The sequence below is a fragment of the Rosa chinensis genome, chromosome 7, assembly GCF_002994745.2.
Source record: "Rosa chinensis cultivar Old Blush chromosome 7, RchiOBHm-V2, whole genome shotgun sequence".
NCBI lineage: Eukaryota > Viridiplantae > Streptophyta > Magnoliopsida > Rosales > Rosaceae > Rosa > Rosa chinensis.
The window spans coordinates 21,371,459-21,502,743 of NC_037094.1; the positions used below are offsets into that span (position 1 = coordinate 21,371,459).

The 131,285-nt window shown below is 38.0% G+C and overlaps 10 protein-coding genes and 4 long non-coding RNA genes across 23 annotated transcripts; 8 read left to right on the forward strand and 6 right to left on the reverse strand.

Moving 5' to 3' along the window:
- Positions 1-74: 74 nt before the first annotated feature.
- On the forward strand, positions 75-1,782 carry LOC112180212. The gene is made up of 3 exons (XR_002928153.2): positions 75-310; positions 1,089-1,183; positions 1,296-1,782. It is a non-coding gene; the product is annotated as an uncharacterized LOC112180212 (long non-coding RNA).
- Positions 1,783-2,793: 1,011 nt separating this feature from the next.
- LOC112177256 (DNA mismatch repair protein MSH4) lies at positions 2,794-12,260 on the forward strand. 6 transcript variants are annotated; one of them, XM_040510054.1, is made up of 24 exons: positions 2,794-2,934; positions 3,870-4,073; positions 4,173-4,208; positions 4,305-4,417; positions 4,676-4,730; positions 5,004-5,050; positions 5,271-5,378; positions 5,523-5,598; positions 6,191-6,263; positions 6,363-6,508; positions 6,588-6,673; positions 7,441-7,580; positions 7,704-7,870; positions 7,952-8,002; positions 8,627-8,690; positions 9,520-9,663; positions 9,751-9,818; positions 9,963-10,021; positions 10,151-10,307; positions 10,399-10,451; positions 10,526-10,624; positions 11,061-11,175; positions 11,258-11,380; positions 11,788-12,260. In XM_040510054.1, the coding sequence occupies exons 1-24, from the start codon at positions 2,869-2,871 to the stop codon at positions 11,950-11,952; spliced, it is 2,415 nt and encodes an 804-aa protein (XP_040365988.1). In that variant the 5' UTR covers positions 2,794-2,868; the 3' UTR covers positions 11,953-12,260. The 6 variants fall into 6 exon arrangements, with proteins under 6 accessions (XP_040365988.1, XP_024171318.1, XP_040365989.1 ...); XM_024315550.2 differs by having other exon boundaries at positions 7,704-7,843; XM_040510055.1 differs by having other exon boundaries at positions 4,685-4,730.
- Positions 12,261-12,716: 456 nt separating this feature from the next.
- Positions 12,717-14,663, reverse strand: LOC112177257 (60S ribosomal protein L15-1). Its single transcript, XM_024315553.2, has 4 exons — positions 14,506-14,663; positions 14,105-14,271; positions 13,242-13,439; positions 12,717-13,130 (listed from the first exon to the last, which is right to left on the reverse strand). The coding sequence occupies exons 1-4, from the start codon at positions 14,507-14,509 to the stop codon at positions 12,885-12,887; spliced, it is 615 nt and encodes a 204-aa protein (XP_024171321.1). The 5' UTR covers positions 14,510-14,663; the 3' UTR covers positions 12,717-12,884.
- Positions 14,664-28,768: 14,105 nt separating this feature from the next.
- On the forward strand, positions 28,769-31,928 carry LOC112177583 (3-isopropylmalate dehydratase small subunit 1-like). The gene is made up of 2 exons (XM_040511364.1): positions 28,769-28,906; positions 31,017-31,928. Exons 1-2 carry the CDS (start codon positions 28,769-28,771, stop codon positions 31,749-31,751), a joined length of 873 nt encoding a protein of 290 aa, XP_040367298.1. The 3' UTR covers positions 31,752-31,928.
- A 19,419-nt stretch (positions 31,929-51,347) lies between these two features.
- Positions 51,348-53,436, reverse strand: LOC112179738. 2 transcript variants are annotated; one of them, XR_002927877.2, is made up of 2 exons: positions 52,924-53,436; positions 51,348-51,695 (listed from the first exon to the last, which is right to left on the reverse strand). It is a non-coding gene; the product is annotated as an uncharacterized LOC112179738 (long non-coding RNA). The 2 variants fall into 2 exon arrangements; XR_005802859.1 differs by having other exon boundaries at positions 52,988-53,435.
- A 1,082-nt stretch (positions 53,437-54,518) lies between these two features.
- Positions 54,519-61,344, reverse strand: LOC112179162 (E3 ubiquitin ligase PARAQUAT TOLERANCE 3). Of its 2 annotated transcripts, none has more exons than XM_024317499.2 (15): positions 60,418-61,344; positions 59,787-59,883; positions 59,468-59,543; positions 59,220-59,383; positions 59,046-59,122; positions 58,865-58,924; positions 58,610-58,766; positions 58,356-58,504; positions 57,985-58,149; positions 57,594-57,893; positions 57,405-57,446; positions 57,038-57,290; positions 56,530-56,667; positions 56,366-56,441; positions 54,519-55,540 (listed from the first exon to the last, which is right to left on the reverse strand). In XM_024317499.2, exons 1-15 carry the CDS (start codon positions 60,581-60,583, stop codon positions 54,794-54,796), a joined length of 2,667 nt encoding a protein of 888 aa, XP_024173267.1. In that variant the 5' UTR covers positions 60,584-61,344; the 3' UTR covers positions 54,519-54,793. The 2 variants fall into 2 exon arrangements, with proteins under 2 accessions (XP_024173267.1, XP_024173266.1); XM_024317498.2 differs by having other exon boundaries at positions 58,865-58,933.
- Positions 61,345-61,917: 573 nt separating this feature from the next.
- LOC112177584 (cyclin-dependent kinase F-3) lies at positions 61,918-62,892 on the forward strand. Its single transcript, XM_024315868.1, has one exon. It carries the CDS (start codon positions 61,918-61,920, stop codon positions 62,890-62,892), a length of 975 nt encoding a protein of 324 aa, XP_024171636.1.
- Positions 62,893-63,222: 330 nt separating this feature from the next.
- Positions 63,223-68,721, reverse strand: LOC112179163. Its single transcript, XM_024317500.2, has 10 exons — positions 68,441-68,721; positions 65,971-66,030; positions 65,815-65,854; positions 65,480-65,658; positions 65,321-65,359; positions 65,069-65,155; positions 64,831-64,891; positions 64,117-64,241; positions 63,667-63,758; positions 63,223-63,546 (listed from the first exon to the last, which is right to left on the reverse strand). The coding sequence occupies exons 1-10, from the start codon at positions 68,486-68,488 to the stop codon at positions 63,432-63,434; spliced, it is 846 nt and encodes a 281-aa protein (XP_024173268.1). The 5' UTR covers positions 68,489-68,721; the 3' UTR covers positions 63,223-63,431.
- Positions 68,722-72,636: 3,915 nt separating this feature from the next.
- Positions 72,637-90,115, forward strand: LOC112178657. The gene is made up of 4 exons (XR_005803299.1): positions 72,637-73,051; positions 73,123-73,173; positions 74,025-74,091; positions 89,846-90,115. It is a non-coding gene; the product is annotated as an uncharacterized LOC112178657 (long non-coding RNA).
- LOC112178656 lies at positions 82,482-88,267 on the reverse strand. The gene is made up of 11 exons (XM_024316826.2): positions 88,028-88,267; positions 87,740-87,927; positions 85,270-85,329; positions 85,114-85,153; positions 84,779-84,957; positions 84,621-84,659; positions 84,377-84,451; positions 84,139-84,199; positions 83,325-83,449; positions 82,926-83,017; positions 82,482-82,805 (listed from the first exon to the last, which is right to left on the reverse strand). The coding sequence occupies exons 2-11, from the start codon at positions 87,785-87,787 to the stop codon at positions 82,691-82,693; spliced, it is 834 nt and encodes a 277-aa protein (XP_024172594.1). The 5' UTR covers positions 87,788-87,927; positions 88,028-88,267; the 3' UTR covers positions 82,482-82,690.
- A 2,712-nt stretch (positions 90,116-92,827) lies between the features above and the next one.
- Positions 92,828-97,468, forward strand: LOC112180927. 2 transcript variants are annotated; one of them, XR_002928562.2, is made up of 6 exons: positions 92,828-93,340; positions 93,454-93,532; positions 94,134-94,313; positions 94,392-94,438; positions 95,083-95,174; positions 97,093-97,468. It is a non-coding gene; the product is annotated as an uncharacterized LOC112180927 (long non-coding RNA). The 2 variants fall into 2 exon arrangements; XR_002928561.2 differs by having other exon boundaries at positions 92,830-93,532.
- Positions 97,469-104,859: 7,391 nt separating this feature from the next.
- On the forward strand, positions 104,860-105,945 carry LOC112177585. Its single transcript, XM_024315869.1, has one exon. The coding sequence runs from the start codon at positions 104,860-104,862 to the stop codon at positions 105,943-105,945; it is 1,086 nt and encodes a 361-aa protein (XP_024171637.1).
- A 3,551-nt stretch (positions 105,946-109,496) lies between these two features.
- Positions 109,497-114,580, forward strand: LOC112176846 (probable glycosyltransferase At5g03795). Of its 2 annotated transcripts, none has more exons than XM_040511725.1 (6): positions 109,497-109,698; positions 110,421-111,120; positions 111,207-111,337; positions 112,090-112,438; positions 112,791-113,000; positions 113,155-113,285. In XM_040511725.1, the coding sequence occupies exons 2-6, from the start codon at positions 110,656-110,658 to the stop codon at positions 113,158-113,160; spliced, it is 1,161 nt and encodes a 386-aa protein (XP_040367659.1). In that variant the 5' UTR covers positions 109,497-109,698; positions 110,421-110,655; the 3' UTR covers positions 113,161-113,285. The 2 variants fall into 2 exon arrangements, 1 of the variants encoding a protein (XP_040367659.1); XR_005803690.1 differs by adding an exon at positions 114,164-114,580 and having other exon boundaries at positions 109,499-109,698; positions 112,791-113,741.
- A 1,617-nt stretch (positions 114,581-116,197) lies between these two features.
- LOC112175858 (transcription factor WER) lies at positions 116,198-119,156 on the reverse strand. The gene is made up of 4 exons (XM_024313608.2): positions 118,878-119,156; positions 118,625-118,754; positions 118,145-118,517; positions 116,198-116,534 (listed from the first exon to the last, which is right to left on the reverse strand). Exons 1-4 carry the CDS (start codon positions 119,011-119,013, stop codon positions 116,487-116,489), a joined length of 687 nt encoding a protein of 228 aa, XP_024169376.1. The 5' UTR covers positions 119,014-119,156; the 3' UTR covers positions 116,198-116,486.
- Positions 119,157-131,285: the final 12,129 nt, after the last annotated feature.

Genomic DNA, 131,285 nt, shown 5'->3' on the forward strand with positions numbered 1-131,285 from the left:
GCACATGATGAGGCTTTAAACGCTGTGCCGGCAATGGGGTGGTGAGTTTGCTGTTTCATATTTATACTGTAGGTGCTAGTTAAGGCCCATGATCAGTAATATTTTATGGTTTATATTATAGGAAGCTGATTTCTCTTTGGTGAACTATAGGAAGCTGATTTCAGTTCTCATTTTTACCATATTTCATTTTTGTTTTTATTTTTTATTTTTCTTTTTTAAGTTGTTGGATTTGAGAATCACCAAGCGAGCAACTAAGCGATTATCTAATTCTCCAAAGAAGAATCTAAAGAGAGTTGCAGACGTTGAACAGGTATACACGCAATCTATCATAGTGATTGAAATACTTTCTTTGCGATTTGTTTGACACATGATTAGAATAAAGGTTGTGTCTTGATTTGCTAAATTTTTATGTTTTTGACGGCCTATCAAATGGTTTTTATTTTTAAATCTCAATACTGATGAGATTGCGTAGGTGATAACTCTTTCTATGATGCTGCTTGATCTAGGGATGTGATATTATTTGCAATTTCACTCATTCTTAATACAATTGACATTTCATTTCAAAAAGAGATGCTCTATCCAAAGATTTTTAATTTTAATTTTAATTTTTTATGTATGTCTTAAGGCATCTCCAACACATTAGCTATTTCAACAAAAAGTTAAAAATTTGGCTAATTTGAGATAGTTTAGCACTCTAGCCGAATAGTTATATGAAATTCAAATTTGACTTTTGCTAAAATCTCTGGCTAAATTTAGCTAGGGAGGAGAGAGAAAATAACAAAAAGCTAAACACTCCACGTTCAATATTTTTTAGTTTAGCTAACACTGCTGGAGTAAAAGCTAGAAATTTACTAACTAAATTTAACTTTTAGATGATTTAGCTAAAAAATAGTAAAGTAATTTGAAAAATACAAAACGGATTGGTTCCATACAGTGTAATATCTCAAAAACTGTATGTTTTGGTTTCAGTAATAATTGACAAAATAAAAAATCGATGGTACACAACTAAAACGACCATAAATCAATCCTTGATAACTTGAAACCAGTACAGCAGTACTAACATGAAATTGTTATTTGACGTGTTAAAGCCACAAGCAGCTAAGCTGCAGCGTATTTCAGAAACAGACCACCCCACCAAATCGACGGAGAGCGTTCAAGGAGACTGAGGAGGCTTCCAAGGAAGGTATGCATAATGCAATCCCAAAGTAACTCCTAGATTTTGGCTATTTGTAATGGATTATTGGATTATATATGTGTGCGTTGTCATTAATTAACCAGTATTGGATGATTTGCAGCTGAGTCTGTTGCACTTATGGCAGAGACAGATGAGCAGAGTGCAATCGATACCGCTCAGCAGCTGCAAAAAAATGGAAGTAGGATCCGCAACGATGGAGATGTCGACCATCCTATATATTCTGAATTGCCGGAAATTACTGCTCTGCCCAGCTGGAAGAAATAGATTGCTGATGCATGGGAGAAGAGTTTAAGAAAATAAAAACGTCTTTCGTTATGTGCAACTTATGTTGTTCTGTTTCTTAACAATGTCTTAATAAGGATCGGCAGGAGCCTGATCCCAAAGGTGTTTTTGCTTCCTTGTTAATTGGTTTATGCTTTTAGTTTGAATTTCAGCAAGATAATCTTCTTCCCTCCTTTGAGTTGTACTAGTGCAAAGCCGCGTGATGCTGCGGGTTGCTTTGCTTCCTGAATTTAATACATAATAAATTACATATTGGATATGCAATATAACAGAAGCTCTTATTATTTTATAGATTGCTGAATTTCCATATTTCAAAAACGAAAATTCTAAGTACAGGTTAGTATTCTAACCAGACTTGTGCATTTACATTATTCAAAATGAATATTCTAACCAAAGTAAGTTGTTGTTTATATACAGATTACAAACCTGGTTAGTTCTAACAAAAAATCCTACTTTTTTCAATTTGTACCAACTATTTTACATTAGTTCTTCTCATCTCCTATTAGTTGGTTCGTCTGCTAATACTTCTTCATCTCATTTGTTCTTTGATGCAAAGAGCTGTCACTAGAATGTGTAAAACATAAGTGAGGAGTGTTGGATAGTAACAAATAGGCTAAATACAATATGATAAGAAAAGAAAAGAAAAAATGCATAAAGCTGTAGGTGTAATATGGTCTGTAAGCTGCTAATTTGTTTCTACTAAATGGCTTTACAGTTTGTCAACATATTGTACAATTGAGAAAACTGCATTCTGATTGCTTATAAAGAAAGCAAACAAACTGGACCAAAGAAGTGTTGGATATCATGTGAGATATCGGCCCACTAATCTCTCAACTACACTGATTCAAGTCATTCAACTACAATCGAATAAAGATGATCGAACACAGATGCACAGAATAAAGAGGCAAGAGGGAAAGTTGAGAGAACGGCTAAACGTTGCAGCCTTGTTCTATTCCTCAATTTCAGATCTCTACAATCTCTTCTTGTGGTGGCTTAAGGATGTTATCCGATGCAACACCCTGAATGCAATCTCAGCCATACATGTGACATTTGATCAGACTATACACATGTTTCATCCCTAATGCTCAAACGCCACATTCGATCTATCTTTGCCAATCACACCAGCACAACTATTTCGAGCTACAATTTCGTCAAAAAATCACATAATACAAAAAAAAAAAAAAAAAAAAAAAAGGAAAAGGAAATGTAGACACAATTTTTTTTATTTTTTTTCTATTTTTGAAAGGCTTTGTTTCTTTGGGCCTCGGTTTCTGCCTTTCTAGGCCCGGGCTCAGTCGCATATAAATAGTAACAGCTCACTGCACTGAACCTGGCGCGTAATACAAAACTGGTTGAAGCAGAGCGACAGGGAGAGAGTGTGTTGGTAGCAAATGGAAGACGACGGAGGAGAGAGATCGAGCTTCGTCATCGGTCTCATCGAGAACAGAGCCAAGGAGGTACGCACACTCTTCCATCTCTCACATTTTCCACCTCCGAATTTCCTCAATCTTTTCCTTTCCCCCCAAAAAATACAGAAATGAAAGAAAATGGAAAAGAAATCAGACTTCCTGAGCTTAATTACCTCACAACTTATATTCACTTTGTTAATCCGGAGATTCAAACTAGAAAACGCTGGATTTCGAGCTCGGTAGAAGCAATTGCATTGCTGGAGTTGTGTATGCTTTGTGTTGATCAGGCTTCTGGTTTTCGTAGTTTTGGTTTTCAATTTCGTACAATTTCTAGGGTTAGGTTGAGGTTGAACTCTTTGATTTTCAATCACTGTTTGTATTTGAGCTGAAATTGTACTGGTACTTCTTTTTTTGCTCTCTCTATTTGTGGATGAAACTTGTACGCCGTAGTGGTGGTAAATGTTAAGCTACTAAAAGAATGTTTTCGCAGTCTCGAAATAAGCTTTTGATTGTTGATTAAAAATTTGGTGTAGATGTGATATACGTTAATTAAGCGAGAGGATGTTCTGTTAAATTGATTAATCAAGTGTAGCGAAGACTTACGTTTGTGCTGATTGGTATAACGAACTAGTGAGGCTTGATTTACTGGCCAAATCAAGCTCTTGTCAGGCAAATTCGAATAGCAGAACCGATTCGGATATACTTTTTCAATAGAAAGGAAAAAAATTCTGTTTCTAAATGCAGGAACTTCTATCACATGCATCTCCCTGTGGTTAAATACATAGTTCTCATTTATAAATGGTAGCAATTCAACAAAATTTCTTTAGTTATATTTTCTAAATGGCTTGTTCTGTATGTTTGTGAACTGTGACTACTGAGAGTTGGAAATCATCTTTTACTTTGATTTATGTTGACATCTTAGTAAGGAATTTTCTAGGACCAAATAATTTGGAATACCTAACTGATGCCTTACATCCTGACAGGTTGGAGTGGCAGCATTTGATTTAAGGTCGGCTTCTCTACATCTATCTCAATATATTGAGACTAGTAGTTCATATCAGAATACAAAAACTTTGCTGCAATTCTACGATCCTATGGTGATTATTGTTTCCCCCAACAAACTGGCACCTGATGGGATGGTTGGAGTTTCAGAATTGGCAGATAGATTTTATGCCACAGTCAAGAAGGTCACGTTCCTTGTTTGTGGATGTACCTAAGCTACCAGATTTCTATGATGTTTGGTCTCACTTGTTCTATCAACTGAATCCTTGTGCTGGTGTCTGCAGGTTGTAATGGCTCGTGGTTGCTTTGATGACACTACGGTAAATGTTGGATATTGCCAGTTATCTAGTGTTTGCATCACAATGGGCACCAACTCTTGAACCTCATAGCTTAGGATGTCATTCTTGGTTTTCCAGGGTGCTGTGTTGATTAAAAATCTAGCAGCCAAGGAACCTTCAGCACTAGGATTGGATACTTATTACAAGCAGTACTATCTCTGCTTGGCCGCTGCAGCAGCTACAATTAAGTGGTACTTTCAGAACTGAGCTTTCTAACATTATGATGTAGGACGTTCACCATACTTGGAAATTGGGTTTTAAGAGTTTTCTTTAGGAAATAATTCAAAGAACATGACATGACTTAATACTGTCTTTGATGTTGTTTGGTCTTATTTTAGGTCTATCGAGTAAGATCACTTTTCATTCTTATATTGAATTTCTTATGAAACTTTTACTGTTATAGCATCTGTTGTCCTTGCCTTTTTCTTATGGTAATGATGCAGAGGTAGGATGTGCAGGATAGAAGCAGAGAAAGGGGTCATTGTTACAAACCACTCATTGTCGGTATGAGTTTAATGATGCATGTTTCTTCACAAAATTCAACATGATTGTGGAAAAAAGTAGGCAGTTGTATATTACTAATATCGTGTCACTTAAACAAAGATATAAGTCAGCTGCCTCTAGGCAGAATGGCAGATACAGAGAACAACAATATTATTTTTCTTTTGGCCTTTCTATTGCAGCTAAGTACTATCAGTCTGTGTCTACAATTGAACCCTGCTTTTGTCTTTCTGAGGAATTGAACATTTGCTTCAATATTCATTCCTCCCTTGCCAGGTCACTTTTAATGGATCATTTGCCCATTTGAATATCGATGCTACTAGGTACTTTTGCTTTCCTTTGAATTTATTTAGCAATGAGATCCCTTCATGGATCAAATACATGATTTTTTAGTAATGGTTTTATATGCTTGTTTAAGTACTTATGCATGCATACACATTAAGACAAGTCTAAAACATGTTGAGTTACATCTATAATGGCTTAGATTCATTTTTATTTTTAAACTATGTGGTAATAACCTTTACGGTTGAAATTTTATGGCAGTGTTCAAAATTTGGAAATCATTGACCCGCTTCATTCTACACTGTGGGGTCCAAGCAATAAGAAGAGAAGTTTGTTGCATATGCTGAAGACGACAAAAACTATAGGAGGGTATGTGTGGTAAATTCATCTTATCAATTATCAAGTTTATCATATATTATATTTTTATAGTTTTGACAGTCTCCAAATTTTCCACTGAACTTTTATATGTACTTGGTCCATAGATATCTAATATGCAGCAATTTATGACTTCAGGTCTAGGCTTCTTCGTGCCAATCTATTGCAGCCTTTAAAAGATATTGAGACTATAAATGCTCGTCTAGATTGCCTGGTTAGTTTTGAATTATTATTCTCAAATATCTCTTTTAGAGCTATGTAGAATTGTATTAAATACTTTTGCGCTTGTGAAATTTTGTTTCTTCCATTAATCCTTGAACCAATTTTTTCAATTATTTAAACTTTTAAAGACGAAAGTTTATGCTGTGGGCTAATTTTGTTATTGTTTAAAACATTGAACAAGGCATTCCTAATAATAGCATCATAATCCTGTTCATACATAAGACTTTGGTCTGTAAGTTTCGATGTCTGTAACAATTTGAATCTGTAAGACTTTATTTGAATGTAGTTTAGAGGTCTGGCTTAACAGCACCACATCTACTTTAAAGGATATTGCTGGATGTTTGTAATGTTGGGTTGTCATTTTTTCTTGGTCATAGGGTTGTCATAGTCCATGAGTGGATTCTTTTAGCATCATTACAAATGTCAAAATAAAAATTGCAATGATATTTGATGAATGGCACTTTGGGAACTGATGTGTATACTTTGGGACTTACAAGGCCGTGAATATTGAAGTTCCAGAACATGATACTGCATTTTGCAGCTATATCGCCTTTTATCCTCAGACCCCTTTTATTTTACAATAGGATGAGCTAATGAGCAACGAACAGCTATTCTTTGGACTCTCTCAGGTTCTGCGCAAATTCCCAAAAGAGAGTGGTAAGAGCGAAGAATAAGTCAAAACAAAATTGAATCTTATTGGACTTAACTCATCTATTTATGACATAAACATCAACCTTGTTTATGCTTTTCGTGCAGATAGAGTACTTTGTCACTTCTGCTTCAAGCCAAAGAAAATTACAAATAAAGTTATGGGTGTTGATAATGCTAGAAAAAGCCAGCTGTTGGTATCAAGCATTATTCTCCTCAAAACTGCTCTAGACGCTTTGCCTTTACTCTCAAGGGTAAATTTATTTTCCTTGTATTCAGTTAAGGTACTGTGCTACATCTTCCAAAGTATAATTTTTTTTGTTGAATTCTCAGGCTCTCAAAGATGCAAAAAGTTCTCTTCTTGCTAATGTTTACAAGTCTGTATGTGAAAATGAGAAATATGCTGCTATTAGGAAAAGGTTTGTTCCCAATTGGTAGTGCTGGTTGTTTCTATCCACATCCCTAACTAATTTGTAGTTTGCAATGGAATCTGGGTTTGTTTAGTTTTCTTATCCTAAGTGTTGTTAACTTTTTTCTTTTTGGCTAATTAATTGTTGAATTATCTGACCACAAAATGTTCAGGCATAACCTCAGAGCAACAAACCTAGCAGTCTGCCCTTAACACCCTTTTTAACAATACAGAAGTACAACTGATCTGCCCCTATTAAAAAAAAAAAAATCCGTTATGCCACTAATAAAGATATTGCCTCCTTTCTCCAATATTTTTTCTTTTAAGCTTTTCCTCTTGTATATGAATTATGAAGCATATTTTACTGGAATGTCTTTTCAGGCAGCCATATAGTCATTCAGTGTATAACTGATCCAGATAGCGGAGCTTAATTTCTGGTTGACTACTTGATTTGGAACTTATTCTTAATCACTTAAAATTTTAAGGAGAATGCAATCAACCTGAAGTGGTAGGATTTAAATTACCTGATGAAATTGATCCAAAACTCCAAAAGTCTATGAGGAGTAAAGTAGTTATCTTATTTAGGTTGAAGTACATATGATGTTAAAGCAATTGTTATTGTTTGTCATTTTAGTTTCAGTATCATCATATCACAAATTTTCATGTTCTTAGTTTCTTACTGGCTGTGTTGAATATCACATACATTATTTGTCAAAATAGTTTTTAATGAACTATGATGATAGTGCTGATTCATACGGGAAGCTGTATTTGCTTCAGGATTGGAGAGGTGATTGATGAAGATGTGCTTCATGCAAGGGTACCTTTTGTAGCCCGCACCCAGCAGTGTTTTGCTGTAAAGGCCGGAATTGATGGACTTTTGGATATTGCACGGAGATCATTTTGTGATACTAGTGAAGGTTTGTCTCCACTGCATAGTTAGTTTAATATGATGGTGTTTTTCCATTTTGTAATGTTCTGTTTGCCGTCTGTTCTCATATATTTGAGATAAAGTAATAAGCTTCTCAATGTCAAATTGACAGCTATACATAATCTTGCTAACAAGTACCGCGAAGATTTCAAGTTCCCCAATTTGAAACTCACATTTAACAATAGGCAAGGTTTTTACTTCAGCATTCCACATAAGAGCATTGAGGGGAAGCTTCCTAGCCAGTTCATTCCGGTAGAGGATCAACTTGCTCTAGAAGTAGTAAACATCTTACAACCAAAAAGAGAAAAAGCAGTAACATCTCTTTTCAGTTAATCTGATTTTATTATGATTTTTATGTAGGTGTTGAAACACGGGAACAATATACATTGCTCAACTTTGGAGCTTGCTTCTGTGAGTACTCTGACCTCCAATTTTGTAATTTGTACCAGTTAACTAGTGTAATGATTGTTCTATCATTAAACAAGTTCATCATCTTTTAGTATAAATGTCTAATTTCAAGGTTCTATTTGCCTGCCTTTATTGTCTTTAGACTGAAGGAATGGCATGATCTCAACTACAGTGAGTGAATTTATGATTGTTTCCATATCAATTTTAGAACAGGGTGAACATGGTCATACATTTGATCGAGTTTGTAAGAACTTCAACTGTGAAGTAAACTGACTTACCATCATAAACCTTGGACTAGAGTTGGGTGAAGCAGTTTCATGGAGATTATCCTCAGATACAACCATTCCTTTTAGGAGGTGTAACTTCAGGGGATACATCTCTTGAAAGTACACAGCTACCCAAGAGGGATGATCCGTAATATCATAGGAGACTAACTCAAACAACAATCTTAGATATAGGTTCCCTCTTTAAGAAGGATGTTATTGGTGCTTATAATTGTTACTGTGCATTATAATTTGCAAAGTATGTGTCTATGTTATTGTCAAAGTATCAATAGCTTTTCATATCATTATAATGATATTGTGTTGAATTTTACATTTATCTTGCTCCATTTCATTAAATTTGCAGCTAAACGTTAGAAATAAGTCTGCAGCTGCAGAATGCTTCCTACGGACTGAAGTTTGCCTGGAAGGTTTTGCTAACTTTATGATAAGCATTTTACATTTTCTGTAGATAAGCTTGTAATGTTTACTTTTCCTTACATCTGAATTGAGCATTTGGCTGACTCTGTGGTGATTAGGTGCTTAAATCTTAACCTTAATGAGCATGTTTTATATATCAAGAAACTGCAATATTAGTGTTTTTGAGTGTGCTAATGATTTGGTAGAATGACATATTGGTAGTTCAGTTATCACAGTTTATTGGCCAACCATCTTCCTTGTCAGGTATAAGTTTTTTTATCTGTGAATATGGTTGATTAGATCTCACTATCTCAGTAGTTAAGTGACCATCTTTTATGATGGTCTTCCAACCATGAGTACCAATTTTGCTGATAATATTTATACCTTGTAGTTGGATGTCAGGAAAAAAAAATCCATTGCATGTTTTATATTGGATTGTACCATGAAAGAGTACATCAATGTTAACTAATTCATGAAACCACGAGTAACTTGACATATGGAAGGTTCTTCTTAGGATGGTTCTTCTTATGCTGCTTTTTGTTGTGCTTTGACATATGGAAGGTTCTTCTTAGGATGGTCGCAGTTGTAAAAAATCATTATTTCTTTATTTCTTTACCACTGTTATGGATGGATGACAATATATTTAGACCAGCTTAGTGCTGTTGGCACTCATTTTAAAAGTTATGTTGATCATGCTGAACTTTTTTATCTTATTTCTCCATTGGCTTTAATCCCTTCTATAAGCTTGAGTATGTGATCATGTTCCTTTTGCCTGTTATGTTTCAACAGTTGCAGTTCTGATGTAAACATAGATAACTGATGTTGATATATTATATGCAGAATTAGTAGACGCCATACGAGAGGATGTTTCTGCACTCACATTACTTGCAGAGGCCTTGTGCCTTCTAGATATGATTGTTAACTCATTTGCACATACCATTTCCAATAAGCCTGCTGATCATTATACTAGACCAGAATTTACAGGTCAGTTCATCTCTGTTCAGGTATTTGTTCTCATGACTCAGGATGTTCAATAAAGTAAAATGCTTGATTTCTGTCATATACTTATAGATGATGGCCCAATGGCAATTGAAGCTGGAAGACACCCTATCCTTGAGAGCATACACAATGATTTTGTTGTACGTAATGATTTATTTTCTAGAATGCTGCTTATACAAGATTATATCATTAGGTCACATGTGTGAACCGTTGTTGTACTCTGTCCTCATGAAGCTGAAACTTACAGATCATTAGAGCTAATATGTTTCCCTTTTTCCTTTCAGCCCAACAACATCTTTTTATCGGAGGCATCAAACATGGTGCTGATTGTGGGCCCAAACATGTAAGAAATGCTCTGTTCAAAATGGATCCTAATACATGCAAATGTTGTTTTTTTATGCATTGTGGGTTTCCTTGATATCCAGTCAAGGTAATCATTTTTCCTAGTTTAACTATTGACTGTTTCTGTCAGGAGTGGAAAGAGCACTTATCTTCAGCAAGTATGTCTTATAGTTATTCTTGCTCAGATCGGTTGTTATGTTCCTGCTCGCTTCTCAACTTTGAGGGTTGTTGATCGGATATTTACAAGGATGGGTACAGTGGACAATCTTGAATCCAACTCTAGTACGGTAAATTTTCTAAATTCAATGTCAGAAATATCGAGCTCTGATACAATATACAGCTTATTGCTATTTGATATGAATTTATCATCTGAAACAGTTCATGACAGAAATGAAAGAAACAGCTTTCATCATGCAAAATGTTTCCCTAAGGTAGTACACAAAATTTGTTTAACCTTTCAAATATAGAGATATATCCAGTAATATTTGGTTTACATTGGACACAGGAGTCTGGTCGTCATGGATGAACTTGGGAGGGCTACATCTTCCTCTGATGGATTTGCAATTGCATGGAGCTGCTGCGAACATTTGTTATCACTGAAAGCGTAACCTCTTTGCCGATTTTTCATTTATCAAGATTCCAGTAGGCTTCCTGAGAGTAGCTTCTTTAAGTTTTGAAAACTTGAGATGTGATTTTTAACAATTGGTTCATTTATACATACGGTTTTCATTGTCTGAAACATCCAAATCTATTGTCTTCAAACATGCTATATATATACGAACAATATTTGAATATTCTTAATTTTTTTTTTTCCTTGTAAAGACTGTATAGAAGTTAGATGCATTATTTAGTTCTATCTAGTTATGAGTCTTAGGAACTTATGTTGAAGGTTATGTGTTGATCCTGCTGTTACTGCTTATCAATTGTGATTGCTTAGTTTACATTTCCCATGCTGCTTTCATGTGAAATATGTGGTACAAATCCGAATGGCCAAATTTTATATACAGAAGCTAACTTACCGTCTTACAAATCTTCCTCAGGTATACTATATTTGCTACTCATATGGAGAACCTCTCTGAATTAGTAACTGTCTATCCAAATGTGAAAATACTTCACTTCAATGTTGACATTAAAAATAACCGTCTAGATTTCAAGGTATAATTTCTGAGATTTGTTTCAAAGATTCTTTCACTCTAATCTTGGTTTTATGCAACAGAAATCTTGTGTACTTGTGTAGTTTCAACTCAAGGAAGGACCAAGACATGTTCCACATTATGGGCTTCTATTAGCAGAAGTGGCAGGATTACCAAGCTCGGTGACTGAGACAGCCAGAAACATCACATCCAGGATCACAGAAAAGGTGAGTTCTTCCGAGTCACCAAGCATTTTAAGTTTCTAGTATTTACTGGATACATCTCTCCCTGAATACATAGCCTTCTGTTTATATTGATAACTTTATTGACAGCAACAGGCATAATGATAGGCCCACACCTATGAGACGTTGATTAGAGTTTTGAACCTTACCCTCCAATTTGCAACTCAGAGTATGAATCAAGATATGATAGACGATTTCAAGAACACTGCTACCCCATGTCAAAACACGGAAATTGATTAATCTCATTAAAATCCATTTTCATTTAATTACACTTTTGGCTTTCATTTATCACTGATTCCAAATTAACTTAAAGAGATACTGATATCCTGTATGCAATGAGAGTCCCTTCCTGATGAACCGTCAAATTGACAATTTACAAATTCAATCTTTAGGAAGTGAAGAGGATGGAAGTAAACTGCCTGCGATATCATCCAATCCAGATGGCTTACCATGTTGCTCAGCGTCTCATATGTTTGAAATATTCCAGCCAGGATGAGGATTCAATCAGAGAAGCACTGCATAACCTGAAAGAGAGCTACATTCATGGCAGGCTGTGACAAATGTGCCTTGCAAATCAATATATGCCCTTGGTAAATAAAATACAGAACTGCTAGGCTGACGAACCCAGAGAGCCTTGAGGTAATAACCTGGTAGATTTTCAATTCAGGCACTTTTCTTGTGTGCTTGATATGTATAAACAGAAAACTAGAATGTCATTGTGATATATGTTCATGAGTGTAGTTGTAGGCAGAAAGATGTGCCAGGAAATAGCAAAGGTAACAAATGTCATGAATCTGGTGGCCTTAGCATGCACTTCCTTATTTCATTGTTACCTTTGAATCTCAATCAGATACAACATTGCGAGTTTTAGGTGCATCAGCTTGTTTCGATTGAACAATTAACGGACGCTGATCTCGCTAACATTGGCAATTGATGTCATAAAAAAAAACATTGGCAATTGATACCATCACTACGCCATTCAGTATATTTGTAACTGGTTGTCATGTTCTCATCAGGATCAGAGGACACTTCTCATCAAACCGCTAGAATCTGCTGTTTGTTTCCTTGAGAATTAAAGTGAATCCAATACCAATTTTTAAAGTCCAGAATTTCAAGAATTTACATGCTTCTAATGACTAACTACAGTTCATTATCCAAATCTATTTCTATGAAGTTATGGAATTCTGACCAAGTAATCCAGTATAAGATGCTTGAATGTTTTTAGTTGATATCCGTTATTATATTAACCTCCAAACACTATACTCGGGGTTTTGAAAACCCTGTATTATGTACACTTCTATTCTACCAAAGCAATAACCACTCGAAGAAAATCCAACAGATGATAGTAAATCCTTAAAATGGAACACGATCCAGGTGATTCGCATACATAATTAAAGTTTCGAACTGCAAAATCCCAACTCATAACAAAATATTGTCTTGCTCAAAATACCAATAAAATAAACCAAGACCTAAGATAGAAGGACCAAAATCAACGGTAGCGACGAAGGGAGAGGGTGTTGTTTCTCTTCCAGGTTGCCCTGCGAGAAGGACGATTCTTGTGGTAATTGTGGCCCTTTCCACGCAGTCCCCTGTATTTCTTCCCAGCAGATGTGAGACCACGAAGCTCTCTGTGCTTGTGAACAGGATTGACGATCCAGTTGATTCTTGGGTCTTTCTTGATGACTGTGTGAGCAACATCAACGAGAATAACCTCAAAGTACTTGTAGGTAGAATCCTGCATCCAGGTTGGTACAATTGTAAGCAGCATTATATGAAAAAACATCAACACCACCTCAACCAAAAATACAAAAATAAAAAACAGAATAGATTTGGTTCTGCAACAAACCTCATTGATCCAGTAGGAATTGAGAACCCTAAGGCCACCCAACTTACGCCCAGCACGCTCCTCAGCAACAGACCTCTTGCTGCGTTGGAACTTTAGTTGAGTAACTCCCTGGTTGGTGGGCTTACCATACACAATACCCTTGGCAACTGGCCTCTTGCGACCACCACGCCTCACACGGACACGGTAGATAACATATCCCTAGAACAAAGTTTTACAAGAACAGTCAAGCAGATGACCATCAACTAGATGCATATCAAATTGACCAAGTAAGAAAGGAACAACAGAAACAGGAAAAACATAACAAGATCACAGGTAAAAGCAGAAATATAAGACTGTATCGGATCGGGACAGAGGCGAGAACCAGGGAAAGGAAACCCGCTTGGTACATGATCGACTGCTTGGTTTAGTGTAGCTGGTCTCAGTAAGCATTCAATCACTGAACACAAGCACCCTTGACAGGATGCTTAATCTTCAGAATGCTGCTTAACCAGCATATGCACTGGATAACAGAAACAATGCAGGCCTACCAAATCAACTGTATCAGACTGGGACAGAGGCAAGAACTAGATACAGTACTCGCTCGGTAAGATGATCAACAGTTAGCTTTACCCTAAACCCTCATGCATCAGAATGCCGCTTTCCCAACACATGCACTACTAAATAATAACAAAAGGCCACCACACTTTCGACAATGAGAATCAATGAAAGCGCATGTTCATCTAGACCGATATCAACCACATCATGTTCGAGATATGCAAACAGACAAATCAATTCACAGTATTTATCTCTACTTCACAACTCGAATAACATGATTTGAGCAAAACAATTGTGTACAGGATTATAAAAAAGAAATCGTTGTAAACCTGCTTGGCCTTGTAGCCGAGACGGCGAGCCTTGTCAGGGCGGGTGGGCCTTGTGACTCGTACAATCGAAGGATGCTGACGGTAGTCCCAGCAGCGAACCCTCTGGACGAACCCCATCACATCAGATTGCTTCTTCCGCCATAGCTCCGACACATACTTGTAAGCTCCTAAAAAAAAGCAAACAAATTTCACGAGTTATAACAGATTATAAGCAGAATAGCCATTGAGCATGCCGGTAGGTCCAAACCCAATGATTTAGAAGGTTTTGATTCGAAGGAAAACACAGTGAAGAAGAAATCAAATGCATTCAAACAAAAAAAAAGATTTCGCAGAAAGCAATGAAATTGTGAGATTGGAGAACAGAATCTAAGGGGAGAGAAGCGGGAGGGAGAGAGAGGTACCCATGGTTGCAGAAATGAGGTGCGGCGCACAAGCTACAGCAGCGGGGCTGAGGTTTTCGACTAACACTTAGGGTTTGTGAAGAAACTCCAGTTTTATAAGGTGAGAATTCACTCTGGGCCGTCTGTTTTTCTTAGAAACCCTAGTCCTAATCTGACGCTACACGTGTCTTCTTGGGTCAGTGAGGCTTTAGAGTTTTAGGTGTTCTTTTTATTTTTGGGCCAGTGAGGTTTTCCATTTATTCTTTTTTGTGGTGAAAGAAATTCCTTTTTGATACAATTTTTTTTTTTGGGAGATAGACGGTGGGACTATCTTCAAGTCGATACAAATTTTATTTGTCTTTTTAATAAAGGGCTAATGCGGTTGCTCTTTAGCCCATACAAATTTTACATGAATTTTTTTTTTTTTTTCCAAATGACTAGTGCGGCTCCTCTCAAATCTTAATTAATGAAACTGCTGAATACAAGATGAGACATTGAGCTTAAACCACTAATTATAATAAGCATCTAAAGAACATCCTGAAATGATTTCAGCACTCTCTACCAAATAACTACATTCAACTAAGCATTAATTAACAAAGAGTGATCTACTGGCTACTCTTTTTGCTTTGACATAGCGGTAATATAAAGAAAGTTAACTCAATTACAGCAAAGCATAATTATCAAAAGCACAGTTTCCCAACTATGCTGCCATCGAGGAATAAATCGAACTACACTTAGTTTCACTTTACCACTAAGAGGTAGCAACAATTTGACGAAGTAAGAAACTCGTCGCCTTTTTAGAGCAGACAAGACACTTTGAATGCACATAGAGGCAAAAAACCCAATTAGCCCTACAACAGATGTAGGGACTTATTACTCACAAAAAGCATAACAAACTAACCAACATGCAACCAGCCAAGCCCAGCCCAATTTTACCATATCTCCTGCCTCGGGTCGCCACCACCTGCAAATGCCACCACATGTACCGGAGCCCCACCTGCATCGGATCTTCACAGCTTGCCTCATATTATCCCCAATTGCATCGAACCTCCACTTGCATACGGTTAACACTACTAGCACTCCTCCAACCCAATTGTAGCAAGGCCAAGCTTTACCGACCACTTTATTCAAACTGGATGCTGGAACTATACCATCAGCACCAATCCAAAATAGAGTAACCGACGCAGACCATCCCCGTCCAACACTAGTTTCGAATGACCACCATAAATTTTTCCTCCCCAAACCACTGACACCAACGAGGTTCACTAACACCCATCCGACCCTTGACTTCAACCTGTAAAAATTGAGCCACAATAGACCAACGACACTGATCTCACCTACCACCTAACACTGATCCCATGGATCAAGAGCAAAACCACTCTGATCAAGGGAGTCACTCTCACCTTGCAATAGAGCTCATCCAACAACAGCGTCCATGGACGCACCGTCGGACGAAGGCTACCCTTTCTTCAAAAACCCTAGCTCAATTTTACATGGACTTGAATTTTAGTATAATTATTATTATTATTATTTCAGAAAATTACCTGCTGAGATAGAGCTAATTCATATTTCGTTGATCGCATCTAAAATCTGCCATATGTCCGGTAAACATTTGAGAAAGACATCTCTGGTTTTGTAATGGAACTAAAAGACTTTCCCTTCCATTGATTCAATAGACAACAAAGACTCCCTTTTATAACTAGAAATTAGTAGGGGGGCTCGGTCCATCAAGTTGTATTTTTCACTGGAAACATAAGAGGTGGTAGCTTGGTTGATCGTATATGCCACACATGAAAGTATTGAGGATTATAGAAGACTAAATGATAAAACTAATGGCCGAATCGAAGTATGTTTTGGTATGGACAAAATTTTGAAAGCTCTTTTATGCGCCGGCAGTCTAAGTGACCTAACACCTGTTAGGTGATCTCAGCCCTTGATAAATGTAGTCAAAGATTTTTTGTAATAACCAAAAGGTGCAGTTGATGTTATCCAGTCGTCCATTCCTGTTGATGAAAGTGCACATCGGTGCTCTGAATCACTTCTCAGTTAGATTATTTCACTCAATAGCATTTTTTAGAAATGAACGTATTAATTTTGTAAAAATAGTGAGTGATTCTCTCATATCATAGCCGGACAATCTTTTCTTGGGGACTTAATCTGAAAAGCCTCTGCCCAAAAGCTCCTTATTTTAAAAACCCAAAAACTACTCCATATTAATCCATCAATCTTATAGACATGTTATTCCATACTAATCCATCAAGCACCTCATAAACATACTACTTCATCGATCATTAAACAATCTAAATATGAGACATACTAATCCATTTATTAATATATCAGGCACTAAACAATTTGAATCTAAGACATACTAATCTGTCAAGCACTTAAAGAAATAAGTAATATAAGAAATCTAAAATATGTATATCTATAGATACAGTGATACACACAGTGTGATGGTGTGATATGGGCCTTCAATATTGGCACTATTTAATTTAGTCCGTCCATTTTTGTATCTATAAAAGCATGAGGGGAGATAAGGCTACCAGAAACAACATGAAGATTGATAACTGCCTCCCCATTTGTCTTGAAACGGGATCTGAATGAAACTTTCCGTCGAGCCTCTCCCCTCACTGTTAGACTCGTAGCGTTGGTTGATTTGAAAATTACCGACTTCTCTCAACCCTAGTTATGTTAATAGAAAATTGATGATGGGGGATCGGGGCTTGAAAGTTCCTGCCAATTTTCAACATATATACTATTTCACTGGCTCCGGTAGAAAATAACTTGTAGCCAAAGTATGAAACTTAGTCTAATCATAGATCCTTATATGCTGGTATAATTTCTTTTAATTTAAAAAGGGTTTTGGAGAATTGATGTCTTTGGATTAAATTCTTTAATCCACCCTAAATTTGGATTATTTCTTTTGTTAATCTGGGTTGGTGTTCCATCTACTTTAATTTCCTCTAATAGCTCAATTTATAATTAAGCTAGGCTTATACTATATCAGCTCTTATATATTTTTTTTTCTTCAATATGACCATGAAGTACATGAAATTCATCATTTTTACCCAATATAAGGACTCTCACCATCATTACAAATATGTGAACAGTGAGTAGCTTTTCAATATACATTGCATGCTTTCGAGATATGTCATGCCAACATTGTGAAAGTACTGAGACTCATTTTGTTTGGGAGTTTTTATTCATACCTCTATAATTGATATTTGGACCTCTTTACTTAATAAATCTTCAACTTACTTTTACAAATATTCAATATGCTATTTACATCTCCATGACTTTCCTACAATGCACATCCTCCAATAAAATAAATAAAAGCCTTTTTGTTCTTTTTTGAAGGAGGTTAGCCTCGAATTCCATGGCCTTCAGAGGTCATCTTAACAAATCCACTTCGGCAGGGTGCTGATGATCATGAACTAGAGGAAATAATTGGTTCAGTAGTGAAGAGGGAGAAAGCTTCGCATGCTGAAATATTAAAAATTGCAAACTGCAAAGACACCAAGTAGGCCCATGATACATATTGGTGGCTAATGTGCAGCTTCTGCAAAACCAGAATTTATTATAAACACTATAAATCTACTCCCCACCATTGAATCAAATTCTAACAAATAGCAGGTATACCAAGTGGATTGATCGGAACTTATCAAAATTGGTGTGAGGTCATGTCTACTTTCCCAAGAACCTATGACTTCATCCACTTTGATTCAATTTTCACTCTATAAGGACAGATGCGAAATGGAAGACATTCTTTGAGTTTTGGAAATGAATAGGATTTTAAGGCCACAAGGCAGTATAATTTTCAGGGATGATGTGGATATGGTTGTGAAGGCCAAGGCGCTCCTATATGCAATACAATATGATGCCAGAATTGTAGACCATGAAGAGGGTCCTCATCAAATATAGATAAAAGATATTGTTGGCGGCTAAGTAGTACTAGACAACACCATTACCAAACTAAAAAGGAGGAGAAAGAAATAAAGAATCATAGGGCTTTTCTTCTTCCTTACTTTGATTGTTACATTTTTCTGTTCATAATTTGTCTATCAAGTAAATCTTTTCCGGCACCCATTTCTATGGTGCGGTAAATATTTGGGAGTTGGGATCAAAATCTGCATACCAATGAAAAGTAAAGGTTTTCGACATTTTTTTTTCCCTCTTTTGTGTCTTTATTGGTAATTTGACATGAGTTGACAAAGTCAACTATAACTTGGAAAAAGAGAGAGGTCCAAGTGCCAATCATAGAGGTATGAATAGAAGCTCTCTTTTGTTCGTTTATTCTTCTTTTCCAGTTTCTATATAATAGATTTAATCTTATGTGTGATCCAAAAGCAGGATGTGGAGTGGGCGTTCAAGCATTAGGGTAAAAGAAACTTTCAACCATCTCAAAATAATAATAATAATAATAATAATAATAATAATAACAATGGTAAATAACGATTAAACGATAATAGTATAATACAGTCATTTCTTATTTAATATTCTCAATGAAGCAAGCTAATTTAGAGCTTGTTTTATTGATTTGAAAGAGCCTCCTAAAATGTTACTGAAATCTTAAATAAACATAAATTGAAGACCATTAATCATAACAAAGGCGTCTACAAAAAAAAAAAAAAACTAACTCTCTCTCTCTCTCTCTCGGAGTTCCAAGCCGCCTTTGAACCCTAGCCGGCTTCCAAGCGTTGCTTATCCGGGGTAGTTGGCATCTTTGCCTTTGTTGCTGCAGAACAGGGATGTTTTTCTAGGGATTCACTTGTAGCCTTTGGGGTTTAGTTGATTTGAAGTTTGATGGCAGCGGCGCTGGATTCAGGTTCGTTGTTGTGTTGAGGTATGGAGATCAATGGTGGTGTTGCAGCGACGGCGGCGGCAATTCAATGGATGTCCAGGCAATGGTATTGTGGCTTGTTATGCTGGGGATCCGTATCATTTGGTTCGGGTCTTCTTCTGCACAAGTTCGCTAATGATGTTCCTCGATCCGGTGCCGGCATCGAGGGGTGCTGCTGTCGGTGGATTTGCACAATGTGGCATACGCTTGGTTCTAGGCTGGAAGTTGTTGGGCTTGGGCGAGCAAACTCTGGGCCCTTGTGTTGTGGCCTCTATTTAGTTTTAGGGCTAAATACTGTTTAGTACCTTGTGGTATGAGACCAACATCGATTCAGTCCCTTGATTTTCAATTTCATCAAAAACACCCCCACAATATCATCTTCTCGTCCAATAGGTCCCTCCATTGGGATTCCGTCAATTTCAGACGTTAAGCTACTGACATAAATAAACTCCATACTTTGAGGTTGGGGAGACTCATACCCACCCCAACACATATGCAAATGAAAGCCCCAACCACCAGACCACTTACATGGTATCGATACATTGCAGACATAAATAACATATTGTTGTAAATATTATTATTTATATGGCTGTCCACGTAAATACTCATTAGTTATGTACTTTGATGCAAACCCTACCTCTATATAAAAGAGGCTAATGAGACTGAATGAGAACACTTCTACTTCCTCCCAACTATTCTCTCTCCATCTTCTCTCTACTTTATAACACGTTATCAGCACGTTTGCTCTATTTTTTTAGACTCCATGATGATCTTAGAGTTTTTGGTGCAAGTTTGTTGCTTTTGACCTTAACTTTGATCTATGAGTTTAATTTGTCTTTCGATTTGACTATTTGATATGCACACTTCTATGATATTTCCATTCACTGTGCAATCTGCTTCTCTTGTTAGCTATATATATATTACTGGGTTCGTTAATTTAATTAAGTAGAGATGTCTATGCCAACTAGTAAATTGATTATGCTTTTGATTTTCATTATATGTACATGTTGTATATCAGTGAGTTTTTTTAATCAGCACGTTTGAAAAGAATGATCAAAGTAAGGTACTTTTTCACATACAATTGCAAGCTATGCATCTGTAATTGGACGGGCTTCTGTTCTTATTCGTAATATATACTTGTTTATTGTCTCTCATATATAATCACTAGCGAATCAATATATTTGCTGTTCCTTATATCTTATAATGGCATATGTAGTCTGATGATCATATGTCTATCATGATAATATCTACTCTGTTTATGATGGGTGCATGGAATTCTCTACGCCATAGTATATTAACGATATGGTCTTACCATGGTTATCTCCTTTGTTTATACCTACAAGCTATTCTGCATATTCGAGACCTTCAGTGATATTTACCGGTGAGCAATTTCAACTACCAGTAAATAAGGTATATATGTTTTAAATTGAGTCTTTCAATTTGATTCTTCTTCTTTTTATCTATTAGATAAACTGGTATAGCAAACTCACTTTTACATATATGGTTGTCAGTATTATAATCTCATAGGCTATACGGAATTTCAATAATCCAGTTACGCAATCATATACATATACATATATACGGTGCATATTTTAGTTTTTCAATTGAAAGAATTTCAGGTATATATTTATTTGTTTTGGCCATTTGATTCACCTTCTTTCATTCAATTTGGAAAATTGATATGGTGGTGAACTATCTATTTTTGTAATCGAAATAGATCGAGGCCTGAAGTCGCTTGATCCGATTACAGAGGGCTTGAAGTTCCTCAAGATTTGCATAATGATAAAATTGCAACATGAAAATTTCTCAAAGCTTAACGAGGGCCAGAAGTTCCTCAGAATTATCCAATGATTAAAATCGCATGTTGCTTGATCCCTGATCATATGGGGACCTGAAGTTCCTCTAGGGTCATGAAATGTAAATTGGAAAATGGTGACATGAAGCTCTTCAGAGTTTATACAATTACGAGGGCCAGAAGATCCTCAGAGCTATACAGTTGAATATATAAACTCATCTTCACCCCCAAATTATAAGAGGACCTGAAGTTCCTCTAATTTTTTTTTTTTTTTTTTTTTTGCGATAAAGGGGTTCAAACCACCTCCAGAAGCTGTAGTTCGAGGATGGACACCAAGTCAATGCTAGAAGCCTCTTGACTATACATTTTTTTATATAAAGAGAATTTGTCCAGAAGACAATATTACGTTCTTGTGCAATTTGAAGAGAGATAGAAAATTATCATGAACCAGACAAGAAGTTCTGTGTATTCTCTTCATTAATGGAACCAGAAGTTTCGAGTAAATTTTCATATGTCGATTGATACATTCTTCTTTATGCTTGCTTAAAGCATTCCACCTTAGAACCTGAAGTTCTAATTGTGCAGACTCAGATCGTAAGTTTTCGAGTATATGGACAATTTATCAAAGAGCTTTAACCTCAAACCTGAAGTTTTGAGGGAATTATTTTGACACCAATTTATAAGTAAGCTTATATTCAACTATTGGTTATTTAGTTAACTAACGAGTACAACGAGTATATCCTTTGAATTCAGGTATGTCATTTTTTTTTATTAATATCTTTTTTTTCTTTCCTCAATCATAAGTTTTGAGAAAGTGATCCACTAAACCAATTTCGTGATTGTGAGTTTTGTAATTAAAAGAGATCGGAACCTGCAGTTCCTTGATCCTTAATTACATGAGGACCTGAAGTTCCTCAATTATCATACTCACTAGATGACCATCTAAAATATCTCATTTATAAGTTATGGTCATGATTGATGCTACTACAAGATGGTCACATGTAAATACCATATTTTAGAACATGCAGTTCTAATTAGTAAAACTCGAACCAGAAGTTACGAGTAAAAATATAATGGAAACTTAATGTTTCCCAATTATATGAGGGCTTGAAGTCCCTCCTCTTTATGACTACACAAATATATACGTGACAGTGAACTTGAGGTTCTCCACGTAATAAAGTTACTCTTTTATTATGGATTGTAGTCTTTAACTCAAAATTTTCGAGTATATCATTTTGGCCAGTAGTTCAAAATGAAGTTGGTCCATTCCAATTATCAGTATTTCACAATTAATGTTTACTGAAGCTAAGGTAACAACCATATCAAGAGTTGTAGATCTTGATCTATGGCTCCAAATGAGCTACTATCATGTTACCGAATTTGAAATATTGTTGCATTATTTGCTATTATATGGTTGGAGAAGACTTTATGCCGTCGGATATATACTGTATCGAATTTTCTGCAGTAAATTAAGGCATATGATGTCATGAACCTGAAGTTCCTTGAACCAAATACACTATTTTGGCATGACCGGTTACTTCATCTTTTGTCTACCATGTTGCATGGAATCACTTGCAAGTTTGATGATTGCTAATCTTACTCACAAGCAAATTGTTTATTTACATATTTGCGAGTTGTCACTTTAATGAGACAATCCTCCTGCAATGAGGGGGAGAAATATTGTTCCTGAAGAACGATATGAATTGGTGTGAGATATTTATCCACCGTCTCATTTTGACTTTGAGAAATATCAAAACTAGTGAATTGATAAAAGAAAGTGACAAAATTATATGCTAAATGCAAAGGCAACTGCTTGGGTTAAAGTCCTTGAGACCAACCATATTAATACAAACAATGTAGACTCCGTTTGATTTGTAGGATGCAAATATATCCAATTGACATGGTTCTCCTGAAGAGAATGTCATTAAACAATATCACAGCTCCTAATATGGCTACACATACAGAGGGTGTAAGTACGCCATTCGGAAATGATGTCGTAGTGATACAATGATAAATCAATATGGTTGATGCTAATGGACAAAACATTTTTGACCTAAAACTTGGTTTGGGTTCGCCACCAGCTAATGAACACCTTCACTCCAAAGAAAGTGATAGATTTTTGAATGCATCTTTTGAGCATGGTTATAATAAGACAGTCTTCCCGCCGTTAGGGGGAGGAAAGACTACTGTCATTTGAATAACGGCGTCAATTTGTGTGGATTGTATCCACCAGGTCTAAAGTTTTAAATTCCCAAAACAGGGAAGATTATACAAGCCCTATAATGCTCTATATGAGATTATAAGTAAAAAGATCCACATTCGCTACATAATTCATCTATGAGAGATGATTGTCCTAGAAGCGACAATGTATGCCCCAGAAGTGGCATGGGTACCCAATATCAATAAGCTTATTATAGCTAATGCATGCATATAAGAATGTGTGGGATCTATGATTGTTGATCATCGATGATAATTTACATTTGGTAGCTACCAAAAATCTTTAAGGGCTGTATGGACGCTATACCACGTTTCACCATAAATGTCGACAAAGTATATTATTGGCCAAATTGGAAAGAGGCAATTCCAATGAAATTCAATATTTGAAACGTGATGAAATACTTGGACCTCTAACCCTACAAGTTACAAAAGGGTATTTATCAAAAGTGAAGATAAATCACTATGACACAATGTCTATTTATAGAGACATGAGATTATGAATATCTTCCCTTATATGAATGACAATTTTCTATAAGTACAGTGTTACATATAGTTGTTATATTGACGAGAGATTTATGGCACTTTGTCATCGTATATTGTGAAGACACATTGCTAACAGCAAAATCTCAAAAGCAAAGTGTCATAATAAGTGTATTTCTTATCAAATCCTCAAGGGATTCAAATACATGAATGATTCAAATGCAAGTCCATGAAAGGTTGAAAGAGCCTGAAGCTCACTCATGGAATCAAAGAGTCTAAAGCTAGCTCATATGTACTCATTTCGTTCTAGTCAACGAGATCTAAATTGCCTTAATGAGTACTATGACGAGACTACTATCAAATTCGAATTATGATTATAATGTTGCAACATATTCTAACTTTCGCAAAGTTATGAATTATTTAGAGCTCTTGAAGAGCTTATATGAGACATATCAATACACAAAGATATTGATGTGTATGGCTAGGCATGCCATAATGATTTTCAATGTTTTAAGCTATACAAAGTTAAATGTGTCAATTTCTTTATATTGTTTAGCTATTACTCAGTGAATGAATTTGAGCGTATGAGATTGTTTCTAACCTTATTATCTGAGGTAAGACTTATTGAAAATCGTCTAGCTTTGTTGGTATTGCTTAAACTTTGCAGGTATGAAAATTTGTGATGAGCCCCTATATGCAAAGCACACATGGTCTCACTTCAGTGATAGACACATCAAACCACTATACATGGTACATGTAGCTTATCGCATACATAATTAAGGCTTGCAACAATCAAGGGAAGATTCTCATCAGGGGGAGCATCCAGAAGCATGCTACCTAGGACATATGCGCGTTGTGCTCTTTTTGTCCTTCGACCAGGGTTATTTTTGTCCCACTGGGTTTTTGTTACCTGGCAAGGTTTTTAACGAGGCAACAATAAGCGCGTCCAATATCATCATTCATTAGTGGACATCCAAGGGGGAGTGTTGTAAATATTATTATTTATATGGCTGTCCACGTAAATACTCATTAGTTATGTACTTTGATGCAAACCCTACCTCTATATAAAAGAGGCTAATGAGACTGAATGAGAACACTTCTACTTCCTCCCAACTATTCTCTCTCCATCTTCTCTCTACTTTATAACACATATATCTGTATAATAGTTTTTTAAAAACACTATGTCATCATCCTTCTGGTGTTTTGCAATCTCTGGCTCGTGTTTGCAAGTTTTGGGAATCAATCTTGGGTTTTCCTCATAAAGGCATGAAGACAACCTCTGCCTCTTGCGTGTCACTCTGTGAAACCCCATAAGGTCCACTCTCCTAGTCCTTGAATTGTTCAAACTCAATATAGCCCCCATAAATAGCTTCCTCTAACTATCCTCTTTAATCACAGTTGTACCCTCATATCAACAAACAGACTGAGAACACAAGGAAGGCAATAAGAAATTGAGTATCAGATTTCAGACATTAGTTACCAGACACCAAATCGACCACAAAAACCAGAATGCCTCCATAAAATTCAACAACTTGACGAAACCCAACCACACATAACATTCACAACTATGGTGGGTACCCAAATGCATAAATCAGACAATAACAATTCATAACCTATCATCAGATATAAACTAAAATAGGGTTATCCAAAAACAGGAAAAAAAAAAAAAAAAGGTTATGAACTTAAGTAGCTAACAATCATAGAGATTTAAATGAAATGAACCTAGAGCTTCCACAACCAAATAGAACAAACCCAATTCCTCTACACACCTAAATTGACAACAAATTTGATTGTCTCCTATGCCACCAAACAGAAATTAGTCCTTAAAAAACAGTAAATTTCTTAGATCACTTTTCGGCAAATCGTCCTCAATTTTTGTCTCCTTTCAGTAGTCGTCACTTTAATTTCAAGATTTTTGGTTTTTTTTTGTTTTTTTTGTTTTTTTGGTGTCATTGCGTGCGCTATTATACAGACAGACACACACACACATATATTATTTTTGTTTGTAATTTATCAATACCATGCAAGTGGTCTGGTGGTTTGCATATGTGTTGTGGTGGGTTCGAGTCTCCCCAACCTCAAAGTCTGAGGTTTATTTTGGTTTTTTCCATATTTGGTTGGCCAGGGTCATTTTGGAAATTTGACTTCCATGTGGGCCCCATTTTTGCTGAGTTGGAATGCCACATCAGGAACTTAACGTCTGAAATTGACGGAATCCCGACGGAGGGACCTATTGGACGAGAAGATGATATTGTGGGGGTGTTTTTTATGAAATTGAAAGTCGAGGGACTGAATGTATGTTGGTCCCATACCACAAGGTACTAAACAGAATTTAGCCCTTAGTTTTATTTTATCTTTTTCTAATAATTCCCTATTTTTTTAGGGACGTATGCTTGTTAGTTCCTAATGAGCGCTAATGCGTATAATACCACCATGGTACCCTCACAACCTCTTATCTGTCTACTCAATGGCAATGGAGGGGTATTTAATGGTCATTTTGGCTTAACTAATGACAATCATTGATGGATTGATTCAAAAACAAAGCTCAAAACCCATAAATGGTGACATCATCACCTATTAATCACTTAATCATGAATTACAAAATCTACTACATCAGTACATGAGGCTTTGCTTATTTGCTCCTAAACAACTGGGAGAACCAGATATTGATAATTGCTGTTGTTATTTCAACTGTCTTTCAGAACTTGCTATTATTTTCTTTAAACAAAAACGATGCAAATTAACATAACATGGACAATGAATTACCTCTTCGACCTGACAATTTGTCATGTATGTTAGTATGTTACTACGTGTACTTATCTCCAAATTAGCGTGTTGCCTAGCTTGTTAACATCATCACTTGTGGAGATTCAAATTTCACACTTAAATTTGGGTTAGAATCGGCTAAAATAGTGATTTGAGCCTATTATTTAAATAATGTACAAAAAAATTACGTATTTAGTGTTGTAGTGGTGTTATTTAATTATTTTGGACTCTTGCCCATGATAACCAAGATCAAGCGAGCGAGATCAAGCAGTAGCAGTGGTATTTGCCTACTGGCTATTTCTTCCTCGATCTTTAAGCAATAGCAAAACTGGACAAGTGTCTGACGCGATTTTTCTATCTTTGAATATAAAAGAGTTTGAATTGAATTAAAGAAAACAATTAATATCAGGCATGCTCACTTAAGGGACAATGAGGGACAAATGCATCTCAACCACATATTTTAAATTAGAAATATGAAACTATAACAATTTAAAACTGTGCATTTGTTTCCAACCGTCACTTGTCCCTCACAATTCCTTAAAAACTATCACTCAGATGAGCATACCTTTAATTAATATTTAGTTATTCATGTCTGAAGGTTACAATTGCAAATGTGTTATTGACACATAACAACAAGTCAACAACATAACAACTTCAGTTTGTCCTTATGAGCATGATTTAAAACTTGGTGGATGTAATAGCAAGATGATCATTTATCAAAGACTTTTTTACAGTTTGCCATTATTATCATTTTTTTTAAAATTGGACCACTACGGCTACCCTCAAGTCTTGATCGTTAATGAATCCGCATAATACTTTTTTTTTTAGGGGGGGGGGGGGGGGGAGAGTGCATAGCTTGCTACTCCATTCACTTTACAATTGTAGCGACACACTAGAAAGATATTGCACATCGGAGCCATAATTTTCTAATATTATCAGCTTTCCCACAATATTGACATCAGAAAAATAATCAAGTAGCACTTAGTTCATCCTGCTACTGAGAGGTTGCGACCATTTGACGAAATAAGAAACTCACTGCCTAACCAGAGCAGACAAGGCACACAAGGTGCACAGTCCGAGACAAAGCCCACGTTGCCTTACCACCATACTATAAGAATTTATTGCCTGTATAAAGCCACATCTAACTAAAAAAAAAACCAACATAAATAAAAAACAATAAAATTAAAATCAGCCCAATCTGAGCCGAACGTCTTAATTCAGGTCCACAGTCTAACCAAAAGAGTAGAGAGGGAGAAGCCCACCGACCCAACCTATATCGCCACCGTCGCCACCTTAAACCACAAGTCCACAACCATTGTTCGACATCCGTCTCCAGCGCCCCACCACGGCCATGTCTCACCTAACCAAATATGGAGCGTCCCACTCCCACCAGAGCCACGGACAAGGCGAAAATCAGAATAGCCATAGCCACTGCGTCCCCAACCATAGACCATAGCGAATCGGAACTTCGATCTTCCTCCACTGCATCCCACTCCTACCTAGGGCTGGGCTCGGGTCGGTTCGGGCCCGAAAATCAGTGAGACCGAGACCGAACCGGAAACTGTCAGTTCGGGCCGGTTCGGGCTTTTTGTAAACTGAAAACCGACAGAAACCGAACCCATTCCGGCCGGTTCGGTTTTCGGGCTTTTTCGGGCCCAAAATGCCAGTTCTGCCTGTTTTGCCAGTTTTGGTACCTGGAAGACTGGAAAGCATATCAAATTATAATGCTGTGAAATAAACTCATTAACATAACTGTAATCAATTTGCAATAATCAAGTTTACAGTTTACAAACAAACTCAAGAGTCCAGAATACAAAACGTGGACTGAAGTTGCCGCTTGGACTAGGCATGTACACGATCTTGAGCTACAAAAACGACACAAATCTCCCACCGTGAATTTGCGGGAGAATCTGACCGCTCCTCTGGCAAGCGCTTCCAGAGAAGCACCTCCCTGCAATCGTTTCAAGTTCACAAGCACAAAAGCAAATTTGAACACTAAATATTCAAAAACACAAACGCAAATTGCATCCAAATGATAACCAACTCAATCGGAAAATTGCAGAAGATGAATACCTCGATGGCGTTCTTGAGGAGGAGGTCGTCTTCCGGGCTCCACGGCGGCGCCGAAGCCGTCGCTGCCATGCGGATCTGGCGTCTCCGATAAGATAATGTCTGAAATTACAGCGATGAGGGAAATGGTGTACCTGGGTAAAGTTGAGAGCTTGAAGCTGGGAAACCGGTCTCGGGGCTCGCCGCTGCCTCACCGTCCCGGAGAATCCAACTCCACCACCTTCAAGCTCCGACGTAGAGCCCCGTCTTCTCCAGTGCACGGATCGTGTTTTGTTTCGATTTAATCAGAAATTGAAGGGTGAGGGAGGAGAGACTGAGAGAGTGAAAGGGAGATTTCAGATTTCAGTGAAGGCCTATCGGATCTGGGTTTATCAATTTCTGAAATTTGGGGCTTAGACTGAGAGAGGGAGGCTGAGGTCGACAAGCAAACAGATGGTATCAAACAATTTAGGGTTTTTTTTTTTAATATTTAATTTATTATTATAACACCCAATCATGGACTGACATGTGGCAACTGCTACAGTTCGGGTCGGTTTGGGCTTTCGGGCCCTGAAAATATGAAACCCGAGACCGAACCGATTACATGAATTCGGGTCGGGCTTTAGACCGAACCGAAAATTTCAATTCTAAAACCGAACCGAATCGGGCTTTTTTCCTCTGTTCGGGTCGGTTCCTCAGTCTTTCGGGTCCGGACGCCCACCCCTACTCCTACCAAGCCATCAATCCAGACCTTCACCTTGTCCCCAGGCCCAGACCAGATCAAATTGACAAACCGATCCAAACGATCACCACGCCCCCCAATCTCACAACCGCAGTGGTGACAAAGTAACAACTATCTAATCGGGATACCACCAGTTGCCACTGCAACCCTCAAACCCATGCTTAGAACCCTGGACTTCTAATTGACGTTTTTTGTGAAATCTGCTTACAGTACGTGCTGGCTTGAGACATATCCCCTTCCCACCTCTAAATGGTAATTCATTTGGCATCTTCGGGTTCCTCCAAAAGATCAAGATTTTTTTTGCTTGTTTTCTCAATGTAAAATTTTTACCGATGAGCAAAGAAAAAGAAGAAATTTAACTAATGATTATTCATGCCCTTTTTGCATCGATCCTCTGGAGTCTTCACTTCACACCCTCTACAGTTGCCCTTAAGCAACGTTGACATAGAGCAGCATTCCCTCCCCTCCATTGCTCGCCATTCTTTTTCTTTCAACTTTGAGGATTCGTTATTTACAAATATGAGTTTGAAACCTGAATTCCAACTCTAATCAGTGGAAGGGCATATTTACTAATGCTTGTTGCATGTCTAAATGGAGATGTTTTGATGCTCAATTCAAAACTCCTTTCAATACAAAAAAAAAATTTGAAGATTAGTTTTCGTGCCAATTAGTAGACATCCACGAGATCAAGTTGTTATGGCATGGCCTCCCCCTTGTGTTAGAGTCGCCAAAATTAATGTTGATGGTTTTAGACTTTTAGATTAGCTTCTTTTGGTGGAATTGAAGTTGGGGGATTACTCCAAAATAGTCGTGGCATGGGGATTGGAAATTAGGTTTCTCTAGGGCTAGGTACATGATAAATTTGGCAATGGAGCCATGGGCATTGTATTTTGGTTTAAGATCTCCGGTTTTAATTTTAATTGATTCATTGTGGAATCTAATTCTTCTCTTATGACGAATTTGATGAAAATGCAGTGAGATGAGACTCATCCTCCCCACAGCTTACTATTGATTTACAAGACAACTTAAAATTTAAATGAAACATACCTGCACGAAATGTAACATGGATGTTGATGCATATATTTTCTGTTAATCACTGAGTCAGTAGTGTCTAAAACTTACACTAGACATGAACTATTTCCATCATCGTCGAAATACGAAATTGTCAGCTCTAAACCTGTTATACCTTTCAATTCCACTGCTGAGTGGAAGCTAAAGAAGAATTTGATCATAGAAGACATTAAGGCTCTTATGTTCACCATGGACTCCTAACCATCCTAAAAGTATAACTATATAGCTCATTACCATGGACTTCCTAATCCTAAAAGTTTAACTCATTGTATTGCTAAGTTCGCTCTCAATGAGCACCTGTATTGAATTTGTGTCAAAATGGATAAACAATGGTTATGATTTTCAATCGAAAAAAAAAAAAAAAAAAATCACATTGGTCTGTCGTTTAGATAGCGTACGACTTGTCAACTTACAAATCCAACCTAACCACTTCCGTCCAAACGACAAGTATTTTACAGAAGCTCACCCAGCGAGTGAGTACCCCTCACTCCACTTCCTCCAGCCGCCTCCATTTCCTTATTCTCAAAATTCCCGATGGCCGCCACCTCCCTCTCCATCTCCCCAAACCCTAGCTTCACCACTACCTCCTCTCACAAACCCTCTCCCTCTCTCTCAACCCCAACCCACCTCAAATTCCCAACCAGCACCTCCTCTCCCATCCCCGCCAAATCCCTATCCACCCTTCACCTCTCCCAAACCCCACCCCACGCGCCACCTTCTCCACACGCGCCTCCGCCGCAGCCTCCACCACTCCCTCTACCACCTTCCACGGCCTCTGCTACGTCGTCGGCGACAACATCGACACCGACCAGATCATCCCCGCCGAGTACCTCACCCTCGTCCCCTCCAACCCCTCCGAGTACGAGAAGCTCGGCTCCTACGCCCTCTGCGGCCTCCCGGCGTCCTACTCCACGCGATTCGTCGACCCCAACGAGACCAAGTCCAAGTACTCCATCGTCATCGGCGGCGCCAACTTCGGCTGCGGCTCGTCCCGCGAGCACGCGCCGGTGGCTCTCGGCGCGGCCGGAGTCGCGGCGGTGGTGGCGGAGTCGTACGCGCGCATCTTTTTCAGGAACTCGGTGGCCACCGGCGAGGTGTACCCGCTGGAATCGGAGACGAGGATTTGCGAGGAGTGCAGGACCGGTGATGTGGTGAGCATTGAGCTGAGCGAGAGCCGTCTGATCAATCACACGACTGGGAAAGAGTATGTGTTGAAGCCGATTGGGGATGCCGGTCCGGTTATCAGTGCTGGTGGCATATTTGCTTATGCTAGAGAGGCTGGGATGATCCCAACTTTGTCTGGTTAGATTTTTTAACAATTTCGGTTAAGTTATGATTCTCCTCTGAATATTGATAGAATGCAATTCTCTTTGTGTTTAGGCTGCTTTTGCTTGCTCTATCACGTTTATCGTTTGTATCCTGGTGACTGTTGTATTATGCTATTTAACAAATAAAAGGCAAATAGTTTTTGCAAGTTCTTTTGATCTGTTTCTTGCAAACCTTGCTATCATGGTTGAAATGGTATTAGTTTCGGCTTGCGAGGTTTAAAGTTTTAGTGTTTGAACTCGTTATGGGATTGGAAATGGATGGTGAGAAATGAGAAGATCACCCCTGACAATGTCTGCAAAAAGTTTATTTAGAGAGGACAAAACATTAAAGGAAAGCATTAGTTATGGAAGCTGAAAGCTGTCCCTAGATTGTAGTTCTAGAAGTTTTGATGTTCATGGTTGTTGAAAGGCAGACTTGGACGGAATGGTCCTATAGTTGGATATAGATAGATGATAACAATGCCAATGCTCTTAGAAGTATCACTAGTGTGCCTTACTGCTATTGTCTTGTTGAAACTGTTATTCACTACTGGCTTATCAGATGCATTTTGGCATTGCATAGATAAAATATATTACCTCCCTTCTTAGCAAGTATTCCCAAGTCTATCCTTCAAACTTCAACTCTATAGTAGTGTTGTGTCTAGCTAGAGATATGATGTGAAAAGAAAGTGAAGGCAAATGGGTTGAATAGGTTAACCCTTGAAAGAGAAATTGCGATTGACTATTAGCTGATCATCTTAATTGACTGTTATGGAACTTTGAACCTGTTTTCATTTATGACTGTATTTTGCTCGTTGCATCAAAGTAAATGATGTAGTTTATGGCATCACATTAGCCAGCGGTCAATTTGAGGTTCACTACTTTAATTTGGAGTCTGTCGCTGACTATCTAACATACAATATAACTGACTCAGTGACTATATCCAACACCCAGTTGATATGCAATGTCTTCTCTCCTTTTTCTTATCTAATTAAGCTGAGGGCTCAGACTTCTCTTCTGCACATTGTATTTGCCAAGGAGTATATCATGTTATCATGGTAGCTGGATAAAAGTCTTTGGTTTGGCAATCGTGGGTTTCGTTACTTTTCTTCAACTCCATCCTCCCAGAAGATTATAATTCACCAGCTTAACTCCCAAAAGACGAATATTGTGGTGTTCTAACAGCGACAGGTGCATAATCTGATAAATAGTTGAAGCCGGCGGAACTATCTTCACATCCTCCTCTTGTATATAAATAATCCATGACTCTACTTCACAAACTAATCCCTTGAAAGATACAAGAAACTTAATTAGTAGTGGTACAAGTGTCGAGACTGTAAATCAAATGTTGGTGTGGGGGTGATATTAGTTTCTACAGTTAGCATTTTTCTTTTTGTTCTGTTTTCTTTTTCTTTTTTCTGAGGGTATCATTGAAATTTTGGGTGACAAAGTTTACATGGAGAGTGAACTCAGCATATAGTAGGGTGGCAATAGCCACACTCTTTTTTTAATTCCATAAATTGGAACAACGGAACTAACAAACGGATCAAGTACCATGCACAATCTTTGCTTGTGCAGAGCAGAGAGGGCGGATGTTACCCAAAGAACTTTTAATTAAACAAGGAAGTTGCAGAAAAGCTTGACGTACAAGAAATCTCGTTATCTTCCAACAACACCTTTCACATTGCAGATTTAAGTTGCTCTACTTAGGGTTGGATCCAGGATGTCAAGTTTGGGTTAGAATAATAAGCTAATTTTTTTTTCTTGCTAAAAGCACATTAATTTAAAATGATTGAGGTTATTTTTAATAGCTATGTGATACACATTTTATCAACTAACATTAATTTTTTTGTGTTTTTTTTTTTTTTTTTTTAGGGGAATAGATTATATTCCAGTAATCGAAAGATTATAATGACCGTACAAGGTCAATCTAGGGGATCCGAAAATCACCCATTACATTCACTGCTCTAGGCCTCACCATTTGGCCCTTCGGCCCTAAACCTACCCTAAGCCCGCCCGGCCCGTAGGGCCAAAGCCCGACCCGGCCCTTGCATTAGGGCGGGCCGGCCCTTTAAAATAGGGTAGGGTATGGGTTGTGCAATTGAAGCCCGGCCCGATTGAGCCCGTAAGGGCCAAGCCCGGCCCGGCCCTACCCTAAAATTTATATTTTATTTAAATTTATTTTCTATATTACATATTTACATAAAAAGAAATAAGAAATATGTTATTTTAGAGAATGGGTATTAGATTGAACCCAATTAATTTATGAGGCCTGTTTTGCCTAGACTGAACCCAAAGCCCAAAGTGTTGTCAACTAGGTCATTGACTAGAGTCACTCGACCTAAAGACCCTAAACACTTCCAATTCGCATCAACCACCCTATACTGACATATCTTATCGACTCATCCATTTGAGAGAGAGAGAGAGAAGCAGTCTGATCCGCGTCGCCGACTCCTAGACCCCGTCGCTGCCCTTCACCGATCTGGCAATCCATCCTCCTTCTCCAATCTGTAAAGCCCTCCTCCTCCGCCTGCAGTCCAGTCCGTCGCAGACCCCGAGACCCATCTTCCTTCCTTGACCTCCTTTGCCGATCCCGAGACCCATCCTCCTTCTCCGATCCGTAAACCCCTCCTCCTCCGCCTGCAGTTCAACCCGCCGCAGACCTCGACCCATCCTCCGCCTGCAGTTCAACCCTTCGCTGCCCGTCGCAGACCTCGAGATCCATCCTCCTCCGCCTTGCAGTCCAACCAGTAGCAGCCCTCCGCTGACTCCGAGGCCTGGCACCGCCCTCTGCTGATCCTGAGACCCAGTCGTCGCCCTTCCCCGACGCCTTTACCAATATAAAACGCAAGCATTCGACTATTTGAGAATAAAGATTGAAGCTTTTGCTTCTGGATAGCATGATGATGGAGATTGCAGAATAAAGACTGAAGCTTTCGAGTTTCACAACTGTGGGTAGTGAAATAACCCGATTGTTTGTCTAGGTACGCCAATTAGCTACTCAATTTAACATTTCCTTTGGTTTTGCAGAGAATTTTTCTAGTTACGGTTCAAATTTGATGACCTACTTGTTGGTGTTTTCTGATTTTCTGTTTGGGTTGAGAGATAGAGAGAGGGAAGAAGACTCCCACTTGTTGGTGTATTGTTTTGAACTGCACATTACGGTTCTTATAACTAAGTATTGTTTTGAACGAGTCAATCCCAAATATGTGCATAAGTAATCTGCTATTGTTGGTTTATAGATGGTTTAATGTATTGTATTTTAACATATTTTTGTTTTGTGTTTTAACAGATTCATGGGAAGAGAGGATTATTGGATCTTGACTACGGAAGTCTTCAAGAATGACACCTTTCCTACTATTTTTTTTCTTGAACTGATGTAGGCTACATCATTTAGTAACTTTAGTTTATGTAAATATTGTAATTGATGATATGGAGATTTCAGAATTCAGACTATAAGTCTATGATATTGAAGACATTCAGTGATTTCAGTTATTCAAATTAAGAGGTTAGATCTTTGAGAGTTTGAGTTAAAAAGTGTTAAACTGTTAAACAGAGAAAGGCCCGGCCCGGCCCTTTCAACCCTTGTGAAATGGGCCTTAAGGGCGGGTAAGGGTTTACATATTGAAGCCCTGGCCCGGCCCTAAGTTTTGTTGACTTGGTCAAAGTCCGCCCCGGCCCGACCCTAAGCCCTAAAATTTAGGGTAGGGCTGGCCCAAGCCCGGCCCATGATGACCCCTACACTGCTCAAGTAGTGCACTGACTGCACATATAAAATGACTACTAGCCTTGAGTCCCTAGACTACTACATCGTAATCAAAGGGAAGCAACAAAATTCAACTAATAAACCAATATATCCGCCTAAAACTTTTTTGGTGTACATCAATACTGGCCATTGGATTGAACACACTGTTAGCACAAAAATATCACGACATAAACAAGGCCAAAGCCCAATACAACCTCCAAAAATGAGGACCTTTATTGACTAAACAAATTAAACTAAATAACACAAACTATAAATAAATGAATTTTGAGAAATGGAGGTCATTTACTATACTCAATCCTATCATGAAAAAGAATTGATAAAACTAGAAATACTTTTATGTATAATTAGTAAAAAAGAGAAGAAAATGAGAATTAGTTAAAGAAGAAAGAAATAAAAGGAAAAGAAGAAAGAATTGAAGAAGAAAGAAAAAAAAAACTGACTCCATTGGGATCAAACCAACGACCTAATCTGTGGACAAGTAATGCTTTAATCAACTAGTCTATAGAGTATAGATTACTTATGTAAGCATAAAACATTTCATGGTATATAGCTGTTATAGAAAAGTGACTAATTTTAGTTTACCCCCTTGAGGTTTGGGTCGAACATCATGTTAGTCCCTGTGATTTCAATTTAATTAATAATACCCTTAAACTTTCTAATTTCATCAGCCGTGTCTAATTTTACTTGCTCCATCCAAATTGAACGTTAACTCCGACTATAGAGACCACTTTAAGGGCTAAAATAGTTATTTCCTATTTCGGCCAACCAATTCTCTATTTTGATATTGAACCCTCTGTTACTAAAAAAAAAAAAAAAATCTTCTTTGTGTTCAAGTAAATCCAGAATATGTGTCTGGCCCAAACTCTAGGTTACTTGCTCTAGTTGTAATAGGGTTTATGTTAGAGATATTAGTAGATATTCAATCATTGTACGATTATGTTTCCATGTACAACTTTATCTCTATGCTTGTAATCCTCTATATAAAGAGGCCCCTATTATTAATGAAAGCACGACTCAATTTTCTTGCAATTTCAGTTTTCCTTAAACACGTTATCAGCACGAAGCTCTAACCCTGAAACCCTAATTTCGTAGCCCTCAAATCCGAGCAACCATCGCCGCACACCTTGAAGCCCCCAATCCCAGGAGCCCATAACCGGCAGCGGAGTCACCATAACCGGTGGGAAAAGTACAAAACCACCCCTCCCAGAAGAGAAAACTGATTCCTACCTGGTTCGCTACCTTCATACCTCCTACTACAGTCAAATTTGATCACCATTAGTGCCCTGACTCTCGGATCCAGGAACTGGAATCATATCTCCCAGAACCGGCTATAAAGTTACCGGATCGGGGCAGCAGCTCTGCCAGCGAAAGAAAGAAAGAAAAAAAACCAGTAGAAGGAAAGAAAAAAAAAAAGAGAAGGAAGGAGGCAGCCCACGAAGAAGCGGCCCACATCTTCAGTCAAAGAAGCCCATGTGCTGACAGAAGAAAAGAAAGAAAGGCATGCGGCCCACGTGCCAGTAGAAGAAGAAGAAGAAAAAGAAAAGAAAAGAGAGGAAGCGGGCACAGAAGAAGAAAAGAAAGAGAAGAAAAAGAAAAAAGTCAAAGAAAAAAAGGTAATTTTTGATTAAATGTTTCTGCTTTCCGTACTTTCAAATTCTTTTTTTTTTTTTTTTTTCGGGGACTTGCAACCTCCCTTCCTCTATCCCTCTTTCTTCTTCATAAGGGGACCAAAAGCCGAACTATGGGGGTTCGTGCTCACTCCAAGCTTGGAGCTTGTAGAGTCCTCCAAACTTAGAGTTTGTTGAGAAGTTATGATCGACCACAAACACATCATTGTTAGGGATGACAAAAATCCCCAGCGGGGCGAAGCTCCATTAGATACCCGCTCCTAATGGGGGGAGAATTCGGAGACAAATGGGGAATGGAGATGGGGATCCCCAATCCCTGCTATCTAAGATTGGGGATGGGGCGGGGATGGTATTGTGATCCCCATCTCCAAACCCGCCCTAATAATATATACATATATTTAACTTATATATTTTTTAATTTATTTTTTATAATATAAATCATAAAAATATACATTTACTACTTTACTTTAATGGTGTTTTGACTTTGCACTCACTAAATTATGATTTATGAATTTAATCATGTTTTAAATTTATTTGTTGTAGATTTTGATATTTAAAAAGGCAATATGAGAAAAAAATTGTTTAATTTATTAAATTCTTATTGGGGATTTGGGGCTGATTTGGAGGCTTAGTCCCCAGTGGGGATGGGGACGGGGAATCCCCAATATATTTTTATTGAGGATGGAGGTAGAGAATGACCCCGGGGATGGGGATGGTATTGTGATCCCTATCCCCAACTCGCCCCATTGCCATCATTAATCATTGTTTCGATATAATCCAATACCTCTTGGAATAAAATTTTTTGGAAGAGACTACGCTCAGAAATTTTATTGCTTTCATGGTAGCCTTTTTCGCTCTGAAACTAACTCTTTTTCTTGTTCTCTTTCAGATGAGTAACCTAAACAAACTGGACTTCGTCAATTAGGAAACACTGGCTCTGAATATCACAAGTGGGTTTGTGATGTCCGCCAGCATCTCAAGGCCGATGGAATCCTGGATACAATTCTCGGGCCAGCCAGGACGTGCTAACTGTTGAGCAAGCTCAAGCTTTGGATGCAAATAGAGCAACCTTGGATTCTCGAGCCCAGCTAGGACGTGCTAACTGTTGAGCAAGTTCAAGCTTTGGAAGCAAATAGAGTAGTCTTGGAGGCAAATAAGGAGAAAGCCATCATTCTAATGACTCGTCATATGGATGATTCGCTCCAGTACGAGTATATAAATGAAGAAAACCCCCAAAGGCTGTGGGTCTTACTCAAAGAAAGATTTGGCAACGTTTGAGACTCCCTGCTTCCTGATCTAAAAGTGAGATGGCACAGCCTCCGCTTCTGTGATTTCAAGTCAGTTCTTGTCTACAACTCGGAAGCACTTCACATTAAATCCTTAATGAAATTCTGTGGAAAAGATATCACAGATACGATGTTGATTGAGAAGACTCTTTCTACCTTCCCCGTTTCTGCTTTGATGGTTGCTAAGAACTATCGAATCAATTTTATTGCAGGACTGATCACAAGGTTTCATGAGCTCATTGGAGCTATGAATGTCGCTGAAAAGCATGACAACATCTTTGTGAAGAACTATAATTCGAGACCCGTGGGAACAGAGCATATTCCAGGGTCCAATTATAGTCTCACCCCTAAGGGAGGGCGCCAAGAGCGAAACTCTAAATTTATGGACAATTTTGGACATTTTGGTTCATATTCTCGCTCTAATGAGGAAGGTAACCGTCAAAACAGGCGGACACAGAACCGAAGAGGTCAATGTGGAGAGAGAGAGAGAGAGAGGCAATGCCTCTGGCCATGTTGGTGGCACCACCAACATTAAGAGTCATCCAAATGACGCTTTTAAAGCGCCTTAATCAATGGAGTCTGAGCACAGAGATGTATGTTCCTGATATAGAGTATCCGGTCATTGGCCTGGGCACACATTTGTAGAGCTCATGAAGATATTGTCACCGCCTACAAAACATATTGTGAAGCAAGAGAAGCTCACTATGTGGAACAAGAAGATCAAGAAGGTGATCTAGAATGAAGGATTGAAGACTTCAGATCTGGCTGAGATCAATAAATCACCAATTCTGTTTAAGTTTTTATTTTTTCAAGAGATGTAATAGGCAATTGCCATTTACTTTGTAGTAAATGTCATTGGTTTGGTTTTTCTTCACATAGGCTCATCCAAAATGAGTGTGATGTCTAGGAAGGTTTTGAGATAAGTGGTACTTAAGCGAGTTTTGCTCCACCGACATCTCTCTACTCACCTGGTCATATTTATTTTGGAGTTAACGAAAGAAGTTACACGACTACCATTGGTTTGCATTAGCTAGTACTTGGATTAGATTCTATTAATGGTTAAGAAACAATGATGTACTCCGTTGGCTTATGAATAAAATTTCGAGTTCTTATGACTCCATTTTGATTTTGAGCATAGTACTTTGTGACTACGATGGCTGGGCTATCAGAATTAGTTCAAGGATATGGAATGACCCAAATTCCACTTGCCCAATGGCACCTTCATTACCGTCACATAAACTCTCTCGCTCCTAGGGAGAATCGAACCCTATTGAGCTATTCGAGCCAACGGATTCCATGCGAAAACGTATGTAGAGAACAAAAATGACTTTGCAATACCTCTAATGATTACGAATAAATGCGCATCTTAGAGAAGTTTATGTGTCTCTCTGGTGGATTCTGTGTCACTATTCGAGCATTAAATCCAATAAAGTCATGAGATAAGATCTCTTAGATTTAGACACATATTGGCTTTGTCACGACAGGATAGATCATCCTGGTCATGATATGATGATCCGTTTACTAAAGAATTCACATGGACATCCATTCTTTTGAGCGAAACGAAGCAAGAATCAAAAGTTGATTCTTGGACTAAGTGTGACTGCCGCCGCCACTGCCTCTCGCATCGCCGCCATCCACCGCAGGCCTAGGGCCGTCGTAGTCCCTTCTAATGATGCCATGGTTGGCGTCTCCCATGGCCATGATGGCATGGATGGTGTCCATCATGGTGATGGTGCCTTAGGTGATGCTACAATCACCAACTTCACTTCAAATAGCGTTTCAGACACTCATGACTCAACCAAAATCCTCATTGGTTGCTTCTAAAGCCTCTCGCTCGTTTTACAAAGCCCTTTTCTTTAGGGATATTAGGATTGAGACCGTCCTATGCAAAGGATATGAAAATATTCATTCTGTTCTTACATAGAATCCATGGGGATCCTGTGGACTGATTCAACCAACTTGCGGACGTTTAAATATTTCATGGTGTTGGTTGACACGCAAACACGCTAGTCACGTGGCGTGCTGTTGTCCACCTATAAATGCTGCTTATACTACACTCCTAGCACATATCATATGACAATAGCCTCACTTCCCGGATCATATTCAATCAATTGGACTTGACAATGCTAGAGAGTTTATATCAAAAATTTTCGATGGTTATTGCAATGGGACTGATGTTAGACATTATATTCTCATGTACACACCCAAATGGTCTCGCGGAACCGACTACGATGGTAGTCCGGACATTGGTAATGCCCACCAATCTCCTTATATCCTCTTGGGGTGATGCAATATTGCATGCAGGTATGTCGTTCGTCTACGACCCACTGCCACTCAAACAATCTCTACATTACAGCTAGTGACTGGGTACAAGTATCTCGTACTTATGCATATTTGATTGTGCCATTTATGTACCAATTGCGCCGCCATAACACACTATGATGGGTCCTTACAGACGAATGGGCAACTAAATTGGATTTGAGACTCCAACAAATCGTTAGCTACTTAATGCCTTTGCAAGGCGATCTCCTTACCCCTAGATTTGTGGATTGTCACTTTGATGAGACAGTCTTCTAGTCATTAAGGGGAGATAAGAACACGGATGATGTTCAACATGAACGACAAGAATTGTCGTGATCTGTCCCCACTATGTCTCATCTCGATCCCCACTAAAGTGACGAGATCACACATATCTGCTGCAAACATGTCTGCAAGGATAGATGTCCATATGAGAGGACGTAGCTCCACCCTACATGGAGGTAGGCATGGCACCAACGCCATAGAGAGTGGCACTCAGGCATTACAGGCCATAGCTCCAGCTAGGTTGCGTGGGAGGCCCGTGGGTTCGAAGTATACTTTGGCACAACCCAATCCTTAGATCATCAACACTCAAAATCGGTCTCATAAGAATCTTCTGGATTATGGTTATAGTTGGGGGACGCCTCAACGTCAGAACCTATTCATGAGAATATAGAGCTCTATAAAAATTACACTAGTGTACATGAGACGTGGGTTAGAAACTTCATCATAATTGATGATGTAGTCGCGCATTTCGTTGCGCATGAGTTTGTTGAGTCCGATGATTTCAAACCACGCTCCGTTGATGAATGAATGTCAACGTGGAGAAATTCGGCCTTTCGGCCTAAATAGAAAGATGCGATATAGGTTAAGTTGGATTATCTAACGAAAATGAAGGTTTTTAGAGCCTGAGATGCCAACACCTCCTAATATAAAACTTGTTGACTAATGGGTCTTCGTTAGAAAGCGTGATAAGAAAAAGATCTGGTAATCTGGCCTTATGGCGCAAGGCTTCTCACAAAACGCCCTAGAATTGACTACGATGAGACATATTCTCTCGTAATGGATGTCATTGCATTCCACTACCTTGTTAGTTTGGTAGTTTCTGAATAACTAAACATGAGGCTTACGAATGTTGTCACTACGTATCTTTATGGGGATCTAGATATGGAATATATATGAAGGTTCATAGTGAACTTCCTTGACCCAAGTCAAGTGGCTCTGGACCACGGAACACCTTTGCAATGAAGTTGAAAAGCTCACTAAAGTGACTACTTGATTAGGAAGGGATAAGTAAATGCCCGCGTGTTTCCATAATAAGTTTCAGATTCTATCGCGGTTCATGTTGGACATGATCTTCATTGGAAGCCCTTAAAGAGTTAAGGGAAACCGCTGAACACTTGAAATCCGAGTTTGAGATGAAGGATCTTGGGAGAACACGATTATGTCTCGGTTTGGAACTTGAGGATCGTGTGGATAGATGCTTAGGCATTTTGACAAGGTCAACCCTTCGAGCACCCCATGATCGTCTGTAGTCTTAATCTTGAAAAGGATCCTCTTCGTCCGAAGGATGATGACGAAGCTGTGCTAGAGGCAAAAGTGTCTTACTTAAGTACAATAGGCGCATTATTATACTTAGCTCAATACACAAGACCAGACATCTCATTTGCAGTGAACTTGTTAGCTAGGTATAGCTCTGCGCCAACACGACGTCATTGGATTGGTGTAAAAGATATCTTTCGATACCTAAGTGGTATAATTGATATGTGTTTGTTCTATCCCTACAGAGAGACGATGGATTCGGACCCATCATATGTCAAGAACGCCACCAACAGTGGTCTGCGTTCCCTTTCCCCATCCTAAAATGACATTAGTGTCGCTTTTGACCACTCGACCATTCTCCCCTTCCCGGGTCGAGGCCCCCCCTCAATGGGTTCTAAGAAGGCCCTGAATCAATCAAAATATTGATTGACAAGATCCGTTTCGGAAACGTAGAATGTCAGAGAAATTCAAATTAAAAGGTTTTTGCTGATGCTTGGTACCTCTCTGACCCACACAAAGGTCATTCCCAAAACTGGTTATGTGTTCACCATAGGTAAGACCGTGATATCTTGGAGGTCTACAGAACAGACCATAGTCGCTATATCTTTGAACCATGCAGAGATTATTGCTCTTCACGAAGTGGTTAGTGAATGTATATGGATTAGATCCATAATTACGCATATTCAAACAATTGTGTTTGAAGTCTACCACAGATGAGCCTACGAGCATTTAGGATAACGCTGCTTGTTTTGAACAAATGAAGCAAGACTACATAAAAACGACAACACCAAGCATAATCAGCAACAACAGACTTTCCTCAAGATCAAAGTGAACTAGGTTCGATATGAGGACAGTGTGACAGACTTGCTCACTAAGTTATTGCCTAAATTCCACTTTCAAGAAACATGTTGGTAGTATCGTTTGCAGAAGTTATCCGAACTCCCATGATCGTAGTCATCAGGGAGATGTCTACATATTGATCTCGAAACGTGAAGGGTGTGTTATGGTATTTTCCCCCTTCGACCGAAGTTATTTTTGTCACACTAGATTTTTGTTATTCGGCAAGGTTTTTAATGAGACAACGAGAGAAGCACCATGTTTGGGCGACATAAGGGGAAGTGTTCAAGTAAATCCATAACATGTGTCTGGCCCAAACTCTATGTTACTTGCTCTAGTTGTAATAGGGTTTATGTTAGAGATATTCTTGGAGATATTCGTAGATATCCAATTATTGTATATTATGTTTCCATGTACAACTTTATCTCTATACTTGTAATCTTCTATATAGAGAGACCCCTATTATCAATGAAAGCACGACTCAATTCTCTCTCAATTTCAGTTTTCCTTAAACACTTTGAATAAATTCTAGCTCCAAATTCTTAATTCTCCATCTCAAAATTTGCACTCCACCTTCTGAATTCCGATTTCCTAATCCGTTTATTCTGAGCTACCCATTTCTCTTTTACATTTTATATTGTTGGGAAAACACTTCTCTCAGTTCCTCACAAAAAAAAAACCAACCAAAGCTTCAAACTTTTCCTCATTTCATCTTTGTTTTCAGATTCTGTTGAATACCTAATTCGTTTTCATCAAGATCGTGTACTTCTAGGCTTTCCGGTGTTGGTTGTGTGACTAAAGTGAAATTTGATATTGGTTATGTAAAAATTGGGACTTTTGATGAACAGAGTGGTGAAACTGATCTGGGATTTGATCCAGTGGGTATGGAGAATGGTGGAGAAGCTCTAGATGATGATGGGTCTGGATAGTTCAAAGTGAAAAAGGTCTCTGCCTTTTTTGGTTTTGTTTCATTTTCTTCCATTTGTAAAGTAACATAAAGTATTTCTGGCACGTTTACTTACTTGGAATGGAAAATAATCATAAATCGGAGACAAGTGGAATGGGAGAAGAAATGAATCGGTATTGATTTCAGAGGAATGATTCCTAATCCCATCTCCCCCCTTCGTAATCGAATTCCTGAGTATTCAGGAATCGATTCCTGATAAATAGGTGGGACCTACACCAATTCCGATTCCTTCATGTGTTAGTAAACACAGGAATTCTTTTACCTGGAATTATGCCGATTCCTTTATGTGTTAGTAAACACAGGGGTGTTTTTACTCCGTAATCATTCCATTACATTCCATTCCATTCCAAGTAAGTAAACGTGCCCTTCATTCCACGCAATCGCAATCAGAGGCTTCAATTACAATACAACATCAAAAATCTCTATGAAAACGTATCTTGAATCTTCAAATGGGTTTTCTGAATAATATAAATTGAACTTGGACTTGATTATTCACTCCCGGCCTCCCCTGATTGAGGTTGTGATCGATTTGGGGAGGCCTTCGATTGCGAGGTTTTTGGATGATGGGTTCATGCCTCTAAAAACCATCCCTTCATCTTTAATCTGCATCAAGAACCTATCTATGACCTTACTCTAAAAAGGATTTAGCAGTAGCTTTGAGAGAGTAGCAAAACCTTCCCATTTTTGCGGGTTTAACTAGCTTATGCGTTTTCCTCAAGCTGATCCTCGACAACACTAGCATGATGATAATCTCGATCGGGGTCGGAGTCAAGTTGGTCGGAGTAAGGGGGGGGGGGGGGGTGGGTCGGAGATTGACATGATTGTTGGGGAGAGGAGGATCAGGGGAAGAAGAACATATGGTTTTTTTGTCGTGGTTTTTTTTTTGGCTTGAAATTACCATTTTAGCCCTCTGAAGTGGGCTCCACCGTTAGATTTAATGTTCAATTTGGACGGAGCGAATGAAATTGAACACGACAGATGAAATTAAAAAATTTAAGGGTGTTACTGATTAAATTGAAACCACAGGTAAATTGAAATTATTCCTTAGATAAATTTGTGTTGGGTTGCAGCATAGGTAGCCTTGTACATGGATCCACTTAGGGGTCATCATTTGGCCCTTCGACCCTAAACCCGTGGGCCGAAGCCCTACCTGGCCCGACCCTTTCTCAAATAGGGTTAGGGTATGGGCCATGCAAATGAAGCCCGGCCCGTTTGAGTCTGTTAGGGCCAAGCCCGACCCGACCCTTTAAGCCCGCCCAATTAAGCCCTAATAATTTCCTATATTCCTTTTTTTTTTAAATATGTTTTTTTTTTCCTATAACTTCTTTGTAAATGATGTCCTAAGCTTTATTTTCTTTAATTTTTGTTTCCATTGTTAATTAACAATTAATTTTGGGAGATTTAGACACATAGTTAATTGAATATAACCACCTAAACTAATATTTATAAGGACTAAATACTGTTTAGTTCTTGAGCTTTTAAAAAACACTTTAGTCCCTGGCCTTTTAATTTCACACGTTTAGTTCTTGTACTTCAAAATTTCGGACCAATAGGTCATTTCTGTTACTCTCCGTCCAAAACCACCGTTAAGTAGAGACGTGACAATTTTTTAACACTAAAATGTCTATTATACCCTCATTTTTATTTTTTTTATAATTTTTTTTTTCCATTTTATTTCTTCTTCTTCTTCCTTCTTCCAGCTCCACGAAATCCCCGCCGTCAAGTTCTGCAACTTCAAACTCAATCTGGCATCTCCTCCCCAATCTACATCTACTTCCGCTCATCGTCTCCTCATTCATGAGCAGAGTCGTCTCTACTCTCAATCAAAAATTCCAATTGATACAAGGCAAATAACAGTTCAAGACCCATTCATGTATCCCAAAAAACCATAGTGGACTCTCTGAAATTGACATAGAAACCTAACACATTCTAAAATCTCGACCTAAGCCATCATCAAAACTTCAAATTAAATTTCCAAAATCAACGAACAAAAACTCCAGAATTGATCAAATAACCTAACTTCTAACCAAGATCAAAGCTTCACCATTCAAATCGAACACACATGCAAATCAGACTCACTTGAGTGCTCCTCTTCCAGAACAAAGCCGCCTCCTTGGGCCTTAGGATCGATCATGGCCTTGGGGTTGGGCTCGGAATGGCCTTGAGGAAGAAGAAGAGAACCCTTTGAAGCTGACCCAGTGCCTCATCGATGGCGGATCTAGCTGCAGCATTTCTGGCCGAATTCGAGTCATGGGAAACTCTGGCTTCGGGATTCAAGCTTCGGGAGCAGGAAGGGAGGGATAATCTGATTATGATAATCAAAAATCAAAGCATAGCCCATCTCCTCATCCTCATCGCCTGCCACTTGGGCTCCTCATGTCTTCTCCCCGCCGTCGTCAATCTGAGCATTTTCATGTTGTTGGACAAAGCCCAGAAATTTCTGACTCACCCTCCTCACTGCCGCCTCCAAATCCATGCCCCAATCCCCAACGCCATCACCAACGCCACTGCTCCATCGCCCAAAACCCAGCTCCCCAAAAACAAAATCAAATCATGTCCCTCGATCGCTGCAATTGTCACCGACCCACCCTCCATGCCTTCACCACAATTCTCTATCATCAAAGCCATGAGAACTGAGAGAGAGAGAGAGAGAGAGAGAGAGAGAGAGAGAGAGATCTGAGGAAGGAAGAGAAATAGAGACGAGGGATTTAAGAAGAGTGAGGAAGTGAGGGCATGACATTGAAGAGTTGCAGACGAAGAAGGAGAGGTGGAAGAAGAAGAATAGATAAACAGAAAAAAGGAAAAATAAATAAATAAATAAATAAAAACAAAAAAGGAACTGAGGGCATAATAGACATTTTGGTGTCAAAAAATTGCCACGTTAGCTACTTAACTGTGGTTTTGGACAGAGAGTAACGGAAAGGACCTATTGGTCCGAAATTTTGAAGTACAAGGACTAAACGTGTGAAATTAGAAGGTCAGGGATTGAAGCGTTTTTTGGTCAAAAGCTCAAGGACTAAATAGTATTTAGTCATATTTATAATGTTACAAGTTAATTTCAATATATATGTATGTGTGTGTGTGTGTGTGTATTAAATATGATCAACAAAAATAATGAGTCTTGTATTACCTATATAATTATTGAGCCACATTTTAAGATAAAAAAAAAAAAAGTATTTCTTTTTGTTAAATAAAATAAGGCCATTTTTGGCCCATTTTGGCCCTATTCAGAGGGCCTGCCCGACCTTGCCCTTTCAACCTTAGCGGCTCGGGCGGATAAGGGTTAGCATATTTAAGCCCCCGGCTCTACCCTACCCGGCCTTAAATTTTGTTGACTTTGGCCCGGCCCGGCCCTAAGCCCTAAAATTTGGGGTAGGGCCGGCCCTAACCCGGCCTATGATGACCCCTAGATCCACTGTTGAATCTACCATCTATAATGAGTGTTAACATCCAAAAGAGCTGAATATTTGCATAAATCTTTGCAGAAACATACAATTAATAAAGAGCGCCCGTGCGAAAAATGGTGGATAGTCATTTCACATGTGATCGGTATTGTCTAATTACAGACAAAAAAAAAAAAAAAAAAAGACGTGTTAGCAATTGCTAAGATGTGCTTGAGTGTGGAATGTTATCTAAAACGTGGAAATTACCTAGGGAGAGTGGAAAACTTTTTGTCTTAGCTTTTAAATTTTAATTTCATTATTTACCTTCTTACCCCTTAAATATAATATAACTAATCTAAAATTAGTATATGATGTAAGAATTTATATGTCTTGGCACGTCCAATATTGATAATAATAATAAATAAATTACAAGTCTTGCAACCTTTTTTTGAGAAAATTATTAACTCATTCCATTGATCAGCGAAATTACACATGATAACCTATCCCTGTGGGACTGTCAAAAGAGTCACTACCTAAGTAATTCAATATTTTTAAAAATCATGACGCAGAGCCAAAACTGCCCTAAAGCACCCATGAGAATCAAAGGGGCACAGATGCTGTGGACATTCTTGGCGACATATTCTTGGAGAGATGCAATGAACTCTTTCCCCAGAGGAAAGAGAGTCTTTACAACATAAAAATAGTAAAAGATAAATAAAATCCAAGCCCAAAGAAATAGGCCCAGACCCAAACACAAAACCCTAGCAGATAGAGGCCTAATATAATTGATGAGGCCACCCAACCACTTGGGCACCCCATCCAACAGCCGCCAACCACTAGTCCACCTCCCTTCAACGACGTCGGCCAAGAAGATTAGACCCTACTGCCCGCCACATCCTTTGCCGCACCAAGCCACAGCCAATCCCAGTCCAAGAACACCAAAGTGTCCCTTTAGCAAGAGGTCATCGTCACCACAACCCCAAGCCAGGTTGGTGTTGCAATTCGCGGCCGCCATCAACAAAAGTTGAGATCCCACCCCAGGCCACCGCCCGGAACTCCAGTCCGCAACCTGTCCACCAGTGGCCACCAGATCGTTTAGCTTAGTCAGCACCAAGCAACGAGACCCCGGAACCATCACCGATCCAGGTTGCCCAGGAACACATCCCAGTGTCGCTGCCTCGCGCGACCCAGGAGCACCATCGTTGCTGCCAAGGCACCCGACCCCGAACCAAAGAACAAAAAATAAAATTTTGAGACGCCGACTGTTGAAACGAAAAAAATCCACATACCCAATTATAACGAGGCCTGTCCACCGCAGGAAAATGTGAGTGCTTTATTTAAAATTAAAAGCCTCTAATTTAAAATAAAGCAAGAAAAAAAAAGAAGAAAAGAAAGAATGGATGAGATTCATAGCTATTGGATCTCTAAGCAAAAGAAAAGGCTTAAGAGTCGTCAAGCTGGACTATATTGGGTTAAAAAAAAAAAAAAAAACGTGTTCAGACTCCTAGCTTTGTCAAGAGTCTAGATAACAATTCAATTGTAAAGGCAAGAGCTGCAGTCTTCACAGGTTTTTGGGATACAAGTTCTCAAACAATTTCAATTGGAGTGGAACTCCAAAACCCTCCGGGTTGATTGCAAGACAAACTCATCTATAGTGCAGTATATAAGCACCACATGAAGAGCAAAAAGGGGAGATCAATGTGAAGAGGTAGCAGCACAGAGAAGCACAGACGGAAAAAAAGCAGGAGCCATAGGAGAAGAAGTTTCATTCAATCCAAGGTTCAAATCCGTCTCTCATCGTCCTCCATCATTTTTTGCTCGCAGGTGTTAAAGGCCCCATGCTCAACAAACATGCCGGAGCGGCGTCTCCATAAGCCACGTCGAAGACCATGATGACAATGCCGGGCAGCGTCCCTATGACAATCCCGCAGCAGCGTCTCCGATGGCTTTTCATAGCAGTGTCTTCGAAGCATATGCGCTCTGAAGGCCATGATGGAGTGGTGGTTCCAAAGATAAAGCCCACATTCCATCATGACTTCTCAGCCTTCAAAAATCACCAACAAAGAAGATTCAAATCCAGTAAATAAAACTCCAGGATTCTTCAAGTTAGAGACCAAGGCAACGCAAGAAAGCCTGAAGCCTGAAGCAAAGCCTCTGCTCAAAACCATGAAGCATTGTATGTGGTTTGACTATGATCCTCGAAGCTAAGCTGCTAACACGTCAAACTAGACATGCATGAGGGCACCCTTTAGAGAGCCACGTTATTGCATGATCTCCCAATTATGCAAGAGAATGAGTAAATACAAAAAATACAGAAGAAAGATAACAATTAAAAGAGTTATTTTTGTTCATAGTCTTGTCACTTTGTATGAAGGGAGATAGATACATGTTGCACTACACACAAAAAATATACAAATTGTAAAGTGGAAGCACAGCATGGGAATTGAGACCAGGTCATGGAGTATGCTAAATACTCTTACGCAGAAGACTTTGGAACAAGCATATATAGAAAGCCTCCAAGTTTTTTTTTCGAGTAAGAGAGCAACCTTTTAAAATAAAATAAAAAGGATTGCATGAGACGCAGTAGATGGAATCTTCCAGTCAATTAAGAACATGGAGATAAACTAATTTCCCATGTCTTTAATTAAGAAGGTGACAATTGACTCCAAACATAATGGAGAACTTTCTCAATATTTGTGTGGTTCATGTGGAACTCATGCAACGGGTTTGCAAATATCAAACCAAGTTATCATGATGGATTGGCCTTCTTCCCAATATTTGAAAGCCTCCCATTGCAACTCGGAAAATTCTAATTTCAAGACTTGTCTCGTGGCTGCCTAAATCGAGAATGCCCGAAAGAAAAAGCTCGATGGATGCCTCTGGGTTCCAGACACATGATTCTGAGTATACTTAGCTTCGCGGGTGTCCAAAGTAAATACCCGAGCATTGGTTTCGTGAAAAAATGCTTCGAAACCCAAAATGAAAATCCTTTTGGTACAAAACCAAGAAAGCTCAAAGCCACAAAATTAGAACTACAATGGTTTGATCCCTTTACAGGGTATGTAGGCAATCTAGCGACCCACTAGATGCAACCACAAATTCAAATCGAATCCCTGACTCCACCAGTCAAATTCAGCCAATCCGAATCCCTGACTCCAGCAGTCAAATTCACCCAAACACCAGAAAAATCAAATCATTCCCAAATTACCCAAAAACAAATGCAAGGGCTCTAAACCCTCACAAATATCTCAAACACAAATCCAAAAGTAAATGGGTAGATTACCCATTTAAATCCCAAATGCTGGAACTACATGTGGTTTGATCCTGCAAGGGTATGTAGACAATCTGGAATCAAATGATCTAGATGCAACCGCATCCCAAACACTATTCATATTCTAAAAATCCAAGCCTTCCAATGGGTCATTCACTCATTGGAACTCTTGAACTACGAGTGGCTTGATCCCTTCCCGGGTACGTAGGCAACTCATTCCAAAATTCGAGTGCAGCCGCAAAAACAAACAACCACACACTGGTTTCTTTATAAATGGAATCAAAGGGTGTTTCTCTTGTAACAGGGGATTGTAATTAAGAGACACATTCTGTCTTGAATGGGTCGAACCCGAAATAATTAAAACTCTGTTCTGTTAATGAATACGAGTGAAATTACGTTGGGTGACATTTTACACTCTGTGCAATTTTGAACCCAACACCGACAACGATAAACCTCATCGCCTTCAATCTCCTGATGACCAGATGAGAGGGAAAACCCATCTCCTCCGGCCCAATTTGCAGAATCTCCGCCAGGCACCTACCTCTCAGAGAGAGTAACCTAAGCATTTTTCGTAAAGCCTTTGTATTGACTCTACAAGTCTTGCAACCTCCTTGTGAGTTTTTCAAACCAGAAAAAATAACTCTATCATGAATTGCATCTTGCACCGCTGCAAATCCCAGTGTTGCAGTAGTGCGTTACAATAAGAAAAGTTCATGGTCGCTGGTGGCTCATTAAGGAAAACTAAACATACTAATGACACCATAAAAAGATAAAAAAGTTATTTGATTTGGTAGGCTAGAGTTTACAATTAGCCAGGTCAGTGACATCTTAAGCCATAAACAAATTTCTAAAATTTCCTTTTTCCTTGCTACTCTTCTTTTTCTTCCTGGCTAGAACTTCTGCTTCTTCTTCACTTTCTTCCCTCTGTTTTCTTTTACCCTGGCCCATGTGTCCTGTTTGTGTATCCTGTACAAAATTTTAAAAATGAGAAGATCATCAATGACATGTTCATGACTGTGACATGACCAGTCACATGGCCAGTAACTTGAGGTTAACAGTGACCTCACTAACTAGGGACCTGGCCTAGCCAATGACTTCACTGGCCAGTGACATGACTAGTGACTTGATCAATGACTTAATTAGTGACATTATCAGTGATATGCAATTATTACATAATTCAAATCATTCAGCACCCAAAACCTATATTAGATTCAAAAATGGCATCGTAATTAGAAAACAAGTTCGGAAATTACCATTGGAGACCGAGTTCAGTTGAGTTGGCAAATACTAAATTGCACCATAACGAACAGAGAGCAATTACAATAGCTAATTGGTTCTAAATTTTGCAAGCAAATTGGATACTGGTGATCACAAAAGCATTTATAATAATAAGCTTCATGTCATAGTAGACCACTTTATGAAGAGTTGGTTCTGCAGTTAACATATCGGTACATACCTTTGGGAAACATGTTCCAAAATGCTAATAATCACAAACAATTTATCGAAAAAGGATAATTTGGATAGCAGTTTACATTTACATGATAACTATCTCATGAACTAACAATCCAAACCAATGTTACTAGACAAATTCAATGGTCTCCAGAAAAAGAAAAAGAAAAAGAAAAAGAGAGACAGAGATCAAAAAGCACAAAATCCAAAGACAGCTTCTTGATTAGGAAAGATGGAACTACAGCAGACACTTTTGTACGGACTTACATTACAATACAACCTATCACAATAAGCATAGATCAAGTGAACTAATTGAATAAGCATAATAAATAAACAAAAACTATAGCAAAGATCATAGCTTTTCCAATGCTCCACTTAGTGTCCAGCAAAACACATAAGCACATTCACAAATTGTTCCAACAAAAAAAAAAAACATTTTAATTTTCACGTGATGATAAACACAAAAATGAACCCCCTTTAGCTATGGTGTTCTCAAAGACGCTCTCATGTGCCCAAGTGCAAGTCATAGTGTATGTATATATGTCTGTGTGTTGATATGTATGTCTATCTTAAATTGTTAATCAAGAATGATCAATACTATGAATGATCTTCATATGTGCAATTGGCCCCTCTAATTCAAGTATCAGAACTGTCAATACTCCATTAATACCTACCAGAGCTCAAATACATACTTGAATTGAATCAGTTAATCAACTACTAAATTCTAGAAAGTGATGAAATTTACTTTGAGATAGTCAAAGAGGACGTCGAAGCCAACTTGAGAGAGAGAGAGAGAGAGAGAGCTCAACTGTTTCCAATTGTGGGGAGGAGGAAGCCTCTGATACTCACTTCCACTAAAACTCTCATCAAATTCGTACTGACTTCGCCGCCCGGGAGGACTCACTTCTGACGACGATCACCCACTCTCTACCGATGACGCGTCCACTAGTTTGCAGTTGCTGCTGCTGAGAATTCTCCGATTTTCCATCGGTCGGAACCCGAAATTGGCTTCTCTCGACGACTCTGCTCTACTTGGGCTCTTCGCTTCTCTCCTCAAATGCCTCTGCATCACCTCTGGCTCGCCATCAGTGTTGTTCCAGCAAGATTGAGGCTTAGGTCCAACGACGAGGCCATACCGCAGATGTCGAGACGATCCAGACGAGCTTCGATTTAGGGGTTGAGAGGTCGGAGCCCTGAGCTAAGGGTAAAAGCGACGATATGAGGGGGAGGGGGAGGGGAGAGAGAGTGTAGTGGCAGCTTTGGTAATTAAGCTTAAGTTTAGTGACAGGTTATTAAGAGGTGACCTTAATTATCATAGGGACATTTGTGTTACCTAAATTATAATAAGGCACTTCAAAATGACCTCTTTTATCATTGCCCGTTTCAATATTCATCTATTACAATCTATGTCAAAAAATTAGTAAGTTCACAACTGTGGTTAACGAGGAAGAAATTGATTTTTTCTTCTTCTTCTTCATGTTTTAAATATTTACTTTCGGTGTTCACAAAGGGTGTTGCAAAGATTTTGATGAATTCAACACTAATGGTTTTGTGAATTGAATAACGAATTAACGATGAAGAATCAACAAAAAAATAGAAAAAGTAGTAATAAATTCAAATTTGGGTGGAGAAGATGAAAATCAATGTTATCCAATGAGAAATTAAGTAGCTTTTGTATTTAATTAATTAGTTATATAATTAGTTTTCCTTACAAATTTGGATTTTAGAAAATTTGTGTACTTATTAGTCATTTTGGACTTGGGTAATATAGTCTTTCAATAATATGAATGTTGATAGGGTGAACTAAGAAATTAGTAGGGTGGAAATAGCTACACCCAAAAACAAAAAATCTTTATGTTTCATAGGGAGATGTGGTTATCTTCCTAGCCATTGGATCATATAGAGAATGATGATTACACGATATTCACTAACTTTACAGCAAACTCATCTTAGAGGAGCCAGATCTATGGCAGTGAGAGTGAGTCAATGACAAAGGATTATGTCATTAGAAATATTAAAAAGGGTTTACTTTTTTTTTTTTGCGTTTGATTTATTTGGAGAGTAAAATAAATCGCCGAACATAGTAATAGGAAATAATCTTTTCTGGAATCCTGGACTCGTCATCTTAAGGCATTGCAATTTTTCTTTTGATTCATTTTATCGAATTGATAAAATCAAATATGCCTTAATTATCAGGGCAAAAGATGTAAACAGTCTTCCATACTTGCGATGATAAAGTCAAAAATACATAAGACTGAATAGTGTTTGCAGGATCACCAAATGAGGACTTTTTTTTTTTGCGTTCTCTACCATAAGATTTAATTATTAAAACACAATCGATGGACTTGAAAAGATGACTTTTATTCATACCCGTAATTGTCCCATATTTCATAATCCAAAAGATCAAATTCCAGAAATGTTCCCAAAACAAAGAACAAGGAAACATAATATTTCAAAAAAAAAAAAAAACGAACAAGGAAACATAGCTGCAGCCCGTGAGCCCAGTTACATATACACCAATACAATCAAATAAAGCCCAAGGGCCCAACAGAAAGTATCAGGCAGCAGCAGCAGAATGCATGGACAATTATGCCCTTAGTGCTTAATCTAACTATCTATCTCTGCCGCCTATGCTCCCGCTCCCGATCCCTGGAACCTCTAGAGTGCCTCGAAGGCTCCTCCTCTTGCTGCACCGCCGGCGGCGAAGCCTCTGCGTACCTTGATGACTTCTTCTTCCTCTTGAAGTGCCTGTCGTCGTCGCTTGACTCATAGTCCACAGCAGGAGAACTCACAGCACTAGTAGTCTTCCTGCTGCTACTCACAGCCGCAGCAGCAGTAGCAACCTTAGTGGACTTGCTATACTCATGGTCGTGGAAGCCATTCGCCAGCTCTTTCGAACCACCCGCCACCTCCTTCGCGGCAGGAGAGCTCTTCCTCTTCTTGTTCGCTTCTCCTTCAGGGAAGCTAATCCTCGAGAACACGCTGGCCTTGCTCTTGGCTGACGCAGTTTCAGCAGCGAGCTTTGCAGAGTTGGGCTTGGAGGGTGGTGCAGTTTCGGTCGCGGCAGGTTTCGAAGAAGAAGACTCGGAACGGTGACGTTTCTGGCGGGGCTTCTCGTCGTCGTAGTAGTCATAGTCCTTGGCGCTTTCGCGCTGGGGCTCTCGGTCGCGGTCGCGGTCGCGGTCGTGGTGGTGCTCGGATTTTCTCTTAGGAGGGCGCGGTGGCGGGAGAGGCTCGACGAGGTCACGTGAGGGTCTTCGGTCTCGGTCTCTGGGTTCTGGAGAGGACCTCTCGTATCGTTGCTGGCGATGGTGATCGCGATCCCTGTAGTCTGGGCTTGGAGATCGGGCTAGAGACGACTTCTGCACACCAACCACAAATAAGTTAAATTTCAAAAAATATTAATGATGGATATTGACACATGGCAAGCAGCCCTGACACGTAGTCAAGTAGTTCCTACTCCCTATGTAAAAAATTACCACGTTTTTCTTTTTTCAACTATTGGATACAAATACAGATTTTTACCTTGGGATATTTCATTCTTTTTCTTTTCGTTGAAAAAACAAGCATGCTAAAATCATTTACAGAAATAAATTTCTATTGTAGAAAGTACCAAATTAAGAACATCTAGGACCAGTGCAAAATTCGAACATAACCCAGAATTGAAGTGAAACATTTTTGGGGAAATTGGTTTTTTTTTTTTCTCCTTTTTTTTGGGTCAAATTTTGAGTCGTGGCAAATATTTGTTGGAATTTGGGATTCACAACAGAACTCTAATTTGACCTCGGTTTCTGGACAAGCTAGGCCAGTTTCCCTGTGCTCCAATCAGGCAATTAAATTACCGCTCATTTGGACAAGACAAACTAAAACATGTTCTTTCCGCATGATCAAATGGAACATCATAGCAAAATAGAAAAATAAAAATAAAGATTGAAAGTAAAATGATAAACTGATAAGAAAAAAAATGGTTTAATAAATCCTAGACCATTTTCCCCTAACTGCAGCAACAATACAAATTTTATCTTTCTTTTTTCGCCAAGAAAAGAGAGGGGCATTATCTGGCCAAATTGGTGGTCTATTGCCAACTTGGTGTCTCCTTGCAAAATTGTTGATAAAAACCTTAACGACCTGCTGCTGCAGTATACAAATGATAAGAAGAGATGGAAATTGGCACAATAAAGACGTACTGATTTGGACTTCATTGGAGGCACATCGCCATCACCACTCACATCCCTTCCATATTCCCGATCTTTGGAGAACTCCCTGTTGAAAAATAAATCATGTAAATAGAGATATCTACCAAGCTCCACAGATCCCAAGTCCAAAACAAAATCAAATTTTTCAAACGTACCTTTGGCCCCGTCTCTCATTTTCACGCTTCCTCCTCAAATCAGCTTTCCGAGCCTCAAATTCCTCTCTGCTCATGATAGGAGGAGGTCCGACATTCATTCCATTCATTCCCATACCCATACCAAAGTCCGCAAGATCCCTGTAAAACATTAAAAGATTAGACGCACATTAGCCCGCAGGTTTGAAAGGACACCTTGGAAAATGAAAAAGTATATATAAAAAATAATAATAATAAATAAAAGGCATTTAATTGCTACTTGCAATCATAGTAGCACTCTATTTTATTTGGTCAATGTAAAACGGCATTTTTAGGGCATTGGCTCCACCAATAACCCAGTGTTATACACACACCCTCCTATCTAGAAAACGTTCTAAGCACAATCTTGTAGACCAAAAGAATGGGAAAAAAAAAAAGAGAGAGAAGAGCAGACAATTGTCAACACAAACCCTCGAACCCCATTATCATATCCAGTGTGAAAGTGGAAGACAGAATAGAGACGGTTACATACCTCTGAGGTGGAACCATAGGCATCATATAACCTTGACCACCAAATGAGTCCGGTGGGAAAGGACCACCAAATGGCATGTCCATAGGACCTAGACCATACCCCATATATGGCATAGGAGCACCATATGGTGGCATATATCCATCCATGCCCATGCCAGGTTGCATGCCATTCCAGTATGGATTATAAGCAGAGGGCCCCATATGCATCATGTAGTTTTCAGCTGCAAGGTCTTGAGGTGTCTTCCATTGCATTTCTGTAATGAAAAAAGCACAAGGATGAAAATGCTTAATTCCCAATTTATACGGTAAGAGAGATTCAATAGGACACAAAACCAAGCTGTTTACAAAAAAGAGAGAAGAAGTCATACCGTTTGCAGGCATGCGAACTTTCTTCTTTTTCCTTTTCTTTCCTGAAATATACAAACAAAAAACCATTAAATAACCACAACAGCTCTCTATTTGAAAAACAATATACATCCATCCAACTCCTATAAGTCAAGCACACAGAACAGACAGGGAATTGGATACACACAAATAACACCCGACATATACATTACCTGCCTCCACAGAGGCCAGCCTCTGCTGCACTTCTTCATCAACCAGGGGAGCACTCCCTTGGGATGCAGGTTCCTTTACACTCATTGACTCATGGGTAGCTTCAGATGCATCGGCTACTTTTGTATTCCTCACATTCTCTAACATCTGCTGTGGGGCAAGAACAGGTTTTACCTCATCTACGGTCTCCTGTGTCTTCAGAGCTTCTTCATGCAAAGGTAAAGGCTTATTTTCTCCCTTTGATGCAGCAGATAAAGTAGGGGAAGGAATCTTGGGTTGTGGGCAGCGTGCAGACTCCATATCTAAATATTACAAAACAAAATTGTAACAATGACGGTATATGACTAGTTTGAATGGAAACAGAAATAAAAAGCACATCATTGAAGAACAAACCTTGAACTTGGAAAGCACTCCCAGCGTTATCAGTACTACTGTTACCAGACTCCAAGATTCGATTGATGGTATCCCTGAGAGTCTTATTTGGCAGTAGATCATCTGCAAGTGTATTTGTAGCCCCACAGACACACACTGACTTTGACGTAATGTAATTCCTGATACCTGATTATAAATGTGAGCTAGAGTAAATCCAAACGAAACTGATATGATAAATAAAGCAGCATAAAACAATTAGATGCTTTAAATGCTAGAATGAGCCAGATGAGGGTAACGACAAATATTTTTTTTGTGAGAAAAGTTGAAGTTATTCCATTAAAAAGGGAAAACCTAACCTCAAGAGAGGCAATGAAAGTTGCACTATAACTTACACTTATCACAAAAGCTCTTAAAGCAACACTTGCTCGTTAAAACAGCATCTTTCATCACTTCCTTGCACAAGGGGCAGTGTAGCTCAGGTGGTAAATCACCAACAGAACGTGTAGACGGTAAACCTTCGATCTCTTTCTCAAAAGCAGCCCTGTGATCATATATCAATTATTATAGTAAGTTTTCATATCAGCAACTGATTACACAAGCAGTCAAGCATAAAAAGTATGAACTCTAGACCACAAAATAAGCTTACTCATTCGGCCTCAATACAGCTACTGCACCACTCGGCAGTGCATATGAGCCATCTGGGGTTGCTATCAACATGGACTTGGGAATGCCAGTGGGTGGCTTCACTCTTTTGATGTCATAGTTTGGATCACCATTTGTAGGGCAGTGCTGAATATAATGACCTGAATACAGAAGTGCCAAATATAAGCACCGTCCTGAAATAACCATTGATCAACAAAACAAGCTATTCTCTTTAAAAAAGGAGGTCAGACGAACATACCAGGAACCTTACACCTGTGACATATATAGCCCTGTGGAGGTGTTTTTTTCTCAAACACTCCTGTTCGACCTCAATCAAGCATAAAAAACAAAAACAAAAATCAATTCCATTATTTAAAATTGGGAGAGCGGGAGAGAGAGATTTTTATAAATGAAAGTATATATAACCATAAAAGACTCACCAAAACCACGTCCACCCATTCTCCCATTCATACCACGGCCAAAACCTCTACCAGGACCATAGCCGTCAACGCCTTGACTGCAAATACAGCACAGAAATCATTCAATACGAGTGACAAAAACCCCCAACCATTATGATATCACACAGCACAGTAATAGGACTGAAAATGACATACTGTTGCCAGTCTAATACTGGAGTGTCGATTAAAGCCTTAAGCTTGCTATCTTCATCAGCTTTATTTGATGGTGGAATATCCGGAACCGCATAACTTGGCTGCACTGGCAAAACTTCAGGAATTTCGTACAAATCACCCCCAAGATCATCCCAGTCTGGCTCAGGCTGTAATGTCAAAATAAACAATCACTAAAATTTCCCTCTGATTGCAAAAAGCAAACTAAAAGACTCTAATATACTAAAGCTTACATTCACAGACGAACCAGCTCCCAGAAAGCTAGTCCTTTCGGGTTCAATGTTCTCCACCATATCTTCTACTTTATGCCTGCAATGAAATAGATATAAATGGCCAACTCAACCAACGCTAAAAATAGGTTCTAATGGTCATAAGAAACACCCAAACCCTATAAGAGGTACTACTTGGGCACACTCCAAAGGGATTACCCATAACACAGGTTTTTGAAACCCAATGACAAACTATCCTGCCAACTTGAAAATTCAAAATGAACCTTACAGCAACATAAGTAAAGTCAAGTATTAAAAGGAATAAAAGGATCTGAGATAGTACTCTGAATCAGTAACAATGGGCATGCGAGGGCGTCCAGGTACACGGCGAATTAAAACTGAGGTATTTTTTGGAATCAACGTTGCTTCATCAAGATACTCTGAAATTCCACAACATAGAACAGGAAGTCTATAAAAACACTGCATTTACATTAATCTATGAAAACAAAAGCTACCAAAATGCGTTTCCCAAAGGTGTAATCCATTGTTCCTAGGATGTTAAAGTCAGATTAAAAATTTCAGCATAACCCAGATTTCAATCTCACAGATCCTGTCCCTCAATGATCCAACTCACCACAAAAGTTTTGATAGCCAAATTTTGTGCATTCCGTACCAGCCAACAACACTTTGGTCATTCAACATAAATTGTAAAGACATCCATATGAAGTCAATCTAAATTCAAGGCACATGGTGGCAACTAGTGAACTAAATGTGAATTCAAGTTTAGCAATATAACATCCTTCTTGAAATCTAGATAAGTATAGCTATATACTTAAGATCACTTAAAAGTTAAGACAACCACAAAACTAGTTTTGAAAACCCCAAATTCATTCCAATCAACTCACACTCCCAGGACCCATATTTCAATTAGAAAAAAGTTAAGAAGGGAATAACTAAAACTAAATCGAACCAACCTTCATTGGTCTGGGCATTGGTGACCACAAGGTCGAAATCAGTACCCCTCCCTAAATGCTTGGATTCAAATATTTTTTCTTTGAGTATACCAACTGAGATGAAAGGACCGTCCATAGCAATAGAATCATAATCTCTTGCACTCTTAAATTTATAGTACACCGCCATGGTAAATATTCTTTTTTTTTCTTTTCCTTCCAAATAAGAAATTAGGTATAACACCACAAGAAGAACAAACACCCAACGATAATCAAAGGCCTTTTAAAAAATATAAAGGCCTTATATTAAACTCCAAAGAAAAAATAATCAAACAGTACAAAAATTCAAGCTCTTATTTTCTTTTTTCTTTTGTTTTCTCCGATTACTCTACTGAGGTCAAACAAATCAAACCGCCGCAGAAGGTCTCCAATCTCCCTTGAACGCCGAACCCTAACTCTTCTCCGATCACCGATTCGATACCTCGCACCAGATAAAGACTTCTGCAACCCTCCGCCGATGAATCGTCGCAATTCGAATCGAATCTGAGAAATCTCAGAGGCAATAGCAAAACCCCTCTGTAATTGCAACGAACAAAGCCTTCGATATTCTTGAAGCAATCTGAAAGAATCAGAGAACTCTAGGGCTGCGGAATCGATCCGGTGGATTCAATTGACAGCGAAACGACGTCGGATCGTGGAAGCGGAACCGCCGATCGGGTTGGGCCGCGCGGATATCTCCGGGAACAATCGCGAACTGTGTTCGTCTCCGATTACCCCAAATCGAGAGAAATCGAAACCTTCCGAGAAATTTGTGATTGCGGGATTGAAAATCAAGCCTTCGGGGGTTTATATAGGTTAAGAATCATGGCTGAACGGCCGCTAGGGTTTCGTTTGGGGGAAATTTGGGGATGATAATCCCAAAAGAGAGAAGGTAAACTTATAAAAGGGAGTCGGATTTTCTCGTATTATAGACGCGAGTGAAGCGCGTTCTCGCCACTCGCTAGAAAGCGCGTTTTGGCAACTGGCGCTGTCTTAACCGCCTATCTGGTGTTGACGCGTAGATTCGGATAATCTTCGTGGGGCCCAAGTAAACTAAGCCATTAAGACATGAAGAGTTGAAGACAACCTGTTAGAGACTTAGAGTTCGAGAAACGGCGCCGCTTTGTTGAAACCCCTCGGTCTCGATCTCTCAGATCCTCGTGAGATCAGGAAGCGTTGATTTCAAGCTCTGGGCTCACGCAAGTATAGCAAATGACTGAAATACCCTTGCCGAAACAAGTCCGCAGGAGAGTAGGAAAAGGAAGTGATGGGAAATTATAAATAGGATCCGAGGACTCCACGAATGAATCCACTGCTCTTCTTCCCAATTTCGGTAGAGAGTGTTAAGTGTGCGCTAGGGTTTCCAATTCTTTGGGTTTCTAATTCTTCTGAGGATGAGTGGTGGTGCGAAATCAACACTGATTTCGTAGTCCAAGACTACTTGAGAGGTTTTCAATTCTTTGATCTGTGTCTGGGTTTTGTTCCATGGATAGATACGAGATAGTAAGGCTGGTTGGTGAGGGGAGTTTTGGGTGGGTGTATCAGGCCATCGACAACGACTCCCGTCAGTTTGTGGCGATCAAACATCTGAAGCCAGACGGCGATCCGTGGGCATATGTACCGGAAGTCCGTGCTCTCACTAGGTTGGAGCACCCCAATATAGTGAGCTTCAAGGGTGTTGAATACCAAGACGACGACGTCTTCTTTATTTTTGAGTACATGGAGGGTAGCCTTTGTGATCTTATTGATGAGAGGCGGAGCAGGAGAATCCCTTTCTCGGAGGCCGAAATCCGATCATTGAGCCGTCAGGTGTTGCAAGGCCTTGAATTCATGCATCACCAACGCGGGTTCATGCACCGGGATCTGAAGCCGGAGAATCTTTTGGTGAACAAGGGCGACATCAAGATTTCGGATCTGGGTACTGCTACGGAGATCGACTGCGGCGGCCAAGCCCATCATCATTACGTCACCACAAGGTGGTACAGAGCCCCGGAGATGCTGTTTCGGGCCTTTGTGAAAAACGAGAGCCTTCGACCTTTTGAGTACGATGAGAAGGTAGACCTGTGGGCGATGGGGACGATCATCGCCGAGCTATTTCTCATGCACCCTCTCTTCGAGGGTGACGATTCGCCGGACCAGCTCTACAGGATATGTGAAGTCATCGGCGCTCCAAGTAGGGATTCACGGACGATGCCTAAACTTGGGCCGGAGAATGGTGTGGGTCTTCGAGCATTGATGCCATATGCCAGTGAATCGGCCATCGATCTCATAGAGTCTCTTTGTTCTTGGGACCCTTCGAAAAGGCCTAGTGCTAAGGAAGCTCTCCAGCATCCCTTCTTCAAGAGAGGGCAGAATGTTGACGCTCCTCCCGGGTTCTCATATTGCACTCATACAAGGAACAGTGTGGTTCCGAAGATGAGAGAGCTATCAACCATGCAGCCAATACTGGGAGCCTATTGAGGCAAGGAGACCAGAGTTGCAGTAGATGTCTAAGTTTCATTTAACAATTTATTTGCCAGTAATGAGGCACAAATAGATCTGATTTTGAATAGGAAGTAATGTAATTGTACAAACTTTGAACTGATCTGTTCTTTTAATGAAGATGGTGACATTCATCACCCTTATTGTTCCATCATTTCTTATGTAACTCTATTGTTAACTAGTCTGTTCTGCATTTCTTTCAAGTAATCTCTAATCTCATTTCTAGTCTGTTCTGCATTTCTTTCATGTATAATCTCGAACGAAAAAGAAACAAAAATGTTACCAAAATATCATCTTATGAGCAAGGAATGAGCCAAGAAAAGGAAAAACAACCTGCATATAATTGCTCGAGTGCATGTAAAACGCCCACTATCTAAATTTACAGTACATCGTTCCAAAAGAAAAAGGAAATTTACAAAGCATTTCCACCGCAGAAGAGATCCCTTGTTTCTATTGATCTGGTCATATTGAAAAGAACCGCTATGATACTGCTGGTTTTCCCGTAAATAGAAGTAATTTCATACATCGGTCAAGATTAAAGAAGATATAATCACAACATATGCCAAGAAAAAGAAAATGGCTATCTGCATGACGAACTTTGGATTTTCCCTCATGTTTGGTGATGTAACTGCCCTGTAACCAGAAAGCATATATTTGTTAAAAAGCTACAAAGCATAACTACATGAAAATAAAGAAAATACAAGAGAGATGAGGAAAAACATCCTTAAAGTTTGTGTTCCAAGAAGTTATTACCTAGCAATACGCTGAGAAAATCGATGAAAAGGTAAACTCTGAATGAAGACAATGCCTGGTCCGGTTAAAACAGCTGTTACTAGATTGTCACCCTGATATTTGAAAAACAGTTAGGAAAACTTGATTCTTGGAAACAAAAAGAAAAGAGAAGAGTAACGATGTAAAATTTGGGGAGCCTAAAAGCATTTAGCAGAGGGTTATCATTATCTAAAAGAGAAACATCCCAAGAACAGGGCCATTTGCATCCGAAAGAATTTATCGGCAGTGTGGAGGACTTTATTTGGTCATCCACTATATACAGGCTCAATCAAATCACCTAACAGGTGGTTCCCACTATAACCCCTCAGTCCTAGTAACCCAGCACAGGAGTCGAGGGCATGCAACCATGTTATCAATATAGAAGCAATAACACAAGGAGACTGCAAAGTTCCAGAAATTGAAGCAACTTACACCAAACACTGCTCTTCTCATGGGCCCATTGTATTTTATTTGGACGTTGACTGTTGTAGTCACAGCTGCTATACAAGAAACATCAACAGATAGTACCTCGCCCACCTCAAGATTTTTCTGTACAACTAGCACAAATGAAGAAAGCCAGAAAAATTCTAAGATTAGTCCAAGTCCAACTAAGTGATAACTAGCTAGATTGGCCAAGAAGGAACATTATTCCAAGAGTTTTCAACAAAAGTAGCAGAACTTTGTCCCTTTTTTTAGCACTTCTTATAGAACATTTTATAAATAGCAAAGAATGACTGTGCAAAGAGCCTTTTGTAATTTACCCCACACGCATCTCCATTTTTACTATCACTGAAAAGTTCTATGGAGGAGTATTCTTGAAAAGAGAGGTTAAGATTTTGCATTTTGCTAGTTTTGTTCGAGAGACAATGTGAGAAGTTTACTTTTCATGCAACAAAAGAAACTGCAAATACTTTTGGTTTAGGATCTGAGGTAAAAATTTGAGCAAAAAGGGAGAGAGGAAAGGAAGAAAACAAGAGAGGTGGTTAGATTTAGCAAATAAATAAAACCACACATTGAAATTGACATCTAACAACTAAGAACCGACTGAACAATGACATATCTGTAGAATCTGTGGCAGAACCAAACTCTTAGGAGTGCCCAATCTGAAACATGTATACAAGACATAATGCCTCAAGAAATGCTTACCAGATCCACCTGCAATTATAAATGCAAGCCCTTGGCCAGATAACTTCTGTCTTAGAAAACCCTACAGTAACATAAACACTGCAATTAGATAAACAAAGAAAAAATCATGGAACATTGAAAAACAACTGAAGGAGACAAATTAAGGGGGGAAAAAAGGAACAAAAGAAATTAATTAATGGTAGGAGCATGCTCAGAAAACAAAAATGAAAAAAAAATCTGAAACTCCCCAGTATCTTACCTCTGCACCAGGAATAATATTACGAGCCCTTTGGTCAACTGTATTACTGACTTTAACATCATTAACGGAACAAAGGAATGCATCTGGCTGCAAAATTTAACAAGTCCCATAAAAATCCAGTTTATAAGACAAGAAAGGTGTATGTCAATTGTGACAAAAGAAAGTATGGACAATCAAAATTTATTCACTACAAACAGAGAGACTAATAGAAACTGAAAACAATTAGTCAAACAATGAATAAATTAGTTGTACCTGGCACAAAATCTCTCCGCCAAACATTGCCAAATCAATCTGTCAAACAGAAAAGGAAAAAAAAAAACTACAATAAGTTACAGATGGTGATTGGGAACAATATGTATACAAAAGTAATAAAATAAATTCCTAAAATTTAGCGTGCTTAAGACAACGAACCGGGAGAATTCTGGCCAGAGAAGGTGCAGCAATTCCAACAAACCCATCGCCTTGACCGTTATTGTGAAAAACTATGCTACTCACTGTCTTGCCAAAAAGCCACTGCCACACCCCTACTTCATTTTCAGGAACAAAAACATTTTCCATTTCGATCGACCCGGACATGAAGCACATTGAACCTAAATTTATTCATCCATCAGTTAAAATGTGACATTGACAACAACAATTTAAATGTTCTCTACGTTGGTTGGTGGAAATATACCAAAATCAGTCAAATGAATATGACAACTATAATGCACCTTATGAATTAAAAGTCCAGGCTTGTTGGAACTTACCAGGCTTTGCTATAACCTTTTCTTCCGGCGTCAACATTATCTGACATTGAAAGGCAGGAAGAAGTTTTAACTTCCAGTTAGAAAAGTGATTGGAAGATACAGGAGAAAAGACATGCATAAATAAAATGATATAGGTTGGGTTATTATAGAGTATACCTGCACCAATTGAGCTTCACCACCCAGAATTTGAAACGGTATCATAGCATCTTGTGGACTCTACAGGACATTACCAAACATAACTCCACACGTGAGATAACAGTACCATAGCATATATCGTCAAGTAGTTGCAAAGTCTAATGTTTATTGGCACAACCCAACTAAATATAAATATGGATGCCTTGATCAATGAGCATAAGCTAGAGATATCTACAATAACCACCATCAAGGAGAAATTTCAAGTCAAAGCATATGTTACTTTTATATGTAAAAAGTACAATGCTTGAGCAAAGAGATGGAAATAAGTAACCAAAATTCTCCAAGCCAAAAAAAAAAAAACACCTTGTTTCAATTGGATAAGTATACATTCAGGATATCTCTATACACCAGATATCCAGTGGCAGCAATAGTATGAGACCTATGATAAATGCGTAAAAATCTGTAGATAGTATTCAATCTATACTGTAGAGTTTATACTTCATATGATACACGCCTCTCCTAATTGATAATATATTCAAAGTTTCAAACTTCTACACAAGTTCGTATACTATCAGTCACCATCAACTTTTTCCCAAATCCACTAAAGAACAGATGCATGTCTTATGGACGAGATAATGGGTAAGCATATCAGATACGCCTCACACTGCACAGTAATCTTCATCTTATACCATAAGCGACATACATAAAAGCAGTGTTTACACAGAAACTAGAGGTTTCCCAAAAAGAGAGAGGCTGGGGATTTCAATAAAAGTTATAGCAGGAGAACGTATCAACCCAAGTTTGCATATTTTCCATGAACCCAACAGCACCATACTCATCAGGCATCCTAAAAGAAATTTTGGAAATATAGGACTCCATTACATATATATGTTGACTATTAGAAGTGAGTTGAGTAAAAGATCGTGTATGAATACAACAAATTATATATCCCAAATTCCCAATGCCATGGCTTTTAAGTATTGTGACAAGATTAGAAGTTCTATTGGTTTGCAAACTCAGCATGCATCTCCATACCAAGAGTTCCTGATAAACTGAGAAATGCTACTTTATCTTATGCAATACAATAAATTACTGATCGTGATGGATTATCCAAATGATGCCACTGTCAATCAATATCTGATATATGGAGATCTACCTAACATAACTAAAACATTTATGATTCTTTTCATCTTCTTGATATAAGTATCATTTTCCTAAATTTGTTCACCATGTGTAATAAAAACTGAATGTATCCATATTCAACACATAAGCATGCTAATTTATCATAAGTAGTCAGGTGTTGATATCCATGACACAAACGATAGTTTATGCCGACAGACTTATGCCAATAATCAAAGTCGTGTTAACAAGTGATTAGAGATCAAGACAGCAAGTAATTACTAGCATAGGCACTCTCTCGGAGAGACATGACATGACTATGAATGTGAAGCATGTGTCATGTTCGTGCACAACTATTTTATCCAGTCTGTAATCCTTCAGAATTTCAAATCTGTGTCTGAAGTCTTGATAAAACAATTTCTGAATGGGGTGCCTTGATCATGCAGCCTGATATGATCAAGAATTATCCACGCGATCCTAATGCAACACATGGACAATCTTTTTATGGACAAAGGACAGCCAGCAGGACCGATATCCAAACCAATCAGAAATATGATCTCATGCCTAACATCAGTTTCCATCATCTTTCAACCTCACTATTCCCAAACCCGTAGACATCAAGATTCATTAACAAGAGCCTAAGACTACACAGCACGCCTTTCCCAGACTACAGATGAGTGCAAAAAGGTCGCCCCCAAAGCCAATGCATTAGTTCCACAGAAAGAAAGCCACTAGCTGTTGAGGCTGATGATCTTGGTTTCAATGATGAATATATAGACTAGTGGTGACCCAATCGTACCATGAATGCAGCACCTATCATCCCTAACTGACTTGACTTCAGACAGGCAAAGCATGCCCATGCACCAAAGCATTACCCATATTGAATTAGCGGTTAAATCACCACTGTTTTCAACCACATTCAGTGCAGTGTTAAACCTCTTAGCCACCACATTCTGGATCCCTAAAGTTGGAACTTGGAATTCAAGAATCAACCAAGTACCGCACAGCCGAAAATCAGAACTATTAATCATCAACATTTCCATGAAACGTATGCCAATTACCAATCTACCTTATCTAGCTTTCGACTAATCGCCTACCTAATATGGTTCTCACTCGACTCCATTTTCATCTCAATTCTATCATTCCAACACTATCTAACCAAATCTTAAGCATCCAATTCTTCAACCAACATTGACACTCAAAATCCCAAGCAGATGCAAAGATCGCTACACCTTCCACATTACAGTCGACAAACACAGATCAATATCAGCTAATCAAAACACTACTCCCACCAATCAAAAACCCCAACCGGAACCAAAATTAACAGATCAAAAACCCTAAATTTCAAAGCAAAACCCCGAACAGCGAGTACCTGGTACACGTAGGGCTGAAACGGCGTTGAGAAAAACGGTGCAGCCATGGCGAAGAACGACGATTCAGCTCAGAATTCACCAAGATCAAGCAGGAACGATGAATCAAATCTCACCAACTCCTCAGTTCTTCCGTCCCATTTTGCTTTTGCTTCGTCTTCGATTTTCTTCCCTGTTTAATTTTGTCTACCTGGGCTTTAAGGGCACAGTAAGTAAGTCTGATCGCTCCAGAAGAAAAGAGAGACGACACTGTAACTCCGTAACGTCGTGCTTTGATGAGACGAGATAGAATAACTGAAATAACCTTCGTGGGAAGTGATATTACGGCTTCGAGCGGAGGGACTTGGAGGTTTGGTTTAGGGCAGTTTTGTCAGTGCGAGTGGTTTGGACGTTGTGTGCGTGGACTTATTGAAGTGGCGGGGCGTGATTGGTTTGGGTATCAAAAGTCGACGTGTTCAAATGTTGTGAGTCGTACCATTTATGGAAGTGGCAGGTTTGTGATTCTAAAGCGGAATACACCGGACGACGTCGTTGTGCTGCGTGGGGCAGCCGCACGTGGCGGTGCGGCTGACCAATCAGTGCCCAATAGGAAGGTATTTTGGATATTGCACCTTTAAAAAGCAGAGGTTGTTTCGGAATAAGTAGAATATTTTCTGATATCTGATTGGTCAGATGTACCAGACACGTTGTACCATATGAGTAATTTTCTCTCATATATATTTATATATATATATACACACACACACACACGCACGCGCACACACAATGCCCCTCCACTAAGAGATCTTTTTTTTTGGACATTTTAAGGGATCCATTGTAGGACCCATTTTTCTATCGTATTTTGATTGTTCGACCGTTCAATTTTTTTATTTTATGCAAATTTTCAGCTAAATTAATGACCGTTAAGGTATCAAAATAGATTAAATCATTGAATGAACCAAATTTGTTCAACTTGAACCGTTCACGTTTATAATTGTAAATCACAGTTTTGAATGTCTTAACGATCATCAATTTGGCTGAAAATTTGCTGAGGTCATCTACCCATATAAACTTAAAAACTGAATGGTTGAGATGTGAATATGTGATCGAAAAGTGGGTCTAATAAGATTGTGACGTCCCGAACCCGAATTCACCGGTTTACTAGTCACTTGGACGGTGAACGATCTTTACTTTCACTTTTACTATCGTTTTAGTGCTTTTAGTGACCCAAAAAGTTGGCTTTTTGTTCGGGTCAAAATTTGAGAAAATATTTTTCATGAAAGTTGTAGAGGACGTTAAACCGAGTCCGTGGACATGTGGTAGGTAAAAATCGGAGTTCGTATGTGAAAGTTATGGCTGAAAATATAAAAGTTAGTGTTCACGGTAACTTTCTATAAATATAGAAAGTTACTGTGGTAAGTTGTCATTTTTGGAAACCTACCCAGTTTTCTCTCTTTTCTTCCCCGACCTTTTTCTCCTCTTCGGTCCGATTCTTCCTCCTCCGATTTCTTCCTTCTCCGGCCGACCCACGACGGAATCCGGACACCGGCAAGCTCGCCTCATCCTCCTTGTCACACCTGCGGTGGTGTTTTTCGATGATTCGCCTAGAAGAGCTCGGATTTGAACCGTGAAGCTCACTGTAGCAATTTGGAAGTTTCGTCGATTTCCAGCGATTCCGACCGTCTCCGGCCACCAAACCGGCGTCGAATGTGCGGTTTTCGCCAAGGATCATTCTCCCTCTAGCCTTGAGCCACGATTTGCAGTGTAGAGGGAGAATCGATCAAAACCCGATCCTAGGGTTCTTGGATTTTTTGGGTTTTCTTCACCGGCCAATTTCGAGCACTTAAAGGTAAAATTGGAATGTGCTGTAGTTGAGAAACTTGTTGGGTCTGTTGTGATTAGAGGTGGCAAACGGGCTGGCCCGGACCGGCCCTGCCCATTTTAAGCGAGCCTAGTCGTGCTTCGTACCGTGCATGGGCACGCCCATTTATTATCGTGCCGGACTCGTGCCGGCCCATTTACTTAAACATTAAGCCCGGCCCGGCCCATGGCTTGAGCCCATATCGTGTCGGGCCGTGCTCGTGGTCATAAGTCGTAACAATACTATCCCTAGGAAGACTTCTGTCTTTTCCGGCATGGGGGAATCGAGTTGGGGGCAGCATTACTATGCAAAGCTTTATGGTGTCGCTAAGTAGTTGACAATGTGGGTTCTTGCTAATACAAGTGGTGACGGGATCATGTATGTACTGACATTATGGTGCGTGGTGGGACAAGGCGGCATGCGACCGGTTGGAGATGTTGTAGTTGACGCTGTCTTGGTTTATAACAAGCAAACCACTGTGACGTTGCTAATGGTATTATTGCCGTCGTTGATGGCAGGATTCATGGTGCTATGGCACTAGCGATGGTTGGCGATGGATAGGTTGCTAGGCCTGGTGACAGTGGTACTCGGCGTGGAGGCGAAGTATTGGCTGCTAGGTATTTGGCTAATAGGCTTGGGCTTGCAATTGTTCTCGGGCTTAGGGCTTTATCCTTAGTTTATTTACTCTGGGCTAATTTGCTACGATTTACTACTGGTTTAGGTTGGGGTCCCCAGGTGTATGGCATGAAAGTTGTTGCTATTGATAGTCTTGAGATAGCCCCCTTGTGTAGAGTCTTCTCTAGGTATCATGAATAAATTGGGGAAGGCTCTCAACTGGGTTTAGAGGCTTCCCTAACAATGTCAGGTTATACTCTAGTTATTTTGGAATTTCATTATGAGGTTGCAATATGTAAGAGTAATCTAGGGTTTTTGCTTTATGTTTTTCATTCATGACTCATTATTGTCATAACTCGTTGATTGAGTGAGTCATCTTGTAATATTTCATTCTTTACCATTAATGAATTGACACCTCCTATTGGAGAAAAAAAAAACATCCGATGTGATTTTATGAGGAAAAAAAATAACAACAACTTGGTAGATAAGTACTTAATATTGCTTAAGAGCATCTCCAACCGTTTCCCTATCTTATTTATTAATTTCACGTTTCCAACACCTATTTTTGGACCGAAAAGAGAGAATATAAGAAAGAGAGTTTTTATTGGGACCTGCAAATATACTCACTTGACCTCACTCTATTATGAATTATTAAATTACATATATAACCTATTACATATATAACCTACTATAAAATGATTATTAAGGATAATAATTATACCCAAAAAAATATTATATTTATATTATGTAGACTTTCCAATTCAATAATATTAGATAGTATTCCTTATTATTTTCCTTATCTATTTTCATTTTCCAATTTCACTACATCTTATCTTATATAATTAAGCCAATTCTTTGGATAATGGTTAAATTTTTGAAGTACCATACATGCCCTCACATTATAAAAATATTAATAAACAAATTATTTCTATATGTGGATAAGATAGTCAATAGACTATATCATATTTGAAAAAATTGCAATACATCCCATTAAAAAAATAGAAGGTTCCACAAAATTAGAAGAGAAATTGCTGTAACTTTTTTAATTTAAAAAATAATAATAAAAAATAAAAATCAATTGACATGTGTGGAGCACATATTAAAGGGCTAGTACTCATTAAAACATTCATATATATATATATATATATATATATAATAAGAATTAAAAATATGATTAAGATCATGTGACATAAAAATGTATGATATATATGTTGAAAGCATATTGGTGAGGGAAAACAAAATAAATCCTCTTATGATTTATGACCTAAATCTAAGTCAATCCATTATATTTGCCAAAAAAAAATCTTAAAATATTTAAATAATTAATTATTGTTGACCCCCGTATTTTTTTATTTTATTATTGTTTCTTTTAATTTGTCGTATAACGTATGAAACTACGTATTCGTGAGGTACAAAAGTATTTGAGTTTAGGTTAAGACTTTGAGGCCATTTAAAGGATTAAGAAATTTAGAGAAAAATCCAATTTGGGTCTAGGAAAGTATTTTTAAAGTATCGAGGCTTAGGACAAGCCCGGAAAATTTTCCCGAAAGGATTCGGTGAAGTATCGGAGAAATAAGGATGATTGAAGATGTAATTTCGGAGTGGGCATAAGGAAAATTAAGTGAAAAATGAGAATGGAACAGCTCAAGCCCATTAGCCCAAAAGGAGGGGCAGATTCGACTTCTCACAATTAAATTTGGGAGAGATATTTAAGGAACACATCCCTCTCAAACCCTAGCCACTTCCCTCATTTTCCTTCAGCTCTCTCTTTCTCTACCCGAGACTTTCTCTCTCATCCTCCTTGCTGGAAATTGCCGCCGCCTAACCGCCGCGGTCGCCGGAACCCGGATTTCAACCAAAGTTTCCAGATTTTCTTCTCTTCCTACCCTCTTTCCATTTCTCCAACCAAAATCAAGAAATTTGGCCATCCAACCCTCCAAAAACCCTAGAACCTGAAGCTAAATTGGGGCTTTTTGTGATTTCTTCTTTCCAAGCTTAAATCAAGGTAATATCCATCCTAATCTAGCCTCTATTCCTTCGATCTATACATCTTTCTTATCAAATTCGAGTTTTTGATTTCCATTTTGAATTTTTGGTGCATGAACCCGATTTCTCCTTAAACCATGAAGCTAGGCTATGGGTTTGGCAAGGATTTTTGGTAAGGATCTATCCATGCAACCTTGTTTTCAAGTTTTTTGGTTGAGATGTTGATGTTGGACGGATTTGTAGGTGAAGAAGGCCAAGGAGAAGGAATAGGACGTGATTTTTGAAGAAGAAAGGGTAAGGAATGGGTTTTGGACAAACCCTAGAATTTTTGGAATTTATTTGGTTGATTTTGATTATGTTGAGCTATTGTTGTTGTTGGAAAAATTGTGAAAAATAGAGATTTGAGGATGGTTTAATTAGTAGGATTTTATTAGCATAATTTTCATAGTGTTGGAATTTTGGTGTTGAAGATTTGGTGATTATTGTCGTGTAGTTTTGGCCAAAAGAAAAAGAAAAGGAAGAAGAAAAGAAATGAGTTTGTTTTTGGAAAAAAAGGAAAATAAAGAAAATGGTAAAAGTTGGATTAAATGAGGTTTTACTGTGGTAAAGCGGTAAAAAGTGAAGAAGGTGAAAGTAAAGGTAAATTCGGTAAAAAGGAGGTAAAAGGTAAAAGTGAAAGTGTGGAGGTAAATGTCATGGTAAAAGTGAAAAGGTGAAAAAGGAGAAGTAAATGGGTAAAAATAAAAGTAAAGCTTTATTTATAATTATTTATTTATTTATTTTAAATAAATAAGAATTATTTAATTATTTATTTTAAATAAATAATAAATAATGGTAAATAAAGGAATACTTGGTCAAAAGTCAGAAGTCAAAGTCAAAAGTCAACTCCGAGAGTTGACCATGGTTGACCGACCTCGTAAAACGTGAGGATCAACTCGACTTTGGTCGCTCGGATTGGCGAAAGTTTTGCGGAGCGATAAGGACATTTTCCTTTTTAAGAAAGAAGTTAGTTTCCCAAATTGGTAAAGGTTGAAAGAAATAATTAATAGCCTCATTGAAATAAAAAGGAATTAGTGTACGCGGTTACTTTTGGTTGATCATGATGTTTACCTGGATAATTACTTACAAATTAAGTAATGGTTCAGGAAACACGATCGTTATGGAAGCTTAAGCGGAAAGCATCAGAGTGTGGAGTACGCCAGCATTATCCAGGTAGGGTGAGCTGTCCCTTCCTTGTTAGAGGCTTTTCGATAAATGTGGAATGCTCTAGTATAATATTATGTTGCCTGCAACTATATTTTTGGTTGTTCATTAGTCGATGCCTCGTGATACATGTGTTTTCAGAACTGATGATTGTTGATTGCGAAAACCGAGGCTAGACTTGCATGTTGAGATATTGTACCATTTGTATGTTTGTGTTTGTGACCTGAAAGTGAATGGGACCTAGACGAGTAGATTCCTAGGGATCCCACGGTGTCGATAACTGTGAACCTCCGGAGGGGGCTGTGCTCCTATGTTTGTCGAGGAAAGGTGAGTACAGACAGTGAACCAGTCATAGGAGACTCAGAGCCAGGAAATGGACACTTTCGCTACTTGTAGCCCTAAAGACTATAGAGTAGTTGGCCGGTTCTCGAAGGATGACGAACCAGGTCGGTCACCGATTTATTTTAGTTTAGCCGGCAGGTAAGTATCTCGGAGCTCCAAGTTGTGTGAAGCATGCTGCATATGATTTCCTGAAACGAAACAACTCTGATTGTTTTTGTTTGCATTTGTTTTACTCGATTTTACAAATGCGCGCAATCTATATTCTAATAGTTATGTTTTACCTATTAGTTTTCAAACCTAACTAAGGTTGGGTCGGCCCCTATTGGGCTAGCGAGGACGAAATGCTCACCCCTACATTTCAGGTTACAACGAGGTCATTCCGGACGATTTGGATTAGAAGTGGGTCGTTGGCCGAGTTCATGTGTTGCTATTCCTGTTGCTTGAAGTTCTTCCCCTTTTGGTATTCCATCGATTTGCTCATTTTTCATTCCATGTTGAACTTTGTGAGGTCCGCCTACCTGGGAGCGCGCCTCACCCCTTTGTTTTATTGTTATTGTTGAACTCCTTTCATTTCAGCTATGATGTAAGCCCTAAGGCGCCACAGTGCACTTGCCCACTTTATTTTTTTTTAAGCATTTCCAGACTTGCTATTTTGAATGTTGGGTTGTTGATTTAAAGTCCTTTCTTAAAAGTTTTTCTTGGTCTCCTATTTTCTAAAAATTGTATTTTCAAAAGGCCTTGTAGTATTAAGTTGGTAGGTCTACGGTATGTCTACGACGTATCGAGCTCCTATTAGCTTAATATTACGTCGCTGTGGTATACCCATTCGGGTCGCCACAGTAGAGTGGTATCAGAGCTGGTTTCGAAAAAAAGGTTGTTTTTGCTAAAAACCCAACAACCCAAAAACGTTTTCGAGAAAGTTTTCTTGGTTTTGTAAAAGTGTTTTTCCTTTCTAAAAAATAAAATAAAATAAATAAATAAACTTTGAGGAAAATCCTTTGAGTTTTCGTTGTCTTGCAAATTGTTTCAGTTTCAAAAGAAAATGATTTAAGGAAAGAAGTTTCAAATCACCTGTGACGCCTTATCCCACAACCATCGCTTCTCATTTAGATTCCTTTGCGCTACCCTAACCCTTCGCGTTGACCCCCTATCTACTTTGTTTCTTTTCGAGAGTCATTCATTCATTGTATAACCCGATCATTGTAGTTTTGTGTTATTGCAAAATAATATTGTGAGATCTTCATTAGGGAGATTCCACATCGTGCATTTGGCACATGAAAATGGAAAAGTCTTTGATTTGTAGACTTCAACTGGACGTTGAAGAGTGTATGATTGATCTCATGTTGTGAGCTTTGTGAATCATATTGTCTTTTGTTCTGTCTCAGTTTGACTCCTGTTACGATGCCGCCACGACCCGATCCTAGAATGGCAGCAGTGCTAAGGGCATTCGAAGCCCTAGGCAATGCCCCGGAATCGACCCCGGAGGAACTTGAAAGATATAGGGTGACGCAATGCTTGGAGCAGTTCACCAAGCTTAAACCACCTCAGTTCAACGGAATCGGTGAAGCCTGCGAGGCTGAAAACTGGTTGAGCCAAATCTTTACTTTCACTTTTACTATCGTTTTAGTGCTTTTAGTGGCCCAAAAAGTTGGCTTTTTGTTCGGGTCAAAATTTGAGAAAATGTTTTTCATGAAAGTTGTAGAAGACGTTAAACCGAGTCCGTGGACATGTGGTAGGTAAAAATCGGAGTTCTTATGTGAAAGTTATGGCTGAAAATATAAAAGTTAGTGTTCATGGTAACTTTCTATAAATATAGAAAGTTACTGTGGTAAGTTGTCATTTTTGGAAACCTACCCAGTTTTCTCTCTTTTCTTCCCCGACCCTTTTCTCCTCTTCGGTCTGATTCTTCCTCCTTCGATTTCTTCCTTCTCCTGCTGACCCACGACAGAATCCGGACACCGGCAAGCTCGCCTCATCCTCCTTGTCACACCTGCGGTGGTGTTTTTCAATGATTTGGCCGGAGGAGCTCGGATTTGAACCGTGAAGCTCACTATAGCAATTTGGAAGTTTCGTCGATTTCCAGCGATTCCGACCTTCTCCGGCCACCAAACCGGCGTCGAAGGTGCAGTTTTCCCCAAGGATCATTCTCCCCCTAGCCTTGAGCCATAATTTGCAGTGTAGAGGGAGAATCGATCAAAACCCAATCCTAGGGTTCTTGGATTTTCTGGGTTTTCTTCACCGGCCAATTTCGAGCACTTAAAGGTAAAATTGGAATGTGCTGTAGTTGAGAAACTTGTTGGGTCTGTTGTGATGTTGGTGCTGCCAAAATTTGGTGGTCATCGGAGGTGGTGGCCCACGGCGCGTGGAGGAACGTAGGGCAGTTTTCTGACTTCGATTTTTGGCCTATTAAATCCTATAATTGATGTAGAGCTCGTAAATGTGAATTTGGTTGGAATTGAAGAAAAGTTATGTTGATTATGAAATTTCCGGAATTTAGAATTTCATTACCGATTTACGAGAATCCGACCGTCGGATATCTCTCGGTTCTGCCTTGAAACCTTTAAATTAACGAATTGGTATTAGTGGTATAATTTGGGTTGAATCCGAGAAGAAGTGAAGATATGATTATGAGGATTTGATTTTAGGAATCGTATTTAATTGCCGAATTGATATTCACAAATTATAATTGTGTACAGGGCGATATACAGAGCTATTACTCGATGAAGGAACTCGTATGCATGATTGCCTAAATTGTACTGTGAGTGGACATTTATTTTAAATTAAATGTGCATGCAGTATATTATTATTTTCCGATTGAGGCTTAGTTTATTATTTGAATTATTGAGTGTTATGATTTTATGGGCTTGATTTCTTGAGATTTATTATGCTCTATGAGTTAAGGGATTTTTAGTGGATTTCCTTCCCGAGGGCTTTCAATAGATTTTTCAAGCTATTTATTTATGAGTTATTGAGTTGGGAAATGATTTTCGGGAAGTGACTGATTAAGAAAATATTATGAGAATTATTGATTTCGAATATCGGTTTTTATGAGGATTCACGAGTACGAATGTTTCATCGAATATTTGAGCATGATTGAATTATCGAGATTTATTGAGCTTTGAGCTCTGCACTTATCATCCTTGAAGTTAGATTGAGATTTCTTTCCGAAAGCATTTATTGATTTACAGAGTATTTGATTTGTGCTTTCGAGTATTTATTGAGATATTGAGGTTTGAGTTATGCTTTCGGTGAATTATTAATGATTTATTGTAGTAATATCGAGTTTCTTTACGAAAGCAACTAATTGAAAGAGGTTGTTTCCAGTTTACTGAGGAGGCTATCAGTCAGCGCATGCATGCATTACCTAGTTGACAGTCCCTTCTAGGTAATAGTCTGGTTGGCAGTCCCTTTCAGACTACATCCCGGTTGGCAGTTCATTCTGATGCGTCACCTGGTTGGCAGTCCGTTCCAGATGACATGAGGTAGTTAGTTGGCAGTCCCTTCTAACTACATGTGGTTAGTTGGCAGTCCCTTCTATCAACCGCTACCTATTCCGGTTGGCAGTCCCTTCTATTCACCGCCTCCTATTCGGGTTGGCAGTCCATTCCGATGCTTCATCTGGGTGGTAGTCCCTCCCAGATGGCATGAGATGACTATACAGCAGTCCTTTCTAGTCATCAAACAAACCTCTTGAAAAATGATGTTTTAAAAAGGATTGAGGATGAGATCTTAAGAGATTGCAGTAAAGGTGATGATTAAAAGTATTTCCAAGATTGTTACTACATGTGAGGTTTTAGAGAATAACTTGGGAAAGCATTAAGTTTTACTTATTCATTCGAAATTACTTATTTTTCGCCCACTCACTCTAACGATTTTTAAATGTTTTCCCCTAGGCCCTTCGGTTTTAAATGCCCAGTTTGCAGGCTAGTTTAGCTTGAGGTCGAGCGTACTTGGGGTTGAGGCATAGCTATCATAGCTTCCGCATTATAAAAGTACCGGTCCTTTATCTTGAAAATACTCTCATGTACACCTGTACATTAGATTGCTCTGATAACCTATGAGATTAATATTCTTAAGTTCAGAATTGTTTGTGAAATGGGAGATGTTGTGATATAGGGAGCATGGTGGCTCTAGAAGAATAAGGGTGGATTATTTTAGAAGTGTAAATATATTTCTACAGGTTTTTGGGTAGTCCACTTTTAGAGGGAGCTCTACCAAATTTTTGGTAGAATTTCTTCTGAGATGGGCCCCGCAGGGCCACTTTGGATTTTCAAGGTGAAATCTGGGGTGGGTCCTGTCAAAGATATCCCTTAAAATGACAAAAAAAAAAAAGGACCTTAGTGGGGTGTGTGTGTGTGTAGTCTTACACGTGCAATTCGAGGCACGTAAGAGCAAGAAACGACTTCAATATTGTTAAAGTTTTTGTCAATCTCTTCAAATCTTAATAAGGTGTGTCTTGAAAAATACACATTTAACCAACCTATTCATAAAATAGTCGGAACAATCCCCGTTGAGAAATATTTATTCAACTTAGATCTAGGAAATATCAAACCCAAATTGTAATTAAGCGCTACAAAAGAGAAGACACTGATAAGTTCATAACTCGTAACAATACTATCCCTAGGAAGACTTCTGTCTTTTCCGGCATGGGGGAATCGAGTTGGGGGCAGCATTAGTATGCAAAGCTTTATGGTGTGGCTAAGTATTTGACAATGTGAGTTCTTGCTAATACAAGTGGTGACGGGATCATGTATGTACTGACATTATGGTGCGTGGTGGGACAAGGCGGCATGCGACCGGTTGGAGATGTTGTAGTTGACGCTGTCTTGGTTTATAACAAGCAAACCACTGTGACGTTGCTAATGGTATTATTGCCGTCGTTGATGGCAGGATTCATGGTGATATGGCACTAGCGATGGTTGGCGATGGATAGGTTGCTAGGCCTGGTGACAGTGGTACTCGGCGTGGAGGCGGAGTATTGGCTACTAGGTATTTGGCTAATAGGCTTGGGCTTGCAATTGTTCTCGGGCTTAGGGCTTTGTCCTTAGTTTATTTACTCTGGGCTAATTTGCTACGATTTGCTACTGGTTTAGATTGGGGTCCCCAGGTGTATGGCATGAAAGTTGTTGCTATTGATAGTCTTGAGATAGCCCCCTTGTGTAGAGTCTTCTCTAGGTATCATGAATAAATTGGGGAAGGCTCTCAACTGGGTTTAGAGGCTTCCCTAACAATGTCAGGTTATACTCTAGTTATTTTGGTATTTCATTATGAGGTTGCAATATGTAAGATTAATCTAGGGTTTTTGCTTTATGTTTTTCATTCATGACTCATTATTGTCATAACTCGTTGATTGAGTGAGTCATCTTGTAATATTTCATTCTTTACTATTAATGAATTGACACCTCCTATTGAAGGAAAAAAAAACATCCGATGTGATTTTATGAGGAAAAAAAAATAACAACAACTTGGTAGATAAGTACTTAATATTGCTTAAGAGCATCTCCAACCGTTTCCCTATCTTATTTATTAATTTCACGTTTCCACCACCTATTTTTGGACCGAAAAGAGAGAATATAAGAAAGAGAGTTTCTATTGGGACCTGCAAATATACTCATTTGACCTCACTCTATTATGAAGTATTAAATTACATATATAACCTACTATAAAATGATTATTAAGGATAATAATTATACCCAAAAAAATATTATATTTATATTATATAGACTTTCCAATTCAATAATATTAGATAGTATTCCTTATTATTTTCCTTATCTATTTTCATTTTCCAATTTCACTACATCTTATATAATTAAGCCAATTCTTTAGATAATGGTTAAATTATTGAAGTACCATACATGCCCTCACATTATAAAAATATTAATAAACAAATTATTTCTATATGTGGATAAGATAGTCAATAGACTATATCATATTTGAAAAAATTGCAATACATCCCATGAAAAAAAGAGAAGGTTCCACAAAATTAGAAGAGAAATTGCTGTAACTTTTTTAATTTAAAAAAATAATAAAAAATAAAAATCAATTGACATGTGTGGAGCACATATTAAAGGGCTAATACTCATTAAAACATTCATATATATATATATATATATATATATATATATAATAAGAATTAAAAATATGATTAAGATCATGTGACATAAAAATGTATGATATATTATTATATATGTTGAATGCATATTGGTGAGGGAAAACAAAATAAATTCTCTTATGATTTATGACCTAAATCTAAGTCAATCCATTATATTTGCCAAAAAAAATCTTAAAATATTTAAATAATTAATTATGTGGTACAAAAAATACAGAAAAATAAATAAACATTAAAAAATGATTGAGACATGAAGAGTTGAAGACAACCTGTTAGAATTCGAGAAACGGCGCCGCTTTGTTGAAACCTCTCGGTCTCGATCTCTCAGATCCCCGTGAGATCAGGAAGCGTTGATTTCAAGCTTTTGGCTCACGCAAGTTTAGCAAATGACTGAAATACCCTTGCCGAAACAAGTCCGCAGGTGAGTAGGAAAAGGGAGTGATGGGAAATTATAAATAGGATCCGAGGACTCCACGAATGAATCCACTGCTCTTCTTCCCAATTTCAGTAGAGAGTGTTAAGTGTGCGCTAGGGTTTCCAATTCTTCTGAGGATGAGTGGTGGTGCGAAATCAACACTAATTTCGTAGTCCAAGACTACTTGAGAGGTTTTCAATTCTTTGGTCTGTGTCTGGGTTTTGTTCCATGGATAGATACGAGATAGTAAGGCCGGTTGGTGAGGGGAGTTTTGGGTGGGTGTATCAGGCCATCGACAACGACTCCCGTCAGTTTGTGGCGATCAAACATCTGAAGCCAGACGGCGATCCGTGGGCATATGTACCGGAAGTCCGTGCTCTCACTAGGTTGGAGCACCCCAATATAGTGAGCTTCAAGGGTGTTGAATACCAAGACGACGACGTCTTCTTTATTTTTGAGTACATGGAGGGTAGCCTTTGTGATCTTATTGATGAGAGGCGGAGCAGGAGAATCCCTTTCTCGGAGGCCGAAATCCGATCATTGAGCCGTCAGGTGTTGCAAGGCCTTGAATTCATGCATCACCAACGCGGGTTCATGCACCGGGATCTGAAGCCGGAGAATCTTTTGGTGAACAAGGGCGACATCAAGATTTCGGATCTGGGTACTGCTACGGAGATCGACTGCGGCGGCCAAGCCCATCATCATTACGTCACTACAAGGTGGTACAGAGCCCCGGAGATGCTGTTTCGGGCCTTTGTGAAAAACGAGAGCCTTCGACCTTTTGAGTACGATGAGAAGGTAGACCTGTGGGCGATGGGGACGATCATTGCCGAGCTATTTCTCATGCACCCTCTCTTCGAGGGTGACGATTCGCCGGACCAGCTCTACAGGATATGTGAAGTCATCGGCGCTCCAAGTAGGGATTCACGGACGATGCCTAAACTTGGGCCGGAGAATGGTGTGGGTCTTCGAGCATTGATGCCATATGCCAGTGAATCGGCCATCGATCTCATAGAGTCTCTTTGTTCTTGGGACCCTTCGAAAAGGCCTAGTGCTAAGGAAGCTCTCCAGCATCCCTTCTTCAAGAGAGGGCAGAATGTTGACGCTCCTCCCGGGTTCTCATATTGCACTCATACAAGGAACAGTGTGGTTCCGAAGATGAGAGAGCTATCAACCATGCAGCCAATACTGGGAGCCTATTGAGGCAAGGAGACCAGAGTTGCAGTAGATGTCTAAGTTTCATTTAACAATTTATTTGCCAGTAATGAGGCACAAATAGATCTGATTTTGAATAGGAAGTAATGTAATTGTACAAACTTTGAACTGATCTGTTCTTTTAATGAAGATGGTGACATTCATCACCCTTATTGTTCCATCATTTCTTATGTAACTCTATTGTTAACTAGTCTGTTCTGCATTTCTTTCAAGTAATCTCTAATCTCATTTCTAGTCTGTTCTGCATTTCTTTCATGTATAATCTCGAACGAAAAAGAAACAAAAATGTTACCAAAATATCATCTTATGAGCAAGGAATGAGCCAAGAAAAGGAAAAACAACCTGCATATAATTGCTCGAGTGCATGTAAAACGCCCACTATCTAAATTTACAGTACATCGTTCCAAAAGAAAAAGGAAATTTACAAAGCATTTCCACCGCAGAAGAGATCCCTTGTTTCTATTGATCTGGTCATATTGAAAAGAACCGCTATGATACTGCTGGTTTTCCCGTAAATAGAAGTAATTTCATACATCGGTCAAGATTAAAGAAGATATAATCACAACATATGCCAAGAAAAAGAAAATGGCTATCTGCATGACGAACTTTGGATTTTCCCTCATGTTTGGTGATGTAACTGCCCTGTAACCAGAAAGCATATATTTGTTAAAAAGCTACAAAGCATAACTACATGAAAATAAAGAAAATACAAGAGAGATGAGGAAAAACATCCTTAAAGTTTGTGTTCCAAGAAGTTATTACCTAGCAATACGCTGAGAAAATCGATGAAAAGGTAAACTCTGAATGAAGACAATGCCTGGTCCGGTTAAAACAGCTGTTACTAGATTGTCACCCTGATATATGACAATCTAGTAAAGAAAAGCTACATTTGTTAAAAAGCTACAAAGCATAACTACATGCAAGTAAAGAAAATACAGGAGAGATGAGGAAAAACATCCTTAAAGTTTAGCGGCACTGTGGAGGACTTTATTTGGTCATCCACTGTATACGGGTTCAATCAAATCAACTAACAGGTGGTTCCCACTATAACCCCTCAGTCCTAGTAACCCCGCTCAGGAGTCGAGGGCATGCAACCACGTTATCAATATAGAAGCAATAACACAAGGAGACTGCAAAGTTCCAGAAATTGAAGCAACTTACACCAAACACTGCTCTTCTCATGGGCCCATTGTATTTGATTTGGACGTTGACTGTTGTAGTCACAGCTGCTATACAAGAAACATCAACAGATAGTACCTCGCCCACATCAAGATTTTTCTGTACAACTAGCAAAAATGAAGAAAGCCAGAAAAATTCTAAGATTAGTCCAAGTCCAACTAAGTGATAACTAGCTAGATTGGCCAAGAAGGAACATTATTCCAAGAGTTTTCAACAAAAGTAGCAGAACTTTTTCCCTTTTTTTAGCACTTCTTATAGAACATTTTATGAATAGCAAAGAATGATTGTGCAAAGAGCCTTTTGTATCTCCCACTTTTCGGAATGTCCTATGCATCTGCATTTTTACTATCACTGAAAAGTTCTATGGAGGAGTATTCTTGAAAAGAGAGGTTAAGATTTTGCTAGTTTTGTTCGAGAGACAATGTGAAAAGTTTACTTTTCATGCAACAAACGAAACTGCAAATACTTTTGGTTTAGGATCTGAGGTAAAAATTAGAGCAAAAAGGGAGAGAGGAAATGTGAAAAGTTTACTTTTCATGCAACAAACGAAACTGCAAATACTTTTGGTTTAGGATCTGAGGTAAAAATTAGAGCAAAAAGGGAGAGAGGAAAGGAAGAAAACAAGAGAGGTGGTTAGATTTAGCAAATAAATAAAACCACACATTGAAATTGACATCTAACAACTAAGAACCAACTGAACAATGACATATCTGTAGAATCTGTGGCAGAACCAAACTCTTAGGAGTGCCCAATCTGAAATATGCATACAAGACATAATGCCTCAAGAAATGCTTACCAGATCCACCTGCAATTATAAATGCAAGCCCTTGGCCAGATAACTTCTGTCTTAGAAAACCCTACAATAACATTAACACTGCAATTAGATAAACAAAGAAAAAATCATGGAACATTGAAAAACAAATGAAGGAGACAAATTAAGGGGAAAAAAAAGGAACAAAAGAAATTAATTAATGGTAGGAGCATGCTCAGAAAACAAAAATGAAAAAAAAATCTGAAACCCCCCAGTATCTTACCTCTGCACCAGGAATAATATTACGAGCCCTTTGGTCAACTTTATTACTGACTTTAACATCATTAACGGAACACATCTGTCTGCAAAATTTAACAAGTCCCATAAAAATCCAGTTGATAAGACAAGAAAGGTTTATGTCAATTGTAACAAAAGAAAGTATGGACAATCAAAATTTATTCTCTACAAACAGAGAGACTAATAGAAACTGAAAACAATTAGTCAAACAATGAATAAATTAGTTGTACCTGGCACAAAATCTCTCCGCCAAACATTGCCAAATCAATCTGTCAAACAGAAAAGGAAAAAAAAAACTACAATAAGTTACAGATGGTGATTGGGAACAATATCTATACAGAAGTAATAAAATAAATTCCTAAAATTTAGCGTGCTTAAGACATCGAACCGGGAGAATTCTGGTCAGAGAAGGTGCAGCATTTCCAACAAACACCTCGCCTTGACCGTTATTGTGAAAAACTATGCTACTCACCGTCTTGCCAAAAAGCCACTGCCACACCCCTACTTCATTTTCAGGAACAAAAACATTTTCCATTTTGATCGACCCGGACATGAAGCACATTGAACCTAAATTTATTCATCCATCAGTTAAAATGTGACATTGACAACAACAATTTAAATGTTCTCTATGTTGGTTGGTGGAACTATTCCAAAATCAGTCAAATGAATATGACAACTATAATGCACCTTATGAATTAAAGGTCCAGGCTTGTTGGAACTTACCAGGCTTTGCTATAACCTTTTCTTCCGGCTTCAACATTATCTGACATTGAAAGGCAGGAAGAAGTTTTAACTTCCAGTTAGAAAAGTGATTGGAAGATACAGGAGAAAAGACGTGCATAAATAAAATGATATAGGTTGGGTTATTATAGAGTATACCTGCACCAGTTGAGCTTCACCGCCCAGAATTTGAAACGGTATCATGGCATCTTGTGGACTCTACAGGGCATTACCAAACATAACTCCACATGTGAGATAACAGTACCATAGCATATATCGTCAAGTAGTTGCAAAGTCTAATGTTTATCGGCACAACCCAACTAAATATAAATATGGATGCCTTGATCAATGAGCATAAGCTAGAGATATATAGAATAATCACCATCAAGGAGAAATTTCAAGTCAAAGCATATGTTACTTTTATATGTAAAAAGTACAATGCTTGAGCAAAGAGATGGAAATAAGTAACCAAAATTCTCCAAGCCAAAAAAAAAAACACCTTGTTTCTATTGGATACGTAAACATTCAGGATATCTCTATACACCAGATATCCAGTGGCAGCAGTAGTATGAGACCTATGATAAATGCGTAAAAATCTGTAGATAGTATTCAATCTGTAGATAGTATTCAATCTGTAGAGTTTATACTTCATATGATACACGCCTCTCCTAATTGATAATATATTCAAAGTTTCAAACTTCTACACAAGTTCATATACTATCAGTCACCATCAACTTTTTCCCAAATCCACTAAAGAACAGATGCATGTCTTATGAACGAGATAATGGGTAAGCATATCAAATACGCCTCACACTGTACTGTAATCTTCATCTTATACCATAAGAGACATACATAAAAGCAGTGTTTACACAGAAACTAGAGGTTTCCAAAAAAGAGAGAGGGTGTGGATTTCAATAAAAGTTATAGCAGGAGAACGTATCATCCCAAGTTTGCATATTTTCCATGAACCGAACAGCACCATACTCATCAGGCATCCTAAAAGAAATTTTGGAAATATAGGACTCCATTACATATATATGTTGACTATCAGAAGTGAGATGAGTAAATTATCATGTATGAATACAACATATTATATATCCCAATGCCATGGTTTTTAAGTATTGTGACAAGATTAGAAGTTCTATTGGTTTGCAAACTCAGCATGCATCTCCATACCAAGAGTTCCTGATAAACTGAGAAATGCAACTTTATCTTATGCAATACAATAAATTACTGATCGTGATGGATTATCCAAATGATGCCACTGTCAATCAATATCTGATAGATGGAGATCTACCTAACATAACTAAAACATTTATGATTTTTTTCATCTTCTTGATATAAGTATCATTTCCTTAAATTTGTTCACCATGTGTAATAAAAACTGAATGTATCCATATTCAACACATAAGCATGCTAATTTATCATAAGTAGTCAGGTGTTGATATCCATGACACAAACGATAGTTTATGCCGACAGACTTATGCCAATAATCAAAGTCGTGTTAACAAGTGATTAGAGATCAAGACAGCAAGTAATTAGTAGCATAGGCACTCTCTTGGAGAGACATGACATGACTATGAAGCATGTGTCATGGTCGTGCACAACTATTTTATCCAGTCCGTAATCCTTCAGAATTTCAAATCTGTGTCTGAAGTCTTGATAAAACAATTTCTGAATGGGGTGCCTTGATCATGCAGCCTGATATGATCAAGAATTATCCACGCGATCCTAATGCAACACATGGACAATCTTTTTATGGACAAAGGACAGCCAGCAGGACCGATATCCAAACCAATCAGAAATATGATCTCATGCCTAACATCAGTTTCCATCATCTTTCAACCTCACTATTCCCAAACCCATAGACATCAAGATTCATTAACGAGAGCCTAAGACTACACAGCACGCCTTTCCCAGACTACAGATGAGTGCAAAAAGGTCGCCCCCAAAGCCAATGCATTAGTTCCACAGAAAGAAAGCCACTAGCTGTTGAGGCTGATGATCTTGGTTTCAATGATGAATATATAGACTAGTGGTGACCCAATCATACCATGAATGCAGCACCTATCATCCCTAACTGACTTGACTTCAGACAGGAAAAGCATGCCCATGCACCAAAGCATTACCCATATTGAATTAGCAGTTAAATCACCACTGTTTTAAACCACATTCAGTGCAGTGTTAAACCTCTTAGCCACCACATTCTGGATCCCTAAAGTTGGAACTTGGAATTCAAGAATCAACCAAGTACCGTACAGCGGAAAATCAGAACTATTATATCATCAACATTTCCATGAAACGTATGCCAATTACCAATCTACCTTATCTAGCTTTCGAATAATCGCCTACCTAATATGGTTCTCACTCGACTCCATTTTCATCTCAATTCTATCATTCCAACACTATCTAACCAAATCTTAAGCATCTCCAATTCTTCAATCAACATTGACACTCAAAATCCCAAGCAGATGCAAAGATCGCTACACCTTCCACATTACAGTCGACAAACACAGATCAATTTCAGCTAATCAAAACACTACTCCCACCAATCAAAAACCCCAACCGGAACCAAAATTAACAGATCAAAAACCCTAAATTTCAAAGCAAAACCCCGAACAGCGAGTACCTGGTACACGTAGGGCTGAAACGGCGTTGAGAAAAACGGTGCAGCCATGGCGAAGAACGACGATTCAGCTCAGAATTCACCAAGATCAAGCAGGAACGATGAATCAAATCTCACCAACTCCTTAGTTCTTCCGTCCCATTTTGCTTTTGCTTCGTCTTCGATTTTCTTCCCTGTTTAATTTTGTCTACCTGTGTTTTAAGGGCACAGTAAATAAGTCTGATCGTGGTGAGCTCAATAATTAGGAAAAGGGAAAACAAAGGAATTAAACTGATTTCATTTCCTGGATACCTCAAAGTGGAGCTGTAGCATACATATATGGGTGTGTCCCTTACAACAGGATGGAAACACGTGGCACAGGACCGCCACTACATATAAGGGATAAGTATGCAGCAACGTTCTGGCAGAGGACAAGGAGCAATGCTGCAGTTGCAGCTTAGGCCGGATGAACTGGAACGATGTACTACTGTACCAGTTGATGCAGGTAGTTGGCTAATAGGCTTGGGCTTGCAATTGTTCTCGGGCTTAGGGCTTTGTTCTTGATTTTTTTTTACTCTGGGCTAATTTGCTACGATTTGCTACTGTTTTAGATTGGGGTCCCTAGGTGGATGGCATGAAAGTTGTTGCTATTGATAGTCTTGAGATAGCCTCCTTGTGTAGAGTCTTCTCTAGGTATCATGAATAAATTGAGGAAGACTCTTAATTGGGTTTAGAGGCTTCCCTAACAATGTCAGGTTATACTCTAGTTATTTTGGAATTTCATTATGAGGTTGCAATATGTAAGGTTAATCTAGGGTTTTTGCTTTATGTTTTTCATTCATGACTCATTATTGTCATAACTCGTTGATTGCGTAAGTCATCTTGTAATATTTCCTTCTTTACTATTAATGAATTGACACCTCCTATTGGGGAAAAAAAAACATCTGATGTGATTTTATGAGGAAAAAAAATTACAACAACTTGGTAGATAAGTACTTAATATTGCTTAAGAGCATCTCCAACAGTTTCCCTATCTTATTTCTTAATTTCACGTTTCCACCCCATATTTTTGGACCGAAAAGAGAGAATATAAGAAATGACGAAAACCATATAATTGTTATGTATAATTGGTTACATATATTGGACATAAATACTGGTAAAGTGACATATATTACACATGTGAGATCTCATGTTAAGTAGCGTGACTCAATTTTCTGACAATTTTCCTAATAGTTCATGACAATATTAATGGGGAATCTGGTTAAGTTTTGTTTCTCTCTTCTTTTTCTTATTTTGTAATCTACACCATTAATTATCTAAGATTTGTTTACTAGCTACTTATACCTAACATTTTAAACACTTTCATGAGTTTCATCCGTGAACTTCTATATAAGTACAATATCATTCAAAACTATTTGTAATTACAAGTTTTGAAGTGAAAATGGCCAAAGTTGGGATGTTAATCAGCTTTCTCATTATCCTAGTAGTTCTTGATTCAGGTAAACTCTCATTGTACTAGGTAATTGTCCACATTTATTGGTCGAAGTTTTCATCTATTATTAAAGTTGGTTGATCGAATTATTAAATATGACTCAAATAATAGTTATAGTTATATTTTAACTAGATGGCCCCACACACTATGTGTGTGAAAATTGAATTTTTTTTTTTTTAATAGGGAGTGAAAAGTTATTTACAGGAGTGAGTAGTTTTTCATGAAATGATAGAAGTGAGTAGTTTGATTATATGTTTCTCTTTTTTCTTTTTTCTTTTTCGTAATTTGACTATCCCTATCTGTTTTATGAGTTGTATAGTTTTTTAATATTTCAGGGTCATTTTGATACAATTTTTTTTGTTTTGGCTAACAAAAAATCTTCTCTTAATAATAGTATAGATATTACCACTGAATTGCGTTAAGAGTCATGAAAAATTTTCCTCCGCTGCTGGTTGTAATTCAATTGAATGGCTGCTTGCATAACATTATTGATGTCTTATTGCCGAAGAAAATATATACTTGAACATTAGTCATTGTACCTATTTCTAGGAATTCACGTATATAATTTTCGTTTTTCGATTTTGAAACATCTATATGTTGATTTGTGTAGCTAATATGGTGGCTATTGATTTGTGTAGCTAATACAGTGGCTGTGAATGCTAACGGGGGTCCCAAAGTGCTTTACGATGTATGGTGTAAAAAGGACAAGTATGACCCAGAATGTAATGCTAAATGTTTGGATGTAGATCCTCAAAGTGTTTCATATTGCGAAAAAGCCCCATGCTTAAAGGATAAATATTTATGTATATGTATACTTCCTTCTTGCTAGATGCTCTTCCTAGTTCTTGTCTTGGCATCCCATGGAAATAAAGGAGGAAAAAAATAAATAAATGAATAAATGCTTTGCATAATGCAAGCAATATCTATCGATTAGTTATAGGGTGAGGCTATTTCCACCCTACCAAATATTTTGTTCACCCTACAATTAAACTTTTATTTTGAAACTTCCAACCGGCCATTGAAAATGTAAAATTGGAAAAGAAAAAAAGAATAAGCACACCATCGTGCTGCAACCCTTTTACTCTTTTGTTTTTTTGTTTTTCCACTTCTCTATCTTCTCCCTTCATCAGCTACTGTGATGTAGAATCAAGCATCAGTAACATGAAGTAAAACAAAATAATACTAACCAACAATTCTTTTCACTTGTTGCTATAGCTTGAAATTTTGTCTAACTAATCGTTTGGTAGACTGGCGATGAAGAAGCTAAGATGATTATTTTATTTTATTTTTTTGTATAGAAAGTTGAGATGATAATTGGGATGTCTGTTGAGTAAAGTTTTATTTATCCATACAATTCCTTAACTATAATTATTTTTTCTGTTAATAATTGTAGTTAAGGACAATTTTGGGATTTTAAAGAAAAAATTTGATTGTAGGGTGAACAAAATATTTAGTAGGGTGGAAATAGTCGCACCCTTAGTTATATTTAAATTTCGATAAATTTTAAATACACACTGCAAACTATTTAATACACTTCCCTATTATTTTATATTTCAAATCAAATTTTATAGGTAGATTAAATGACCAAAATACATATCTATGTATCAGAAGAAAAATAATAATAATAATCATATCTTCCTTTTATTATTCAATAATTATAGACACAATGAACTTCTATAAATGGCATCCTCATTTAAAATAAGAATAAAGTTAGAAACTATCTAATTTAAATTTTCCCTAAATAAATTGTAATTAATTGGGACGAGAGATCTTATAATTTAGAATTTCAAAATCAATGGCATTAAATGTTTTTAAAACATATCACTTTACTCCCACTTTTTAGTTCATTTTTTCTCCTAAAGGTTTAGTCAATTTATTATCTAATATAAAACATCACAGTCATAAAACTTTGTAATTTTTAATTTGTTTGACCATCCAATGACAACTTCGTAGTTTTGCCATTGTGGAGAAACTGCTGATACAATCTGATTGAATGTTTGACTCAAAATTTTATACTTCATCAATAGGCTGTTTCTGTGTTTGGTGAATAAGAACTCAAATAATACAAAACATATTTCTAAGCATCTATTTGAAGGGAACAATTATGAATCCATATGGATTTCCCAATAACTAACAGAAGTAATTGATACGGTCAATTATATATACTAATCAAATTAAATAGTAGCCTAAGAGGGGTGTATTCAATTCAGATTTAAAAATATTTTGTTTGAGTTTTTATAATCCATGGATTTACTTAATCCATGGATTGTTTAAATTCTATATGGAGTCTGATTGATTATAATGGATTGATTTAATGTTTTTCGTAGGTTTTTTTTTTTTTTTTTTGAATAAAGAGCTGGTGCGGCTGCCCTCAAGCCTCGATTAATGAAACTGTCGAATACAAGGGGGGGACATTAAGCCTAAACCCTTGATTACAATAAGCATCTAGAGTATGTCCTGAAATAATATCAGGAATCTCTACATAAGACATGTATTCTAAGAAGCACAAACTAGCAAAGAGTGCACCATTAGCTACTCTATTTGCTTTAACATAACAGTGACATAACGGAAAGATAACTCGATATGTAACCCGATTACAACATAGCATAAACCAGCTTTAGCACAGCTTTCCTCCTATGTTGCCGCCGAAAAAGAAATCCGACGACACCTAGTCTCACCCTGCTATTAGGCGGCAGCGCCCATTTGACGAAACAAATAACTCGCCACGACTTAGAGCAGACAAGGCACGTAGAGTGCATACACAGGCACAAAACCCGATTAGTCTTACACAACTAATGTAGGGATTTATTGCTTGCATAAAGCGACATATAACTAACCAACATAAATAAACTAAAACATAAAATAAACTTAGACCTATGGCAGGGCCCAAAAATTGAGCCCAAGCCCAAGCCCGTGTAGCTAGAGGATCAGAGCCAACATGACAAGCCCGGCCCAATACTGTTTTAGCCACCGCCTATATCCTGGCACCTCCGTCGCACCTCCACCTATTTCGAGTCACGACCGTCATCAGCACTCCACCAGCCTCCCAACCTAGACTTCTGGCCATCTTTCTACCTAAATCAGATCTGGGATCACCCATAGATCCAACTAAGAGCAGGTCATCCATCTTCTCTCTGCTATTGACTGTGCACAATCCCGACCTTGCTCCCAAACCAGAGACATCCAGCCAGCCCCGCGACAGCAGCTTTATCTGCCGACCCTGGCAAACAGCACCAGACCACCGCTCGCCATCAGACGCGATCTCCTCAGCCACTTCTCTCAAATCCCAGCGATCCAGATCGGATCCACTCTGATTGAGAGCCGAACAATCTCACCTCTGACCCGTCCTCAATGGATGAACAATCAGACCCACACTACTAGAATAATGTCATTAGACATCACCACTATTAAATCGGTCAGGATTGCACCTGATGTTAAAAATCATGTTAACATCAGTTTGTGAAGAAACCGATTTCTATTGTTATTATGGACATCAGTCACCAAAGAAACTGATGAGAAAAGTTTCGTACGAAAAATTTGTAAAAACGCGGAGGGACTAAGTTTAAAAGTTTGAGAAACGCGGGGTCTAAAATTTTAATTCCCCCCAACACTTAGTCACTTCATCTAAAAACTTTCGAACCCTAATCGATAGACTCTCACTCTGAGTCTCTGACTGCCTCCTTCACGTCCCCGACTTGAGCTCATTCTCCAACCTGAGCTCGTTCTCCACGTTCAGCTCTTTCTCTCTCGCTCTTCTCTGAAACCCTAGCGCTCTCCTCCCTCTCCTGCTCTCTTTCCATGCTACTGTCTCTCCCTTATTGAACTACTGCCTCCGTCCCCTCACCGGCTCCATCGCCTCTGCCGGTGCTTCTCTTCCAACGCCACCACGTCGTTGCTCCGAGATACGAACCCCAACTGGTCCAACCTGCCTCCAAGGAGTTTATCCTCCTCGATTGGTGTGACTTCAAGCACCAAATGCCAGCATGGTTCTAAAGCTCGCCTCTCTCTCCCGCAGCCCCGCTCTCCCCTCTCTCTCTCTCTCTCTCTCTCTCTCTCTCTCTCTCTCTCCGGCACGGCCGTACGACGCCTTTTCTTTCTTCGACGGTGACGCCGTGATGGACTGACGGTGCGCGGTGAGTCTGGGTTTCTGTTTCTCTTAATTTCTGCTTCTGGGTCTTCACTCTTTAATCGATTTATGGCTTCCTCTTAATTTCTGCTTCTGGGTATTCAATTTTCAATCTTCAAGTCTGGGTTTGGCTCGAACTCTACTAGGTGAAGCAACTTCAATTTCAGTTTTTGACTCGATTTCGGAAACTTCAAGCTTGGTAAGTTGCTGCCATCTTTCTTGCTTCGATTACTAGGTTCGAATTGCATCTGTTTCTTTTGCTATACGCTATACATATGACTGATATGAGATGAAAATTGTATATGTGATCTGTTTTGTCCATCTGGATTTCTGGGTTCGAATTGCATCAGTCACTTTTTGCCTTTCTGTTTTGACTTTGGACTTGAAAATTTGAAATTGAGTTGCATTTGTAGACTTGTATCTGTTTTGGTAAAGCATTGAATTGTTTGATGTATTGGTTTTGGATCCCATATCGTAGATCTTGAAGATTGTATCTTTAGTTATGTATCTGTTTTGTATCTCTTTTGCGACTGTTGCGGTTGCCACTGCCAGTTTTGGAATATTTGAAAAAAGAGGTAGGCTTTGTTGTGCACTGCCAGTTTTGGTCTTTTGGATGGTATGAATATTATGCTCTGTTGTGCTCTGCCGTTCCGATTATGTATCTGTTTATTTAATATATTGTGCTCTGTTTGTCACTTTGTTCATTTGTTGTTCTAAGGGAACTTCATGAGGACTTTGTATCGGATTGAATTAGGCTTGTTTTGAAAGTTCATTCATTTATCTGCGATCCACATTTGTAGAGATAGGTGAAGCAGTCAAGGTAATGGTTCCGGAGTCTGTTCTAAAGAACAGGAAGAAAGAGGAGGAATGGGCCTTGGCAAAGAAGCAGGGGGCTTGAAGCTGCCAAGAAGAAGAATGCTGAGAATAGAAAGCTTATTTACAACAAATTCAAACAGTACACCAAGGAGTACACAGAGAAGGTACATCTTGTTTGGTTTATTATATTAAACCAGTACACCAAGAATTCTCTTCCCATTTTCTCTGTTTATTGTTTGCAGTAAGTCGTCGGCAAAAATGGTTTCCTTCGAGATGAATGATCGGAAAAGTAAGACTAGTTTTATTACTAATCTTTGCTATTCTCATAGTTTCCCAATAGATTTGCAGTCTTTAATTACTTTCTTGATTTAAGCTATATGCATCTTAATTGTGTGAACTTGTTATGGGTAATATTGTTTATTACGGAACAGAGGGAGAGAAGAAGAAAGGAGGAGAAGGAAATAAGAATTTTGAGAAGAGGTATAGAGATAGAGAGACACTGTGAAAGGAGAGATATTGTTGGAAAAGAGGTTTCGAACGGAGAGGACAAGACATCGGTTGATAGCTGGTAATTTAGAAAGAAGAAGAAGAGGGATCTGAGTCTGGGTTTGTTTTGGGTTGCTCCGGGGAATTTGAAGTTCAGTGATCGTGTTGGATGGGAGTGTGAATTAATCGTTTATAGTGATTGACTGGGATGCCTAAAATTCTTCTTCCTTCTTAATCTGCTGTTCGAATAATTATTCTGTGTTTTGTTGTCTTATCTTTGCTGCTCTGTGTTTTTTTTTTCCCTTTCTGTAACTTTGAATTGCAAGTTTAGTCATCGTGTTGGAAGGAAGAAGAACCGGATAATCACTGTTGAAAGGTTGCCTTTTTAAGCTGCGTCTCATTTATCATTGGTGTCAGTTATTAATGTCTAATTATTTGTATTTGCAGGTGGTTGTTTTGAGCAAGAAGCTTGGTTTTCTGTTGTGACTAAACGTTGAGAACTGCTTTGCTTATTTTCATCCTGCAGCACTCAGAGCTTTGTGAGTTAATTTCTCCTACGCTTCATAGAATTGTGATTTGATTTCAATGTTTTCATCGTGTGATCAGTTTATATATGTGATATTTAGGCCATTCTTTGATTCAGAGTGTATAATGTGCAGTGTGAATTTAGCTTGGGCTTGGCAGATTCAGAGTTTTTTTCCCACCTTTGACTTGATAATTACCTTTTTGATTGAAGATGTATACTGTATGCATTAGATTCATTTTGTGTGTGTGTGTGTGTTTTGGCTTTTACTGCTGATTCCAGTAGTATTGTGCTATAGTTAGTTTTGACAGTTGTATAATTAATTTTGAACGTTTTGTTTGGGTTTTTTAGATTAATATGGTGTCCACAAACAATATATACGAGAGGACACCATTTTACTTGATGTTGATGAAAAAAAGAGAGATAGAGATCAGTTTTTCTTCTCTTTGTTAAATCAGAAATTTTAGAGTCTGCTTTTGAATTAGGTGTTATTGTTTGTGATTTTGATCTGTTGTTGGGCATCTGTTCCACCCTCTTCTTCATGAGCAAAGTTTCAATGCTGAAGAAGATATAACTAATTCTTGGATCGATTTAGGTTGGCTTACCAGCTCACTGCAAATTATGTTGTCTTTTCTGTGTTTTATTGATGTCGGTTCAAGTAGACTATAAAACAAGGATCAATTATTTGGGATCTCTTCAATTGATATGATTGCTTTTCTTTAAAAAATTGTGGGAACTGATCATAAGCAAGTTGCATAGCAGAGCTAATACTTCTTTTGCATTTATAGTTATCGTGCTCAAGACCATATTTGCAAAGGATCCTTCTATTTTTCTGACTTCAATTGATATGATTGTTCTACTTAAAAACATTGTAGCAACTAATCACCAGGGAGTTACACAGCAGAGCTAATAGTTGTTTTTCTTTATTGTTATGGTGCTCTGTCTAAAAGTTACACAGCTGTAAATTCCTATTAATATTTTGAACTTGAATGTTCAGAATAAGAAGATCATATTACTTTAGCAAAACTTGCAGACTCTGCCCAACTAAGTTGAATTTGAGTTTAGGTTTTGGTTTCTCCAATTTTGGTTATAGTTTTGAGTTTAGGATCATGTTCTGGACTTTGCCTTTTGACTGATACAGATTGTGATCTTTTGAGTACTTTGTTTGTCCTACACTTTGCGATTTTGATGGTTGATTGAAAAAATACGAAGATAGAGATTTCAGTTTCTTTTTTTCCTTTTTTTTGGTTTAAAAATTTTCGATTCCTTTTATGTTCTTTTTTTCTTTCTGATTGGTCAGTTTGAATATATACTGTATATACGTGAGCGCTAGAAACAGAGTATTAGAAATTTCAAAGAAAATTACGGATTTGGAAAGAAAGATCTCATTAACTTTCATTAAACAAAATAATCTGATACGATTGGATGGCCGTATAGAAATCTAATTAACGAAATAAATAGAAGTTATTTGGCTGTTCTTGGACATTGTTTGTTAATGTTTAGAGATATTGTGCAGTTTTGTTCAAAGTCTACAAATGGCTATGTAACAATGTGATGACTAAATGATGATCTCTTGGTTGTGTTTTTTGGCAGCTTAAGGGTTAATTTTCAAATTTGACTTAGTGTGAAAATGTTCAAATGGATAAACCTAGGAAAGGATAGGATGCTATATAGAGTTGGATGATCTCATTGACTGATCATGTGATACTAATCTTAAAACAATTGGATTGGTCTTATTAATCTGTGATTAAAGATTGACTTTCAAATAGGTGAAGGTTTACCTTAACTATCTGGGTTTCGGAAATTGGGAATTGAGTTTTATTTTGTAATTGGAAGATTGTATTTTTAGTGATATACAGTGATTGATTTTTGTTATGATTGTTTTGTCATGAATTGATCATTGATCATTGATCATTGATTTTTGAATTTTGCAGTTGTGAGATGCTTTTCACGAAGAGAAGAGCAAACGTGAAAGAAGAAAAGAAAACAAAGTTTTGACTATGGAATTGTTGGCTGTGGCATATTCGTCCCTTGTAGCCAAAATGGAGGAGATTATATATAGGTTGGTCATATGCTGGAATTTTCAGCCACACAGAAGTATTCTCTTGCATCTAATTCAACTTACAATGTGGAAGAGGCTGGTGATCTGTAAGGCAGAAATTGAGGAATGTATAGATTTGATAATGGAAGAATTAGAGAGAGTTTGTAAGAGTTAGTGAAAAAGTTTGTGAACCAGCTTTTATGATATGTAAAACGATAGCATATTCGGCAAATATTATAAGATTGTGATTACTACTCTTATCGCCTAAACCCACAGCATCGCGCGGACGTACTTTCTTGTATGATGTCTAGATATAAAGTTGAAATCAATTTTAACCATAAAAATTGATGTCTAGTAATACAGATACATCAGTTCCAAAATGAAAATCGATGTTACTGAAATATACAGACATCGATTTTTTGTCGAAAACGATATGTTACTGAGTACCAGACATCAGTTCCAAAATGAAAATCGATGTTACTAAAATATACAGACATCGATTTTTTGTCGAAAACGATATGTTACTGAGTACCAGACATCAGTTCCAAAATGGGAACCGATGTCTGTAATAGTATCAGTCATCGGTTCTTAAATCAATAACGATGTTAAAATGCAAACTTGTGTTGTGTAATCTATATTTCTTTAAGCATTAAATACAATAAAATGTGGGTTTAACAATAGTAAAACATATAAGTTTGTTATCATTTAAACCTATTTACATCGATTTATAATTAGGAACCGATGTCTACACGAATACTAGACATCGGCTAAAAACCGATGTCTGCATTTTCCGGATCTTTCTCATCACCCACAAAGACATCGGTCGGGTTTTTGTTTCTCATCGGTTTTTGGCCGATGTCTGGGGCCATAATTCTAGTAGTGTCATCCGGCTGCACCCCCAACGCACCGACGAGGCCAATGACAACGCCGAGGCAGAGGGCCGCCGGACGAGTGCAAAGACGGCTAGGGTTTCTTCCTGTTTTCGCTCTCGGTGCTAGGGTTTTTTTACATGGGTTAATTTGGTTTTTGTTTTTATTTATTCTTTCTTCTTCTTTAAAAACAATGGATGTATGGATCCAACTATAATGCTATATCAGTGACAAAAAAGTGTGTGTGTGTGTGTGTGTGCGTGTGTGTGTGTGTGCGTGTGTGTGTGTGTATGAATATAGCAATCCACCATTCTTTATGTTGTGTATTATATGAATAATAAAAGAAAACTAATCAACTAAAATGTTACACAAAAAATAAAGTAGTGAACTAATGACATAATTTATTTCATATATATCTAATCTACAAAAGAGACATGTGTGTATGTAACAGCCTATTCTGGCTTTAGATGAATATATGTATATATATCGGCACTTGGCTTCAGGTTTGATTAAAAAAAAAGAAACATGTGTGTATGTATCATCTTAACAATACCATTGAAAGTGAGCTTATTAGCTAGAAGGATTAAAGCTTCCAGAACTATAGTGATAAAATAAAAAAAATTATTAGATGAGAGCAGAGGCAGAGGTAGTGGCAGAGGAGGATAGTGGAAAGATAAATGTAAGACAAAATGGATGAGTATCACCTATTGAGAGCTGCTTTTTTTTTTGTGAAGAGTTTCTTCATTTTTTGAGTGAGAAAGAATCCATCAAAATCTCTTGGGAAGTGGTTGGATTGTTTTTGAGTTTTGATATGTATAAAAAGCACTATAAAATCCTCCAAAATTCAGCATTATGAAATCCTTAAAAATCCGTATACTTTTGAATATCTATAGATTTGAATGGATAATTTTAAATCTTAATTGAATACATCAAGATTTTAAAGGATTGTTTGAAATCTTAGGGGGGTGTATTCAATTAAGATTCTACAAGATTTTTTTGTATTTTAAAAGTCTGTGGGTATTCAACTGAGATTTTAAACAATTCTTTAAAATCTTGATGTATTCAATTAAGATTTAAAATTATCCATTCAAATCTGCTGGTATTCAAAAATATATTGATTTTTAAAGATTTCATTAAATGCTGGATTTTGGAGGATTTTATAGTGCTTTTTATACATATCAAAACTCAAAAACAATCCAACCACTTCCCAAAAGATTTTGATGGATTCTTTCTCACTCAAAAAATGAAGAACCTCTTGTCTTAGACCTATTTTCCCACTATCTTCTTCTGCCTCTGCTCCCATCTAATAATTTTTTATTTTATTTTTATCACTATAGCTCTAGAAGCCTTAATCCTTCTAGCTAATGAAGCTCACTTTCAATGGTATTATTAAGATGATACATACACACATGATTCTTTTGTAAATTAGATATGAAATAAATTATGTCATTAGTTTATTACTTTATTTTTTGTGTAATATTTTGGCTGGTTAGTTTTCTCTTATTGTTCATATATCATTATACACAACATAAAGAATGGTAGACTGTCATACTTTCTTGTCATTGATATAGCATTATAGTTGGATCCACACATCCATTGCTTAATTAAAGAAGAAGAAAACAAAATTAACCTACCAAAAAACATCATAAGGATTTGTAAAATCTAAACAAATACTAGTAAATCAATCCATTAGAATCAATCAGAGTCCATATAAAATTTAAACAATTCGTGGATTAAGTAAATCCATTGATTCTAAAAACTCAAACAAAGTCTTTTAAAATCTGAATTGAATACACCCCCCTTAATTGAATACCCATACACTTTCAAAATACAAAAAAAATCTTGTAGACTCTTAAATAAATACACCCCCGTAGTTAAATAATAGTGTATTTTATGGTTTTTTAGTTTAAGGATATTTTAGGTAATTTAGGTTGTGTATTTAGTAAAATATTAGAGTGAAAAATTAAATGGTAGGTGTATTGAGTAAGGAATATGTATTAAGTAATTAGGGGTGTGTATTTAGAACTTCTCTTAAATTTCTAATGTTACTTCAATAAGCTAGAAAGATAAAAACAATATGATTTTTTCGAAAAAGAAGATTTCAATTCGTTAATCTCCAAAACCATAACAACATTTATATGCTTTATAGTTATCCACCACATTCTTTCTAGAACGCGCTCCACGCGCTGGACATCTAGAGAACGCCACCGTTCGCCGCTATCCCTGTCCGGCTGCACACTGACACTGGTGATGGCCTCTGGCCTTGCCTGCGCTCCATGGGTGCGGCCGGACGGGTGTTCTTTTTGATGGGTAGGTCTCGATCTAGGGAGCAAGGTTCAGGAGGGGGCGTTTTCATTCATTGTTGGTCGAAGGGCGTGGTTGATTCGTGGCGGAGTGCTGGGATCGGAGCGGGATCTGCACTGGAATGGGTCGGAGCGGCTTTTGGCGGGTATCGGTGGTCGGTAAGCTGGGTGGGTTGGCTGGCTGGAGGAGATCGAAAGCTGGTTCAACTGGGCGGTTTGGCGGGCTGTTTGACGGCGACGCTTGAGGCTGGATGCGGCGCTTAGGATTTTTTGCTTGATACCAGGTGGGGATCGAGGTGCCGCGGACCTCCGGTGGCTGGACGACAAAGGTGAGGCGGCTGTAGCCCGACGCCAGTAGAGGGATTGTAGGATTGGGGGGGGGGGGGGGGGTGACGAAGCAGCAGATGCTCTGGGCCGGGAGGATTGGAATGGACCCGCTTGCTGGCTTGGTTTCTTGGGATGGGAATCTACCTTCGTGCCCTTGCTGGTGGGCTGCTGTTTTTAGTTGTTTAATTTATGTTTGTTGTTATTTCACGGTTGTTGTTTTGTTGAAAATAAGTTCCTACAGGAGTGGTGTAGGGCTAGTTGGGCTTAGTGCCTGGTGGTGCAATCTTTGTGCCTTGTCTGCTCTGGGTAGGCGGCGAGTTCCTTGCATTTGCAAATGGTTGCAACCTCTTAGTGGCAGTAACTTGTCATCTCTAGGTAGGTGGCAAGTTCCTTGCTTGGTCAAATGGTCGCCGTCTCCTAGTAGCAGGAGGAAACTAAGTGTCATTGGATGTGTTTTCCAGTGGCATCATGATGGGAAAGCTATGCGTTTGGTAATTATGCTTTGCTGTAATCGGGTTGCAGATCAAGTTATCTTTCCGTCGTGCCACCGCTGCTTTCGAGCAGTTAAAGCAAATAGAGTCGCCAGTAGAGCGCTCTTTGCTAGTTAGTGCGTTGTTGAGTTCGAGTTTTTAGTAGAGACTCATGAAAGTATTTCAGGATGTTCTCTAGCTACTTTTTGTAATCAGGGGTTTAGGCTCAATGTCCCCCCTTGTATTCGACAGTTTCTTTTAATCAATGCTATCAAGGCTTGAGGGCTGCCGCACCGCCCTTTATTCAAAAAAAAAAAAAAAACAACATTTATATACTCAACTTGCATCCAAATCTGTAACTATATTAAAAGACGAAACAAATACAACTCATTATATTCATATGTGACTTGAACTTCATATCAATCCTATTTTTATATTGCATATACCGAGGTTCATTTGCATTTTGCCGAACAACTTAAAGCTACTTAGCTACCACGTATCATATTTCAAAGAATATTTGTACTTACAATAGACAAAAGCAAAAACCCACCAAGCCAAATTACATTTCAAAGATTAAAATGGCTAATGTATAACAATCAAATATTGGATTAGAAACTACTCTTTCACAAACTAAAAAAAAACCTAAGCGCCGCTCCTCCTTGCGACGCCTCTAAGGCCAGTACGACATCTTCCGGCCACCATGCTGCAAGGAAATATCCTTGAATGGAACTGCAGGGGTATTGTTAACCTCAAAACTCAACGTGCGTTGATTGATTTGGTCCATGCTAAGAGACCTTACCTCATCTTCTTGGCTGAAACCCTAGCAACTCCACAACTGATCAATGCGCTCACATCCCGTATGGGGTTTGTGGATAATATTTGTTTCCCCAAGCAGCAGGCATCTCAAGGTCTTGCATTGCTGTGGAGTTCTAAACTCCATGTGGATCTCAGATCTAGGTCTGCACACCATATTGACGCTGAAGTAAGGGAGGTGGGAAGGAATGAAGTGTGGCGTTTCACCGGTATTTATGGTTTTGCTGCTAGGGAAAAGCGCTATAAAACTTGGCCCTTGATTAATACCTTAGCAGCAGAACTTGCACTCTCCCTTGGTTAATGGACGGGGATTTCAATGAGCTAATAACAAGGAATGATAAGTCAGGTGGCCCTCCTAGGGCATGGGCGCCAATGTCTTTGTTTAGATCCACGATGGAGGCTGCTGGTTTGTTTGATATGGGATATGTAGGTGGCCGTTTTACTTGGTTCAACAAATTCACAAAGGAGTGATTGGATTGCTGCTTCCAGTTGCTATCTTGGAAGCAAATCTTCCCCTTAATCAAAACTATCACGTTGCCTCCCTCTGACTGAGATCATAATCTTCTGCTCATTGAGGCTAAGGTTGAAAGTGCAAAATTACAGAGAGGCAAAAATAGGTTTCGTTTCGAAGAGGTTTGGCACGGCAATGAGCAGTGTATTGAAAGTATTAAAAGGCATTGGGCTACTCCTTTGACTGGTAATATGTTGCAACGACTTGGCTCCAATATACATGTAACTGGTCAACACCTTATGCAGTGGCATGGACCGGAATTTCAAAAGTAGAAGGGTGAGCTTATACAAGTCCAAGAGAAATTGCAGGTTCTTATGCGACAACCCTACTCTCTCTGGCAGTATGAAGAGCAGCGTGCCTTACATATCCAACAGAGTCAACTTTTAGCACTACAAGAAAAGTATTGGAGGCAAAGATCCAAGGCTATAGGGCTAAAAGATGGTGATCGAAACTCTACATTCTTTCACCGCAAGGCATCCAATAAAAAGAACCGAAACTCAATTCATGGTCTAACAAATGAGTTGGGAGAATAGACTGATGATCCTAGGGAAGTCAAGCGTCTCTTGCTTGATTTTTACAACATGACTTTTACTTCTGAGGGTCTAGATGATGCTACCATCTCTGAGATATTCAGAGCAGCTTCAATGAAAGTCAGGGCCTTGATGAATGATGATTTGAATTTACCCTACTCAGATGATGAAATCAGGGCAACCTTGTTTCAAATGCATCCATCGAAGAGTCCAAAACCGGATGGTATGTCTCCTTTCTTCTTTCAAAAATATTGGCATATTGTAGGTCTTGATGTGTGTACTACTATTCGTAATTTCTCAGAGAAAGGTGAAATTTGGAAAGAGTCCAACTACACTTATATCTGCCTCATTCCAAAAATCAAATCCCCTACTGTTGCCTCTCACTTTCGGCCTATAGCACTATGCAATGTAATTTACAGAATCAGTTCCAAGGTCATTGCAAATAGGTTGAAAAAATGGCTCCCGGATATCATCTCCCCACTTCAAAGTGCGTATGTTCCTGGGAGATTGATCCCAGACAACACTTTAGTTGCTACGGAGGCTGCACATTTCATGCATAAGGTTAAATCACAGGAAGAAGACTTCTTTTCTCTGAAGCTTGATATTAGTAAGGCTTATGACCGGCTAGAATGGCCTTTCCTTCATTCTATGTTAGTAAAGCTTGGTTTCTCCTCCAAGTGGATTGATATGGTCATGAGTTGTGTTACTTCTGTCAGTTGCAACATTCTTGTGCAGGGTGAACCATCTTAGCATATCTACCCTACTAGAGGCATCAGACAGGGTGATCCCTTATCACCGTACTAATCTCACAAGCAGTTGAATCTGTGGCCATTCAGGGCTTAAAAATGTGTCCACACCTCCAATTTTGCATCACTTATTTTTTGCAGATGATAGTCTCTTATTTGGAGGGGCTACCGTTGCAAAATGTATTACTTACAGACAAATCTTGAATACCTATGAAAGGGCATCTGGTCAGAAAATGAATTTTCAGAAGAGTAGTGTGGTATTTAGTCGCAATGTTCCCTCGGAAGTTTAGCATGAATTGGCTGCAATTTTGGAGGTTGAAGGTGTTGAGGAGCATGACAGGTATTTGGGGTTTCCTATGCGTGTCAGAAAATCAAAAACTCAAATTTTCCAATACATAAAAGAGAAACTATCCAACAAGTTGGAAAATTGGAAAGCAAAGATCTGAAGTTGTGTAGGCAAAGAGATTTTGATCAAAGCGGTCGCTCAAACTATGCCATTGTATGCTATGAATTGTCACTTGCTACCGAAGACCGTATGTGATGATGTACATAAGCTCTATGCCTCTATCTTCTAGGGTGATACCAATGACAAAAAGAAGATTCATTGGAGAAGTTGGGAGAAACTGTGTCTAACAAAGCATGAATGTGGTATGGGATTTAAGAATATCTATGCATACAATCTTGTTATGTTAGCTAAGCAAGGTTGGAGGATTGTTACAAACCCTACTTCTCTTATTGCTAGACTTTATAAAGCCAGGTACTTTCCACATTGTGATATCTGGTAGGCTGAACTTGGGGATGCTCCCTCCTTTTCTTGGTGAAGCATTCTAGCTGGCCGTTTGGTTTTTAAAGCTGGTACTAAATGGAGAATTGGTGATGACCTGAAAGTAAATGTTTGGAGTGATAGCTGGGTACCAAACTGTCCACAATACCTAGTTTAGAAGCCAGAAGAAACGCCAATTGAGTTTGTAACTGATCTTATTGACTCATAGGCAAGACATTGGCTTCCAGACAGCATCCATGCTACTTTTCATCCCACTGTAGCTGTTAAAGTGCTTAGCATCCCATTTGGTAGACAACCGGGACCGGATATGCATTACTGGTACTTGGAAATGAGGGGTGGCTTTACGGATAAGAGTGCATATTGGATTGCCCGTGATCATGTTCTCAACAATGTCCTAGTGTCCACATCCAATGGGGACCCCTTAAAGGAGCTATGGAGGAAATTATGGAAAGCTCAAGTCCCTGGGAAAGTTCAAATTTGTGCTTGGCGAGCATGCTGTAACTTACTGCCTACCAAAGAGAGACTCACAACAAAAGGTTATGCATGGGACCTTCAGTGCCTTTTGTGCAATTACAGGATTGAAGACAACGCTCATTTATTTTGTCAGTGTCCTTTAGCATGTTCTCTACTATCTCAAGCTCCATTTCACCCTCAAAGCTCGTTATTGCCTCAAATCAACTTCAAAAAGGGGATGTTGGAACAAGCTATGCATCTTAAAATGGAGACTTTTGAGAAGTTACTCGTGTTGATCTGGGGCCTGTGGACCAACCGGAATACAAAGCTTTGGGAGGACACTACTAGCAGTACAGCTGACATACTCTTCAAGTGCTTGTCTTGGCTTGCAGAATTCCAAAAGTCTAGCGCCACTCCGCCTACACCGAGATCCTATACTCCACCGACTTGGGAACCAGCTAAAACTGCAGAATTTAAACACAATATTGATGGGGCTTTTATGCCTCATATGACTAAGGGAGGCATTGGTGGACTTCTCCGAACCTCAAGTGGAAAAGTGGCAGCTGCTTTTCACTTTGTCTCCCCGTTTATCAGTTCTGCATACCATGTTGAACTGCTGGCCATTTTGGCAGGGCTAGAGCTTATTAAGCAGCATGATTATCGATATGTTTTTATTGAGACTGACTGTCAGGTGGCAGTTCATGATATATATTTTTGCTCCTCCATACGTACTGTGTATGAATCCATCATTGATGACATTCAAGATACTTTGAAGGAGATGCAGCATGTGCAGATTTGTTATGTCCCCCGTACTTGCAACAGAGCTGCTCATTGCCTGGCTAGTATAGGTTTTGAATCTGACCAAAGTATGTTTTGGTATGACTCCACTCCAGATTGTATTGAGGACTTAGTCCAACGAGAGACCCCAACTCCCACTTAATCTAATAAAGCTAAATTCTTTTGCCTTCAAAAAATCAAAGGGCTTTTGTCCATTTACACCATTTTTAGAGATTTTTTTCTCACTTACCCCATTAAGTTTTTTTAATTCCCTCTTACCCAAAACACTCTAAGGAGGTCTTCCCTAATACCCCATTAAGATTTTTTTTTGTTTTTTTAATTTTTTTAATACCATTTTACACTCATCCCTTTGTTACTTAGAGAAAGAGAGAGAGAAACCATGGGAGATTTCGCCGGAGCCAGGTGACCGGCATCGGGAATCCGGTAAACTTTCGCCGAATTCCGGTCAACGGTCGCCTGATTCCGGTCAACTTTTTCCGGATTCCGGTCACCGGCTACTGCCCACCGGAATTTGCTGAAAATCTCACCGGAAAGTTTTTTTTGCCCCCAATAGACATCTATTACTCCCTAATAGAGGGGGAATAAATGTCTATTGCCCCCCAATAGACGACTATCAGCCATGTATTGCCCCCCAATAGAGAGACAATAGACCTCTATTGCCTCCCAATAGACGACTATCAGCCATGTATTGCCCCTCAATAGATGACTATCAGCCATGTATTGCTCCCCAATAGACGTCTATTGCTCTCTAATAGGACTTTCAATCGCCAGAATGAGAATTAATCTCCCTAAATTTAGACAAATAAAACTTTGATTATATAAAAAAAAAAAGGAGATTACATTAATTCAAAACGTCTTTTGCCCTCTAATAGACGTCTATTGCCCTCCAATAGACGTCTATTGCCCCTAATAGACATTCAAATTTTTTTTTCTTTCACTGTCCCGTTACTCAAAAAAAAAAAAAAAACTGATTGGGCACCCAGAAAATGATCTGGGCACCCATGTCATCTTCTCCTATCTTTCCGACTGCAGACCCGAGACCGGAAGTAGTCTTCCAGCGAGGCAAAGATCGTGGATGATGTCGCTGACGTCCTCCGGGAGCTCGAGCCCAGAGCCTCCTCGAAACCCGATCTGATTCACTCATTTCCATGTCGCTGACGTCCTCCGTGGATGATGGCCGTTTGCTTCGCCGTGACGGGATCTGCCTGGTCCAAATCAGTTCTCTCTTCGTTCTCTATGACCTAAATTTCAATACTGAGAGGTTCAATTTCGAACAATAGTGAGGAATTGATTTATAGAGCTTGGATTACTTCACTTACTTTGAATTGAGCTTGCTTCATGTCTCTGGAGAGATCGGTGATTTTTTTGCGGAGATCGGGAAGGTCGTCGACGGCGGAGTCGAGGAGGGCCAGCCAGCCGGAGACTGCAACAGTGTTTTTGTTGAGGGATTTGCAGAGGGAGTGGCAGTGGATGAGGACGAAGATTTTGCCTTTGGAGTAAGACGACATCGTTTTGAGGTCGGCGGCGATGCCCCTGAGGGCCGTGAGGACGGAAGGCGACACCACATGAAACCGGAAACGAAGCCAGTATATTCCTCCGATCTCCGAGTTGCTGCGTCGTCACCGGAGCTGGAGGAGAGAGGGAGATGGCATGGGTCGAACGTTGGAGCTGGAGGAAAGAGAGAGAGGGTCGTGTCGAGCGTCGGAGCCAGAGGAGAGGGAGGACTGGGTCGATCGCTGGAGCCAGAGGAGAGAGAGCCGGAGGTCAGTTGGGAGAGATGGGGGAAAGAGGAGAGAGAGTCAGAGAGATTGATATTGAGTTGTGAAGCTGTAATTTATTAATTGTGTTTAGGGTAAAATAGTCATTTGTTGTTAAATTGTGTAGGTGGGAAGAAAAAACTGTTGCTGGGGTAAGTGAGATAATTTTTTGTTATTTTGGTGCTTTTGGTCAAGGACCTAAAATCAAATATTGGATTAGATATCTACGTACTAAGAGCATCTTCCCTGGTAAGGCCAAATACCCATTTTTGGCTTACAACTCACTCCCACCATAAGCCGTTACACAAAGTCTAACAACAAAATTTAGCCTAGCAAAATTTTGAAGGCCATATCTAACCTCTTTTTTAGTAAGCCAAATTAGTGGGCCCCTTTTTTTGCTTCTTTATTTATTATCTTTATACATCTCAGTAATAATAATTTTATTATATATGTGTTATTTATAATGTTAGTATTTTGTTTTTGTTAAGAAAATATAATTTTATTACTTATCCATAGTCAGAAGACACGGACATCAATTGTTGTCTTATACCAAAATCATATATGACACAAGCCGCCACACAAACTGACAGGTAACCCTCATTGTAAGAAAAATGAGATCACTTATTCTAAACAAACAACTAACAAGAGAATATCGTAACAAAAGAGGCAAGAGTTGCCTTGCATATATGTGTTATGCTCAAAATTAAGAATACAAACTTAGGGAGCCATTATAATGAGGACTAGCTAGGGACTTTCTAATCAACGGTTTAAGACACCCACATTTCGATTACATTACGGTAAATCAACAGTTAGATGTTTATGTATGTACAAGTAGATCACTTCTAAAAATTTTCCTCCAAATTGCTAATCGTTAAGGTATCAAACTAGATCAAATTAATGGACGAACCAAATCTGTCAATTATGAACCGTTCATATTCATAATTGATAAATCACGATTATGAATTCCTTAAGAATTTTCAATTTGGTTGAAAATTTGCATAAATGATTTACACATGAATATTTAACCATTTGACGGTTGATTTGTGGAAATGTGATCGAAAAATGAGTCTAACAAAAAAGTCTTAAACTAGTCCTCATTTTAGTGATCCTTCATTAAAAGGGCTCCCACGAACTTACTTATGCATAGGTAATAAAGATTGCGGAACTTAGTACTTACCTGGTGTAGATATAGTCAATCTCGGTATTTCCTTTGAGCTATCCCTTAGGCTGTCTTTAATGGGCAGAGAACAATGTATGCTTGATAATAGCTAGAGAATGGACCAAGTACTTACGTAGGCAAACAAAACTAGCCACCTTCCCATAAAAGTTTACTAGTCCTAATTGCAATAGGGATATCAATCTTGATTCATATACAAAAGAATTAGAATCTAATGATACAAACCATTATATAAATTTTATCCTCAATGCAGGAGAAATTAAGTTAGACTAGCACAACTCTATCCAATTACTTTTTCTGCAAGTAGAGTAGCAAGTTGGAGTGTCGAGATTGGTAAGTCCACAAGGTATTGTAAGATTATGTAAACTATTGCAAGAATTTTGTGTTTATCTACAGCCCAACCAGCGATTCACATGGATATGCCCCTCATATGGTAGCAACACTGTTTTTTATTGATAGGTCAAAAAGGTATGTTGAAGGTAATATTCTATTTTAGTAAACTAAATCCCTAGCTAAATCCATTTGGATTTTGGCCTATAATGGAAGATGCCCCAAATTAAGGTTTTCATTTCGTTGAACTTTAACCTCATCCATCATTCGACATCGCATCATTAGCCAGTAAAAACCATGGTTTTTAATGATGACTTTTGTTTAACCTATTCACATAATAAAAGCCTAAAGCCGAGCAGCGTGGCAATTATAAAGCCTTTCCCCTCATCTTACGTTAGGCTTTTCTTTTTGACCTTTTCGATATTATGTCATTACTTTGATCACTTTGGTCCAGCCTGATTTGCTTCAATAGTCAATATTCAAATAAAGCTATTCATATGCCAAAACTCCAGAAACCGTTGGCGTGTCTGTTTCTTCTTCCCTCCTTCTTCTCTCTCCTCCATTGAAACTGCTCAGATCCCATCACTTCTTTCTATTCAAATCAGCTGCCCTTCTGCTCCACTGAATCAAGGTACAATTTTTACATCCTTCTGCTTATTGGTTATGTATCAAAATGGTGCTAATTGCTTAGTTTCCATTACTGGGTTTTGAAGTTTGATCAAGAATTGATATTTTATGATGATTTTCGCCAAAGGGCTCTGCTTTGTTCAAACCAATGTCATAATGATTGAAAAAGATGAATACTTTGTAGACTGTTATTGGTTTTTTGTGTGATGAAGATGAAGGACGATTTGGTTTGCTGTTAATGGTGGAAAATTGAATTTACCAAATTGGGTTTGGTCCAGGCTGTTGGATTTGATGGCTTGGCTTATTTGATTGTAGTGTTTAGTCTAGTTGGTTAGAAGTTAGTATGGTTAAGATTCTAAGTAGTTTTGGTCTGACAGTTTAGGATGAAATTTTGCTCCAAGCTTGAAACGTAAAGAATGAATTTTGTTATGGAGTTGCTTTTGCATAGAGCCGGATTATGTATATATTATTACAACATAAAATATTTATGTTTCTCTTTTTCTGTTTTGGTCATAAAGATTTTAGTTTCTCTGTGCTGTAATGTTCATGTGGAAGTCAGTTCCTTTTATCGCCATTTCTGTTGTCTTCGGACTTCTGATCTGTGGTTTCCCATAATTGTTTCTTTTGGTCACTGCAAAATTTTGAATGACAATCATTGTAAACTTGTAAGTTGTAACTAGTCCTTTTATTTCTCTCTCACATATCTTCTTTTTGATTATGTACCAGGAAACTGCTTTTATACCTTTCGGAGGGGTGAGGGATTTAAGGCCTGGACATTATCAAGCACCTCGAATTATCGAAATTCGGGTGGGGATGTTGTTAAGAAAGGTGGGATTTCCAAAACCAGACCCCTAGTTGAGGGTTGAGGAGAATTGTACAATATGCTCATTATATGGTTTTTGGGATCATCTCTGTTACATTTTCATGTGTTGGCAAGATTGAGACCTTGTAGTACAATGAGATGAGAGAGTTATTGCAGAGTTTTGCTGTGATCATAATGAAAGAGTTTTTCCGGCTCTGTGCTGGGTTAAAAATTGACTGGAAAAGGTTGATCTTTGCTGGGGCCTTTATGACAACAGCCGGTGTGATTCTGCAAATGTTTCTACTTAATGATCCACTTGACATGTGGCCCCTCTCTCTACCCATTGCAAATGTGTCAGACGAATCGTTGAACAGTATCAGGAGCTTTAATCAGACCTTTAGTGAGGGAAGGGTCAAAAGATTGGAACTCATTTCTGCTGATGTTCCCATTGTTCCACCAGACTCTTCTCTTAAGTTGAATCTCTCTATTCCAGTTATGCCATATATTGGCACAGTTCCTACAGGGAGATCAAGAAGGAGAAAGAAAGAGGGAAATGTAGATAACATGTCAAAGGTCATACCTCCTCCTAACCCTCCACGTATACATGTGCCTTATCGTTTGCAGGTAGTCTTATTCCTTTTCCATTGAATTACAGTACAGGAAGATGTTACTAGTTATCTTATTCTTACCACTATCACATGTAATTTTAGAAATTCATTTGGTCCTTGACACCCAATGAGGCACTTGTGTATGCGAAGAAAGAGATTGATCATGCCCCTGAAGTTATTGACGATCCTGATCTATATGCCCCTTTATTTCGAAATATGTCTGTTTTCAAAAGGTAATCTCACGGTGCTGTCACTATTTTTCGTTCATCATTCTTGACTTCTAGTCAATAGCTCATACTTTATGTCTAGTAATTTAAGGTTTGAGATGTATAGTAGTAAGGGTAGTTAGAAATAAGGCTGTTCAGAGAATTTATCTGCATTGCATGGTCCAACAGAGATCAGAAGGAAGGTAACATGCATGCATGCCTTTAGGGTAAAATATCCGAGATTTAAATTAATGTCTTCAAACACAAAATTTCATATTATTTATATCTTCTCTATTAATTAACACTTGATCCCCATCATTTAGTGAATATATAGAAATTAATTTGAAAGTCTTTCTGAGACACTTAAAGATGGCTTTCAGTATTAGAGTTTTTGAAAATCTTATAGGTTCTTATGTTTTTCACTCTTCACAGCAATTGAGGTCTGAAATTATCTAGATAAAGACTGGAAAGAAAAAGGGAAATCATAGAATTTCATATGCTTAGTTCCATTTTGAAATGTCATTCATGTTTTCATTAATGCCTATGATACTATGAAGCCTTAATCTAGCCTCATTTCACACTGCCATATTGGTTGTCTATCCAGATTCAACTTCAATTCCTTTTTCTTTCTTTCCCAAATAATGTCTCTCAATGACTAGGTTCACTTCTATTTTCTAGATATCTAACAATTACCAGAATGTCTCAATTATTGGGTTCACCGGACTTCCTTTTCTTATGAATACTGAAGCATACTGACCATTAATTTTCCTAAATTTCAGGAGCTATGAGTTGATGGAATTGATACTTAAAGTTTACATTTACAGTGATGGGTCAAGGCCCATATTTCATGTACCTCATCTCAATGGAATTTATGCTTCTGAAGGATGGTTCATGAGGTTGATGGAGGGAAACAGGCAATTTGTCACAAGAGACCCAGAAAAGGCTCACTTATTTTATCTTCCTTACAGCATGCGCCAATTGGAGTTGAAGCTTTATGTACCTGGTTCACATCAAATTAAACCACTGGCAATATTCCTCAGAGACTATGTGAACATGATTGCTGGGAAGTATCCTTTCTGGAATCGCACACATGGGACAGATCATTTTCTTGTTGCTTGCCATGACTGGGTTGGTAATCTTTGATCCTTGTTATTTCCTTGTTACCGTCCCACGAAGAGTACCAAATTCCTGATAATCTGTTGTACTGTTTTGTATGTCTTTGAATATTATGTGTGGATTGTAGTAATTGGTCTAGAAAGTTGAAATACAAAATCAGCATTTTTTTTTCCCATCTTTTATTGCATATGTTCCTGGAAATTCTCACTTTATAGTCTGATTGGAAATATCTGTTTGTAATTTGAGAGTGATTTTGAAATTAAATATCATTCAGCTTATAGCTGTTTCTTATGAAGATCAACATTTACAAGGTCATGCAGCTGTTATACTTACCTAAAATATCTCCTGTTCCGACCTTTTGCAGGGGCCTTACACAGTTACTCAGCACGAGGAACTGGCCAACAATACAATAAAAGCTCTATGCAACGCTGACACCTCAGAAAGAGTTTTTGTTGCTGGGAAGGATGTTTCACTGCCAGAAACTAATATTAGGAACCCCAGGGTTCCCCTTAGAAATATTGGTGGATTAAGAGTGTCACAGCGCCCACTCCTTGCCTTCTTTGCAGGACGCATGCATGGCAGAGTCCGCCCGATACTTCTCAAGTACTGGCGGGACAAACATGAGGACATGAAAATCTATGGGCCTCTGCCCTCTAGAATCTCCCGAAAGATGTCATATATCCAGCATATGAAGTCAAGTAAATTTTGTATTTGCCCAATGGGGTATGAAGTGAACAGCCCTAGGATCATTGAAGCCATATATTATGAGTGTGTCCCAGTGATAATTGCAGATAATTTCCCCCCTCCTTTGAGCGACGTGCTAGACTGGAGCAAATTTTCTGTTATTGTGGCTGAGAAGGATATCCCCAAGTTACGAGAGATTTTATCGGCTATTCCTATGAGAAGATACATGGCAATGCAAACAAATGTGAAAATGGTGAAAAGGCATTTTCTTTGGAATCGAAGGCCAATCAGATATGATTTATTCCATATGATTCTGCATTCCATCTGGTTAAGCAGATTGAGCCAGATTCAAATCCCAGAATCCTAGTATATGTTTAACAAGTGCTCTAGAGGATGTTAACTTCTCAAAATAGGTTTAGTTCGAATGAGGAGCTGTTTAGAGCAAGACTAGTGACTAAGATGCAAGTCCAAGAAGGGAAGCGACTGCTAATATTATGAAGGACTTCAACCAGCACTGGGGGCGTGCAACAGTTGTTTCATGGTTGGTGTCCCAAGTTCTTTGAACTGAAACATGGATGAATATTTTCTGGGATGACGAGGGTGGATGCCAAACTGAAAATTCTTACTGCAGGTATGCCTTTAATAATGCAAATGGATGCTTGACTCTTTGGCTTGTGACTAATAACTCTAAACTCCCATAGTCTTTATTTTTTTTTGGAGACTGCAGTGCTGGTAGCATATGGGTTCTTGTCACATGCATCGTAGGGGCTTCGGCTTTGCGTCTGTGGCCCTTTTTATTTATTTATTATTATTATTTTTTAAGTCAATAGGTGAGGAGAAAAAAGAGTCCTGGATTGCATTTCAGGATACAGAGAAAAGCCACCATCCCTTGATCTGCTAATCAATTAAAAAAAAAAAAAAAAAAAAAAAAGCTTATTGATAGAGTATTTTCTATTGTTTGTACTCAGTGTAGTGTAGTATATTTGATGTTTAATTTCTGAAATCAGTGTGACCAACTTTTTAATACAACATTGATTTGCTCATCCATTGCAGGAAAGATGAAATGCATGAGTCTCCATAGCTTCTCAAACAAAGCTCTGATGTTCCATTACAATTTTTTGATCATTGCCCTTTATACCATATACAGATGACCCTATATGCTTCCATTATGCAAGTTGAGTTTGCCTTTGTTCTAGAAGTAAGCAATAATTCTTGACGCTGAAATTGAAATCATTTAGAACAAACATTTGGGATTCTCGCAAACAAGTTATATACATACAGGATAGGTGGTTCTTATTGTGGGGTGCGATTTTGATGTTTTCTTTATGTACAGATAGTGTTTTCCTTTTGTTGGAGAATATTTTGAGTTGGAAGTCTGTAAATAGTGCTGCCGACATGTAAATCATTTTCGAACAATTTTTTTTATATAACCTGACCTGCATACCGATCATGTAGGTTCTTATATATGAACAGTTATGACTTTGATGCTTTCAAATTATTATTATTATTATTATTATTTTTATGCGAAAAGACTATATATCAAGAAATTCGGAAGCTCCGGGAGCACCAGAATCGAAGAGCAAAGCTCTAGAAGCTTCAGCTAGATATCTATCAATCCAAGTGATGCCATCATAGTATGCATGATCTAAGTTTGCAAACAAGTCTGCTACAAAGTTAGCCTCTCTTAAAACATGCTTAAATGAAACAGAAGCTAAATTGGCGGGTGTTGCTATTTGTACCCAGCAAATTTCTTTGTATACCCAGCAACACAATTTTTATTCTTAATTTTTCATTTTTACCCCTTGTTTAAATTTTAAAAAAAAAGAAGAGGAAACTTGTACCCTGCTGTCGTGACTCGTCTCTTCCTCCCCATATTTCTCATTGGCTAGCCGCTGTCACACCCTCAAAGCCTTCTTCATTGAAGGGAGGATCTTCTTTAATCTTTTTCAAGGCCTCATACAAAGGCTTCTACTTTTGCTGATGCTTCTTTTTTTTCTTTTTTTTCTTTTTTTGGTGAAATTGCTTCTTCGTATGAAATGTTAGATAAATGTTGCTCACTCATTTGAATTTTAACATATGAGAATTTCCTATCTCGTTATCAATTCATTAGTTTGTATACATATTATCAGTTAGAAAAATGAATCAATAACAATATATGAACTATGACGGTAAAAATGAGAGGTGAGAGATAGAAGTGGAATGATCCGACTTGCTAGCTAAGAGTAGATTCTTTCTGATCTGGATTGTCTCCAGGATTAGAGAAAGAGAAAAACGGAAAAAAGAAGAGAATATAGAGAGAGAAGAAGAAGAATAAGAGATGATGGAAGGCCTTTTCCTTCCTGTTGGAGTGCAGGTGCAGTCGTGCAGATGTGTAGTTACTATTGTTTGTATTTGTTTTTTTATTTTTAATTTATTAAAATAGAGGGTGTTATGAGAAATAAAGGGCAAAAATTATGCTGCTAGGTATGATTAGATTTTTGTTGGATACATTTAGAAACACCAACAACTTCAATAATCTCCAAGGTCGTTGGCAGACTCCATTAACCGTATTAATGACTAATTTGGTGTCTCCTTCCACTTCAATTCTTGCGAACCCTTTCTCATGCTTTCAAATTTTATCTACAGGATTATCTACAAATTTTAAGTGTACTTTGCTTATCTGATGTGATTGCTCTGCTAGCTAATGTCAGGATAGGACCTAATGCTACCAACTTTCAATTTTCAACCAACTAGCCTTTTAAAAACTCGAAAGGACACCTTTTCTAAATATTCCTTTTATGTCCGAGTCAAAAAATGATGTGACAGTACATGCTGTGTCCTCACTTGAAACAATGACACAAATCATCATCATTTTGGACCCTAATTAGAATTTGTGCTCCCGCCACATTGATGCAAGAGTCTTAAATGTTGTCATCTATCAATGTCAAATATAACGTTTTTTAGGAGTGGATTTGGATACAAATGTGAGAACTGTAACACTGTGAAATAGAGTAATGCTCTTACTCATACTTGTGTAGTTCTGTTAAATATTCTCATTTCGCATTGCTACTCATGAATCATCATACGTAGAAAAACTAAAAATTAAAAAAAAAAAAAAAAAAAGTCCGAATAGAAATGTCAAATTTTGGTTTGAATATTGTACACAAAATCGATCTCAAGAAGTTCTTCCTCTAGATCCAGTGGGCAGAACTTAAACATGTAGAGTCATAAACCTCAAGCTTTCAATTAAAATAACAAAGTTGACTCCGTAATCTATACCAACGATGCACCAATTATAAAGCTTACTTTCTTCGTGGGAAATAAACCAGCATATGAGCATGCATGTCATGGTGATGATGATAATGGTGGCCTTGATTGCTGCCGCTGCTGCTGATTTTTAAGGGCACTTAGATTTATGTTGACTCTGGCTTTCCTTGGGCATTGCCTGTATCATAAAATACTAAGTTCTTTAATTATTATAGCTTGGAGGATTTCAACTTTGAAGAGATCGATTGGAACAGAAAATCATAATCCTATAATACTACTTGAGCATCTATTGTGTTCTTGAAGTAGAATCAATTTTCTCAAAGAGGTAAGCGCATTTGAGTTTAGAGGGAAAAGGAGGAACCACAAATGACTTTTGTTTAAATTTGTTTTGACAATGACATTTTTTTTTTTTAATGAGAGCAACTTTAAGAGACTCTGATGAAATTGATTGACTGTTTAAGAATAGGCGAGTCAAGAAAAACAAAAACAGTTAAAGAGACTGGTCAAATCAATTATAAAGCTATGAGAGATTTTTGAAGATTCAATTTCACAGAAAAGATGTTCACAATAACCCTTAATCATATATCAAACTCACAGATAATTCATAATTGACGGCTTGAATTATATTTTTTTTAAAAGCACCAAATAATTAATTCAACAAGTTTATAGAGTCTGGATCCTATGCTGATGTCTTTTGGGTTCAAATTGTACTTATTTAGACAGTATCATCATGATTTTTTTTCTTTCCAAATTCAGCTTAACACACTCATGTTATAATAACTGTATTGCTTAATAATATCATTACTTGACAACTAGATTTTACAGCAAAAACCTTAGATCCCAAAGCATTAAGTATGGATACATATGTATATAGAGAAATAAAATAAAAAAACAGAAAATAAAATAAAAATGCAGGTGACACATTTGTATGAATTACAAGATATAAGATACTCTATTTTCTGTCAGATGAAATGATTTTAGATTTAATCTTGCGCAATTTTAGAACAATTCTTTTTAGAAAATGAAATTCGCACTCCCTAATTTGCTATCCAAACTCTTTTTTTTTCTAGTTGAAAATTTATAAATAGACAAAGTTTAAGATACTAAAAATTGAAATATGAAATATGAATTGTAAATGGAGAGTGTGAATTTCACTCGCCCTTCTTTTTGCGGTACATGCATGTACGACATGCATAAATCACTAATTTGAGAACGTACGTTTTACACAATACACAGAACATAATTTTCACACAAGAACTCATTTTACCCCGACATTATCATCTTCTTGCTCAAGGCCAACTTTTTCTTAATTAGTAGCTTCAACAACTGTTGAGCTAAAAACACACTTATGGACCAAAGATTTGATGGCTCGATGTTGAGTGAACTATAAATGATTTGTACAAGCTTAATGGCAAGACAGATGCTGTACTTGTTACAATAGACATGTACACATGGCGTCTACGTACAGTTCTGTCTTGTTGCAATGGGGCGCCACAGAACCACATAACTGGGTGGTGTAGCTGTCTGTTTGGTCACAGTCAGATTGTACTTATCCCATAAACATTAATTAGCCTCTAGCTCCAGATTAGGAGACTCGTTTTTTTAAGGCCACAAAAACACATAATAAAGAACTGAGCACTTATTGTCGTTAAAATTGTACACAGAAGAATCAAATCGTCTTCATATTAATTATTAATAATTTCCACTTTTCTATTCATTTATTTTATTTTTTTCTTGAAATGGGAAAAGAAAACCCACACTCATTATAATTAATTACACAATGCTCACCTTGTTATTTTCTCTGTAAGCAGCAGCCATGGGGTCTTCATCAAGCTCAAGAAACTTGTTCACCCACTCCAACCCATACGAGCCTTCAGTGGAGAAGTCAAAGAACTCGTTCACATCGAAGTTACCATCCGAACTTGTTCCTAACTTTACTCGTTCTTCTTCGTCTTTGTCTGCTGGAACACTACTTGTCTCGTTTAATGCCTTCTGGGGAGGAGTAGTGGTCGTAGTACTAGTGGTACTAGTCTCTTGCGCTGCCGAAGCCAATGTAGCTTTCTCATTCTTCTGCTTTATTTTCTTGCTCAAATGTGAATTCCAGTAGTTCTTTATTTCATTGTCTGTTCGGCCTGGGAGTCTCCCCGCAATCAACGACCACCTACACAAGTTCGACAATTCAACTTTAGATTGACAGTCTGAAAACATAACATCCCATTGGCACATTGGGAATGCATTTGTATGATGATGATGGCCGGACTAACCAACCTGTTTCCGAGTAGCTTATGAAGACGAAGTATCAAGTCCTCTTCATCATCAGATATGTTTCCTCTCTTGATATTCGGTCTCAGGTAGTTCAACCATCTCAGTCTGCAACTCTTTCCACATCGATTCAAACCTGCAGCATTAAAAATATTAACGATTAATTAGTGAAAGACATGATGAAGCCTTTGTGGGTTTAAGTAGCTAAAACTAGGTACAGCTAGCTAGCTAGCTAGCTAACTAGGACTGAGAACTAGACCTGCTATGGAAGCCACAGTCTTCCACCTCTTGGCACCATGGATTTCAATGTACTCTGCAAGTTTTCTATCTTCTTCTGCAGTCCAGGCTCCTTTGTTCATAACCTTTTTTGTGGATCCGTCGTTCTTTGGAGCCATATCACTTGTCGCCGAGAGAAAACTTTCTAGCTACAGAGAGAGAGATGCTTAAATTGGGTGGTATTGGAAATATCAGCTAGATAGTGAGAGAGACACTGATGACTGTTGGTTGATCTATGACACAGATCGAAGTCAGTGCTTATATATATGCTGCAGGCTTGGCTACTATTGCTCCCAGAAAGAAAAAAAAAAATATATATATATATATATATATATATATATATATATATGAAGAGTCAGCAAGTCCATCTCCGTTCTATCTACCCTTCTAGAGAGAGAGAGAGGGAGGGATGAGAGAGAAGCTCTAAGAAAAAGTCCCAACTACCAGTACAACAGATCCTGAGAGAAAGGGAAGTAGAATATAACTATTTTTTTTCTATCGCCTTTCTGTCCTATTAAATGCTTGTGCAATTGCGCACTGCCTTCATTTCTTGCCTCTACTTTCTCAGATCATCATCATCATCATCATGAGATGAATTATTTGTTATTTATTTTTGAATGAATGAAAATTAAAAAGAACGGATACTTTTCCTTTGAATCTAGAAACTTTACTAGGAACCCAATTCAATTTTACATCTAATCATTACTCATTAGTGCATGGGTCATTAACTAAACATGTTTTAGTATTTTCTTCTTATTTGCCAAGAAAAGAAATGTGTTCTTTTAGAAATGGGTATGTTCAAATTTGAAGCACGGTTATAACAAACTGTAAGTCTAGGACTTTTTGATGATCTTAATTGAGGGGGTTGGGGGTTGAGTGGGGCACATGGTGCCAAGCTTCAGTTTCTATTGGAGGTCTTTGTAGTTTATAATCAAATTTTTTAACCGACACTATCCACAGATATCTATAGTTGTAGTTCACTTGTCGTTCACAAATTAAGTGATTAGGTCCATGTGTTGCACACATATTTAACTCAAAGGTGAAAGGTGGTTTTATATATGCTATATGACTTTCAGAGTCATGTGAAAGTCTGCAGACAAATTGTCAGAATATACCCAATACTATTTTTTTGTTTGCTAAGATAGACTAAATTAGAAGATGAGAGTTTCTATTGAGACCTCCAAATCTGCTCACTTGACCTCATTCTATTATGAATTATTAAATGACATATATAACCTACCATAAAATGATTATTAAGGACAATAATTATACCAAAAAAATATTATATTTATTTTATGTAGACTTTCCAATTCAATAATATTAGATTGTATTCTATATTATTTTCCTTACCTATTTTCATTTTTCAATTTCACTACATACTCATTAAAACATTCATATATATTTAATAAGAATTAAATATATAAAAATGTATTAAGATCATGTGACATAAAAATATATGATATATATGTTGAACGCATATTGGTGAGGGAAAACAAAATAATTCCTCTTATGATTTATGACCTAAATCTAAGTCAATCAATTATATTTGTTAAAAAAATAATAATAATAATAAATAAATAAATAAAATAAAAATAAAAATATTTAAATAATTAATCATGTGGTACAAAAAATACAGAAAATTTTTTTTTTAAATGAATGATTTTTTTTTTTTGAGAATAAAAACAAATGATTTCTTCAATTTTTTTTTGCACAACTAAAATAGAAAAAAAAAAACATAATAGTTCATGGCATTTTCTTATTGATTAGACATTAATTTTTGAAACTCAAGTTTGATTAAGAAATGTATATTTAGCTACGATTTATAGAGTGATTAAATCATTGAAATGACTAAATTTTTTATTTTAAAGATAATAATTTGTTTGCAAATTATATGAGTGAGGTTATTTGAGGAAGTTTTAGTGAGGTTTAGTGAGTAAATTTAGTATTTGAAAATTTGATAAGAAGTGTAAAAAGCATAGAGGTCAAGTGAGTAAATTTAGAGGTTCCAATAGAAAAACTCTTAGAATATAGACTTGTAGACATTGGTGTAAGGCATCCTTTTTACAATTTAAAACCACAATGCCATGAAACTCGAACATCAGATTTTTTTTCTTTTTCTTCTTCTAAATTATATTGATTTCATCAGAGTTTGGGCTCATATGTTAAGAATTATATTGTGGAGAAGGTACGTTCCGATTGGGAAGAAGAAGAGATATGAGGTGAGAAAATGAGGCTCTGTAGTTGACCTGGTTAGGTCATTGTTTAAAAAGGTCTGGCATCCGCAGATCCGCTTCAATTGGTATCAAAGTTAGCAACTTTTTAAAGAGTGAGAGAAAGTGGGGAAAAAAATGGCAGATAAATTCAGGATGTGATCAGGAGGTTTCTAATAAAACAAAATTATACCTTTACGTCACGTTCCAGAAAATGTGAGAAAGTGGGGAAAAAAATGGCAGTTAAATTCAGGATGTGATAAGGAGGTTTCTCATAAAACAAAATTATACCTTCACGTCACGTTCAAGAAAATGTGACAGAGAGAGAAAATAATTTCTACCAACATTTTTTTTTTTTTTAAAAGATGATCAAAGAGTTTCATTCATGTCTCCATGGTGACTCGAACTCATGACTTTGTATATAGGTAGTGGGTGTTCTAATCACTGAGCTAACACCACTTCGTCAATTTCTACCAACATATCAAAATATAATAGAGATTATGACATTGAGAAATTTTAAATACACACCCCAAACTACTTAATACACATCCTTATTATTTTATATTTCAAATCAGATTTTATAGGTATATTAAATGACAAAAATAGACATCTATATATTAGAAGAAAAATAATAATAATAATCATATCTTCCTTATATGATTCTATAATTATAAACACAATAAATTTCTATATATGCATCCTCATTTAAAACAAGAATAAAGTTAGAAACCATCTAATTTAAATTTTCCTTAAATAAATTGTAATTAAATGGGGTGAGAAACCATATAATTTAGAATATCAAAATCTATGGCATTAAATGTTTTTACAACAAATCGCTTTACTCCCACTTTTAGTTTTTTTTCTTTCTAAAAGTTATGACTAGTCAATTTATTTTTTATATATTAGATAATCACAAGTATAAAACTTTGTAATTGTTAATTTGTTTGACCACCCAATGACAATTTAGTAGTCCGCAATTGTGAAGAAACTATTGATACAGTCTTAGTTGAATGTTCAACTCAAAATTTTATACTTGATCAATATGGTGTTTGGTGCATGAGAACTTAAATAATACAAAACCTATTTCTAAGCATCTATTTGAAATCTTTTCAAATTTAGCTATTTCTCAATTTACCGAGCAACATGCGATGCAGTCTTCTCCGAATTCTAGCGAACCTTAGCCGCCATGGCTGGGGATCTAAGCAACATCGGTCGGCGCCCCCACCAAGCGGAATCTTCTCCACCTCTCGATGCCTCCTTGCGGTGACTCAACATCAGTCTCTTTTGACAAGCTCCCAACCAAGTTCTGGGAAGAAGGATGGTTTTGCCACTGTCAGAATCTCACGTTGGAGAACATTGACCAAAGAGGTTTTTAGTCGTGATTCTGGTCAAATCCGACCAAATAGAGCGCGGCTCAAGGCCGGTGATGTGCAACCATCACTATGGAGGTCTGCTAGGCAAGGAGATCTGGCTGGAATTGTGTGGAGTGATTTGAAGGCCAAGCAGACGGTGCTTGCAATTATAAGGCTAGTGGCCACCGACCCTGTATGGTGGCTGACGGCGGCAGTCCGGTTTGCTGGAGGTGCAGTGCTGATGAATCGATCATGGTAATGGAGAGGTTCCCAGGCCCAAAGCATAGCAACTCCGGAGTTTCGATCTACAAAGATCGAATTCCGATCTGATGGTGGCATGACGGGTGAGGCCTCGACCGTGGTTGCAGACAGTCTGAAGGGAGCGGTGATGGTCCTGATGAAAGCTGAGAGTGCAGTGGTCGAGAATGGGAGGCTTCTCTCTCATGGACGGGTGCCCAATTCGAACTGGAAGCCCAAAACTGGCTGGGTGCCCAAATTAGTCTGGCGATCCGCACTGTTTGGAGTGTTTTGGGTGCCCAAAATAATTGGGATGGATATGAGATTTTTTGCCCAGGTTTGGACCCAACTGATGGCCTCTGGTGCTCTAGGGTTTTGTATTTGGGATCCCGGAGGATTATTCCAAATAACTACGCTTGGATGGTTTTTTAGCCTGCAGATTATGATGTTTCTTTTACATCTTGATAATGGACGCTTCTGGAGCACCGCAATTGAGTGCATTGGCAGAGGAAGTTTTCACACAAAATTATCTCTTTGTAGGAAATGTTGTAGTTTGTTAAGCTCCTTGTTTTTAAGAGAGCTTCAATGTCTTAAGCGAATGGTGCATGATTTCCGTTTTTCTGGAAATTTCTAAGTGTTGTTTTGGCCTGCGATTATTAATGCAATATTCATTTACTAAAAAAAAAAAACATCTATTTGAAGGGAACAATAATAATTCCTTATGGATTTCTCAATAACTAACACAAGTAATTAATATGGTCAATTATAAAATACTAATATGTTAATATATACTAATCAAATTAAGTAGTAGGCTTAATGTAGTTAAATAATAGTGTATTGCATGGTTTTTTAGGTTAAGGATATTTTAGGTAATTTGGGTTGTGTATTTAGTAAAATATTAGAATGAGTAATTAAATGGTAGGTGTATTGAGTGAGGAGTGTGTATTAAGTAATTAGGGGTGTGTATTTAAAATTTCTCTATGACCTTTCAAAAAAAAAAAAGAGAGAGAGATTATGATAGTATGATAGATATCTCATCACCTGTTAAATTTAATTCATTTCCAAAATGAAACTAATACATACTAAGAGAATATGCCGAGCTTTTTTGGGTTCTATGGTTATACAGTTTTTTTTTGGGAGCTTCTATTCATACCTCCAATATTGGTATTTGGACCTCCCTCTTTTTCCAAGTAATAGTTAATTTTGTCAACTCATATCAAATTACCAACAAGGACACAAAAGATGGAAGAAAAAAAAAATAATAAGTCTTCAACTTAGAGAAAACTTTCTCCTCCAACATAAACCCTAAAATCATTAGCAACAGTTATTCTCTATCTCCCAAACGTCAATCGTGGTGGTGAGATTCTACTCTCCGCATCAGAGGTGAGACATAATCTATCAAGCTTAATACCTAGTTAGAAATTTATACCTAGTTTTAGCTTCTTTTTCTGTCAGTTTTCTACTTGGAAACTTATACCAAGTTATCCAGTAGAAATTTGAGTATTTATGTTTGAACTTTGAACAATCATAAGATGATTACGCACATTCATATGTTCTACAGTACCTAGCTAGCTTTGATAGAACTCGTCAACGTCACATGCACAAGTTCATGGAAGAAAGACTAAAAAATACATATGGAATGAAAGAAACAAAATAGGAGCGACATTGCGACAAAATTACGTGAGAGAGAGACTACAACCTGGAGATTTTTTTTTCTTTTTTTAAGGAAAAATAGGATTGTGAATTGTTCAAAAATTGAAGGAGGTCCATTTACCGATTTCAGATGTTTGAATAGAATCTAAAAAAAAAAAAAGACTTTTATTGATTTTATTGGGCAATGGGCATTTTAGGAAAATTAGGGAGATGTAGATATATTTTGTAAAAGTAAGTTGAAGGTCTATTAAGTGAGGAGATCCAAATATTAACTTTAGAGGTATGATTAGCAGCTCCCTTTTTTTTCCTCATGTTCAAAGAAAATGTGATAGAAAGAGAGGAAACAATTAATTTCAATATCAAAATATAATGGAGACTAAATAGTATTATGAATTTATGATGGATATCACATTACCTGTCAAGTTTAATTCATTCCTGAAATATAATTAATACTAAGAAACTTTAGGGTTAAACTCTTTTATTTTTTTTTATTTTTTTGAGTCAACAGTTTTTTTTTTATCAAATAAGAACTTCATTAATAATGAAACTGCTTACAACGAGTTATAGGCGACACCTCTTACTCAGAAATTGCCTCTAGACTTCACACTGGAAATCTAATATGACTGACTCTAAACGTGCACTACAACTGTGGGACAGACAAAAGCGCAGGAGCAGTGAATCCTTGACAGCTCACCTCTCGTCCAGCCAGTAAGAACTCTAAACTAGACAACTTACTTGTATCGACACTAAACTCTCCCACCAGAGTCCTCCTGACCAGCATTGGATCGACCAAGCCAACACTCATTGTGACCTAAACCCGACCAAAAAGGTTGCCAGACATTCAGACCTGGGACTAAAAACTCAACACCATCACCACCCTCTTGTCAACACCATCCATCCACCACTACTCCAAATCGCCATCGCCTTCGATTCGATCACAAACAGGAAGGACCCACTAGACGGCCAGGGATGATTGTCTATAGCCAGACATATTCGCCACCGCTGCTGACCGAACTCCAGAACAGGAACGACCTCTCGACCGGTGAAGGGAAGATTGTCTATACCAAAATTGCAGCGCGACCCAACCGCTAAAACTAAAAAGACCTACCAAAGACTTATTGATGAAAATCAAATAAGGAAAACAAACACCAAAAACTCTCAGCAGGTCGCCACACCCACCACCACCTGCAAACACCACAGCCTGCACACCACCACCTGCATCTGAACTCCCCAACCATGGAGTCAAGAAGGTCAAGAACCGCCAGCCAACAGCGGCCTGATCCCGCTACGACCACCGCCGGACCACCCACAAAGCCTCTCCGCCACCGACTCAGGACTGCCGTCATCATCCTTCCGCCCTCCCCGGCACGCCATAGAGAGACACCACCCCATTCCACCGTCACCTTCCCCAGATCGTACACCGACAGCCCAACCCAGGTCGGGTTAATCCGATCCAAGCCAAGCCCCGCCACCACGACCTCATCACCTCCAGTCCGCCTCCTAGCCCGTGCTACCCCATCAAGTCGCCGACCCTGCATCCATGGCAGTCCAGGCGCCGTTCCAGCCCACTCCGCACCCAACCCCGGCCAGCGAGAACAAGACCACACGCCGGCAGCCTTGATCATCCCCTCCATCTCCTTTGCACACCAGCGATCAGATCGAAGGTGCAAACCACAGACCAACAGCCCAAAGGGCCAACAATTCCCGTCCGACGACAGCGTCACCGGACGCGCCGCCGGACAGAGAGAGAGAAAAGTTTGGAAAACCCTAGACTCGCTCGTCCAGTCAGAGGATGAGAAGTTTGGGGTTCAAAAAATTATTTTTTAACTTTTTTCTTGTAAGTTATACGTTTGGTTTGAGTCAACAGTTTTGTATTTTAGTTTTCTTATTCTTTTACGGTTCACCGTCGTAAGTCCTTATCTAAAATGCCTCCTCATGCATGTGCTAATGTGTCCAGATATACCATATTGTATCTAGGATCGATAAGATTGCTTCATTCTAAGCTAAATTCTGCGATTTAGTTGTGACTTTAAGGTTTGCTCCTCCTATATGTGGTTGCTTTAGTATTGGAATGAGTCTCTATTCTCCCAATATTTGATGTTAGTCTCCTCCTATCTTTCAGTCTTTCACTATTAGTTTGTGAGTTATGTTACATGTTTAAAGTGATCAACTTTTTTCCTTGTCATATGAATGGTGAAATTGAACTAGCACGATTAATGAATTCATTTTATTTCCTTAAATAAAATAAAAGTGTTACTAAATTTTATATATTTTTTCTTTTGTTACATTATATTGTAGAGTAATCGAACTTCTGATATAGTTTTTTTTTTTAATTAATGAAATTTCATTGATATAGCTTAATTCTAACTCAAGGGCTAATTATTTTGTATACTTTCATCTCAGGTGAGCGTAATTATTGACTATTATTTTAACATAATAAAGAGATTTGATATTCACATTACGTTTAAAAAAAATAAAATTAATCACACTCCGTTTTCTCTTCTTGCGACACAAATAAATAAATAAAAAATAAATGCGAATATCATCAGCTAATAATAAATCAAAGCATATCACATAAGTCAGTCAACTATGCATTCCTAACCACGTGGTGTGGTGTGTTGGTCGCACGGCCTAGTCTGAAACCTCCAAGTCTGGCGTTCAAATCTCAGCTCCATCCCGTGGCCAGCAGATTTGAGGAACCCTTTGGGTTCATGCATCTGCGGTACAGTGGATTAGTCTGATTTTCTCCGCAATGTCAATGCAGGTGTCCTAGCACTGGGATACCACTGCATGAGTGTGTGAGTTACTAACTGCTAACTACCTGATCAAAAATAAAAACTATGCATTCCTCCAAACAGAGAAACAAAATCAGCCATCAGCCCATCAGAAGAGGTCTCATCCCCATATTTGTTAATACTCGGTCCCACACATTATAATTTGGATGCATCATAATATATATCGCTAAAAGGTTGTTAAAGAAATTTATTATTATTATTAGCATTTTTTCTTAATGCATGTACCTACTTGTTTCTGTTTCTCTGCACGGACTTGGTGGACTAGCTTGGATATTGGGATTATGAATCTTTAACGTCATATCCAATCTCTTGGCAATGGAGCCAAAAATGCCAACAGTTTTGGGTGAAGGAACTCAGGAAGGCGTGTAGTGCTAGCTTATTGACCTCATAGAATAAAGGAAAACCAAAAACCATGTCTTACGTAAGTTACGTTGAAGATTTTTGGCCGGGGATCGATAATCGGTAGGCTTGAGTATATTAATCTTTCTTTCCTTGCACAAATTCTGAGGCATTAATTTGATGATGTATTTCCGTTTATGAAAGTCATATGTGATTATTATGTTTTTTTAATTTTTTTTATTCAAGTCATATTTTTTTGAATCAATTCAAATCGGGTGCCAATATATTGTAACACAATTCAGACTAGATCGTTACATATCATTCCACAATAGACAAGAAGATAATGATAGTACCTACAATACATAGTACATAGTTATAGACCCATTCATTAAACAATTAAATACATAAACATAGCAAGAATCATCCTCTATTACTACTCCAGAGGTTCTTAGAGGTACATCGAGTGCACAGAAAATCATAACTTCCTAATACAATGAAATTAAATACGTAGACATAGCGAGAATCCTCCTTTTAATTTATCTAATTATTCAAGTCATATGTGATTATTTAGAAGTGGTTTTATTTAAGTAATTTTTGATAGAAGCACATAAAAAAAATTAATTATCAAATATTTTTTTATCAAAGAAGTCAATGTATTATAGTAATGAAAATTCTTCAAAGCACCGACAGTGCAAGTGACCTAACACATATTAAATGATCTCAACCCTTTGATACCTTTAATTAATTTTTTTAATAACCAAAAAGTCAACTTGATGTTGCGACCATGCATTCATTCATGTAATCATGTTGGTGCAAGTACAAATCGGTGCTCCGAATCCTCCCTTACTCTTCAAGTAAATGAGAGATACATTACAAAATGACTCACCCGAACACCGGACTACAATAATATTGAGTCATGAAAGAAACCCCTAAAGTAAAACCCCAGAAATAAATTACTATAGCTGAAAAACTACCAAATAAACTTCTATGACTCAAAAAAACACTAGTAACTTTTCTCACCAAATGGTGTAAAAATACTACAGAATTACGTTATAGATAATTAAATTTTAAATGATCCACTAAAAGTTAGTCGACAAATTAACTAGAGGGATGGTCGATCGCATTGGATATTCAGAGTTTCATACTAGTTAAGAGAGCGCCATTGTGAATCCGCCAACCTTAATTGGTGGCTCAACTCTAAGTAACACGTTAGAGTGCAGCGTCGTCTTGGCCAAAAAAAAGTAAAAGACCAAGTGTGAATGCCTAAGCCTAATACCCAGGTCACCTTGCAATCAGCCACCTTCATCTTGGTTGCCCAATCGGCAAGGTCGTTTTGCGCGCAACCTTTAGAGAACAATGTTGCGATTGGGAGGAGAAGGCACAAACCAGGAAGACGACATCCCAAAGCAATGAACATCATCCTATCACATACTACAGACACATTACGCACACCAACACTGAAAACATCTACTAACCCCTCTTAAAGCTACAAAATTAGAGGAAATAATGTTTGCTCACGAGTCATGACCGAAAATATAGTGGATATATAGCATGACAGAAAACACATGCAAGAAATATGCCATGTTCTCTCAGAAATTAGGCATAAGGGATGATTATGAACCCTATTTGCTCTCTTTTTGGTCACCAATATGAAGATATGACTATAAAGAGAGAAAAATTGTGTGGAGACACGATACTTGCTTATTTAAGGACAACTTTTTAGAGACTGCAATGTACAAGTAAATATCACGGCAAATATTAAATATTTATCTTTAAATAGTTTTAATTTTAATATCTTAATTTAATACATGTGACTGAAATTTACTTCACTCTCACAATCTCTTCTCAATTATCCCTTAATTAAACACTTTTGCCACTTTAATACTTCAGAGTAAAGTGAAGATGTTGATGTGTAGAATGCTAAAATCACTATAATTACAGAAGGATTGATGAGAACCTGTTTGTAAAAACTAAAATAAATAAATGAAAGAATAATTAACGGGCATGGGAGAAGAATAATATTTCGAGTCCCACATTAGCTGTTGGATCACATGTCCCATCTGATTCTCCCATAACACTATTTCTTTTAATTTTTTTTTTTTGAAAAGGGTATTGATTTATCAAATTCAATAGCCAAAAAAATGGACTAGAGTCTAAGAGCATCTTTAGCAATGCTAGCCATTTTTGAGTCAAATTTTAGCTAAAGTAGCTAAAAAGTCATTTTAGCTAGCCACTTTAGAATTGCGTCTGCATCAATGCTCTCTATTTTAGTTAGTTTTGAATTTATATTATTTTTTAAATGAATATTAAATAGTTTAAATGTATTTATAAATTACATAAAATGACTTAAAATGAATGTTTTAAATTATAGAGAATCTCATCCCGCTCTCTATATTTAGGAACGAAATAGCTAAAAGTTATAATAGAGAGCCACTTAGGAGTCTGGTGCAGCTGCTAAAATAGATAAAAAGCTAAATATGCTCTCCAAAATAGCTAAGGAGCCACAATAGAGAGTCTGCTAAAGATGCTCTAACATGCACTTAAATAGGAAAAGAACAAGTCCCGAACTCTACCAAGTAAATACAAACTCATTACAAGACTGTTCTGAGCTCGCTATATTAGCGAGCTTATAGTACAAAGAACAACTCTATGTCTCATAGGACGAACTCATATTCTAGCATTCCCTTAACCAATCACGCAATTGTGGTACCAACAGAAATGCTACTTCCTGACAAACAAATAGGAACTCCCATAATACTATACCAACAAGTATAATATCCTCTTTACTCAAAATTTTCTCATCAGATGAGAGAAATGAAAAAAAATAATAGATTGATTATTATATGAAGTAGGTATGTAGCGTAGGGATGAAGACGCTGCACTGTGTCTTCTAAATCAAAGTTAACTAGTAAGCTTTTAACTTTACAAGAATTTCATGAACAATCGAGAGAGTTTGACAAGAAGAGTAACACGACAAAGTTTTTAACATATAGTTTTTTTTTTTTGGGAAAATTTTAACATATAGTTTGCATAAAGTATTTAGTAATTAAACCGGTGTTAGTAACAGTTAGGCCGAGGAAAATCAACAATCTCTAAAATATTGAAAATGAGTTTTTTTTATTTTTTTGACAATTTGAGAATGGTTTTTTTGAGAAATCAATGCAGACATGAGTAACGTGGGGTGATGAGTCCAATGAATTCTTAGCAAATACTATATTTGTGTTAAATATACAGAGAGAGATTTCTGTTTCTCAATTCTATCTCCTCAACCTGAATAGTTTATAGAGATTAAAAAATGAAACAAAAAATTAAAAAATAATTTCATCCCCAAGCTTCCACTATATCTACACATAACTGACACACTTATCAACCCCACACCACCATTAAAATATGAAATTGAAAAACATAATGAATAGTTCTGACACTGAACAATGCCGCAGTTTTGTCTGTCCAACACTGAAGACCAGTCTTGTCTGTCCAAGATTTGGGGCGTTAGGAGTCATATTAACATCGGGTCCTCCTTCTTGTTGTACAGATTTAATGAATTTGTTGAATAATACGGGCTGAATTTGTTATGACTAATTAATATACACTATTTTTCTTAAATGAATAACCTAAACATACATAATATCCTCAATGGTAAGATATCATGTACGTGAAATTTGATTTGATTTATTATCGTATTTCTATTAAAAAAAAAAACTCAAATGTACATACTTGATGCAAAATCACAATATTGTATGTTGCTTTCAGATATGTATCAGATCATGAAAACTAGTTTAACTTTTTATATATTTGGATTTAT

What these genes read in the sequence shown, in the direction of transcription:
- LOC112175858 (XM_024313608.2), bottom strand. Translation starts at nt 119,013, where the DNA reads ATGGCTCCAAAGAACGACGGATCCACAAAAAAGGTTATGAACAAAGGA. An exon ending in GACTGTGGCTTCCATAGCAG is followed by an intron (nt 118,755 to 118,877) that starts GTCTAGTTCTCA and finishes TTAATGCTGCAG; the next exon opens with GTTTGAATCGATGTGGAAAG. An exon ending in CTTACAGAGAAAATAACAAG is followed by an intron (nt 116,535 to 118,144) that starts GTGAGCATTGTG and finishes TTTATGATACAG; the next exon opens with GCAATGCCCAAGGAAAGCCA.
- LOC112177583 (XM_040511364.1), top strand. Translation starts at nt 28,769, where the DNA reads ATGAGGGAAATGGTGTACCTGGGTAAAGTTGAGAGCTTGAAGCTGGGA. An exon ending in GTAGAGCCCCGTCTTCTCCA is followed by an intron (nt 28,907 to 31,016) that starts GTGCACGGATCG and finishes CCCAAACCCTAG; the next exon opens with CTTCACCACTACCTCCTCTC.
- LOC112177257 (XM_024315553.2), bottom strand. An exon ending in TCGGCTACAAGGCCAAGCAG is followed by an intron (nt 13,440 to 14,104) that starts GTTTACAACGAT and finishes ACTTTGTTCTAG; the next exon opens with GGATATGTTATCTACCGTGT. An exon ending in ATTCCTACTGGATCAATGAG is followed by an intron (nt 13,131 to 13,241) that starts GTTTGTTGCAGA and finishes ACCTGGATGCAG; the next exon opens with GATTCTACCTACAAGTACTT.
- LOC112177256 (XM_040510054.1), top strand. Translation starts at nt 2,869, where the DNA reads ATGGAAGACGACGGAGGAGAGAGATCGAGCTTCGTCATCGGTCTCATC. An exon ending in TTTATGCCACAGTCAAGAAG is followed by an intron (nt 4,074 to 4,172) that starts GTCACGTTCCTT and finishes TGGTGTCTGCAG; the next exon opens with GTTGTAATGGCTCGTGGTTG. An exon ending in GTTGCTTTGATGACACTACG is followed by an intron (nt 4,209 to 4,304) that starts GTAAATGTTGGA and finishes TTGGTTTTCCAG; the next exon opens with GGTGCTGTGTTGATTAAAAA.
- LOC112177585 (XM_024315869.1), top strand. Translation starts at nt 104,860, where the DNA reads ATGCATTACTGGTACTTGGAAATGAGGGGTGGCTTTACGGATAAGAGT.
- LOC112177584 (XM_024315868.1), top strand. Translation starts at nt 61,918, where the DNA reads ATGGATAGATACGAGATAGTAAGGCTGGTTGGTGAGGGGAGTTTTGGG.
- LOC112178656 (XM_024316826.2), bottom strand. Translation starts at nt 87,787, where the DNA reads ATGGCTGCACCGTTTTTCTCAACGCCGTTTCAGCCCTACGTGTACCAG. An exon ending in TTCAGCCCTACGTGTACCAG is followed by an intron (nt 85,330 to 87,739) that starts GTACTCGCTGTT and finishes AATGCCCTGTAG; the next exon opens with AGTCCACAAGATGCCATGAT. An exon ending in CTCTGACCAGAATTCTCCCG is followed by an intron (nt 84,660 to 84,778) that starts GTTCGATGTCTT and finishes TCTGTTTGACAG; the next exon opens with ATTGATTTGGCAATGTTTGG.
- LOC112176846 (XM_040511725.1), top strand. Translation starts at nt 110,656, where the DNA reads ATGAGAGAGTTATTGCAGAGTTTTGCTGTGATCATAATGAAAGAGTTT. An exon ending in ATGTGCCTTATCGTTTGCAG is followed by an intron (nt 111,121 to 111,206) that starts GTAGTCTTATTC and finishes ATGTAATTTTAG; the next exon opens with AAATTCATTTGGTCCTTGAC. An exon ending in TTGTTGCTTGCCATGACTGG is followed by an intron (nt 112,439 to 112,790) that starts GTTGGTAATCTT and finishes GACCTTTTGCAG; the next exon opens with GGGCCTTACACAGTTACTCA.
- LOC112179162 (XM_024317498.2), bottom strand. Translation starts at nt 60,583, where the DNA reads ATGGCGGTGTACTATAAATTTAAGAGTGCAAGAGATTATGATTCTATT. An exon ending in TCACAGGTGTAAGGTTCCTG is followed by an intron (nt 58,767 to 58,864) that starts GTATGTTCGTCT and finishes TTCTGTATTCAG; the next exon opens with GTCATTATATTCAGCACTGC. An exon ending in CCTATGGTTCCACCTCAGAG is followed by an intron (nt 56,668 to 57,037) that starts GTATGTAACCGT and finishes AATGTTTTACAG; the next exon opens with GGATCTTGCGGACTTTGGTA.
- LOC112179163 (XM_024317500.2), bottom strand. Translation starts at nt 68,488, where the DNA reads ATGGCTGCACCGTTTTTCTCAACGCCGTTTCAGCCCTACGTGTACCAG. An exon ending in CTCTGGCCAGAATTCTCCCG is followed by an intron (nt 65,360 to 65,479) that starts GTTCGTTGTCTT and finishes TCTGTTTGACAG; the next exon opens with ATTGATTTGGCAATGTTTGG. An exon ending in GCGGAGAGATTTTGTGCCAG is followed by an intron (nt 65,156 to 65,320) that starts GTACAACTAATT and finishes TAAATTTTGCAG; the next exon opens with CCAGATGCATTCCTTTGTTC.